This window comes from Aspergillus pseudoviridinutans, assembly GCF_018340605.1.
Source record: "Aspergillus pseudoviridinutans IFM 55266 DNA, scaffold_8, whole genome shotgun sequence".
NCBI classification, from domain to species: domain Eukaryota; kingdom Fungi; phylum Ascomycota; class Eurotiomycetes; order Eurotiales; family Aspergillaceae; genus Aspergillus; species Aspergillus pseudoviridinutans.
Window position 1 is genome coordinate 603,134 of NW_025091288.1, and position 133,643 is coordinate 736,776.

General features: G+C 49.8%; 45 protein-coding genes across 45 annotated transcripts in view; 22 read left to right on the forward strand and 23 right to left on the reverse strand.

The window, feature by feature from the left end:
- Window positions 1-3,876: 3,876 nt before the first annotated feature.
- Asppvi_010312 (GPI inositol deacylase) lies at window positions 3,877-7,589 on the forward strand (the record flags this gene model as incomplete). Its single annotated transcript, XM_043306158.1, has 6 exons — window positions 3,877-4,494; window positions 4,545-5,394; window positions 5,449-6,814; window positions 6,863-7,025; window positions 7,076-7,302; window positions 7,352-7,589. The coding sequence occupies 6 exons, from the start codon at window positions 3,877-3,879 to the stop codon at window positions 7,587-7,589; spliced, it is 3,462 nt and encodes a 1,153-aa protein (XP_043162093.1).
- A 547-nt stretch (window positions 7,590-8,136) lies between these two features.
- Asppvi_010313 (DEAD/DEAH box helicase) lies at window positions 8,137-10,251 on the reverse strand (the record flags this gene model as incomplete). Its single annotated transcript, XM_043306159.1, has 2 exons — window positions 8,137-9,906; window positions 9,967-10,251. 2 exons carry the CDS (start codon window positions 10,249-10,251, stop codon window positions 8,137-8,139), a joined length of 2,055 nt encoding a protein of 684 aa, XP_043162094.1.
- A 319-nt stretch (window positions 10,252-10,570) lies between these two features.
- On the forward strand, window positions 10,571-13,522 carry Asppvi_010314 (uncharacterized protein; the record flags this gene model as incomplete). Its single annotated transcript, XM_043306160.1, has 1 exon — window positions 10,571-13,522. One exon carries the CDS (start codon window positions 10,571-10,573, stop codon window positions 13,520-13,522), a length of 2,952 nt encoding a protein of 983 aa, XP_043162095.1.
- A 590-nt stretch (window positions 13,523-14,112) lies between these two features.
- On the reverse strand, window positions 14,113-16,370 carry rscE (putative RSC complex subunit (RSC8); the record flags this gene model as incomplete). The annotated part of the gene is made up of 2 exons (XM_043306161.1): window positions 14,113-15,585; window positions 15,645-16,370. 2 exons carry the CDS (start codon window positions 16,368-16,370, stop codon window positions 14,113-14,115), a joined length of 2,199 nt encoding a protein of 732 aa, XP_043162096.1.
- An 890-nt stretch (window positions 16,371-17,260) lies between these two features.
- On the reverse strand, window positions 17,261-17,776 carry Asppvi_010316 (glutathione S-transferase, nitrogen catabolite repression regulator; the record flags this gene model as incomplete). Its single annotated transcript, XM_043306162.1, has 2 exons — window positions 17,261-17,663; window positions 17,766-17,776. 2 exons carry the CDS (start codon window positions 17,774-17,776, stop codon window positions 17,261-17,263), a joined length of 414 nt encoding a protein of 137 aa, XP_043162097.1.
- Window positions 17,777-19,682: 1,906 nt separating this feature from the next.
- Asppvi_010317 (uncharacterized protein) lies at window positions 19,683-19,901 on the forward strand (the record flags this gene model as incomplete). Its single annotated transcript, XM_043306163.1, has 1 exon — window positions 19,683-19,901. One exon carries the CDS (start codon window positions 19,683-19,685, stop codon window positions 19,899-19,901), a length of 219 nt encoding a protein of 72 aa, XP_043162098.1.
- A 484-nt stretch (window positions 19,902-20,385) lies between these two features.
- On the reverse strand, window positions 20,386-23,636 carry Asppvi_010318 (putative sister chromatid cohesion factor (Chl12); the record flags this gene model as incomplete). The annotated part of the gene is made up of 3 exons (XM_043306164.1): window positions 20,386-20,812; window positions 20,877-23,373; window positions 23,429-23,636. 3 exons carry the CDS (start codon window positions 23,634-23,636, stop codon window positions 20,386-20,388), a joined length of 3,132 nt encoding a protein of 1,043 aa, XP_043162099.1.
- A 627-nt stretch (window positions 23,637-24,263) lies between these two features.
- Window positions 24,264-25,467, reverse strand: Asppvi_010319 (electron transfer flavoprotein subunit alpha/FixB family protein; the record flags this gene model as incomplete). The annotated part of the gene is made up of 3 exons (XM_043306165.1): window positions 24,264-24,844; window positions 24,922-25,090; window positions 25,162-25,467. 3 exons carry the CDS (start codon window positions 25,465-25,467, stop codon window positions 24,264-24,266), a joined length of 1,056 nt encoding a protein of 351 aa, XP_043162100.1.
- A 446-nt stretch (window positions 25,468-25,913) lies between these two features.
- Window positions 25,914-27,196, reverse strand: Asppvi_010320 (uncharacterized protein; the record flags this gene model as incomplete). Its single annotated transcript, XM_043306166.1, has 2 exons — window positions 25,914-27,059; window positions 27,128-27,196. The coding sequence occupies 2 exons, from the start codon at window positions 27,194-27,196 to the stop codon at window positions 25,914-25,916; spliced, it is 1,215 nt and encodes a 404-aa protein (XP_043162101.1).
- Window positions 27,197-31,826: 4,630 nt separating this feature from the next.
- Window positions 31,827-33,202, forward strand: sun1 (SUN family protein UTH1; the record flags this gene model as incomplete). Its single annotated transcript, XM_043306167.1, has 3 exons — window positions 31,827-32,670; window positions 32,724-33,100; window positions 33,161-33,202. The coding sequence occupies 3 exons, from the start codon at window positions 31,827-31,829 to the stop codon at window positions 33,200-33,202; spliced, it is 1,263 nt and encodes a 420-aa protein (XP_043162102.1).
- A 1,783-nt stretch (window positions 33,203-34,985) lies between these two features.
- On the forward strand, window positions 34,986-36,582 carry fhdA (putative transcription factor Tos4; the record flags this gene model as incomplete). Its single annotated transcript, XM_043306168.1, has 2 exons — window positions 34,986-36,500; window positions 36,556-36,582. The coding sequence occupies 2 exons, from the start codon at window positions 34,986-34,988 to the stop codon at window positions 36,580-36,582; spliced, it is 1,542 nt and encodes a 513-aa protein (XP_043162103.1).
- A 1,092-nt stretch (window positions 36,583-37,674) lies between these two features.
- Asppvi_010323 (uncharacterized protein) lies at window positions 37,675-37,956 on the forward strand (the record flags this gene model as incomplete). Its single annotated transcript, XM_043306169.1, has 1 exon — window positions 37,675-37,956. One exon carries the CDS (start codon window positions 37,675-37,677, stop codon window positions 37,954-37,956), a length of 282 nt encoding a protein of 93 aa, XP_043162104.1.
- A 625-nt stretch (window positions 37,957-38,581) lies between these two features.
- Window positions 38,582-42,542, forward strand: Asppvi_010324 (regulator of nonsense transcripts 2; the record flags this gene model as incomplete). The annotated part of the gene is made up of 9 exons (XM_043306170.1): window positions 38,582-38,600; window positions 38,676-38,720; window positions 38,804-40,929; window positions 40,993-41,284; window positions 41,333-41,490; window positions 41,547-41,825; window positions 41,890-42,195; window positions 42,250-42,394; window positions 42,445-42,542. The coding sequence occupies 9 exons, from the start codon at window positions 38,582-38,584 to the stop codon at window positions 42,540-42,542; spliced, it is 3,468 nt and encodes a 1,155-aa protein (XP_043162105.1).
- A 988-nt stretch (window positions 42,543-43,530) lies between these two features.
- On the reverse strand, window positions 43,531-44,683 carry Asppvi_010325 (coiled-coil-helix-coiled-coil-helix domain-containing protein; the record flags this gene model as incomplete). The annotated part of the gene is made up of 3 exons (XM_043306171.1): window positions 43,531-43,867; window positions 43,943-44,315; window positions 44,485-44,683. 3 exons carry the CDS (start codon window positions 44,681-44,683, stop codon window positions 43,531-43,533), a joined length of 909 nt encoding a protein of 302 aa, XP_043162106.1.
- A 902-nt stretch (window positions 44,684-45,585) lies between these two features.
- Asppvi_010326 (thiamine diphosphokinase) lies at window positions 45,586-46,579 on the forward strand (the record flags this gene model as incomplete). The annotated part of the gene is made up of 3 exons (XM_043306172.1): window positions 45,586-45,709; window positions 45,791-45,870; window positions 45,935-46,579. 3 exons carry the CDS (start codon window positions 45,586-45,588, stop codon window positions 46,577-46,579), a joined length of 849 nt encoding a protein of 282 aa, XP_043162107.1.
- A 634-nt stretch (window positions 46,580-47,213) lies between these two features.
- Asppvi_010327 (uncharacterized protein) lies at window positions 47,214-48,475 on the reverse strand (the record flags this gene model as incomplete). The annotated part of the gene is made up of 3 exons (XM_043306173.1): window positions 47,214-47,940; window positions 48,068-48,340; window positions 48,396-48,475. 3 exons carry the CDS (start codon window positions 48,473-48,475, stop codon window positions 47,214-47,216), a joined length of 1,080 nt encoding a protein of 359 aa, XP_043162108.1.
- An 844-nt stretch (window positions 48,476-49,319) lies between these two features.
- Window positions 49,320-50,796, reverse strand: Asppvi_010328 (putative mitochondrial carrier protein; the record flags this gene model as incomplete). The annotated part of the gene is made up of 3 exons (XM_043306174.1): window positions 49,320-50,080; window positions 50,152-50,449; window positions 50,584-50,796. 3 exons carry the CDS (start codon window positions 50,794-50,796, stop codon window positions 49,320-49,322), a joined length of 1,272 nt encoding a protein of 423 aa, XP_043162109.1.
- A 917-nt stretch (window positions 50,797-51,713) lies between these two features.
- Window positions 51,714-52,903, reverse strand: Asppvi_010329 (uncharacterized protein; the record flags this gene model as incomplete). Its single annotated transcript, XM_043306175.1, has 4 exons — window positions 51,714-52,273; window positions 52,345-52,568; window positions 52,750-52,767; window positions 52,836-52,903. The coding sequence occupies 4 exons, from the start codon at window positions 52,901-52,903 to the stop codon at window positions 51,714-51,716; spliced, it is 870 nt and encodes a 289-aa protein (XP_043162110.1).
- A 1,247-nt stretch (window positions 52,904-54,150) lies between these two features.
- On the reverse strand, window positions 54,151-55,876 carry aspB (septin AspB; the record flags this gene model as incomplete). Its single annotated transcript, XM_043306176.1, has 3 exons — window positions 54,151-54,786; window positions 54,848-55,314; window positions 55,399-55,876. The coding sequence occupies 3 exons, from the start codon at window positions 55,874-55,876 to the stop codon at window positions 54,151-54,153; spliced, it is 1,581 nt and encodes a 526-aa protein (XP_043162111.1).
- A 2,400-nt stretch (window positions 55,877-58,276) lies between these two features.
- Window positions 58,277-60,405, reverse strand: Asppvi_010331 (FACT complex subunit POB3; the record flags this gene model as incomplete). Its single annotated transcript, XM_043306177.1, has 7 exons — window positions 58,277-58,570; window positions 58,634-58,706; window positions 58,760-58,993; window positions 59,050-59,181; window positions 59,238-59,477; window positions 59,534-60,054; window positions 60,130-60,405. 7 exons carry the CDS (start codon window positions 60,403-60,405, stop codon window positions 58,277-58,279), a joined length of 1,770 nt encoding a protein of 589 aa, XP_043162112.1.
- A 1,826-nt stretch (window positions 60,406-62,231) lies between these two features.
- On the forward strand, window positions 62,232-63,670 carry Asppvi_010332 (acyl-CoA desaturase; the record flags this gene model as incomplete). The annotated part of the gene is made up of 2 exons (XM_043306178.1): window positions 62,232-62,517; window positions 62,586-63,670. The coding sequence occupies 2 exons, from the start codon at window positions 62,232-62,234 to the stop codon at window positions 63,668-63,670; spliced, it is 1,371 nt and encodes a 456-aa protein (XP_043162113.1).
- A 1,821-nt stretch (window positions 63,671-65,491) lies between these two features.
- On the forward strand, window positions 65,492-69,266 carry Asppvi_010333 (putative cellular morphogenesis protein (Rax2); the record flags this gene model as incomplete). The annotated part of the gene is made up of 3 exons (XM_043306179.1): window positions 65,492-66,650; window positions 66,705-68,969; window positions 69,031-69,266. 3 exons carry the CDS (start codon window positions 65,492-65,494, stop codon window positions 69,264-69,266), a joined length of 3,660 nt encoding a protein of 1,219 aa, XP_043162114.1.
- Window positions 69,267-71,390: 2,124 nt separating this feature from the next.
- Window positions 71,391-73,781, forward strand: Asppvi_010334 (uncharacterized protein; the record flags this gene model as incomplete). Its single annotated transcript, XM_043306180.1, has 4 exons — window positions 71,391-71,502; window positions 71,596-72,193; window positions 72,252-72,892; window positions 72,958-73,781. The coding sequence occupies 4 exons, from the start codon at window positions 71,391-71,393 to the stop codon at window positions 73,779-73,781; spliced, it is 2,175 nt and encodes a 724-aa protein (XP_043162115.1).
- A 1,500-nt stretch (window positions 73,782-75,281) lies between these two features.
- Asppvi_010335 (8-oxoguanine glycosylase OGG1) lies at window positions 75,282-76,751 on the reverse strand (the record flags this gene model as incomplete). The annotated part of the gene is made up of 3 exons (XM_043306181.1): window positions 75,282-75,700; window positions 75,754-76,595; window positions 76,657-76,751. The coding sequence occupies 3 exons, from the start codon at window positions 76,749-76,751 to the stop codon at window positions 75,282-75,284; spliced, it is 1,356 nt and encodes a 451-aa protein (XP_043162116.1).
- Window positions 76,752-77,139: 388 nt separating this feature from the next.
- Window positions 77,140-79,178, forward strand: Asppvi_010336 (splicing factor u2af large subunit; the record flags this gene model as incomplete). Its single annotated transcript, XM_043306182.1, has 7 exons — window positions 77,140-77,170; window positions 77,224-77,252; window positions 77,322-77,847; window positions 77,908-78,521; window positions 78,571-78,832; window positions 78,887-79,098; window positions 79,152-79,178. The coding sequence occupies 7 exons, from the start codon at window positions 77,140-77,142 to the stop codon at window positions 79,176-79,178; spliced, it is 1,701 nt and encodes a 566-aa protein (XP_043162117.1).
- A 2,242-nt stretch (window positions 79,179-81,420) lies between these two features.
- Window positions 81,421-83,149, reverse strand: gprM (the record flags this gene model as incomplete). The annotated part of the gene is made up of 5 exons (XM_043306183.1): window positions 81,421-82,448; window positions 82,505-82,643; window positions 82,699-82,853; window positions 82,916-82,999; window positions 83,071-83,149. 5 exons carry the CDS (start codon window positions 83,147-83,149, stop codon window positions 81,421-81,423), a joined length of 1,485 nt encoding a protein of 494 aa, XP_043162118.1.
- A 7,031-nt stretch (window positions 83,150-90,180) lies between these two features.
- On the forward strand, window positions 90,181-91,118 carry Asppvi_010338 (40S ribosomal protein uS15; the record flags this gene model as incomplete). The annotated part of the gene is made up of 5 exons (XM_043306184.1): window positions 90,181-90,185; window positions 90,275-90,471; window positions 90,536-90,568; window positions 90,846-90,892; window positions 90,945-91,118. 5 exons carry the CDS (start codon window positions 90,181-90,183, stop codon window positions 91,116-91,118), a joined length of 456 nt encoding a protein of 151 aa, XP_043162119.1.
- A 318-nt stretch (window positions 91,119-91,436) lies between these two features.
- Window positions 91,437-94,015, reverse strand: Asppvi_010339 (fanconi-associated nuclease 1; the record flags this gene model as incomplete). The annotated part of the gene is made up of 3 exons (XM_043306185.1): window positions 91,437-91,949; window positions 92,001-93,450; window positions 93,507-94,015. The coding sequence occupies 3 exons, from the start codon at window positions 94,013-94,015 to the stop codon at window positions 91,437-91,439; spliced, it is 2,472 nt and encodes an 823-aa protein (XP_043162120.1).
- A 699-nt stretch (window positions 94,016-94,714) lies between these two features.
- Window positions 94,715-95,099, forward strand: Asppvi_010340 (DPY30/SDC1 family protein; the record flags this gene model as incomplete). The annotated part of the gene is made up of 2 exons (XM_043306186.1): window positions 94,715-94,887; window positions 95,003-95,099. 2 exons carry the CDS (start codon window positions 94,715-94,717, stop codon window positions 95,097-95,099), a joined length of 270 nt encoding a protein of 89 aa, XP_043162121.1.
- Window positions 95,100-97,025: 1,926 nt separating this feature from the next.
- Asppvi_010341 (RNA recognition motif domain-containing protein) lies at window positions 97,026-98,193 on the reverse strand (the record flags this gene model as incomplete). The annotated part of the gene is made up of 4 exons (XM_043306187.1): window positions 97,026-97,477; window positions 97,539-97,885; window positions 97,959-98,058; window positions 98,154-98,193. The coding sequence occupies 4 exons, from the start codon at window positions 98,191-98,193 to the stop codon at window positions 97,026-97,028; spliced, it is 939 nt and encodes a 312-aa protein (XP_043162122.1).
- Window positions 98,194-98,963: 770 nt separating this feature from the next.
- On the reverse strand, window positions 98,964-102,636 carry Asppvi_010342 (putative PHD finger domain protein; the record flags this gene model as incomplete). The annotated part of the gene is made up of 2 exons (XM_043306188.1): window positions 98,964-100,062; window positions 100,121-102,636. 2 exons carry the CDS (start codon window positions 102,634-102,636, stop codon window positions 98,964-98,966), a joined length of 3,615 nt encoding a protein of 1,204 aa, XP_043162123.1.
- Window positions 102,637-103,060: 424 nt separating this feature from the next.
- Window positions 103,061-103,747, forward strand: Asppvi_010343 (uncharacterized protein; the record flags this gene model as incomplete). Its single annotated transcript, XM_043306189.1, has 4 exons — window positions 103,061-103,083; window positions 103,157-103,368; window positions 103,515-103,592; window positions 103,656-103,747. 4 exons carry the CDS (start codon window positions 103,061-103,063, stop codon window positions 103,745-103,747), a joined length of 405 nt encoding a protein of 134 aa, XP_043162124.1.
- A 412-nt stretch (window positions 103,748-104,159) lies between these two features.
- On the reverse strand, window positions 104,160-106,589 carry Asppvi_010344 (N(6)-L-threonylcarbamoyladenine synthase family protein; the record flags this gene model as incomplete). Its single annotated transcript, XM_043306190.1, has 4 exons — window positions 104,160-105,444; window positions 105,514-105,645; window positions 106,061-106,188; window positions 106,242-106,589. The coding sequence occupies 4 exons, from the start codon at window positions 106,587-106,589 to the stop codon at window positions 104,160-104,162; spliced, it is 1,893 nt and encodes a 630-aa protein (XP_043162125.1).
- A 2,021-nt stretch (window positions 106,590-108,610) lies between these two features.
- Asppvi_010345 (uncharacterized protein) lies at window positions 108,611-109,570 on the reverse strand (the record flags this gene model as incomplete). Its single annotated transcript, XM_043306191.1, has 2 exons — window positions 108,611-109,222; window positions 109,439-109,570. 2 exons carry the CDS (start codon window positions 109,568-109,570, stop codon window positions 108,611-108,613), a joined length of 744 nt encoding a protein of 247 aa, XP_043162126.1.
- A 487-nt stretch (window positions 109,571-110,057) lies between these two features.
- Window positions 110,058-111,146, forward strand: Asppvi_010346 (phosphatase PAP2 family protein; the record flags this gene model as incomplete). Its single annotated transcript, XM_043306192.1, has 3 exons — window positions 110,058-110,091; window positions 110,159-110,376; window positions 110,439-111,146. The coding sequence occupies 3 exons, from the start codon at window positions 110,058-110,060 to the stop codon at window positions 111,144-111,146; spliced, it is 960 nt and encodes a 319-aa protein (XP_043162127.1).
- Window positions 111,147-113,005: 1,859 nt separating this feature from the next.
- Asppvi_010347 (citrin) lies at window positions 113,006-115,346 on the forward strand (the record flags this gene model as incomplete). Its single annotated transcript, XM_043306193.1, has 4 exons — window positions 113,006-113,182; window positions 113,304-114,506; window positions 114,567-114,729; window positions 114,796-115,346. The coding sequence occupies 4 exons, from the start codon at window positions 113,006-113,008 to the stop codon at window positions 115,344-115,346; spliced, it is 2,094 nt and encodes a 697-aa protein (XP_043162128.1).
- Window positions 115,347-116,000: 654 nt separating this feature from the next.
- Asppvi_010348 (putative CTP synthase) lies at window positions 116,001-117,908 on the forward strand (the record flags this gene model as incomplete). The annotated part of the gene is made up of 4 exons (XM_043306194.1): window positions 116,001-116,025; window positions 116,079-116,214; window positions 116,274-117,237; window positions 117,288-117,908. The coding sequence occupies 4 exons, from the start codon at window positions 116,001-116,003 to the stop codon at window positions 117,906-117,908; spliced, it is 1,746 nt and encodes a 581-aa protein (XP_043162129.1).
- A 443-nt stretch (window positions 117,909-118,351) lies between these two features.
- Asppvi_010349 (uncharacterized protein) lies at window positions 118,352-119,016 on the forward strand (the record flags this gene model as incomplete). Its single annotated transcript, XM_043306195.1, has 2 exons — window positions 118,352-118,772; window positions 118,823-119,016. The coding sequence occupies 2 exons, from the start codon at window positions 118,352-118,354 to the stop codon at window positions 119,014-119,016; spliced, it is 615 nt and encodes a 204-aa protein (XP_043162130.1).
- Window positions 119,017-119,100: 84 nt separating this feature from the next.
- Window positions 119,101-121,710, reverse strand: Asppvi_010350 (polysaccharide lyase family 26 protein; the record flags this gene model as incomplete). The annotated part of the gene is made up of 1 exon (XM_043306196.1): window positions 119,101-121,710. The coding sequence occupies one exon, from the start codon at window positions 121,708-121,710 to the stop codon at window positions 119,101-119,103; it is 2,610 nt and encodes an 869-aa protein (XP_043162131.1).
- Window positions 121,711-122,122: 412 nt separating this feature from the next.
- On the forward strand, window positions 122,123-123,748 carry Asppvi_010351 (putative MFS alpha-glucoside transporter; the record flags this gene model as incomplete). Its single annotated transcript, XM_043306197.1, has 1 exon — window positions 122,123-123,748. One exon carries the CDS (start codon window positions 122,123-122,125, stop codon window positions 123,746-123,748), a length of 1,626 nt encoding a protein of 541 aa, XP_043162132.1.
- A 1,117-nt stretch (window positions 123,749-124,865) lies between these two features.
- Window positions 124,866-125,303, forward strand: AfusinC (Defensin domain protein; the record flags this gene model as incomplete). Its single annotated transcript, XM_043306198.1, has 1 exon — window positions 124,866-125,303. The coding sequence occupies one exon, from the start codon at window positions 124,866-124,868 to the stop codon at window positions 125,301-125,303; it is 438 nt and encodes a 145-aa protein (XP_043162133.1).
- An 899-nt stretch (window positions 125,304-126,202) lies between these two features.
- Window positions 126,203-126,556, forward strand: Asppvi_010353 (uncharacterized protein; the record flags this gene model as incomplete). The annotated part of the gene is made up of 3 exons (XM_043306199.1): window positions 126,203-126,296; window positions 126,354-126,469; window positions 126,524-126,556. The coding sequence occupies 3 exons, from the start codon at window positions 126,203-126,205 to the stop codon at window positions 126,554-126,556; spliced, it is 243 nt and encodes an 80-aa protein (XP_043162134.1).
- Window positions 126,557-126,852: 296 nt separating this feature from the next.
- Asppvi_010354 (uncharacterized protein) lies at window positions 126,853-128,581 on the reverse strand (the record flags this gene model as incomplete). Its single annotated transcript, XM_043306200.1, has 2 exons — window positions 126,853-128,351; window positions 128,374-128,581. The coding sequence occupies 2 exons, from the start codon at window positions 128,579-128,581 to the stop codon at window positions 126,853-126,855; spliced, it is 1,707 nt and encodes a 568-aa protein (XP_043162135.1).
- Window positions 128,582-128,688: 107 nt separating this feature from the next.
- Window positions 128,689-129,833, reverse strand: Asppvi_010355 (uncharacterized protein; the record flags this gene model as incomplete). Its single annotated transcript, XM_043306201.1, has 2 exons — window positions 128,689-129,169; window positions 129,418-129,833. The coding sequence occupies 2 exons, from the start codon at window positions 129,831-129,833 to the stop codon at window positions 128,689-128,691; spliced, it is 897 nt and encodes a 298-aa protein (XP_043162136.1).
- A 1,091-nt stretch (window positions 129,834-130,924) lies between these two features.
- The window catches only part of Asppvi_010356 (uncharacterized protein), a gene marked incomplete at both ends in the record, with an annotated part of 2,798 nt that continues 79 nt past the window's right edge, over window positions 130,925-133,643 (reverse strand). Inside the window, 2 exons of the mRNA XM_043306202.1 lie at window positions 130,925-133,078; window positions 133,126-133,643. The exon at window positions 133,126-133,643 is cut by the window's right edge and continues 79 nt beyond it. Coding sequence (XP_043162137.1) covers window positions 130,925-133,078; window positions 133,126-133,643 — 2,672 coding nt within the window. The remainder of the gene's footprint in view (window positions 133,079-133,125) is intronic.

A 133,643-nucleotide genomic window follows, 5' to 3' on the forward strand; every position in this document is an offset into this window, starting at 1 on the left:
ACGAACTTGAAATGACGCCCTCATCACGATTTAGTTTATGATTCCATTGCTGTCTCTGTTCCACCGAACTTAAGAATCAAAGACAGATGACACGTATCTAGACCATGATTTGCTATATTATTATCGTTCCGTATCCTGCTCTTGCAGACTGATTCGCTTTGCCGAATTTCCCCGGGCCATCTGCCAGCTTTGTCTCAGTCATCCGAAGCGGCGAAAGTGCGAAATCTTCTTTTCTGACCCCTTTTGCAATCCTTTTGCTTGGAAGAATTTGCCACTGTACCTCCGGACTGAAAAGATGACGCTTTACATTTTCCCTCGAGGTTCCTGTCCTGGTCTGAGCGGCTGAGCCGTACTTTGGGTGTCGGACATGGGCCGAGAGCGGCGAATGATTTTGATTCGCTCGTCCTTTGGGGCAACGTGGGCGGTTCACTTCAGGTTCCTTTGAATTCTAATTAATCCCGCATTGTGCGGTGCGGGGTGCTAGCGTGGAGATGTCTAGGCTTCTCTTCTCTCGCGAGTTAATCTGGAGATCCCCATATTGTAATCGGAATTTCTCGCTCGACAGGTGAGCACATACTCAAAAGATACGATTTATTTTCGTCAAGATCAAACTCAATGCCAACAATGGTTTGTGGCGCAGGATAATGACGCCGGGTATCATGTTGCAGTGGCATGCAGTCGAACAAGCTCGCCCAGACAATTCTTAGTATTCTTGGACTCTGGACACTCTTGGCTCCTGCCCCATTCAGCAACTCCGGTTGAGAAAATGAGAAACGTGTGAAACCAAACGGCTACAGGTCTTTGCGACTCCATCAGCGTTAGTTTTACTTTCAATATCACTTCCCAGTGAGCGACCGCTTGGGCCGCGCTCTCAAGTAGACGTGTTGGACTCGGTCTCGAATAGAGCTCCGTATCCGCATTCTTCGGGCACTTTCCGTCAAGGCCCAGACTCCAAACGCTGTTAGTGCCTCTCATGTACTCGGTTTCTCCGTGGATCGGGAACTCTAATTTCAGAAGGCCATAATATCCGAAGTTCGTGGTAGGTACAACAACGAATACTTTTCCTGCTTAAGTAATATAATAGTAGTATTCTCCTAAGGAACTTCTGGTGCACGTTCAGCGCCATGCCGCCGATGTCCGGAGCAACTGGTTATCTCAGTTTCTTCATTCTACCCAAAGCTCGCCACTTGAAATCGTTTGAACCCAAGGCTGACTCTGACGTGTTCGCCAAAGACCCAGGAAGTATCCATCGATCTCAGGCAATCGTCGAGGGTACTCAGTCAGTTACTACACCGGCGTTGCTGAGAAATTACATCATGCTGTCGAAGTCTGACTCTTCTGTTGAGATGCGAAGGACAAGGAACGGGGAATGTCACGAAATCTGTACGTTCCGTTACAGATAAGCTGTTGTAGCCTTCTTCGAATGCATACTGCCAACGGAAGGTCAATTGGTCAGGCCTTCATCCGCGGCATTCGTTGGTCGCATACCTGAAGTTCATTCGTGTTCCATCGCCGGCTAACTCATGCAATCGAGGTGGTCGGACATAGGTTCGGGTCCCGAATGCTTCCTGCAGCTCCTGATGAACACGAAGCATGGCGCTGAAAGCAAAGCATCCCATGCCATGGTCGCTTGTTGACAGAGGCTGTCCGCTTGCTTATAACCCTGACTGGGAAGATTCAGGTTGGTGATGTTCGGAGACCGATATCTGCGGAGTGTTTTGGTCGTCAAAGGTTACTCCCGAATCATCAGAAGACGGTTGCTGACACCTTTGATCAAGATCAACGTTCCACTGCGAATCGCGTCTTGAACTCCGATAAGCAATGGAGCATCAAGGACTCGTAGTCTGGCGCTGTTGAGCTGCCTTTAGTATGCTCGAGTATAAAACGGTCACAATACGGCGAAACGGTCAGGCTTTTGAGTGAGATGCAGGATGAGCTTGGTTATAATGACTTCTAATGTCTGCTTGGACTCTTAGAGGCCAACTGTTGCCAACATTGACACTTCTTGGTCTGAGTAAAAGCCGGGTGTCGAGACTCCCTCAACTACTTTCTACCATCTCGTCAGCATCGCTAAACACAAACTCGCGGGCCCAGACGTTTAGTTCCAATTGATTTTAGAGCGAGCTCACTGATACATACAGATCTCAGTCACCACTACAGTAAATATGCTTCCATCCTTGCCAGGCCAGTCAAGGCATCCCTCGTCCCGCGTTTATCTTTGATGAAGGGGTCAGTCTGGACAACCTTCCAATCTCACAGTAATAGTTTCATCACACTGGAAGATCTGAGGGCCTATAACCATAGTCAACAGAAGTCTCGGTAGTAATAGACACAGACAGGACGTAAGGAGACAAAAGCTCATCAGAATCTGCTTAATATACAACTTCAGATCATACCGGCCGGCCAGAGTATTGACCGAATTCACACTTTGAAATTTTCTTCATGCTTTGTTCTTGGTTCTAGGATATCAAGGATACCAGAAGACATACCTTTCCTATGTTTGGCTTGAGATCGAACGAGTTGTTGTGGAGAGACTTATCGACAAGATGGAGTGAGAGTGTTGAAGGTGTTCGTACCTCCGCACTGTGTGTTCGTGTCTGGACATCTCTTAATTTGCTTAGGTACATGCATGACTATGCATGATGATATTGAGAGCAGATAGCTAGTGGTCACACTGAGGTAATAGAACCAGGTACACTACGATGGTTCGAACCAGCGCGGAGAATGTTTACATTGTACATTTTCTAAGGCGTACTTGTAGGCTATTTTAGGGTGGTAATGTACCCTGTAGGCAGGCGAGTTTGCTTAGATGTAGGGTCATCCTGATTGGTTTTTGATTATTAGAGGAGGCTTAAGATGGCGTGCTGTAAGCCTGTACGACCTCCAGCTTTCTGTGGTACCTTATGAGAACGGTTATATTCTCTGGGGCCTCGAGATGCAATGACAGTGAAGCTTCATAATTTCAGTTTGTCTGTAGCCCATCCCTGGTTATTCTCTAAACTGACCTTGCCGCTGTTCCTTCGTGTTGGTGGAGCTCTTTGTATTGCAAACTGACAAGAAGGATGACGTCGCCCGCCCCAATTCGGAAGGGTTGGCATTGATGGCTAAAAACACAAGATAGCGCGTCGATAGTAATTACTAGGTAGTCAAAAGACGCTGCTGAATTATTTATTAATAGCTCGCTGTTTTGATCCCTGCGTATACCTGGCACAATTCAGGCTTTATTCACTGTCTGTCTTCCTGCCATCCTGGAGATAAGAAGTGTGCCGAGAGCATCCGCCAAGCCCGTTCCGTCTCCAGCGCCCGCAGGAAAAAAAAAAAGTAACGAACCAGGAAACAAGGCCTCGTTTGAGTGGATGATTGGATCTCACTCGGCGTCGACGGAGCACCACTCATCTACCTCAAGGCTGCTAAGGTAGTCAGGAGGTAACTACTTACTCTTCTGCAGCTTCGTTCTGTATTACCCCAACATCTCTCGCAGACCCTGTCTCCGTCGTCTGCCTCTCTCCCTCTCATTTCCTCCTTATCTCCAGTCCGGCTGCTCCCCGCCTCCCGGTCAAGGGTCTCGCTCTTTTCGTCCTGTATCAAAGGGGGAAGTTAAGATTAATCCAAGAACAGCAGCGAAATAATTCCGAGGCTGCGAGACCAGCCACCAACTCATCATCACCCTTACACTCGTTCAATTTTGCAGCTGCTTCCCCCTTCCAATCAGCTCGTCCCAATTGCTCCTTTCGCATTCCTGGGGGCTCATCCCTTACCGCTGTCGCGATAAACCCACCCAACCCAAGGTCTTAGACTGAGATCCGCCTATCTGCCCCAGAAAACTTCGATCGGTTCCCGCGTGCTGGATGAGTACGAATATCTCCACCTCCTCCAATGCACAGACGCTCGTCCGGCTCTCCTGTCGAGGACGACGCTGAAGACTCGCCTCTGGTTTCGCGATCCCCTACAGAATCAACAGCACATGCCCCTAATAATAATGCCTTCGAGACGGCCGAAAAGTCGCGCTCGCAGATAGCGAAAAGTGGTACAAGTTTCGATCTCCGACGAGACAACGGCGCCTCAACCCCTCGCTCCCGGAACTCGGGTCTGTGGAGGACGCCTTCCTCCTCGTCGACAACGACCATGGCCGCCGCGTCTACGGATCCAAAATCCTCGTCGACATCTTTCCTGATGCCATTGGCCTCCCAGCGACTTCCCATGGAGGCTTCTCCTGAGAGTTCTCGGTTTCGATCCTCCCGGCTTCGCAGCCCGTGGTCTTGCTCGATATTGACGGCTCTGACGACGCTTGTCGCATCCGTCTTCCTCTTCTTTATCGTCCGCTCGTTCTCTGCCCGTCAGGCCGGCGAAGATGGTTGTGGGATACCTGTGATGAGCCCGACGTTTCTCCACATGGTGGGCTTCGATACCGAGCATACGCGCTTCGCGAGCAAATACAATCTGTATCTTTACCGGGAGGAGGGTGTCGATTTTTACAACCAAGAAAACCTAGGAGTATGTTTTCCGACTCTGATCCCTCAGCTGCACTGCTAACGAGCCTAAAGTTGAACGGGGCTCCCGTCCTGTTCTTACCCGGAAATGCCGGGAGCTATAGACAAGTCCGATCACTGGCCGCTGAAGCATCGAGGCACTTTCACGATGTCGTCCGCCACGACCAGGAGCGCATCAAAGCCGGTACCCGGAGCTTGGATTTCTTCATGATCGACTTCAACGAGGATATGGCTGCGTTMCACGGCCAAACACTCCTTGACCAGGCGGAATACGTGAACGAGGCTGTCGCATACATTCTCTCCCTCTACCATGACCCCAAGCGATCGCGAAGGGACCCCGAACTCCCCGATCCCAGCTCGGTGATTCTCATCGGACACTCGATGGGTGGCATCGTCGCCCGTACCGCGTTGACCATGTCCAACTACCAGGCCAACTCGGTCAATACCATCGTCACCATGTCCGCGCCCCACGCCAAACCTCCCGTCTCCTTCGATTCGGACATCGTTCAAACCTACAAGCAAATCAACGACTACTGGCGGGAAGCATACTCGCAGACGTGGGCCAACAACAACCCTCTATGGCATGTCACTCTTATCTCCATCGCTGGTGGCTCGCGCGACACCGTTGTGCCGTCCGACTACGCTAGTATCTCGTCGCTGGTCCCCGAGACTCACGGCTTCACGGTCTTTACCTCTAGCATTCCGGATGTTTGGATCGGTGTCGACCATCTATCTATTACGTGGTGCGACCAGTTCCGCAAGGCGATTATCAAGTCACTTTTTGATATTATAGATGTTCGGCGTGCAAGCCAGACTAAACCAAGAGCTGAGAGAATGCGGATCTTCAAGAAATGGTACCTCACAGGCTTAGAGTCGGTCGCCGAGAGAACTCTACCTCAGAAGGGTTGGTCCCCTGGTTAAACTTTTCTGTTGGCCTATCCTTGACTAACATTTCTAGAACCAAACACACTTCTGACTCTAGAAGACCAAAGCAATTCGATCCTCCCGCAAGGCCAAAGACTCATCCTGCGCGAATTGGGCCATCGCTCGGGCCCAAAGGTTTATCTCTTGCCCATACCTCCGCAAGGAGTATCAGGCAAAAAATTCACTCTCCTGTCCGACCAAAAATTCGATAAGACTGGAGAGCATGGCAATCTGGAAGTTCTCTTCTGCAGCGTTTTCCCTCTTCAGAATGGCAAATTCGCAACTGTTTTCTCTATGAATATGGACTTTTCGGGGGGCAACACGGGTTCGACGCGTCTCGCTTGCAAGAATGCGGCTGAGGATGGTATTCACCTGCCGGCATCGACACCAGCTTCCAAGTATCCCTTTGACCGGGTCCAGCCTTTCTCATATCTGCAGTATGATTTGGAGGATCTGTCAGAGCACCAATTTGTTGCTGTGGTGGACAAAGCCGATAGTCCCACCAAAGGATGGGTTCTGGCAGAATTTTCCGACAGTTCTGATGCTGTGATCAGGGTCCGCGGCGGCCTTGGTGGTCTGCTAAGTGCCGGACTGAAGATGAGACTGCCCGCAAATCGTCCAATGCTCACCGAAATTAAAATTCCGGCTCTGCATTCCAGTTTGCTGGATTACAAGCTCCACATTGTGAGACACAATCATGACAAGCGACAGGAGCTCTTCGCTCCTCTACTGCGACAGTCGATATCCGACCCGCACGAGTCGAAATTCTTCGTCAACGTGGACAAGGTCCATGTGAACCTCCACGGAGTAGCACCTTTCATGCCTCCACCTCTCCGCGAACAAGCAACTCTGGGCGGTGTCTCCTTCCAGTTGTGGACGGATCCAAGCTGCGGTTCCACTGTCGACGTTTCGCTCAAAGTGGACATTGCCGGCAGTTTGGGAGAGCTTGTGATGCGCTATCGGACCGTCTTTGCTGCGTTTCCTGTGCTTGTTGTCGCTCTTGTCCTCCGCAAACAGTTTCAGATGTATGACGAGACTGGCTATTTCATCACATTCGCCGAAGGTCTGGACAGTGCTCTGCGGTCATCGTTCCCGATTCTACTGCTTGCCATGTCCCTGCTGGCATCTTCTTTGGCCACATCGACGCGACTGCCACCCAGCGACGAACCGTTCCAGTGGCGAGTTAATGCCACCGAGACTCCGATTGACTTTACGAAAAACGATCTGCTCTTGGGATCGCAGGATGCATTCTTCTGGTTTTTGGTGCCTGTCTTTGGCTTGATCAGTATCGGTGTCTGCGTTATTATCAACTACGTCGCACTCATCCTTTTGTCTGTGCTTTCTTTCATCTATGGGTACCTGAAAAGCAAATCAGGCTACATTAAACGCAACGAGAAGGGGTAGGTCATGGCACCCATGCTTCTTACGAATCTAACTGACATGATTAGAACCCCGATCTTCAGCGCTCCAACTGCAAGACGCCGGATGATCAACACCGCCATTCTGTTGATTCTCGTGTCAACCTTGATTCCCTATCAGTTCGCCTACATGGTGGCGTGCATTGTTCAGCTCGCAACGTGTGTGCGGGCACAATGGCATGCCAAGGAAACGGTACGCACCATCCATGTCTTCATTGATAAGGTAACTTACAATATGCACAGAGGTCCAATGCCCATTACAACTTCTCTAATTATGCCCACTCAATCTTCATTCTCATGCTCTGGATCTTACCGATCAACATTCTCGTCCTCTTGGTCTGGGCTCACAATCTTGTTGTCCACTGGTTCATGCCGTTCTCGTCACATCATAATGTCTTATCCATCATGCCTTTCATCCTCCTTGTGGAGACCATGACAAGCGGGGCCATGATCCCCCGAGTCACCACAAGGTATGCGCCGTCATTTTCTTGCTCTGTGTCAGTCGACTAATCAACGTAGGTTAAAACATGTCACATCTATGATACTCTTTGCCATTGCCGTCTACTCGGCAGTCTACGGCGTGTCATACGGCTACCTTCTCCATCACCTTGCTAATATCCTCGCTGCCTGGTTTGTCATCCTCTACTTCTTCAGCAGCGGCTTCTCTCTCCGACGACTTTGGTGCATTCTCGAAGGCGACGATGCCACACACGGCATGTCCGAGCCAGGCGGAAGCCATCAGAAAAAGAAGCCATGACGGAGCCATGGCCCGATATTGAACGTCATAATTTATGTCCCCTTATCTAATCTTTCCTTCTCCTGTTTCACCTTTGTCATCTTCATTTGGCTGAGGGATCATTACGCATACCGGAGTTGATTTCATGCGTGTCGTTTGTCGTTTCTGGAGCGAAGTTCTCCTTTTGTTGCTGTGTCCCATTGCGTGATGGGAATTGACTGTACAGAGACAGTATTTTGATCCTCTCATCGAGTCTACCTCGAGTTTGGGATTTTTCTCAGACGGCTTGACCTCGACACCCCTATCCCTCTCTGCCTTTGTGTCTGTTGCCGTTGACTGGTCACTGGTCACTGATATACAAGGTGCTGTATGTATGGCTATTTTCAATGGTTGTTTTGTTGGAATCTGGATATAGAGCGGTTTGTCTGAGGAAGCGCATGTACACAAGTCACGACCATGATCGATAGACTATCAGTGAAGGCGATCCAAGGAACAGGAATCATACATAATCATTCAACATTTCACTTGAGGTATCATTATAATATACAGTATTCCCAGCGTAGAAAAGCTAGGTCTCAACCGGCCCAACCCGCACATCACCCTGTCTTCTCAGCTCCTCAACCTCCTCTTGCCTCCGCAACTCAGCAAGCCGCTCGGCCTTGCGAGCCTCGAACCGCTTCTTCCCACCAAACTTCAACTTCGTGATCAGATCCGCCGCCTGGCCCTTGGTAAGATGTTTCCTGTCGATCAACCCGTGCCGGACCTTCGATTTATTCAGGAAGCGAACCTGCGCATCCGACGCGGGGAGCTGCCTCCACGTCTGCCATACCGAGATGTATCTCTCCTCGAACTCGCTGGCTGCGAATGTGTCTGCGGCATGGAGGGCGGTCTCGAAGTCGGAGGCTGTGGCGATGAGTCGCGGACGGGTATGTGTGACGGTATCATCGGAGTTCTTGAATTTGGCGACGTGGCGGACGGTGAAGATGTAAGGGTTGGCGGTTGTATGGCCGGGTTTGGGATTAGGTTTGTACGCTCGACCTGTGTCTTCTTCCTTGTCGATTGTGAGCCAGCCTGAGGCGTCGGAGAGGACGTAGCGGTCGTCACCGACGCGGACCCAGGCGTGTGGGCTCAGAGAACGGATGTGTTTTTCGGATTTGAGGTCGGCGATCAGGTCGTAGATTGTGTCGTATTTTGTGAACGTTAGGTTGACGTCTGAGTCGTCCGGGGAGGGGGGCGGATCCTCCGTTTCATCGGCTGGGGTCCCCGTCCCGGATGCGGTGTCTTCGAGCGGCATGTCTCGCAGGTCTTTGGCTTTGGCATTTTGCAGGACTTCGTCCGGATGTAGGCCGAATAGGGTTGGTGTGGAGAGGACGCCGGTGTTGAGGGTTGCCACCATGTCGATTACATGGCAGTCTTCCTTGCCGGGGTACAATCTGAGTCCTCGGCCGATCATCTGGATGAGGAGGTTCCGCGATCGAGTCGGTCTGGCAAGTAGGACGCAGTCGATGTTCGGGATGTCAGTCCCTTCTGTGAAGAGACCGCAGTTCAGCAGCACGGGATACTCTTGGTTTCTGAATGCACGCAGCTGCTCCATCCGTACGTCTTTTGAGGTCTTTGCAGTGATATACCGTGCATCGATGCCGTAGTTGCGGAAGGTCTCCGTAAGCGCTTTTGCGTGTGCGACATCCACGCAGAACACCAGCGTGGATTTGCGGTCTTGCGCGTTAGCAAGCCATGCACGCACGGTGATATTATTAACATTTTCTGTGTTGACTGCCTTGGAAAGAGAGCCGATTGCAAAATCACCAAAGCTATCCTTTTTCACCTTGGACAGGTTTGCCTCGGAGCGGACCGTAGTAAAGACCGCATTGGCAAGCCAGTTGTCATCAATCATATCAATGTAATCTTTATGGTATACAATGTGATCGATTGCAGCACCCAGTTTCAGTCCGTCGCTCCGAGAAAATGTAGCCGAGACGCCAACAAGAACTGGAGAATCCGTAGAGGCTTCGTCCACTCCGAAATGCTTGAGAGCTTCTCGGTAGGAGGACGCGACGATGTGGTGGGCCTCATCCACCAGCACCAGTTTAAACCGTTTCGGATCGAACTTTGCTAGTCTATTTCCTCGCGTCAGAGTCTGCACAGATGCGACAATGATGTCCCCAGCTCCCGAGGCATGACTATTGCCCATTTCAATCTCGACGGTTCGGTCAGGGTATGCGCGGCGGCAATGTTGGGCTGCTTGTTCCACAAGCTCTTTTCGATGCACAATAATCAAAGTCTTGTCGCCTATCTCATTGCGTGATGGGATGCGACCAATTAGCTCGGTGAAGATGACCTGCCAGCGTTGAGAGAAAGATCAGCCAGTGTCTGCAAGATGCGAAACAGTTATACGAACCGTTTTGCCAGCACCAGTCGCAAGCGAGATACCCAGGCGTTTGTGGCCCTCGTTCAAGTACTTTAGTACAGACTGAATGCATTCCTCCTGATAGTCTCGAAGAACTAACTTAGGAAGTTCAAACGAGCGTGGAGGCTCTGTAGAAGGCTCTGTGGTCGGCCCTGGGCTGATAGAGAGGAAACGGCCATGTCGGTGAAATGCCAGAAGTCGCCAGTGAGATCGGTTAGCTCGAGTGGTGATATTCAGAATGGGAATATGCCCCAATCTCCGTCGGAAAACGTTCATCTAGTTGCCATGAAGCAAAAGCATGTCAATAATATGAAAGACGGCCCTGTCGTTCCTCGCCTCATACAGTATCTGTATTATGCTATCTACGAGACAAACAGTGCAAACATGAGCTTCTCTTATCAGAAATCTTACCAGCCGATAAGTACCTCGACCTAAGATTTTTTGGATTTCTGGATCTTGTTGCTATATATTATATTTAATCATTTAACTATGCAGTTATAGCTTCTTCAGGCACCTTAGACCGATGGGATGCGCCCATCATCCGCCCGAACTCAATGTCTTTGGCTTGTGTGCTTGAATCTCTCAAGACCCGACAATGAGCAGTTCAAGCGTTTACGAGCCAGATGAAGACGAAGAACCGTCTGATTCCGATATCGAATCCAGCTACTCAGGCGCAAAATTCTCAGCCTCGTCCCCTCCAGTCGACGACTATGAACGCCTCGATTCGATAGATTCCGAAGACCAAGACGCTCCGGAGGTAATACCCAGGGCGACAAGAGGCACTCGGGCTCAGACACTAGATGCTCTACGAACATCACTCGGAATAGAATGTGTGGATGCATACTCCTCTGAATTTGCAGAAGCAGCGAACAATACTGTGCCTTCCATCGTCGGCAGCGAAAATTACAATCCCACTCAGAATGGCGTGGCGATCTGGACTTCACAAGAGAAGGAGATTCTGTTCAGCATGCTCGACAGAAAAGGGGAAAACGGCCTCGCAGAAATTGCGCAAGCGATTGGCTCAAAATCGGAGTTGGAAGTACAGGAGCATTTGAAGCTCCTACACAGAGGACTGGAACGGCAACACATCCGAGATTCCCACAGCAGGACCATCGTTCTCGGCGAAGTTCCGGCAGCACTGGAGATCAGTCAAGAATGTTCCAAGGCACTCGATAATTATGCCGAACTACTATCTCTTGAGGAACAGCGGGCTGAAGATGTTGTTGGAAGGAAGCTACATCAGAACGTGTGGATTGTCGATCGAGAAATCGCAGAAATGGTAGAGGAACAGTTGGAGGAACGAGATGAGACTCCTCTTCCTGGTTCAAGCGTCTATGTCACTGCCCAGCTTTTCAACATCAATAAGTGGATCAGACTATCTGAAAGGTTCTTCATGAACGCCGGTGGTCCAAGGCTAGAGGATAATTGGCTCAACGTCGCCTGTGCGGATGAGACTCCTTCCATAACGGCCGACGCTCTTGCGGATTTCTACGCTCTGGCCATAAGCGTGACTCGCCGTCTGGTACATTCCACCCTGTTCTTCGCCATGTCACGACTACGGAATATGAGGGAAACCGGAAACCGCAAAGCACGAATAGTGAGATCGCGTGATGTGAAGACTGCACTGAATGTGCTTAACATGCCTCAGGATCGCTTCGACTTTTGGGTTGGGTTAGCCCGGAGGTGCAGCCTGCAAGTTGCAGACCTCCGCCACAAGAAAGGATGGCAGTCGGAGCTTATGGCTTACGACGAAGTGGAAGATATTCTTTCTGGAAAGGTTCCGGTCGACGAATCTCTTGATGCAAGAAGCGCTTCTAGGCGGAGATCTGAGAGTCGCGCTCCGCACGGCACAATTGAAGATGGTGATGATGACGAATCTGACGTATATTCCGATGCTTCATCCATATTGTCATCGCCTGAGACGACACCTCACGATGAGCCGTCAGTTAATCTCGAAGAGGAACACGCAGAAGAGATCGACCAGCTGAACAATGCCTCAGAAGAAATGCGGCTTTGGAACTTGATGGGGCAGCCAGCCCCAACTGGAATTTCGTCGTTGGCCTCCAACACTGAGCAAGGCTCCAAGTTGCGCAAGCCGATTGGCGAGCGCAAGACGAAAGAAGACTTAGTCAATTGGCGCGACCGGACGTTGTATCGAAGCGATTGGGAGGAATACGGACACGAGGTACATGACCTCTACGAAGACTTGTCAGAGAATAGACGGAAACGGAGACGTATTGAAAGACGCATTGTCAGGCGAGAATCACCCGTCTCAGTAGCCAGCGACAGAGATCATGAAATGGGTGGCAACGATGATTCGCAGGGTCTGAGTCACCACGGCGTTAAGAACGAGCTGAGGGCCGATAGTGACCGAGACAGCGACGGCGCAATACAAACCGAAGAGATCAATGATGCAATGGAAATTGAAGGCTCTGTTTACGAGTCGGGTTCTGCAGACAGCGGAGACTCGAAGATGGATATCGAGACAGATCGCCTCGATCAAGGTCCAAGTCAGGATTTCAGCCAGGAGGGAGTTGAGTACGGTTCAAAAGAAGAACCAGCTCCTGAGTTGAGCGACGGGGAACAAAATCATCCCCTTTCATCTCGGAAACCTGAAGTCGAGGCCGTTGCGTCCGACCAACAAGACTCAGTTTCGGCCATCAAGCGGGAGGCTGTTGCTGTTGATACAGGCGAACAGTCCGATATTGAAGCTGCGTACGACTCTGACTCCGATGCCATCTCTGGCGCAGAGAGCAGCTCAGATCAAAAGCAACATGGCCCCACACGAAACCAAGGGGGTGTGCGTGTGATTGAAATTGAAGGTCCGAGTATCAAACATGAGAACTTACACTTTGATCATGACGGTAACTCAAACCCTGAGCCCGCGCCTGTGTCTAATCTCGAATCCGACCGGGATAGCGACCTCGATCAGAAACATTCCATACACTCTCAACCCGAAACTAGAAACGAAAGAATACATGTTAGCCAGGACACAGAGCCCATTGTCAAAGAGGAGAACAAAGTCAGCCAGAGCGAAGATTCCGAGTCGGAGTATGAGACCGACTCTCGAGTCGAATCAGACGAGGAAGGGAAACCAAGCCCACATCTTCGGGCTCCCTCGCAGCCAGCGATCAAATCTGAACCTCAACTGAGAGGCACTGATTCGGATTCATACCTCGACTCCGATGACTCCGATAGTGACGAGGACTCGTCAACCCGTCCCCAGCGAGGAGTCAAGCTCGAAGCCAGCAGAGAAAGCAGCCAGCCTGACATGGCGCACAAGCAGTCTGCATCAGAGCCAGATTTAGATTCGGAGTCGGGCTCGAGTTTCGATGTTGATACGATAGACAAAGATGAACGATATAAGAACGAACGGCCCAAGACCGAGCTCAAGAATAAAAGTGAAGACGATCTGTCTTCCGGCTCGGATGACGATCTCCCGTACGGTCGACACCAGAAGCGAGGGGACTCATACTCGTCATCGGAAGATGAGGATGAGAAGAATAATCTGCCTCTTCATTCGCAGCCCATGAGCCCGGTTGTTTGACGAGCAGAATATATAGGTTGGCATCGACACGTCACTATGGAGTTACGATATTGGCTTATCCATTGATCTGATACCCCAGAGATATACAGCAACTATGCTGTCACTATATAGAAAATTCAAACGAAATACCAGGAAGAACTATTCGACCAATGACCGCATAAGAGGTGGCAGGTGTCAACCGCCAAGATTTTATCCTAGCGTAGGAGAAAGAAACAAGAGACTGTTTACTATATCGGATTAATTGACGCGGACAGTATAACTCTCAAACTCCAAAACATCGTGCGCCTTTTCCTAGCTGGATGAAAACAAACTGTAAACATGGCAAATCGTTTCAAAAACCCATCCACCAACTGAAACATCCTCTACCGAATCCGCATCCAGAGATGGAGGAATCGTTTGAACATCCCTAGTATGTCCTGCTTTCCTCTTAATCCGGCTTGATGATATTGTACAATACTTGCAAATTATAAATGAGTAACCCACTCAATATCCCATATCATCAGAAGAATATGTGGTATTGCGTTTACTCGCTGTTTCGACACGTCCAATTTCATGCGAGTGAATTTTTTTCTGGGTTTTGTGTCATACGATCACAGGTCAAGAGTTTTGTAGTCGGCGCCCGTCTCTGCACTCAAGGGCTGTACACCGTCCCTCGCATCGCCACCTGCCGGTTGAAAGTTGTAGCGATTGCCTATGCCTGCTGTGGCAGCATCTCCAATGAGATTAGCCGTCTCCTCAGTGGGTCCCTTCAGGCTGATAGCTTGGAGAGAGTCTTGAACTTCCTTGACTCTCCGCTTGAAGGCCATGCGGTCCAGGAAGAGCTGCTGGCGAGCGAGTTCCAACTCCCGGCGTTCAGCTTCGATGATCTCTTCCATCTCGTTGAATTGTTGCAGCTTAATTTCGAATTTCTGAAGCGTCACGTTGACAGCAGCAGAGACGAGGCGAGTCATCTCCCGTTCCTCATGCGAGGCGAGGGCCGCAGCACGTGCTGCGGAGGTTCCGAGCGCAACGGTTGCGAGAGACGCCTTGGGCTGCTTCTCGGCTTCTCCTGACTCTGCAATTTCAGCAGTCGCGTCTTCGCGAGAGGTATCTACGTCCATCGAATCTTCGCTCTTGACGCCTGCGCCCTCCTTCTCTTTGCCCTTATCCGACGGTTTGCCGGAGCCCGTGTCCTTGTCCAGCTGCTTCCTTAGTTCTTTGCGAATCTCTTCCACTGAACGTCCAGCTGCTGCAGCGGCCACAGCTGGTTCGGCCATTTGCGCCAGGAAAGCGACCACAGACAAGACAGGGTTCTCGACATGGTTGATGGGGTCTCGGCCACTCGCCGCACGCACCTCCGGCATGTCTTCGATATATTTATCCTCAATCTCCAGTTGCAAGAACTTCACCACACATTCTTCCTTGGTTCTTGTACCGACATGATTGGCAATCTGCTCCCAGTTGTCGTCGAAACTTTCCAGGCCTTCGAGAAGCAGTATCAGCTCCGAATCGGACCAAGGAGCATCCTTATCCGGAGCAATTGTGTATTCGTTATCTTCGAGCTTGACGAAGTCCGAGGCGTTATGACTAGCAGGCATTCTGCCTTGCAAGAAGCAGTTCGGGCACAGATCGTACTTGGAGTCTGGCGCATTCGCGTTCGTGGTTGTTGGCGCTGACTTGGCATAGTGAAATCTGAGTCGAGTGCAGTCTATGCCACAAGAGAAGCAATGGAACTTCTTTCTAGGCTCTCGGACCGCGMTTTCCATAGCCTTGGATGCGTCCGCAGCTGTACCATTGGCGGCCGAGCCCTCTCCATTGGTCTGCTTTTCCTTATCTTCAGCAGCTGGTGTAATTTCCTTGCCCTTATCATCGTAAATATTGCGGCGAATTTCTAGATTGAGATCGGCTTTGGAGGCGGGAGTAGCGGAGGCAGCCCGGTCAGTGGCAGGGTGGGGCTTTCCGGGTTTGACAACATGCTGGGGACCAGGCTGGAAAGGCTGAAGCCCTCGGGGTGTATCGGCGATCAGGCGGAAATGTCCAGTGAAGGGAGGTCCAATGTTCGATGGCCGTGTTTGAGGGTCAACCTTACAGGAGATCACGTTAGCTTCGGAGATAAAGTTATAGACAATACGTGTAATCCTACCTGATAGTTGATCAAGCCCCATTGCTCGAGGAATGAATGAACTCGCATGATAGCGCAGACATCTCCTGCCAAGTTGCGACGGCAAGCAGTGACTGTGAGATACTCGATGGGGTTCAATCGATATGTATTGATCATAAAATCACGATAGTCTTTGTAGACCGCCGGCGTCTTACTCCGGTTACGACCGTTGAAGAACTCGGCTAACGCCTTCTTTTCGATCGGGTGAATTGTATGCATGTCGAACCATGTCGAATAGCTGGGAAGGATGATGGCGTGCGTTTGGGAGACGAGATGTGAGCGTGCCGAAGTTTCAAGCGCTGACTTTCCCTGCACTGTTTGCTCTTCAGATGCGCCCTCAGCAGATGGCTGAGCGCTCACATCTCCGGCTCCGTCGCCTCCCTCAGTCTCCTTCTTCGTCTCTGTCTCAGTGCCGCCCATCTCTTCATCTTCAGGCTCACCTTCATTCTGGGGCTTGGGAGAGGCGGGAGCATCTAGTGGATTATCAGTGCCCGGAACGTCTTCGCTTTTCTTCACAGGAGATTCGCTGCGTGATTGCGACCCTAGGCGGTTGCAGCAGTTGGCGAATGTGATGTCCTTTTTCTCAGGGGAGAAGTGGAGGCGAAACCTACCGGATGCATTGGCCAGTTCGGCCGGGGTATCTTGAGGCGCAACTGCCGTGTTAACATTGTCGGCAGCGCCGCCAGTAGTAGCAGAGTGCTCCTCCATTTTCTATTTGACTGGGATGGCCGCTCAAAATTGGGGGCCGCAAATGATGTCGAACAAGGCTCGTTGCCGGTCTTCAGAGGTCACTTCACTGGGGAAGACAGGGCGCAGCTGCAACCCTTGATATGGATTAATGCTTCAAAGGACAGAGCGACAAATCTTCCGGGTAAAAGAAAAAGGAATGGAAAGAGACGTCAAGCGAAGGATGTCAGTGGGATTGATGATGAATGGGATAACTGCATCTAGGATCGCAGCGTAGTTACCTCAAGTCGCGACACGGCTAGAAAACTCGCGCCAAGAGCCTCACGTGAATTCGCCTTTTCCGGACTAGCGCATATCTCGAATTCCGTACAAACGCTACAACCTCCACTTTACCATGTCTACTTCCACAGTGTTATAACTTCATATTAGAGAGCAGCAATGCTGCAAAACTGGGCTTTAAAACGCGGATACGGTGGTGCGATTATGATAATCTTCAGACTCGGTTGCTTGTTGGACGTAGTTTAACTTACGTATCCAAATACTGCGAAATCACTTCAAGTACTTCAAATGTCATGCTTTAAATGGGCTTTAAACCCATGCACCCGGGTCCTGAACATAATCATATTCCTTACTTTTCTAGCTGCGTCTTKGATTTTGAAAGCCTTGGAGATAGCAGGCAGGGCAAGAAGTCTCTTCAACCACGCGTCGAGCTTTGGGAAGTCCTCAAGATCGATGGCGTCCCCAGTAATTGCCAGAATAATCTGGAACCAAGGAACGAATGCGGCGTCGGCATAGCTGCATTTATCCCCGAACAAGTACTCGCGAATTCGAAGGTTGCCACGTACACGGCAGACTTCGTTGTGGTAGCGCTCCTTCGCGCTGTCCACCTTTTCTGGGTGGTAATTGGCGAATCACACTGCTTGGCCAAAGTATGGCCCCTGGCCGGACATTTGGAAATGGAGCCACTGCTTAGCATGCAAGTACTCTGGAGTGCCGGCGGGAAAACTGATGGCGTTCTGTTTATTGTACGCTTCGACCAAGCATTCGAGGATGGCGCCCGATTCCCATAAGGTGATTGCAGCATTGGGGTCTTCGATCGCGGGGATCCGGCCATTCGGATTGATGTTCACAAATGGCTCCTTCTTCATCTCGTCCATTGGGAGGTATTTCTGCTCGTATAGGAAACCTAGTTGTTCCAAAATGAAAACAACCTTCAAAGGGTTAGGGCCGATGACATGGCTCCAAGGGACATTAGGCTTCAGAGACGCCTTGAATTTGCGCAAGGAGAAGGCAGTCCTTGGCTGCGACGGCTCACTGTTTGATTGAGGTACGAAGCCATCCGTTGAACATCAGCTCCTTGTAGAGTAAATTATTAAGCTCTCAAGCCCAAGCGGAGTGAGTATGTTGCATGCTGACAAATTGACCATCCTCACTGTAGGTTGGATTGTTCGCCTTGAATCAATTTCGTCGGCACTCGTTCAATCTTGAGAGGCCGATATTCACTTCCCCGATGTGATGGAAGAATGCTCAATATGGATTATCAAGGATTGCCAATCATAATCCTTGTCGGAGATCGCATTACATTGAATTGCACTTCCTCATTCGAGCACAAGGGTATGCTTGAAGACCGTAGTCCCATCTAAGGCTATGATATTGCGAGCGAGCAACGGTAATGAATCTCGAAGATCTTGGAACTCAATGTTGAGGCGATGATCGTGCACCTAGAGGAATCATGCTGCTGGTTTGTTCTTGGCAGATCGCTTGACCCCGTTGTGGGGTATCCGCATGTTGCTAAATGGGACATGCCATTGATATTGGACTTCTCCGCTCGATGAAGCAAGAATATCTATTTGAACATTCTTGTAGACTTTGACCACACAGCATGAATCATCATGCTTTCTAGCGCAAATTCTGACCGCTAGCCCGGCAGACAGACGACGATCGATGACTCCTGAAGGAAAAAGACAAAATGATTAGCAACTAAATGACTCAGAACACGAATAATAATATCAAAACAAGGCTCTACTGTCTTTGGAATAGGGATAGATGCATACAGACCTTCGAATCATGAGAACGGAAGGCTTTTTCCAGTCGTCGAGAAAAAAATTTTACAAGGATATTGAAGCCATTCAATGTTCTAGTGGCGTCTAGTCGTTTTCATATGAGCGAAATACATGATGTTCTATTCTTGTGATGAACTGCGTCATTTTTCGGAGTATGCTTCGGAGCTCGGAGTGGATCCAGAATCATCGGAATACCCAAGCTCAAGGCTAAACAGACCCTGAACAGGCAACAAATGGCCTAGACTGGGCTAACTGAGCAGATGAAAACTGTTCAGCAACCCTTGATGTCTTACTAAACGAGGTCGGTGACAATTGAGGCTTTCACGGGCTGTCGCGAATGAACGGCCTCAGCCTTCTTTACTCCGTCACGGGTACTCCGTGTTATCAACTTTGACTCATGCGCTTATTTTTCCGAGTAGACCGCAATGAGTACTCCGTACATGTCAACCAAACTCAGGACTTAAGCTCGATCGACAGGTCACAGGTGGATCCGTTCAGTCCGTCTTTGGATATCGGGTGATGCTGTCAGATGTTGCATTCGCAAGTCGCGATCCCACATATTTCCATAGCTGCCTGAGGCTAAAACAAAAAGATAGACAAGGTTACGCATATTGACAATTCATCGTAGGATTTCCACCCTAATGGTCGCCATAGAATCTGAGTGAAAAGGCATGGAAGTCCTTGGCGATGTGCGTATTTCCAAAGTACGGAGTAAAAGTCGGAATGCTTGTGATCTTTCTTTGCAGGTCCCTCAAGCAAAGCCTCAATGGTGGCTGACATGGGCGACAGATCACGACCGTCATACTCCGTAGATGATTGGGCAATTCCATAATTATTAGGTGGCTGTAGGGCAGAAAATCCGATGATGTCTTTGCCTCTGATTCTAGGCTCGATGCATGTGGGTGGGCCCCGACTATTTTTTTCCTTTACTCCGATGTCATCGGAATAGAGCATTTGATTCCGGAGTAAAAATGTTGGTATACATCTTCACGCCGTCCAGCAAGTATATAAGGAATGTCGAGTATCGCCCTTCAGTCTGGAATTCATCACTCATCCAGACCAAGCTCACTTGAATACAATCAGTTCCTTGACGGAGATCACAAACAAACAATCCTCACAACACCATCACAACAACATACCAGAACTATAAAGACCACCACATACCAAACAAAACATCTTTCGAACACCAGTCTCTGAAAGCCTCGCTGAAGACCAAATCAAAATCACATCAAAGACATCTCCAAACCACAAATCAACTCTCTAAGCCAAAATGCCTTTCAGAACCTCCATGTCCTCCAAGTCCTCCTCCAGCGACGCCGCTTCTACACGCTCCGCCGCCTCCAAAGCATCAACCCTAAAGGGCGTTCAAAACATGCACAAGAAGTGGCTCGCGACGAAGCACAAGGCCTACACCAACGCCAGCCCTTCGCCATGCTCCGTTGCTGCTGATCACAACGCCGCCGTCGCCAGCTACCTAGCTCTACGGTGATTTCACTGCTCGGAACTCGCTTCTGCGCCGTCCATCCTGATGACTGGATGGGGCTTCCGAAATGATACCCTCTCATTGCATTTGACACGACGACCAGACACGACAAATATGCTGCGCCTTTTTTTATCTTTTTTCCTGGGGGCTTATAGAATTTGTGATTTGAGGCGAATTGGCGTCAGGGTTTCCAAGAAAAAAAACCATTAAATCAATGATCGATACCTTGTTTGAGGACTTTCGTATGCGGCTTCGTTATTTCATTCTGTTCGATTTGCATGTTGCTGTCAAGTTTGCCTACTATACTTAATCATTGCCCTAATACATTAATGCTTGCCTGAAATATATAATATCTAGAGCGATTGCATCTTGAAACAACGACTAGTGCTTTCTCTGTCCTCTTCGATAAAGTTCGTTTCCTTAGACATGGAACGCTAAGTAATATGCATAATCATAAGAAGGCTAGTATATACACAGACCGGAACTCTCGCTACAGTCCGGCCATCAGCTCGTTCATGGAAATTGGTTTGCGCACAGCATTTGAAAACCCATCGTGGTACGTGATCCAGACTTTCCTTCCTGCTTTGGATGCTTCATTCTGCACTGGACTATCATCCGAGCTTTGCGGCAGCGGTTCCGGCTCCTTGAGGATTCTCCCGAAGAAGTCACGCTTGATGCCTGGAGCGTTTCTCATTGCAGTTTTCTTCGCTGATTGGTCATCATCATCCTTCCCACTCTTGCCGTTCGAGGTCTTCCCGGCCTTGGAGGAACTCAGGGCTTCGGATTGTTTCCGCATGGTCTCCTTGCGGTATTCCTGGTCTAACACTTGACGAACGGCATATCGAACAGGAGCAGAGCCGCCTGTATCTGCCGAGGTGCCTTTGGTCTTGTGGAATGTCACAAGCGAATCCAATGGCCTGTGAAAAAACTTGTTCAGTTTGGCCGCACAGCAGAAACACATAGGCAACAGGAAGTACTTACGGTTCCATACGATAAGCCCAACCCCCATGCCCACCACCTTCACCCTCAATTCGGACTTTTTCAAATACCACCCCTAAGCCTGCCATGACTCGAACCGCGGCCTGAACAAGTGCCCGTTCGCTTTCTTTGCGAACACTGGCCACACTCTTCTGGTCCCCGCTTCCACGCACCACAACTGGTTTCACATCAGGCGACAGCATGCGTATGAGATTTGGGATAAGTTCCGTGGTCAAGCAATCCGTTGAGCGGAATAATCGTAATAGAGGTGCCGAGAAAGAAGATTGGAACCCCGTAAGGATCGCGCGGCTCTGCTTTTGAGCTTCGAAGGCCGCAAAATCTGCTCTTGGACCCGAAAATGGGTGCTCATCCTCTTCATCCTCATCGGGATTCTTAAATATCCTCTTGCCTCCGACGGATGAAAATAGGTGGTGGAACGCTATAACTGACTGACTCAGATAGGGTGTGAGTTCCCAATCTTGGGAAGTAAAGACTTTCGAGGAGATGGTATCATGGAAGTGGAGCCAGTCATATGCGGCGTTAGGCTTGGAAAGAAATGTGTCGTCCTGATATGATTGAAGGGGATATGTAGCGAAACATTCAGATACACAGCGGTCATGATCGCCACTAGCATCGACCATTTCGCGCAGCTTATTGATGGCATGCCGTTTTCTGAGGTCCGCAACGCCGAGAGGTACGTTCCCGCTAGAAATGGCGAACGGGTCATGGAATGATTCAGCATTAATGGGAGCGTCAGGGAAACCTCCACCTTCCAAAAAGACACGATCCACAATGTCTCGTACACCTCCGCGATTTAGCCCTTTAAAGAATGAGGCTTCGGCCGTGCCACTGAGAACTCGTTGTTCGAGCCAGCTCCTTGTCAGTCTGAGAGACGACAGATTTTCGTTTCTCAGCTTATGGGCCACCCATTCCGCAGCCACAAGCACACTTCGGATATCACCTTCAGCCGTCCCACTACTTTTGAGGCCACCACTTTTCTTCCTCGCCAAACCCCATGATGCCTCGCATAGCCGCCGCACACCGTCGTTGTCTGATGGAATACCCTCCAGAGCTAAGATGTTCTTCAAGCGTGAGACGACATTTTCAAAAGGTGCTTGGCGGACATGAATGATCTCGGCAACAGAGGAAGCTCTCAGGGGCCGTAAGCTAGGGTGATACACATCGTTGCAAACCAAGATCAGTGGGCGCAGAAACCGGAAAGTGTCGCCTTTACGTCTTTTCCCGTTCTTTGCATTCTGATCGGCTGAACGTGCCATATTCTTCTGATCGAGTAAAACGAGGTCAATTAGGGCCTTCATGAAGCCTCCTTCTCCACCGCTCCCAGACCCGCTAACAACTCCATCGACTTCGTCAACGACGACGCACACTGGTCGCCCAGCCTTTCGCACTTTGCGATCTCCCACCTCCACGTTCACCCCTTTCACGTTCTCAGTGCCAAGAGCATCTCGAATCCGCCCCTTGACGACATCTTTGCTGCGGTCATCACTGGCATTGATCTCTAGTACCTCGTATCCTGCTTGTTTGGCGCACACATGTGCCAATGTGGTTTTTCCGAGCCCTGGAGGACCGCACAACAGTAGAACCTTACGGTGCAGCCGTTCGCCATCATCGTTGTTGTTGCCCGGCTTTTTGGTTCTCGACTTGGCGAGATTTGGGAAGACAATCGGCTCCCAGCCCTTCAACCATCGCAAAACCGATCGATGGATTCGCTCGTCTCCAATGAGTTCAGTGAACTTGCGCGCGCGATATTTCTCTGTCCACATCGCCGCTGTCGTTTTCTTATTCCTCTGGCTCTCAAGAGGAGCCTCGACTGATTGTTGTATCGTGCGGTCCGGCACTTTTGTGGAAGCTTTAGCCTGTTCATTTTCTCTTGCAGCCTCATCCAATATTTGATGGATATCAATGCCATAGTAGCTTTTCTGCGCTCGCCCTGGCCCCGTAGTCGAGCGACTTGCAACAAGCCTCTCGTATGAAACTGGGGGTTTAGAAGTTCTCTGAGGGATTGTGTGTGTCTTCCCCGAGCAAGTCTTTATTTTAACCATTTGCGTTGTCCGTCGTGGCAAGTCGTAGGACAATGGGATCGAATCGCTCACGCTCGTAGTAGGAGGCTCTGTTTGTATAGATCTTGAGACGATTTGTGGCAGGTCCACTGGCTGATGCTCAATTAATTGCTCCTCCATCTCAAATTGGCTCTTCATTTGAGCATCCTGGAACGCCGCCAGCTCATCCTCGTCTTCATCTTCTTCGTCCAGGAAGCCCCCCATCATTTTCTGCCGCTTAGGCTCCATTGACTGTGACTGCTCATCATTTTTCCGCTTTTGCGCCTCATTTGGAGAAGCACAGCGCGATGGAAAAGCAACGGGGGACGAGATGAATGGCATCTTGGTGACGGGAGGAGAAGAGGGTAAGTAAATGCTTGAGTTTATTTCGGGTATCTCATTCGGTTCGTGTAGTGTCCTTCGCGCTCTCGTTGGAGTATCTGTTTGAATGTCAGATTCTCAGCTCTCCTCCACCCTCGCGTCAGCGCTGCATACCGGGTCTCACGTCCTCATCACTCCGAAAGACGTCAGATAGGTTCCAAGCCCGGTGTTGTATAACAATCTTGTTACGGACGTTCTCTAGTCGGTAGAGGTCTAAGGCTTCGAGATCGTCGGAGAAGGTTTCTGAAAGATGGTTCTGTTCTTCGGAGTGAAGGTGGATAGCGGGATCAAATGAAGGGGGAATCAATGGAGAGGTCGTCATTAAGGTCAATTAAGAGCATATCAATTCAATGGCACTATGATAACAAAACAGCAGAGAGGGTAGCTAGCATCTAAGCTCACTCACCATAGGTCGATGAGAAGTGGGATAAGACGACGCGTTCGAGACGCGCTGGCGGAGGACGCGCTTGGACGCTTATCGTTGCTACATCAGATTGCAGCTACTCCGCATCTACTCCATAGCACTCTGATAGACTCCTCAACACACCTGAATTCTAAATCACGATCGATTCAACTCAATTGAATGGTGATCACGTTTCTCGTCGATAAATAAGGCTCTGCCACAGCTTTAGATAACTTGTTGGATGGAGAACCCCCTCTTAGCCTTTGCTACGTTCCATCCACCAATTCAGTAACTGTACAGAGTAGCGGGAAGGTTTTGGCCTGATTTGTACAGACCTTGTGGGATTCGGGCGCACGTTGATTTAAAAGGATAGGATAGATTGTTGATAATAGGCTCCAAATCTATTTCCTAGCGTTGGCGTTGCGTGGTATACAGTTATATAAACACCCCACTTGTAGAGATTTGCATAAGGAAATGAACAACATGACAAGGCTCAATGAAAATCATAAAAAGGTACCTCCGCAGTGAGATTCAGTGATTTAGTATTTACGCCTGACTCTTGAGCTTTTCAGTAAGCTCTGGCACTTTCTCGAAAAGATCGCCGACAAGGCCGACATCAGCAACCTGGAAGATAGGAGCATCGGGATCCTTGTTGATAGCAGCAATGACCTTGCTGTCCTTCATACCAGCAAGGTGCTGGATGGCACCAGAAATACCAGCACACAAGTAGAGCTGAGGCGCAACGTTCTTGCCAGTCTGTCCAACCTGGAGACTGTTGTCGGCGAATCCACTGTCAACCGCAGCGCGGGAAGCACCAATTGCAGCTCCCAAGGCGTCGGCAAGAGGCACCATAATGCGGTCGAACTCCTCTTTCGATTTCAGGCCACGACCACCGGAGACAACACGAGATGCAGTGCCCAGATCAGGGCGCTCGGATTTGGTAAGCTCTTCAGATACCCACTCGGTCTGAGCGGGAGCCTTGGGGTCAGCTCCCTCGACGATCTCTGCAGAGCCGCCCTCGGTCTCAGTGCCCTGGAACGCAGTGCCCCTGACTGTGATCACCTTGATGGGATCGGTCGATTGAACGGTGAGGATGGCGTTTCCGGCGTAGATGGGGCGGACAAAAGCTGCATTAACTGGTTAATATGCGAATGACTCATCACGTAGTCCCGGCGAGACTCAATCCAATCATAGGGCTACGTACTGTCCTCACTCTCAATCGCTGTGATATCGGAAATCTGTTGCACATCGAGCAGAGCCGCAACACGAGGCAAAAGACTCTTTCCAAAGGCAGAATGCCCAGCGATGACGTGGGTATATTCGCCCTTCTTGATGTTCTCCACAAGAAGAGGAGCGTAGTTCTCGGGCAGCCCCTGGATTTAAAGGAACATCAGTACCTGTAGAACAGCATATAGGTCGCTTTATGACACCGGGTCACTCTAACCTTTTCATAAGCGTCGTTCTCCACCGCCACTACTTTGTCCAGGCCCTTGATCTTAGCTGCCTCGGCAGCAGCAGTTCCCTTCACGCCAGCGCCAGCCACGAACGCTGTGACTGATCCTCCAAGCTTCTGCGCCGCGGCGATTGCTGAGAGGGAGGAGTTCTGGATTTTGCCATCACGCTGTTCGAGCACGGCTAAAGTGGAGAGAAGGCGGGCAAGTGCTGAGGCTGTTGGTTGATTGAAGGCCCGCGATGGCTGGAATTGCGACCGGACGGCCCGCAGGGCGGAGTGTCTTGCAATCGGAATCATCGTGCTGTATTCAGAGAGTAACGAGACCTGCTCAGATCTCTTGTTGGGTTGGCAACAACGATGAGTTTTGAATGCGGGTAACAAGAATCGAAGACGCTGACGATAATTCCGACGGGCTGGCTATCGTCGGAGCGCCAAGCATCGCCGATCCCGGAGTGTCCTCGGCTATGATGGCCGAGCTCATGAGGCCTCTACAAGTTTACAATCGAGTGTCTACGACTTGTACTCGCTTCTGGGAATACATTGCTCTCCAAAGGGAGCTTTTAGAGTAACCTAGAAAGCATAAAAGACCATTTCAGGAAAGAAACTTTTTGTTCTTCGAGGGGGTATTGAGAACACGCCCTGTGTCTATATCACAAACTGACACACGTGACATTAAAGTACGCCGCGGCAAAACCCGTATCTTGGACAAATACAACATCCGTAGAACACCAGTGTAGAAGCAATTATGAAATCGACTTTCTCTTCTTCTTTGAAAGCCCTGATGCCACTTTCTCTGCTGCTGCAACCTTCTTGTTACCAGACTCGTTCCCATCCTCCAACGCCTTAGCCTTCTGCCGCTGGAGCTTCTCTTTTCTTGCGGCCATGGACGACGCATCGTCATCCTCATCAGCCTTTGGCTTCTTGGCCTTCTTATTTTCCTCGAGTAACTTCTCGTCATCGCCAGTTTGCTTGCGCTTCTTGCCATTCTTCGTACCCTCGATAGCCTTGACATCTTCCTCAGCGTCTTCCACAACGTCACCCTCGTCCACCCACAATTCGCTTGCCAGCCAAATTGGCATGGCCATAGTATTAGCTCCCTTGATGTGAAGAGCCTTGATGTTCCTCCAACCCTTCGTAATGAATTTATCCGTCAGCCCCTTGACAACAGCTTCAACATTCTCGGCGAGCTGCTCGGCAGTAAATTTAGATGAGCCCACACGAATTGCGGCCGTGGTAGCAGGCGCAAGTTGTACGGCGGCGCAGTTGAGCGTCTTCTCAATTTCCTTGGCGACAATGGCCGGGGACGCGAAAGCACTGTCATCGTCCTTTGACTTCTTCTTCGGGTCTTTCTTGACCTTCTTGCCATCCACTTTCTCAATTTCGGCAATACGAATGGGAATTGGCCGCTTGCTCGACTTGTAGAACACCTTTCCGAGAGTATTTACCAGTCGCATGATAATCCGGTCATCTGCGAGGAAAACATCATGCTCAGAGAGTAGCTGACGACGACTTTCGAAACTCTGATATCTAGCCTTGAGTTTCGAATAACCAATAATCCGGTCAATGCGAGAGGAAAGGTGCTGAGGGAAGGAAGGATCGGCGACAATGTTCTTCACTGAGCGCTGAGGATCGGCGGTGATAAGACAGATACTTAACGATGGCGAGGCATTGAGGGAGTGTGGAATGCTGATTTTTCCGGGCTTCAAACGGTTCTTGTCGACAACATGCTTCTTCGTGGTGAGCACAAGCCAGACCGCTTCGTTTTTCAGCGCAGTGTCTTCTTCTGAATCTTCATCGTCGCCAATAAGTGTCTTCTTTGTCGCTGTCTTTTCCTGCTCTTCCTGTTTGGACTTGATATGTTTCAAGAGCGCGGAAGAAGCTCTGGCGACCTAAATGATTCGTGATTAGCAAAGAACTGGGCTGTGAGGGTTATGAGGTGGTAGACGCAGTGACATACTTGGCTCTTTTCGAGCTGATAGGGAGACCCAGATTCCACTTTCGTGGTGAGCGCTGTCGAGGACACCATTTTTTCAATCTAATCGACTGCTGTTGCAGAATTCGAATATCTCAATTTCTGCGATAAAGGAAATCAAAAAAATTCACGGGAAGGCGGTAGGCAAATTTGTCCGGTCTTGGCATGGAGGTATCTGCTTAGTCATGTCCCTCATCAAAATAGCACCAGACGACATCGGTTCACCAGCAAAACTCATGGTTTCTAATTTCTTGAATCATGAATTCATCTCTAGATGATGACGCTCTTATATTCAGCGAGAAATGGAGGTCGAATAGACCAGTTGGAGCCTGTCCTCCTTTGGAATATCCGAGTTGTGACTAGGATAAGAGATAATCTGGGTGCTGGTCTTATGCCCCAAGGTATGCTTCAGTCGACATACTTGAGATCTTCTGCAGATTATGCAAGCAAGAGCCACCCTATTCACGGTATGGTTACTTTGTGCATGTTCTTCAGAGAATGCTTCTCTCTCTATTATTCCAGCAAAGAGCGTCTGATTCGCATATATACGTCGCAAGAATGAACATATATATATACAACTGAGCCGGCAGGTCAACCACCCTTTGGACAATCAGACATAGTTTATGTGGTTTACAGGTCAGATATCAGGATCGACTTTGTCCCAGTGTAAGTCATGTTATTCAGTGTTTGGCATATCCTAGTTCATCTTCCGTCGTTTTGTGCTCACGAATGATCCAAGTACGGGTGTCCTGGGTCCAACATCAGCGGCTGTCTGAGTCCATCCTACGACTGTGCCTGCCACCGACAGGCAAGCTGACTGAAAATGTGACAAATCATCAGGGAGATTGGCTATACAGATAGATGTGAGCGCTATAAGTACCTTATCAGCGACATTAGCCTTTTTGTCACCACATAGTTCGCTTTCATGACAGCTACTGTGGGGCAAATGAAGATGAAACATATTTGTGGTAGGGCCTTGGGCGATGAATAAGGTGTTTCCTGCATGGATCAGAAGACCTGGTCCTTCAATCAGTAATCACGGTATCACTCCTATTCCTCATCAGAACATTCGGAACATATTGCCGTAGCACAGTAGCCTCGGTTTAGCCTTGAGCATACTATTGCTAGCAAAATATATCTACTGGCGCTTGGAGGAGTTCTGACGAGCTAATGAAACTTAAAACCATAATAACATTACGATTGACGATTTGTTTACGACGACTCGCATGGCAGATCTAAAGGAGTATCGACGAGAGTCGACAGGGGTAAAAGACTCATCTAGTTACTTGATTGAGTAACTCTGCAGATCCCCCCCCTTAGTCTACCCTATCCACATGTAAGCGAAGGCCTCGAATGTACTAGCAATGGTCATGGAGTGGCATTTGCTTCACCAATACAAATTCTAGAAGATAAAGAGGCTGCAGGGGGGAAAGACAGGCTTCGAAAACTTATCTTATATACATATTTAACGGCTTGCTATACATATTGTAACCTGGCTCTTCAGTACGTTGATGTTATTGAAGCAAGTAAGGGAGTCCAAGTGCGGGAAACTGGGCTTCGAACTTTCGTAATTCTCGATCTTGATATTCATACTTACAGCCTTTACAGGTCAACATATTCCTGGCAAATTCCAAAAGAGTCTAGAAGTCAAGTAAATAATATCTGCACTGTACGGAGTAATGCTCTCAGAATGGCCCCGCACTAGAAGCAAGATGTTCCGAAACGTGGGCAACGGGGAAGATGACCAAGGTAGGTTACCTATCTTACAATACCGCCCACTACCCGTGTCAGAGAGTCCCCCACGTATTCGGTAGCCAGCTATGACAACGGCCTTGGTCAAGTCATCAGTAGCAACACGAACAAGGGAGATTTAAAATATTGCCTCCGGAAATGAGAGCAAGCCTGTCTGCGACCTCATATTTTAGGAGAAAATGGATGCTCATATATTAACCAATTGCTGGTTAGGTTTCTAAATCACCTTCGTAATTCTAGTATTAACGGTGTTGCCTAAGGTAGGCTGGTCCTTGTACCGAACGCCATTGGCGATTTTGGGTGCTCACCTACAGTGCTTCACAGGCCATATGTAGATAACAGGCACGCAGGAAGCTGCATGAATCAGTCCCTATATTTTGAAAAATAACGAATATCTCCCCGTAAACAGCTCGCTAGCTCAAAGAGCGGGCAGGATCACTAAGGTCTTGACTAATCATCTAGAAAATCGTCTAATCAAATACTCCGTAGTAGGTTCTCGAGGTAAGGTACAGGAGGTATCGACTTGCCAGGACCAGCAGAGATTGCGGATGGGAAAAGTAAGACATGTTCAGCAATTCAGGTCATAGAATGCCTCTCGACTATCAAAAGTTGAGTCGTGGTCTTGCGACCTGCAACGTCCGATTTGCTCCAGTAAAGTATTTACCAAGGGAACTATTGAGTTTATATGACTCAATCCCAAGATAGGAGGAGTCTAGATTTTATTCACCAATCATATTGTTAGTTATTCAATCTGCCACCCAGTTTCGACTTCTTGAAAACCAGTGCTTGAACTTCATGTTTTCTTTATTTATGCCGAAAGTTAGATAGATACTACTGGAAGAACCATCCCCTATTTTGCGGGAGCGTGAAGAAGTTTGGATCCAACGCAGATCGAAAGTGGATTTGTTTCCACAAACCGCGTTTCCTCAGTCGCTGCGTATGGTTTGCTGCTTTTACTGAAAAGCGCAAGTACACTCCGCGTCATGGACCGAGCTGGAATGACCCTTTTTTTCGTCGCCGTGGTTGATTTGTCTCATTATTACAAAAGAACTCAGCTGACAACTTGCTGCTAACTTGACATCACTCTTCCTCCTGCAATAATGCCAACATATTTGCCTTGCTATATCATCAATGCCAGCCAGGACCAGGTACCTTGCATATGCATTCATGCACATCAGAATCAGACATGAGACAACAACGCTTTGGACTGCTGCTGGGAGTGAAACCTTACGGCGATGGGATGGTTTGAGAAGCCATCTGATTTGTGATTGGTGTGCCTGGCTCGGGGGTGTGCCAGATTTTGCACGGCCTCTGCCAAGGGTTGCAGCGTGATTGGCCAGACCTGACCATGGTAATTTCGGCAAACGCCAAGCTCAAGCCGACAGGAACAGGAAACGTACAAACATCACACACGGAGGCTAGATAACTAGGTAATTCGCTACTTCGTACAGGTCAAAAGTAAAAGGATATGGCCATCCCCAGCAGCAACCCCTTGCCCAGTGTCTAGTGGAGATGTTCCAGTCTTTTGAATTCTGGAGATTCGAGGTCGGGATTCTCGTGTTTAAGTGGGGGTAACTCAGCTCTAGCTACTGTACCTAGGTAGAATTTGGATACTACTTAGACTGCCGTAGTAGTCAGGATACGCACCACAAACTGTTGTAGACACGTCGGCGTCCCCACTGTGGCTGCTAATCCAAGAGTATCTCACGTTGTCCATGGATGATTTCAGAAGCGGGTTTCTAACTTTGGATTACCGACCTTTTCCTCGGCGAGCGTACCCCTGATGATGGAATGACCAGTAATAAGACGTACCACACCAGTCTTACATCAGGCTCATTTCCGTCAACCATTGATTGAATCTTCCTACAGCCAGGTACCAATTATCTCCAGGGCGCTAAGAAAACAACAACAACAACAACGACGACAACAACAACAGTAACAAGAACAAACGGGAGGGCGCCAACCGAGTTTTTATTGACTTCGTACTATGGAGGTCCATACATCTAGTCTGTATGCCTGGAGCCTTCGACCCCATTAACCTTCAGTCTTTCTCGCGGAGTGGGGCCCCCTATTTCCATTAGCATGATTATTATTATGATTAATTTAACACTTACAGTAGTAGTAGTATTATTGACTATCAGCCTTTCTGTCTCTGTCCACCGTTTCCAGCAGCAGTGCCACCCACACACTTTCGCACTCTCAGCCCCCTGGAAGGGTCTGCAGTCTGCACTTACGCCTTGTCCCGTAGCTTCCCCTGGACCGCCATTATTGTTGACTAACAGTCTTTTCTCTAACTCTACTTACTCCTCTTCAGTCCCTTTGATCCCCTCCCTTATTTTTCTCTTTTGCGATCTTCCGTTCCTCCAGAGAATCTTGTCTTCTCCGGCTCTTTCGCCTCCTGTGCTTGTTTGTGAGATTCCTATCCGACCAGAGGGACTCGTCTTCTCTCTCGCACGCTCTTTTGGGAACCTCGTCTTCACTCTTTGAAACTCTCGTATTCATTTCTAGGTTTCGGCCTTTTGTTGCGACAACAACTTCAGCGAGCAAACTGAGCTCTGGCGATTTCTAGTTTCTATACCGAGTCTTACCACACCAGCGCCCCTGGGCACTTTGCGACACTGAGGTATGTGCAATTGACCCTCTCGCATCCTTGTCTGCTTTCTAGATTTACAGAACATTAAATTGTGGCACATCCGTGTTCATCTCTGAAAGACCTGACTCTGAGCGGCGAGGCATCAGAGCAGCAATGGACTCTTATGTATCTGTGCCAATGGTGCTTGTTGCATTGAGTGTAAGAGAATATCAGTGATGCAATGGATTGGATGCCTTACAATTAATGACTCCGAACTCATTTTCTCGTTGGAGCGTACGCTAATTGGCATGGCTATAAGATTACCGACATCTTCGGCGCAATATTAGGAAGGTGAACACAATGAGGTTCAATACCGTTGCTCTTACTCTCGCCACGGCGGGTTCCCTGGTGGCCGCTCAACATCACCACCAGCATCGTCACCACCAGCACAAGCGGGAGAATGTTGTCGAATCCGGTGCCACCGTCGTGCAGTACGAGCTGGACGGAAAGCCGATTCCTCTTCAAGAGGTGTGTGCCGGTCTGGCTGATGGCACTCTCAAGTTTGCCGACAATGCCCATCCTACCGGCGTCTGCGACAACCTGAGCAGCTCCGTTGCTCCTGTCTCCACGCCTGAGGTCACCCCCACCTTGGCCCCGGCCAAATTCATCGAGCTGTCTTCCGTTGTCACCCCGGCCTCCGCGACCTCAGCTCCAAGCTCGAACTCAGTCCAGACCCCTGCCGCCTCTAGCAGCTCTACCGCCTCTAGCAGCTCTACTTCCAGCTCTTCCACCGCCACTGGTTTGGATGCCGACTTCCCTGATGGAGAACTTGACTGTTCTACCTTCCCATCCGCGTACGGCGCTGTTCCTCTTGACTACCTCGGTATCGGCGGATGGTCTGGTATCCAATATGTCTCCTTTGCCGACAAGGTTATCAGCGAAATTGTGACGGCCGTCACCGGTGATCGCTGCACCTCTGGCGCCATGTGCTCCTATGCTTGCCCAGCCGGTTACCAGAAGTCTCAGTGGCCTTCTACCCAGGGCTCCACTGGCCAGTCTATTGGTGGTATTGAGTGCCGTAACGGAAAGCTCTACCTTACAAACCCTTCTCTCTCAAAGAAGCTCTGCATTCCCGGTGTTGGAGGTGTCCACGTCCAGAACACCGTGGGCGAAATCGTCTCCGTTTGCCGTACCGACTACCCTGGTTAGTTTGACCTTTTCACGACACTTTATCCTGTCTAACGAGAACTTTTTAAGGTACCGAATCTGAGACCATTCCCCTTGGCCTTGGTGACAATGAGCTCCAGCCCTTGACCTGCCCCGATGGTGAGACCTACTACAAGTGGAACAAAAAGGCAACCTCCGCCCAGTATTACGTTAACCCTAAGGGCGTGTCCCCTGAGAAGGGTTGCCAATGGGGCGATGGCAGCCAGCCTATCGGTAACTGGGCTCCCGTCAACCTCGGTGTCGGCCAGAACAACGGCAAATGGCTCTCCATCTTCCAGAACAGCCCCACGACGAACGCAAAGCTTGACTTTAACATTAAGATCAAGGGCGACAACCTCAGCGGCTCCTGCAAGTACGAAAATGGAGTCTTCTACTCTGAGACCGGTACCAGCACCTCCGGGTGCACTGTAAGTTCGAGTCGCCCCGTCATGTTGAGAATAGTTGACTTACATACCGTCTCCCAACAGGTCGAGGTCATGTCTGGTGATGCCACCTTTGTCTTCTACTAGAGGATGATTCGTCCAGCTCCAATGGTAGTGCGTGCCGCCGTTGTGCGTAGATGGTAACAGCCACCTCACATATCCCGCCAATCCTCTGTGAGATAAGACCGTTCAGCGCCCCTCATCCGCCTCATGAACAATTACCCAGTGTGCTTGCTTTCTTCTGTGTATCTTACTATATTACCTTATGTGGCGTGGACTCTAGTTCTTGTCACATCTTGTCATGTCTTCGACCTTTTGTTAGAGACATTGTGGTTAAATTTTATTCTCCAACTTCAGAGCCAAGTATCCCGGTTTATTTGCCCTCATCCATCTCAATTGCACAGTGTCGCTTCCTGCATGTTTTGTCATCTTTCAGAGGTCTTGTCAGTGACTGTCCCCCTCTTGTCTTACGTTGTGCGAAATGTTCAGATTTTCCGAATACTTAGAATGTAACCCTCTCCTTTGCACTGAGATTGGAGCAAATTTTAGACATGAGTAATGTGCATCTTGCGTATCCCCCGGCTTAGCCAATAAACCCTACTGTATATATCTGAGGAATATTCCACAGTACAGTTTGAATTACGATACGCAAGACATATGGCAAAGTTAGCAGTTGGCAACCTTGATGGTAATACACTGTATCCTTTTGAGTCGAGTAGAAAATAATCAGTTGGGGGTGGAAGGCTGGGAGTATGGTTCCGATGGCTGCTGCAGCGTGCTGATAGTACCTACGCATTGTGTAAATGGGAATAGACGAAAACTTAGAATCCTGGAAATGCTTCTTGTTGGCTTGAAGTACCACAGTACCAGGCATGTTCTATGATATGCCGCACGGAACTAAGTCATTCCTATGCCAAAGAGCTTTTTTTGGTAGATATTGAGATACCGCTGCTGCCCTTAGACTTGGAGGGAGTCCGAACGACAGGGACTATCTCTCCTGTCAAATTTGCTTTTCAACTCGATGGGCCCAAGCTGCTGGCCTCACTTCTTTCAGTCCTGTCATCAGTAGGTAGACTAAGCAAGGCACCAAAAAAAATGCATAGTATCATCCAATGGAGCGCGACCAAGCTAGTTAAGCTGCATGTCAGGACGGCATTCCAGCAAAAGCGGCGCAGGCAATGACCGACGGCTGACCCTCGATCACGTGATCATGCGCGAGTCACGGGGACTCGAACCATAGAACGCGGGAGCACATGAGGCTAGACGCGGCGGACGCGCCTTTTGCATACACAACACAGATCTTGTATGCAGGCATGAGCCATTGAGGCATGGTTTCTATCAGCTCATGCTTCACCCTTTCTATGTTTTGCTTGGCTTGAGAATCTAAAGGAGAATCATGCAGTGTGACACATCGTTTGAAATGACCTTTCAGTGAGGCTGCGCGAGGTTAGCGGTGGAGCTTCTGAGCCCTTGTCGGCGCCTATCGAACGCGTCTCAGTCTGTAAGCGTGCAAATCCGCGCTGGAAGGACGAGACGTTCCGCTCCGGCAGGCATTCCTGCACCACACACCAACTTTCACCCTTTTCTTCTATGCCTCGTACTTGTTCTTTCTCGCAGGCCAATTTTCTTGTGCTTCCCAACCTCCTGGTCGTCATCCTGGGGGGAAGCTTCAGTTCTTTCCTTTTGTCTAGGACAAGCTTCTCTCTTTCCTTTATATTGCTGTCCTGTGATTATTGTGCCATAGAAATAGGCCCCTACGCGGCCTCGACGCGAACCTCACTTAATATCTTCTCTCATTAGGACTTTGCTAGAGGCCTTTTTTGTTTTTGGCTTTAATCTTTCAATTGATCTGGACAGAGTCCATAGCATCATGGAGTCTTCTCCTCCAAGGAGCAGTGCCACTGCTTCTGTGGTAGGTGTGAAGCGTCCTGCGTCCTTGTTGCCTGCTTTCGAGCCATTGAGCTCTTCTCCCTCCCTTCCTCGGCCACAGAAGCGTGTGGCTCGCGATAGCCATGGCATAGTGTCGACCTATCCTACTCCTGTTCCGACCTCGTCGACCCATATCATGTCGTCGTCGCCGCCTCGGATGGCATTGTCACGGTCTGCATCACGTCGTACTATTGCCCAGTCAGGCTCCGAACGAACTCCATTGTCGACCGTCCCGACACTGATGCTTCCTGAGAGTGGAGAGCCTATTTTGATGGGGAGGTCTAGTGCATCTTGTCACCACCAATTGTCCGCCAATCGGATGATATCGAGGGTTCACGTCAAGGCCACCTATAAACCGGCACCTAATCCATTTGACCGTGATAGGGTGGAGATAATGTGCATGGGGTGGAACGGGGTTAAACTTCTCTGCCAAGGCAAGACATATGAGTTGGCCAAAGGCAAGACGTTCACATCCGATATCAAAGATGCGGACATCATGGTGGATGTCCACGACACTCGTGTGCTCGTGCAATGGCCACGGAACGAAAGGAAGGACTATGCTTCAACGGACTCAGAGCAAACCTGGGAGGAGACAACACCAAAGGGGCCCAATCAGTCTCGTAGGAGCCTACAAGGCAGTCCCCTTGCCGAACGACAGCGTCTGGCTTCCCCCGTCTCTCCGTCACCTGCGGTGCAGTCACTAGTTCCCCCATCCTCGCCTTTGTTTACTCCTACCCGCTCCCGAAACGCAGTGGTTGTGTATGAAGATGAAGCATCTCCTGTTCGTCGTAACGTTTCTCGGGATGTGTCATCGCCTCGAGCCGCCCAGGAATCCGCACGCCTGGCGGATGTTCTCCAAAGCTCGCAGTCCAGCGATCTGAGCGACCTTAGCAGACCCGATGAATTCTCGGATCACGACGAGGAGAACGACCCAATCATTCACTCCTTCGGTCCTTTCGGCGATAACCTCCTTCCCCGCATGGCATCTTTCTCCGCAGATGAATCACCACTGCGAGGCCCACGCCCTTCTCGCCCTCTTCAGCCTACTCAATCTCCCAAACAGCCACAACGGCCTTCCGAGAAAGACAGCTCGGAACGCAAGTCAGGACTGACTGACGAGACTTATGAGAGAATCCAGAACCATGCGGCGAATCAACTTGCCTTCTCGCGCCTGTCTTCGACTCCATTCTCAATTATACTAAATAATCTTCCTCCGGCTCTGAGGAAGCGGGATGACCGATCCAAACAGGGACCTTCGAGCGAGGAGATTCGCGCCATCATAGAGTCCACCAAATGTATTGGCAAGGTTGCACGTGAAGGAAAAGATGCCGCCGGCAAACCGCTTGAAAGCGAATACTACTATATACCTGACTTCGACGACGATGATATGCGACGTGAAGCAGTTGTGAATGACCTCAGAAAGCCAGGTCTTCGCAACTGCCGAAAGCAACACAAGGTATGCTTCAGGTCCTGATTGATCGTTAGTTATTAATATACTAATTTCTGTACAGCAATACTTCTGGCGTAAGCCAAAATGAATCAACTCTGTGGAGTCCAAGATGGCGTCGTATTCGCCGACATATTGATTAAAAGATTTGCGGTAACCGTTCTTAGTACATAGTTCCATTACCCCTGTTTTTACTTGTTTTTTAAGTTCGAGGACTCGCATAGCGTGGCGTGGGCATACCCTGTTTGATTTTTCCATGTTGTATGAAGGTGTATGATGTACGGTGGATCGTTCTTCTCATCTAGGTACGATGCCTTATTTGTTTAATCTGCGCCTCAAACAGTTGAGGTGCGTTCTTTTGTACCCGTGCGATTTCTTACCACGTCCCTTTGCTGAAGATCGGGGCTATGATGCACGCTGATGGTTCCAGCATGGTCGTTCATATGGAAATACTGAAAGTATTGCGTGGATCGAGCGCCTTTGCAAATCTTCTTGTCAGCAAAGGTGTCTCTTTCCATGTGCCAGATGAGCTCGGCTCTTCGATGACTGTATGGTATGAGGACTCGTCCAAGAGAATAAAAGTATTCATCACTACATTGCCTGCTGTCCTCACGTTCGAACCATTTGCTTTCCTTATAGAGGTACTGGTTACACTTTCGGACCATTTTTTATCCGATCACTTGAATCAGCTATTCGTCACTCGTATCACGTGACAGCTGCCATACAAGGAATTGTTGTCGAATAACACATCATCCCTGCTCGCTCTGATATCATTGGATGTTGGCCCTAGAGAGGTACCTCTCGGTGGTGCTGTGGTAGAAATAAAGAACTTGTCACTATCCGGTACCCCAAAAAGTCTGATATCCAGCCAATGTAACTTTCACACGGTCGCCACAACCGATGACATAGCATGACATTCCCGTGTCACAATGGGCTTGTGGCACCTATATTAATCCCTCTAAACTGTCATATAGATGTCTGATATTCTTCGTGTCTGGATAATCTAAGTCTACTTTACTGTGTGTCTGGAACTCCGTCATTGTTATGCTCAATTGAGTAAGTCATTTCCCTTGACAGTTACTGAACTAATGCCTAAACCATCACGTTACAGCAAAGGCAGAAAGAAGCCCCGCATCAGTAGTATAGTCCAGTTCCATCTACGGCATCGCCTACCAACAGAACAATGTCGTCCACAGGCCATCAAGGACCGTTCGCTGAACCCACCTCTGAAGCTCAGACAGTCCTGCTCCCTGCAAACCCGTCCGTGAGCCGAAGCAGTGAGCCTGTTCCTAATCCACCAAGTGCCAATTCTCAAGGCCGCTCCTCGGAGAAGCCGTGGAAGCCGACGATCAACCGTCAACAGAGCTGGAGTGAGCAGGATCAGAAACATGAGCTTCAGTCTAGGCTGCTAGCAACAGAGCGAGGGAAAGAGACAGGGTTCACGGAGATATTGCAGGATATGTAATATGTAGCAGTGAATCTATCTTTTGAGCCTTGTTCTTGGTGATTGATGTTGGACAACATAGTTTGTTAGGATGAAACTCAGTAGGCATCTGCTAAGGGCTCGATTTCTATGTACATGAAAGCGTGCGTTTGTTCACTAAAAGAGACAGTAAAGGCGATGTTCATATCAGTCCCTCATCAAGCAAGAGCATGACCAGAAAAGTACAGCTTCTTCGCTATGCTGGAATTATAATTCTAGTATTTCTCCAATAGTTGCATGAAGTTGCAGGAGATAAAACTAAATGAAAGAAAACCACTGAGCTAGGGCATCAAGAGAGCGCTTTGCTGGAATTTATAGTAAGTGGACGGGCGAACTCCGCAACATCCCAAGGGTCCAGTTTCACGGCCAGGACCGCCTTCGGATCCCACTTCGCCGCCGGGGTCAGCCAAATAAGAGAATCATCTTCTTCAACAAACACTTTATTACTTGACGCACTAAGGGCGTCTACCTGTACCATACGCTGTGCGCCATTTTCGCCGTGCTTCACCAATGTGGCATTCAAGTCACTTGTGCGCTTTCCTTTCGGACTCTGAGAAAGGACCCCACGACAGTTAAAATCGCTGCGGACAGCAGCTGGCAATAAGAGATGGAACGGCAGAGAAAGCGTACGCATTTTCTTTGCATATTACTTGAAGCTAAACCAAACTTTATTTGATAACTGACAATTTTGGCATATCTAGGGGATCTCCGCGACCTGAATGAACGAGCCTGGGCTGGAGAGAGTGGTAATTACCTTCCCGTTCAACGACAAACTCCGCTGAACGCTGTCGTCTCTCAGTTATCTAACTACGTATCGAACTATTTACAGATCTCTTTTCGGTCAGCAGTTCGCTTGACTCGTCGCTGAAGAAGAATACGGCCTTTATCAAGCGTCTCCGAACAGGAATCAATGCTTCAGTCCTGCAAACCTTCTTGACTGATATCCGCACTTTGTCGCTCCACAAGTACCTTTCCGAGATCATCTCCGCATGCTATGAGGGTCTCTGCAAACTCAAATCCCCGGGGGAGATCGCCGCGGGCGTGGAAGTCACAAGCGCATTGCATCAGCGATTCGGACCGGACGAGTTCACGAGGCAGATCGGTTGGCTGCTAGGTCGCGGTCTCAGCACACCTGACAAGTCGCAGCTCAGAACCCTCAGCCAGGAGTTGCGCGAGCGCGAAGAGAAAGAAAGGCTCTCCAGACATCGGGTGCTACTTAGGGTGGTCACGGAGCTATGGCTTGTCGGAGTTCTGAGGACCCTGGATGACATCGAGAGACCGGAAGACCTGGGTGCCAAGGGCAAGGATGGTGTGGTCAGTATCGGTGGAAAAGCGACAGACGCCGTGTCTAAGCCTAAGGCGACGCCGTCTGCAGCCAAAGATCAAGACAAAGAAGCCGAGCCGTTCCCCCTGGAGGTCTTGAAAGATCTCCTTGGTCATGACCGTGATCATGCCAATCTGCCACTTGCCGTCTTATTCGCCAAGAGCTTTAGTTGGGATATTCTCGGAGCGAATATGGTCGACGAGAGCCGGAAGACGGTTGATGCGGATGGGACCACGACCTCTGTTGCTCCTTCAGAGACAGTGAATGGTGGAGACGATGCGACGGCCGCCGAGAATGACCCGCCGCTTGTGTCGGAGAAGACGCAGCTTCGCTTCAGGAGTATTCTGAATCGGTATCTGGAAGATGTCAAGGCGCACGTCGTTCGCGACCAGAGAGCATTGGCAGCGCAGAGTCGCCGAAATGCGGAAGCCTACGTCAAGAGTGGTGAGATATTCGAGGACCGTCAAGCAAATTTTGACAAGCAGAGCAAGTCATTGGAGAAACTGGTTGCAAACACTCAGGTGTTGTGCGAGGTTCTAGGGGTGGAAATGCCAGCCTTGGCTGAGCAAGAAGCGGCTGATTCTGCCTCGAGTGGTGGGATCGGGCTTGTGAAGACTTCGGAATACCTGCGTGGCCAGGGCGAAGGTCCCGGTATTTGGGAGGATGAAGAGGAACGGCGCTTCTATGAAAACTTGGTTGATCTGAAAGGAAAGGTACCGTCGGTTCTGCTTGAAGATGGTAAGAAGAAAAAGTCCGACTCCGACGATGCTGCGAAGAAGAAGACGGACGGCGAATCCACACCCGATTCGAGTGCAGAGAAGCCTGAGAACGCAAGTCAAACACCAACATCGGAAGAGAAGTCTGCTGCTGAGGCGGAAGATCAGTCTACCGCCATCGCCAGCAAGACCGTTGGAGCTCAGGTAGACGCTCTCCTGGCTAGGCTCCCTGAGCTCCAAACAAAAGACCAAGTTGATCAGCTGGCACTCGAATTTTGCTTTCTCAACTCCAAGGCCTCGAGGAACAGGCTCATCAAGGCTGTGTCAGATGTGCCAAAGGGTCGAGTCGATCTTTTGCCATTGTATTCTCGACTGGTTGCAACCCTCGGGCAGTATCTTCAGGATATCCCTCAAGGTTTAATAACGTACCTCGACGAAGAGTTTCGCAGTCTTCAACGCCGGAAGTCCAAAGAATTTCTCGGCCAGGTTCGGATGACCAATATCCGTTATTTCGCAGAGTTGACCAAATTCGGTGTTGTTCCGGAGCATATTATCTTTCACTGTTTCAAGGTTTCCCTCGATGACTTTTCACGCATGAACATTGAGATTATTGGCCATCTTCTCGAAAACTGCGGTCGCTACCTGCTTCGGAATCCAGAAACATCCCCGCGGATGGCCTCGTTTTTGGAGAAGCTTGGGAGGAAGAAGACAGTCCAGCATCTGGGACAGCAAGAAAGAATGATCATTGAGAACGCAATGTACTATGTCGACCCGCCGCCGCGACCTGCTATTCAACAGAAGGAGCGCACGCCTATGGAATCCTACATCCGCAAGCTGATTTATCTCGACATGAACAAGCGTAATTATACCAAAATCCTGAAGTCGATTCGGAAGCTCCACTGGGAAGAACAAGATGTAAGCACACCTACGCTCCTTCTCCGTGTGCGAGCAACACAAATCGCTAATCTCTTTCATCAGGTGGTCGATATCTTGGAGCGCGTCTTCAGTAAACCGGTCAAGGTCAAATACGGCAATATCCACCTTCTCGCTATCCTTGTCAGTGCACTTTATAGGTATCACCAGGACTTCGTGATTAGTGTTGTAGACAACATTCTTGAGCAGATCACGCTGGGACTCGAACAGAACGATTTCAAGTTCAACCAGAAGCGTGTAGCTGAAGTGAAATACCTGGGGGAGTTGTACAACTACAAAATGATCGACTCACCCGTTGTCTTTGATACATTGTACCGGATTGTCACTTTTGGCTACGGTAAGCGTCATTGGATCCATTGTTTTCTATTACTCACATATTATGTAGAAGGTGGCACTCCGATTCCTGGAAAACTCAACCCATTGGATCTACCAGATGATTTCTTCCGGATTCGCCTGGTCTGCACTCTGCTGGACACTTGTGGTCACTGTTTTGATCGTGGATCTGCTAAGAAGAAGTTGGATTTCTTCTTGATCTTCTTCCAGGTACTGCTTTTTCCCGCTCGGTCTTCGAAAGGAGTAGTGGTCTAATATTTTCGCAGTACTATTATCTTACAAAGGACCCTTTGCCTATGGACGTCGAATTTTTGATCCAGGACACCTTCGCCATGGCCCGTCCTCAATGGAAGTTGATGACTGATTTGCAGGAAGCCACGCAGTTGTTCAGTGAAGCAGTCGCTCAGAACTACAAGACTCAGGATTCCGAGAGGCCGATGGAGCCGGATGAAGATGATGCAGAAAGCAGCTCGTCTGATGACGGTCTTGAGGATGATGCAATTCCCGAGGCTGAAGAAGAACAAGAGTCGAGCGATGAAGCTGAAGTGAGTTCCACGTCCATCAGGGCAAGGTTGCCTTAAGAATCGTCACTGACGCTAGTAAATGCAGGTCTCTGGCCCCAATGCCGAGCAAGATACTGACAGTGAATCCGAGGACGAGCAGATCTTTGTCACTCGTCAGGAGGAGGAGCGTGATCCTGAAGTTGAGGCTGAGTTTGACCGTGAGTTCGAGAAAATGATGGCGGAGAGTATGGAGTCTAGACGGTTCGAACGCAAGGGTGTGTTCGATATTCCTCTGCCCATGAGGCGTGCCGGCCGTGAGGCTTCAGCGGGTGATGCAGTGACTGAAGCGCCTCTCGAGCGAACCAATACAATGGCCTTCTCTTTGATGACAAAGAAGGGAAATAAGCAGCAGGTTTGTTACACAACTTCTTAACTATATGCGTTTCATGTTGCTAACAAGCCATAGACTCGTACAATCGATCTCCCATCCGACTCCAGCTTTGCAATTGCCATGAAGAGTCAGCAGCAAGCGGACCGTGAAGAGCAGCAACGCATTAAGAACTTGGTGCTCAATTACGAAATGACTACCGAGGCTGAAAACAATACTGAAGGTGAGCATCGCTCTATTCGAGCCATTGTTCGTTATCTGACTTGCGTTTAGTGCCTGAAAAGCGTACCCCTCCGAAGCTCGACAAGCCTGGCTCGAACCGCTCAGCTTTCCGGTCTAGAAAGCTCCAGCTCAGCGATGTCAATTGGTAGTGATCCTCTGTTCTACAGTTGAACTTGTTCAGCTGCACTTGCTCCATTATATTGAGAGTGTACCCTCATCGGTCGATGTTTGAGGCGGTTGAGTGCGCTTCTGCGCATCAACTTCGTTTACCGCCAGCGAACTTCTAACGAGTGGCCATTAAGCATCACTACATCGTGTGATTTTGACCTTGGACATCTCGAAGTGTTGATTTGCCTCCGCATGTACGCAGCGTACACTACTGGAGACATTCCATGCCCATGCTGCTCGACTATCGAGAAGACTTTGTGAGGAGCATGATACAGCCTTCGTATGGTATGGTCGATGTCATGGATTGGATTCCGGCGGGGATAGTTGTGGCCGTTACCGGGCTACTATGCTCTACAGTCTTGTCTTCTGAGGTCGAATTGCCACAACTCAAATGGCAATGTCTTCAAAATGAAAGTCTTTTGAGTCCGTGGAAGCTGGAAGCAAGATATGGGTGCCGCTGCTTAACAAGCGCGGACATGGAGAGGTCATAGGGCTTTAGCCGGGTCACCGTCTTCAGCTGAAGCATCAATCCATTTTGCGTGTCTTGAACACTAGATTGCAATAGTCCAACGAAGCATTGATTTATCCGGACCTATATTATCGAACCCCTAAAGATAGATCAGTGACACATGATAAAGTGCTATGGTAACTCCACAGAAGGCTCTATTTTCTATCGCTCCTCTTGCTGAATGGCCAGAACATAAAGTACAATAAGTTACATGATGGAGTAGGGTAATCAGGAGAATGAAGCAGATGCAGATCAGAATGGAGATGATGAAAACCACCCAGACGGATGAAAAGGAAAAGATCGGTCATTCCGTTAGGAAATAGTGCAGGAAAGAGAGCGATCAAGATATAGTAGTACACGGCCTGAATCCCACACTTCCCACCCTTTCTGGGCCGTTCAACTGATACGAGGGAAGTTTTGTTCTGCTCGTCATATGTATTGATCTATCAAGATGGGACTGCTCATTTCTCTGTCTGCTGAGCCTTGGTGACATCGCCGTTCTTGCCTTCGGTATCGTGCCAGGCCTTGGGAATGAGGTCTTCGCTCTCAGCCTGCTCGGCCTTCTCGGCAACTTCCGACTTCACCTKGGCGTGAACGTCTTTTGCGCGGGCCCGCTTTTCTTCCGGGTGAGAGGCGGCATCGATCTCAGCGGCGGGGGCGCTGACGGCGGGGGAAACGGCCTGCTCGCCGGGTTCTGAGACGCCGGCTGCGGTGGCGGCTGCGGCGTCGGCCTCCTCGTCATCTTCGAGCTCGGCACCATAGACATCGGGGTACCTCCGGAAGCACTCTTGCATGCCCCTGTCACATTAGAAGCGTTGATTAGTACATGACTTGATCCCGAGCGATATCCAGAAAGGTCAGGATAGAACGAACTTGAATTTGTCAATGCAGTCCATGCCCTTGGGTTCTTCAGTGGAGTACACAAAGCAGCTGAACGCAGCCTTGAACTCCTCACCGCAAGGACCATGAGCCATGCCACCTAGGCATGGGCAGTCCCAGTTGATCTCGCCAGTCTCGGGGTTGAAGGCCGCTTCCTGGCCGGCTTCGTCTTCGAGTTCTTGGGGCGACTTCAGAGCGGCTTCTGAGGCGGGTAGGGCCTCTTGCTGTGTGGGCTGCGCATCCGGTTTCGAGACGGCCTTCGATTCTGCTTGTCTTTCTTCGCGGATTCTGGGCTTGATGGAGTCGAGGGTTGGGAGGCGGTTTTCATCGGAAGAATCCGGTGTGCTCTGCTTGGAGAGGAGGGAGACTGTATCGTTGACCAAGTTCAATTAGTGCGGGATTCATCTTTTATATGTAAAACAGCTTGCTATTATCCGAATCTTGCTCTTTCAAACGCAGACTTCCAATTATGTGGGAAGGGAAAAAAGCTATGACCGAATCAAAGGTAATGACCAAAACCGGGATCTCGCACATACATGACGGCTGCTCGGCAAAGACATTGCTCGTGTTATAGTAGTATACAGCTCCGGCGGCCAACCCCAGACGGACGGCGGTATTCTTCCAACTCCTCGACTTGGTGTTTGGGGGAGCAGTGCTTATCAATCGTCTGCTGGCCGGGCCACGGGTTGCGACACCCGGCGCGCGGAGGAGAACTCTGGTCGCGGGACGGAACATGATGCGGAAGAAGGAAGCAGGAAATATGAAAGGTAAATACGAAACCGACTATGCAGGCATTCAATCGGTATGCAAAATCGAATTGAGGAGGATATGGCCGGCCAGACCGGTGCGAAGCGGAGAGAGAGGATGTGAACGAATTGGTGATGTCCTGCCAGCCTGAGGCTCGTGAATTTCCACATTGAGAGTAAGGTGGGTGGTCACGTTTTGATCTGGCCAATCAGATGACGTCCGCATCTACTTCCATCGTCTTCTTTTTGCAGGTGCTTACCATTATAAGAGCTGCGCTGATAAATCCAGTCTTCAGTTCATGGCCTCGATGACTGGCTTTATGCTGATCAGGCTGTTATGTAAAATTGATCTCTGAACTAAAGAGAGATGTTTAGTGCTACTGAAATTTGGGATGCCATAACGATATATATATGACGTGAATGAGAACATCAAGATCGAAGACTAATCTTGTGTAGTAGTAGACGAGAAGTGAAGATATCAAGGTCAAGGCTTCTTTGCTAGATTCTCTCGTGTGAAGAGCCATTCTGCTTGCCAGGTCAACCATCACCAGTCCCTTTTGAAATCTACTACAACCAGCTTAAGCCCCTCCATACGGTTTTTCGGTAGAGGTAGACTTTTCCCAAATGCGGCAGAGCATCGTTTCTTCAACACCATCGCTCCCTCCAAAGACAATTCACCACTTATGGGTCTCAAGTTGGGAAAGTGATCGCCTGTCTAGCCAGAGATACTGAGATACCCTTGAATGCCAGTGCGTGACATCACCGCAGTAAGAACATCATCGTATCCCCATTCCAGCCCGCATACCAGTCTAACCGGACACAGATTGAGCTCGAGTCTCCTCAGACGAGAAACTGACCAAATCATCTGGAAATCCAACTTATCAAGCGATAATGTCAACCGTGTGGGATCCAACTCAATTCTTCTGCGACTCCAGCGAAGCCATTGCTCCATTTGCGCTGCTCGTCCTCAACCAGCCAATCAACGAAAGAGCCTTCGAAGTCCTGAAGAAACATGGTATATGTGCCTGCGCACAGTGCAACCCCTCGATGCAATATCCCGCCATAATCAAAACCGAACTAGCTAACTCGTTCCAAGCATGCATCACCGTATGCGCCGACGGCGGCGCAAACCGCTTCTACGACATGATGCGCAAGCAGAGAAGGGAATCCCAAGAGGTAAAAAACCCCCTGTCCTACCACCAAGACAGAATCACCGCATACCTAACAAACCGGAATCCAGTTACCCAACATAATAATCGGCGATCTGGACTCCATCCGCCCCTCCGTGCGCTCGCACTACGAGGGCCTGGGCGTCCCCGTCCTTGAGGATCCGGATCAATACTCGACGGATTTCACCAAGTGTCTCAAGTACCTCCGTGCGCACGCAGCGGAGATCATCACCAAGCGCCAGATTTCAACTCCGTCGCTGTCCGCGCGCCTGGAGATTCTCATCATGGGCGGCCTCGGCGGGAGGGTGGACCAGGCGTTCTCGCAGATCCATCATCTGTATATGATGACGAGGGAGGTAGCTGGAGAGCCGGCCGCGGGGGATCTGTACCTGATCTCCGAGGAGAGTATCACCTTTATTCTGCAATCGGGAAGGCACACTATTCTCACGCCGAGAACGAAAAGGCCTGGTGTGTGTCCTGAGCAGAAAGAGGGTGATTATTATTTGCTCGAGGAGAATGTCGGGATAATTCCTCTGTCCGGACCGGCGAGGATCACGACACGTGGTTTAGAGTGGGATGTGAAGGACTGGCTGACCGAGATTGGAGGCCAAATAAGTACGAGTAATCATATCCGAGCTGATGAGGTGACTGTGGACACGGGGGTTCCTGTTCTATTTACGTTGGAGCTGGCGCAAAGATTTAAGAGGATGCGGTGATGGAGTCTCAGTTCCCAAGTTGCGTTGTTTTCTTTTTTCTGCTTGGTCAGATAGACTCACGCTGGGATGGTGGTTGGCACATGTACATATACCCAAGATACAGTATATAGAAGTATGATACGAAGACGTCGGTTATCCTGAAGCTGTGGACTAGAGCGGCGAGATTTCCATATGTTTTGGAAGCCCGTAAAATAATAGATTGATCAATTGATTCCGTGACACCAAAACCAACCAAGTGGATCGAATATACTGAGTATAGTGACAATAAGACGACAGTCCAGAGATACAACCAAGGCGCCTCCCTCTGAAGCGAGTACAGAAAGGACCAAAAACTGCAGCAAACAAGACCCAAACAGACATCACGCCGTATTAAACCCCGAGAAGAAGATATCCAAGAAATGAGCTTCAACTCATCCTGACACGTGAGTGGAGCGAGAAGCCTCCTTGTTCAACTGTCCAACTCTCTTCGCCCTTCCACCCTTTTTCTTACCGCTGATTTGCTGGTATATTGCTTCTCATGAGCCCATATATTGCTTCTCATGAGCCTGAGCACCAACCGCGCAACAACGCATCGTCCAACGCAACCCCGCCGCAAGGCAATGACAAGCCGACATCGAAGCACATATATCTATATCTACTTGCGAAGAATAGCCTCATAGAGAGTGCCAACAGTCCCAATTGCCGCAGTGGTAAGCATGCCTGGCCAGTGGAAGGGGACAGATACATTCACCCTCTCAATGGAGAAGTTGCTGTATAGACCCATGAAGTTAAAATGATGCGCGTAAACCACGTAGGCGATGACGGCTTTGGTGATATTGAAACTGAGGGGATCGAACTCAGGACGCGCCTTGTGGCCCTTGCGCGTCTCAGGCACAGGACTGCCGCTTGCGTGCAAGCTGATGTTGACAAAGTAAGCAAAGAGCAATGGTAGGAGGTAGCTCGTAAGCAGMCACAGGGAGAACGGGGCCCAAAAGGCCCCATCCACAAGCATGAAGAGATCGGGCACCCTAAGCGCGAACTCGGGGCTATTGATCGCCGGCACAGCAGGGATAGTGGTCAGATAACGGATGGGGATGAGATCTTTCATAAGAAAAACGCCTTCAACAGCCATCACGATGGTCTCCACAGCTCGTACACTGCTCATTTTCGAGCGCACCCAGTTGGAGGATTCCTGTACGCCCGAACGGACCCACGCGTCGTTGATGCGCTCGCGCCATTCGGCGGTCTGCCGATCAATCGCATCTGTGACCAAAGCAGGCGATAGTGGAGGCTCGACAGTGATTTGAGAGCGCACAGGAGTCTTAGTTACAGCAGTGGCAGCCTGCTTCGGTGTTGAGGCCTCCGAAGCTTCCGAGTCGTCCCTACGCAGCAAAGTCAATAAAACTGTCGCTAAACCTACACGCGCATATCCAAGCTATCACGAAAGCCGCCACGCGACAACGCGACAAACAGGGAGATAGAAAGGAAATGGAGATGGTAAAGACCTACGTCACTTCAACCTCCTTCTTTGGCTGTGTCTGCCTCCGACGCGTCGTTCCAGGCGTGGCTTTCCGTGGGCCAGGCGTAGCTTTCTTCGGGGCAGGCGTGAGGTCGACCCCAACAGCTTTCTTGACCGGGGAAGTAACGCGCCCGGGCGATGACGAAGACGCGCGTGTCCAGTATTCCTTCAACTCGGGAACATTGATCAGGATAGTTTGGTTATCTTGAAGGAACTTGTTGAGCGCGACGGCCAGTGCGTCCTTGTTGCTGTAATCCGCATAGCTGCGCACAGATTAGAAGCGCTCTATTTTATTATTCTGCCATTCCGGGAGCGTACTCATCAAGTCCGGCAGCGTGCGCGAGGTCGTTGACCTCAGACCTGCGTAGCTTCTTCAGCCAATTCAATCCGTTTGACATGGTGATACGCGCGGGTAGACGGGTAGACCAAGAGTGTGGGGACCATGCGACGGGCGCAGAACACAGAGTAAGGGATGGGTTGTTTATATATACTGGAGCGCTTATCGAGATCGATACCGAGTGCACGGAGCAAACAAGTTAAACAAAAGTGAAACCAGGGGAAATCGAGGGAGTCAATCTAATAAATAACCAAGGTAGATGGGGATGGAGAGAGACAGAGATGGTTGCATCACCGCTGGAGACAACAGAAGGCTTGACTGCCTGAGGGGGTGACTCGTGGGGCTGGGGGCGCTTTGTTTACATTTGGGTTGTTGTGGTCGCCCCATCGCCGTTGCTTCGCGCGGTTGAACAGCCTCGCCGTCATTGGCCCGGAAGCGATCAACATTCAATCCTCTCTTTTACGTTTCTTTGTTCTTTCTTCTCATTGATATATTCTCGAGAACACGGTTCATTCATTCTATTTCTACTGGGGTTCTTTATCTTGTTTCGATACCCGAAGAGAAAGAGAGTATTGATCTATGGTACACATCGCATATTAGGCATCGTCTAAGAGTCTATGCGAGAGAGGAAAGAAACAAACAAATGCCGTACCAAGACCTCTCCAAAAATGGTACATATACATATCAACGAATGACAGTGACGATTTCTGTCATCTTGTCATGATGCGCAATAGCGAGGAGAGGTTGGTCCGATGCAGAAGGGGAAGAAAATCAATATGCCACAACCCCGCCAGAACGCCCTGCAAAACGTAGCCTGCCAAGGCGCACACACATATGCTCAGGCTGCGATGCGAATATATCTACAAGGGGGTGTCCCTCTATTTAATGGAAAATAAGGAGCTCGACTAAAGAGGTCCCGTCTCCCCAGTAGTCTGCCAGGCCTCGAGCTGCTTCAGCAGATACTGGTACATGACCAGCATGGTCCCGCTTTGTATGCTGGTCCAAACGCCCCGTGGGCCAACCCCGCGAAACCAGCCGGAAAATCCTTCAGTCTGGTAGATAATCTTCAAACCAGTGAAGAATGACGAGGTGTCCAGGCGAGGCGTTCCAGGGGCCCGTACAGAAGTAGAAGCTCCTCCGGTGGATATCGGCCGGGAGTGAGTCCGGAGGCTCGAAGTGGTTTGGCTTGAAGTATGCTGCCGAGGAGTCTCCTTGGTAGAAGCGTGCTCAGCGGGGCCCTTCGACGAAGCAGAAGAAGGCTTGACAGCATCTGGGTTCTGCTGTGTCTGAATTCGAGTCTTTACGACGTCCATTGGGCAAGTAATCACGCCTGCCATTCCACCAGCCGTGGCAGCAGTCAAGACCTCTAGCCCAAGACCGATATCTCTAGACCCCACCCACTCTTTCGCGAGGCGGTGTTCCTGTTCGTAGAAAGCAAACTGAAGAGCAGAGAAAGGTAGATCACGGAAAATGGTAGCCTTGTACCCATGGAAGAGCGCAGAAAACCCTTCTTGTCGAATGATCGTTCGCAGCGCGTCCGAGGTCGAGCGGTAATTATATCCAGAATTGAAGTAAGGATTGTTATAGCGCCCCTGGAGTTGCAGCCGTGTCTTCAACACCTCAGAGGGAACATATACAACAGAAGCGGCCAAGTCCGCGATGAACCCTAGCGAGGAAAAAATAGGATGTCAGCACGATTGCACGTCGAACTTTCCCAGCGGATCATCTCCGACATACCTCCAGATAAATATGCCACATTCGCGTTGATCCCCGCATCCAACATCCATCGCTTGGTGAATTCATATGTCCCGAAGAAAATGACAGTTCCTGGGAAAGAACCAAGGAGGGCGGGGGTGACACCACCATAAAGACCGCGGAAAAATCCTTCTTGTCGGTAGATGGTCGCATACGATGAGGTCATGGAGGTGTACTTCGGAGGAAAGGTAGGGTCGCCTTGTTGTCGAGTCTTGACCGTATCTAGCGAATGCATAAGCATGTCGCCGCAAGTGCCTCCGGTACCTCCGGCAAGCATTGCCTGTATTCAAAGAAAATCCATTCATCAGCACATAAAGATAAAAGGGCCCGTCGCAAGGGTCTTCCACTCAGATGCGCTAACGCAGACTACCCCAATTCATCACGAGCCAGGTGATTGCGACTATATTGACATACATGCAGATATGGAGGACGGGGCTCCTCCTCTTCATCCATCGAAGCATCTTGTCTTGCAAGAGCACCGTTTTCCCTCTTCATCGGACTGGCATTCTGAGAAGCATTATTGCCGCCGCTCTTGGCATTCTGCAAGAATGATGACGACGTAGTCGAATCAGGTGTAGATGTCTCTGTCGTCGAAAACAGGCCGAATACACGCGAGGTCAAGCTCATTGCAAGGACACCGCAATCCACCAGATCGTGGTGCGGGCCAGACCACGGTGGTTGACTTGCGGCGGCGTAGATGTAAGACTGCACGCCACCTCGAGCGAAGATGACGGGAAGATGACAGCGAAAGTGAGAGTCAAGCGCAAAAGAATACAGTTCAATATTATACAAGGTTTGAAGGGAATGGAGAGGCGAGGATCGGTGACATCGCACCTCTCAATATGCCGAACAAGAAGAGAAGGGTGGTTGTTTCTTCCTATAGGCCTCTGCAAACACCGCAAAAAGTTCCCAAAATTTCGGCCGGTTTTTCCGCTTCCTCCGCCGCCCGAGCCCGAGCCCTGTGACAGCCTCAGGCACCATTCCGGTCAACCCAGGAGAATATTGATCCTACTGAGGACGGCAACTACTCGGGATTGCACACGTTCGGCAAGAATATCAGGAAATCTTAATATCACTATTGAAATTCCGAAAGCCACTTGACAGATGTGATATGCTTATTTAAGAACGATACAACCAAGACAGTGCAAATGGCTAATAGAGGACCAACGACAATCGACAATATAATCGCACCGTGAATGAGGGTATAAGATGCATTGAAGATCTCATTGCATCTCGCACATCCAAGAGTTGCAGTATCTCTGCAAGAAACACTAGAGCAAAAAGGAGGCTACGTCATAAGCCCGCTTCCCCATGCACACTTCTGCCATTCTCTCGCATAGTTTTCACCACCAGCTCCTATCTTCAAAACCACGAGCCAGGCCTGATCATCGTCAGACCAATGGTCTTGTATTCGTAAGACATCATCAGCGAACGCAACATATCTGAAAGCGACCCCAAGAAACTCCCAGGAAGGAGAAACTTGACAGGATCCCCGTAGGATCGCTCTTCATTACAGACATTGCCAGCATTTTCAGCAATCCGGACTACTGAGGCTTCTTGGCAGTAGCGCCGGAGGTGTAGCGGCTCAGATCCGTGGCATCGTATCCCTGGCGTACAACGTTCTTGAACTGTTCCCAACCCTGGCGAACTGCGGGAGGAGTGCTCTGGTGAGAGACTGAGGCATCGACTCTGGCGGTGAAATGACGGACAGCTTGCTGGACAAATGAGCTCTGGGAATATCTGGCGCGGAAGAAAGCCAGATAGAGGGTAAAGAGAACGATGCTGCCCTTGGAGAAGGAGAGTAGGGATACCACCAATCGGAAGAGGAGCGCCATCTCGAGCCCGGCAACAAGATCCATGCTGGTATCGTAATATTGTTTGACAAATCTTCCAATGGTATCGGCCAAAGGAGACTGCTTCGCAGCAGGCTTGGGAGAGCCAGGGGAGGATGGAGAGGCCACGCCAGTCGCGCCCTGGCTAGGAGGCTGCAAAGTAGGAATCAAGTGGGCACGGGTATAGGTCGCAACGTGGAAAACGGAGTACACGCTGAAGGGAAGCAGAGCCAGAGGGATCTGGCGAGAGTAGAGCCACACCAAAGCCATTCCTGATGTAACTTCGTAAGCCAAGGCTGTCCGAGAAGTCATTGTAGTAGTGAACTGCCGAGCAACCACTCACCAAGGTACTGGACATTTTCGTCTCCAGCGAGCTTCAGCACAATATTGGGAACGCTGCCCTGGAGGCGGCCTCGGGCGATGTGTGCCTTGTACACAACAATTCCATATGTTCCGGCAGCCGCAATAAACGCCAGGCGATAAGTCACCTGTGCAGCAGAGGAGTAGTAGTTGAAGGTGACATAGGACAACAGATAACGGAAAACCGAGATGAGAAGCGTCACGTGCCTGTAGATAGTCAGTGAACCTGCCAGCTAATGCTACTGCCTGCTTCCAAAGGGCCCTGATGGTAGAATAACAAGGCTTATATGCGTTGACGGCGCCAAGCAAATTGAGAATGAAATAAATTTATAATCCGAGTCACTGACGGGGCGGATCGAGTGCTGTTGCAATATGAACGGTGACCTACCCAACAAACCAAGCAAATCTAAAGGGTTCACGCCATCTTCGTCAGTACCCAAACCATGAGATCAATGTGCAATGCAGTCCACATACTGTAATGTTTGAACGAGAGCCTTTAGCCTCTCAGGAAGTGGCAAGTTTGAGGGAGGTGGAGGAGCCATGAGTGCTGTGTGGATAGTTGTTATCTAAAGTGTTGCGTAGCCGGAGGAAGCAGGAAGGACGAAAAGGTACTGGGAAGAAGAGTGGCTATGGAATAGCAGAGACAATTTTTTGGGGTATTAGGGCAAAATTCAGTTAATTGAGGCTGGCAGGCTCGATAATCCGTCGGCAAACTGTGAGGGGAGGCTGGGCGGGGAGACGTTGCGACTTGGGGTGTGCGTTTAGTCTATATTGTTGGAAGTGGTTTAGCTGGAGAACGGGCGGGAAGCTCTCGCGGCTCTACTCCGCCTCGTCATTGTTCGCAATGACGTCGAGTGCTACCTCGGGATGATGCAACTTCTGGCAGTTGTTCAATGCAAACCTCAACTTCTGCTATACAAGTTTTTGAACGACCGTGCAAGTCTGATTGTCGTCGTCCCTCATGTTTTTCGTCTGCTTCTCTTCTTCTTGGTTTTCCTTACGTGTTGGTCGCTTCTCTGTCCTCCACTACATCATATCCCCGACATGTACGACACAAGAAATCTAGCGAGAGAACCGAGATTACTTTTGACAACAACTTAAAATTGACAACTAGAACAGAGCAGACTGTAAAGGAAATAGGACATCGAGAAGGATGGTCGAGGGTGAGGTATTTCACTAAAATGTGTAACGAAAAGGGCAGCAGAAGAGGGCAGGAGAATAGAATGTCACGAAGAGTGATTGGCCAGATTGGGGAATAGGAAAGATGCAGACACCCTGGTATAACGTAGGCGAAAAAGTACATGACGGCGAAGTGGAAAGTGGGCGTAAGACAGCTGATTTCGACCTGAGCGGGCCACCGCCCTTGCTCATTCATAATCCTGCAAGTGAAGCAAAGGACAACTCGAGCAAGCAGACGCGTTACTCGTCCGCTCGCGGTTCGCAAGTTCCAACCCATCTCCCAGTCAAGTCTCAATTGATGGAGCATCGATTCTTGCTGGAAAAGCAAAAGAAAGGGTGGGCAGTTCTTTTTCTTGGTCCGCGCAATTAAATGGGAGTCGTTACCGAGAGAAGCAGATACGAGGAAGAAGAGTCTCAAGGAGCGTGGTGAAACAAATAAACACACGAGAATGGAGGGAAGTCGAAATGAGCGCTCGATTAATCAACAGTCGTGCAGGATCAAACGTAGAGACACCTGTAGGTCTCCGGCAGCGTTGCATAACTTTGGTGCTCCCAAGGTAGTGCTCTTTGATGGGAAGCATCAGAGTTCCAGTGACTAGGTAGTAAGACCTTAACGGAGAGAAAAGCCCTTCCTCTTCCCTTTCTCTTCGATTGGCCTTCCACTCTCGAGCCGGGCTTTCTTCTCTTCCAACTCCTGGCGTTGGCGTTCCAGTTGGTCCTTCATCTCGCGATGTCGCGCGTATAATTCGTCCTCGCTCTGTTTCAGCTTGCTTTCCTTCTCTGCAACCTTCTGCTGGAAGACCATCTTCATCTCTGCCTCCATCTTGGCGAGTTTCTGCTCGTGCAAAGCACGCTCCTCCTCCTGCTTGACTGCTGGGTTGACCTCCTTGAACACGCTTGGGTCTTGGGCGACACCCATTTGGGTAAGCTTGTCGGACCGGTAGTTCTCGTAGAGCCAGTTGTTGGTGTGTTCCTTGAGCTCTTCCATGTGAGTGCGGATCAGCATCTGACGCAGTTTGACAAAGTCGCAGTGTTCCTCGTTGTCGACCTCAATGACACCCCAAGGATAGCTACGACCACGCACTTTACGGCCATCAGCTGTGGTGACCTCGGTGTTCGCACCAACAACGGCAAAAGGAACTTTAGACATAATTTCTTGGTTTTCGGCGATGGTCTCCTCGTCGTCAAGCTCGTAGCGTGGTCCCTCGAAGATCTGAATCGAATGGTGCTGGATATCTGCGAGAATCTAAAGGGGTTGACAGGATTAGTTACCAATTCATGATCGGTGAGAAGCGCGGGCTACTTACTCTTTGCTTGAAGAGGGAAATCTCCTCGTCGGTCAATGTGTCGGCCTTGGCAATGACAGGAATGAGGTTGACCTTGGTGTGCAGTCTACGCATGACCTCAATGTCGAGGGGCTTCAGCGAGTGGCCGGTGGGCTGGATGAAATATACACAGGCGTGAATACGGTTATCGACAATGTTTGTGCGGTTAACCTTGTTCTCCGCCTCCAAGTAGGCATCGTATCTCTGCTCGATGTTTTCGACGATAGGGCGCCACGAGTCATCGTTGTTGACAAAATCACCAAAGCCGGGAGTGTCAACCACAGTCAAGCGAAGACGGACACCGTTTTCCTCGATATCTGCACTGATGGACTGGATCGAGACTGTCTTCGGGATGATGTCGTGACTGGGGCCGGTACGCTCCTTGGGCGGGTAGAGGGAGGTGTTGAACAAAGTGTTGACGAGAGTCGACTTTCCAAGACCCGATTCACCTATCGAATGAAGTCAGCATTCCGTGGTGGACTCCCCTTCTTCAGAATTGGGGTCGCTTTCGAACTGATCCGGAGAAAACTTACCAACAACCATCACGTTGAAGTTGAATCCTTTGCGCACACTCTTGCGGTGCCATTGGTTCGGCAAATTGGCGAAACCAACGTAGCCAGTCAGTTTGCGGCGAACGACATTCTTCATGTCCGTGGCGGCTTGAGCCGCAGCTTTTGGATCTTTGGAGCTGACTGTTTGAGCGTTGCCGGCACCCATGGGGTTGCTACGCTCAACGTAAGGAGATCCTGGGCTGCTAGGCGCAGGTGATTCCTTGACAGACGCGGGAGTGCCATTGGCAGGAGAGGATGGTGAAGCTACATCATCCGAAGAAGAGTCAGCAAAGTTATATGTGATTCGGCTTTCACTTCCAGACAGATAGGCCCCTGGCAGGAGAGAGGACAGTGAAAGTGTCTTCGGTCCCGGCTTCTGTTGCAGCGAACTGAGGGTCGGACTCGAGGATCCTATTGATAGGTTCTCCTCCACAGTGGGATTCTCCAAGGCCACAGACATTGTTGTATTGTAGCACGTAGAATTTAGGAGGATGACAAGTGAGATTTGACGGGTAGATGGCGGACAGATTGACACAAGAATGTAGCTCGATGCAAAAGGATATCGAAAGTGGGCTTACCCATTGTAAAAATTATCCGTTGATTCTAGAAGCGAGCGTGGGATGCAATCAAGATAGCGAGCGTCAAGAAGGAAGTTCCCCTGAATAGCGGCTTCTGAATTAGCAAACAGAGGTTCCTACTGCACGCAGCTAGGGGAAGGAGGGGCACAGAAGGAAGCAAGGGCAATAAATAAATCGATGCCTCGGTCTCAAAGGTTTGCAGGAGTAGGGAGGAGTTCCAGCCCCGGAAGTGCTATCTTAACTCACCACTGTTTCACTGGCAAAGGGTGAAATCAGTCAACCACGAGCAGAGGAGGACCAAGATCGCGGTAAATAATCCCAATCAAGCTCAACGGCGGTGTGAAAAAAGGTAGACACAATAACTATTGTAGGAAAATAAAGTACTATGAAGGGAAAATTATTGAGTACAAATAAAAGGAAGAGGTCGTTGAACGAGAGAAGTGAAGCAATAATAATATGAAGAACCAGGGGAAACTGGGCCTGCGGAGAGTGATGGGGTGGAGGTCGAAGAAAGGTGGTCGCTGGAGCGAGCCATACTACATACTAACTAGATACTGCCAATCCGCCAAAGAAAGGGGCACGCTCAAATAAGCAGAATCTTAGCCTCAAGCACATACTTGTCCTGAGAAACAAAACAGCATTGATCTATCTAATCCTTTAAGGCATGAATCTCATGCACATTGAGCAAAAAGACCCATTAATTTATACCATTCTACACAGCTTACCTCCCTAAGGGCTGGAGATATCCTTGCTTTGATTATTGTTCCCATGGACATTGCACGCTTCCTAACTACTGAGAAAGATTTAGAAGCTCAGAAAAACTGAGAACTTGCCCAAGGATGAACAGTGCGATTCTATACAAAAGACGCGTCTCTATGGAGTATAGAGCATCGAGTTAGGACTTCTTTTATGTTGCTCCGGAACATTTGAAACAACCTCGAGCTTTGAAGCTACAGCTTTCAGAACATTACTGTACCGTCCACTAACTATACATCTATGGTCTGACAATCAATAAGAGGCCCCACGGCTCTTATAATTAGCTTAGCGCATAAGATTTACTGACATCTAGAATTTCCCCCGATTTTGACAACATCCCGTCAGTTCATTCATATCATGTGTATGTACGATATAGCGAGCCATCTCCGTCTGGCTCCTTGAAGGTACTTGTAAGGTACTCTCCGTAATACTGAGGGTACGGCGGTTACCTGTTCAGTCAGGGGTAAAAACAAGCCTCCCATGGAACTTCCCGTCGAGATTCAAACGGAAATTTAGCCACCGACCAATCATTAGCTTGATGAGCGGCCTGAGGCAGGATCGGATTCCCACCATCGATGGTCCATCAGATTGGTTTGGTAAAGTGGAAATCTGGGCAGTGAGTATTCATATTTTGATTGCTATATCCTATATGCAATTGTTTTGCCAGATTCGGGGATACTCCGAGATCGGGTAGAGTTAGCGAATATAAGAATTTACCGGTATGGTGCCATCGTCAATATATATTCAGCTCATATTACGGGTTATTCAAGGCATACGGAACTTTCCATTGGCAGCACACACCGTTGTGAAGTAAGGTAACATACAAACAGTATTAGGATGTAGTACAAAATCTGCAGGCAAGGGTTTGAGAGCACTTGATTAAACGATATAAGTCAGGTTGGATGCTTAACCTAGAAGGGCAGATTACTAGGTAGTGCTTGATAAAGAATAAGTAGCGCTTCAAACTATCACAAGGCCAAAGAGTTTACTGCTGATTCTAATGTAGCTTTACAGAGATCTATCTACATATTGCATACATAACTGCATTATTCATTGTAGACAAATAACGCCGATGAATTATGACCAAGATGGACGCGGTTCAATGCATACTCATGAACTTTCCTCCAGCCTAACCCTAGCAGTAAGTCTGCATCTGTTGAAGTGATAGACCGAATCTTGCTTTGCATAAGTGCCTCCCTTTCTGTGTTGATTTTCAATAGTTGTGCCACAAACAGAGAGCTGCCGCGATAGACGGATGCTTATGCGACAGATCAGAACCAAAGTGAGCTCAAGCAATAGTGACTGGAGCCTCCACCAAAAGATCTCTGTATTTGCAATTAAAGAGTAGACTGTATATCTAGTTATTGGCTCAGAATCGAGAGTCGTACTTCATTAGTAGATTACCATGACAGTCTGCAGATTTATGGTACAGCCTTTCTGTGAAGGAAAGGAGAGTTCGCTTCCAATTTGTATTCACTATACAACCATGGTCATAAGTATGTCGATTTTGTCCAGTACAGACCAAACTACTTCCCAATCTTGCTCTTCTTTTTGGGTCGTTCCTCCTCTGACATGTCCACATCTTCCTCGTCATCGCCGGCGTCCGAAGCGTCATCCATCTCTGCATCACTTGCGCTGCCGCCGCTGCTTTCGTGTTCAGAATCAAATTCTTCCGCAACGTCTGATTCAGACTCCGCCTGGAAGTCTTCGTCAACAGATTCTTCATCCTCATCTGCTGAGCCGCGATCAGCCCGCCCGCCATCCTCATCACTAGACATCATGTCATCGTTGTCAAGGGCAGCGGCAATGAGCGCCGAGGTCTGTTGCAATATATTAGCATCTAATGACCAGACAGTTGTGGTTTGTTGTCGGAGTACACATACGTCATCCGACATCTCGTTCTTGAACCGAATGTTCTTGGCCTTGAAGAATTCCTCAAGTGGTTGTTGCTCCTCACTGTGGTAGGTATTAGTGACACTAGTGGCATGTAGTTCTGGGAAATGGCATACCGGTTGATGTTACTAAACTGGTGTTCACCCATTCCAGCCTTCAATGTGACCGTAATATCGAATGTTCTACTTGCGGACACGGCGCCACCAACACGAGACATGGTGATAACAGCAATATTCTCAATCTGCACGTAAGTAGCGGGCTTGGGTACGAAAATCAAGCTCTTGTCCAAGAAGTACAAAAGACCTTCGTTGGCTTTGATCGAGCATTTGACTCCGCTGTGTCCGTGGTGGCTATTGCACGTAGTCAGCACGGGTCAGGCAAATTGAAAACGCTAAGTATGACTGACCTGACAAAGTCCTTTGATGGCATGATGACTTTCTTGCCAGACAGGCCACGGAAGATCTTGGTGACGACCTGATGAATCGGCTCTTCGTAACGAGGTTCCAGCTTATCCTTGTAGCGGGATTCCAATAGCTCCCTACAGAAAATTAGTTCCAAGTTCGACACCAAAACGACGTTTCGGGGAGAACTGACTCTGTCATGTTGAGCTCCAGACTGATTTCTTCATCGAGCTTCAACTGCATGACCAGGAAAGGATACCGAGTCTGACCTTGCCGTAGAGGAGGGTCAAGACCTAATACAATGAGTGTGTGCATCTCGTCGTTCTTAGGGAGCAGGAAGAATTTCTTGATAGAGGCGTATTGAATCTTGTAGTCGTATGTTTTGCCGCGAAGTCGGAAGGACGATTCGTACATGTCAATATCAAAGCGACCTCTGCAGAGTTCCTTAATACGAAGCCACGGAAAGGCGCGTTCAAAAGAGAGACGTACCTGGGTGTAAGATGAAGGACATCAAGGAACGTAGCAAAGGTGTCACCAGCGACATCGCCAATCTCTGCCTTCTCCATAAGAGTTTCATAGAAGAGATTGGCCGCATTCTGTTCTTCGCCTTCTTCCTCCTCTTCTTCTCCGTTCTCCTCATCATTTTCTGTCTTGATGCCCTTCTCTGTCTTGACCGCCGTCCCCGGGATGTAGAATCGCATCTCCACCAACTCATCCGGACCTGCAGCAGCTTTCCGACCGCGATTCTTTGTGCTTCCAGAAGGTTGGGCATTGGCGTCGCCGTCTGACGTAAGAGCGAACTCGACTGCGACCTCATTCTTTCCCGCCAGGTTTGTGTTCGAGATTTCCGAATACGGGATCTCAAATGCAGGTCGATTCTGAACGTTGAAAGCGAGTTCTGCCTTTGTGAATTCTGCTTTACCCCAATTCCACCCTCGTAGTGCATGCTCGCGGTTCTCAACATTGATGCCGTACCAAATCTTGAACGCCTTGCTCAATCGTTCGAAGTCCTATTCAAAATCCGCAAAGTCAGTAAAACAGTCCCCAGCTCTACCATTAAGGTTGGTTTTCGCCACCAGTCCTACCTCTTGGTCAAACCCGTCTAATTGGATCACACCCGATGAGCGCGATAGGATTTTCAGCTCATATCCCTTCGCTGCCCGGCTCCATTGAGCTGCTCCGATATTGTTGCTATCAAGTGTGAACGTATCACCGCCGCCAGAAGGGCGCCATCCCAAACCACTCTCAGCGAGCTTGCATTTTCCGGGCTGTTTGGAGAGGTCGAGGTAAATGTTGTCAAAAGCCTCCCTATGAATGAGATGAGTATAACGAGTCCAAGAGAGCGAGTGCGACGAAGGCATCTCACATTGTGGAGGGTATTTAGAGCAATTCGCCCTTGGATGTAAATTCACAAGTCCTGATTTCGGCGTCAAGAACGAAGAGTGAGCGGAATCGCGATACTGTATGTGGCGATTAAAGCGTAGTCAGAGGTCAAAATAGCTATCAGCTGCTGAGCTTCACTCTGAGATGAGCCCTTTTTTGGAGTTTGGACTTTCGCGTTGCGCGCGGCAGTCGGCAACTCACGCGGTTCTCATTTAAGTTGGCGCCACTTCTTGCACAACAAAGCCGCTGCCTCAGGCCCCAATAATGCTCAGCCACTCGCTCTCCCAGAAATGTCCTATCCATGATATGATACGCCCAAATCATTCACTTTTTTAACAAATGCAGCTCATCCAATGACCTAGGATAACCATATGACTGCTGAGGTACAACCTGATAGCTGACAACAGCACTGTGGAATGAGAGACTCTGTCTCAAATGATTTGAGGTATCTAGACAAATAATCTATKGCCATCAAGGGCACGCATCAACTCCTGGAATCATGGTGGGGAGATGTGCGCTCGAGCTGCGGCTAGTGCTTGGTACAGCGCTCTTCGAAGTCAATTCTGATCAGGGCGCTGATCTGATAGAAGCCTCATCCCTCAGAACATTGGCATGTCCATCATGTTATGGCTGGCAAAACCAGCCAAACTACTGCCACACAAACTCCCGGACTACAGCTATCACAACTAGGAAATCAGTAAACTGCATTCATACGCCGCTGATGGGAAGAAACGAGGCAACGTGACCTTCCCGTCCGTCAGCCCTCTCAATCGACGATATGGACCCCCGGCGCCATTGTTCAGTTTTACTCCAAGGAGGGTATGCCTTGACATGCCGCTAATTAAGCCCTCAGTACAGTGAATGCAGACGATATCAAGCAGCCGGTGTTCCAGACTACACAATGGTCCCACCTTAGAGGCGAAGAGTTGCCGAAGCAGCAGGGCTTCGAATAGACCCAGCATATGGCTCATATGGCAAAGCTTCTGCTTGCGTGCAACAGAACTCTCGGATTTTCTGATAGCCGTGAATCTAAGCCACATGCCCGCCGGAAGTTCCTAGTAGAGGCGCAACCCCAGCCAGAGGATAAAACTGGACCAGGTGAGGATGATAATAATAATTGGACTGTGGCCGAAAGCTATCATACATGGCAGGCTTTGGATGAGTCGCCATTCTCAACCACCAGACACCACTCCAAGAAGTTCTCTCACACAAGGTCATATCAACTTTCCACGTAGCTCCCTATACAGTTATCACACGATGCCTCTCGTGGCCATGGTGAGCTATGTCTGGCTCTCGTACCGTGATCAGATTGAGATAGCAGCCTACCTCCACCCCTCCATCCCCTCTACAACTCTCCGAGTTCCATGCGCAGAAAAGTTCATGTAGGCCGGGTACCTGCGAATTATGCTTAGTACGACATTCAACTTGCTGCCGGAAATAATCATAATTCCTAAAATCTTCGAGTCATAATCTGCTGAGGTCAATCCCCTTGTGTCGCCTGATTGCTGCGCAGTTCCCACCCTCTCAACAGATTTCCCCAACAACATCAACACTAATATCAGGTTTGAAAAGAACAACGTCGATATTCCTTCTAGCACTATTCGCAGGGATGCGAAACATGGCGTGTCCAAATCCAAGACTTAGCAGCCTCTTTGTTCAGCTTCCCAACGAGTCATTAATCGTATCGATCACCCAAACCTAACCAGCCACTACTTATTCATTAACCACCCTGAAGATTTTCTTCTTTTCTCTGACATTCTTCCTCGAACAAACAGATGGATCGACAACTTCTACGACGAACACAATGATCTCTGATGACGTCCAGGGCCCTGAGGCCAAGTCCGATGATGGCGCCACTGATCATGCTCCCATGCAGAAGAGTAAAAGTACCACCGTCAGAACATCGCATATCACTGAGCAACCCATGACATGGTCAAACTGGCATCAGCATATCAATTGGTTGAACTGCTTCTTCATTCTTTTTGTCCCTCTTCTGGGTTGTATTGGGGCCTACTGGACCCCTCTACATCCACGCACAGCCCTCTTTGCGCTTGTATACTACTTTAATGCAGGCCTGGGCATTACTGCTGGTAATCTCCTTCCCACGTTTTGTCCACCTCTCACTTCCTTGTCAATGCCAAGATCGCTTACTTTGCAGGGTATCATCGATGCTGGGCGCATTGCTCGTATAAAGCTACCCTCCCCTTAAAGATTTACCTGGCCGCCGCTGGCGTCGCTGCGGGCCAGGGCTCGATCCGCTGGTGGGCGCGTGGCCACCGAGCTCACCATCGCTACACGGATACAGAGAAGGACCCATACTCGGTCCGGAAAGGATTGTTATACTCGCACATCGGATGGCTCGTTATCAAGCAAAACTACAAGAAGGTTGGCCGCACAGATGTCACAGATCTGGACGCAGATCCTGTGGTGGTCTGGCAGCACAAGCACTATATCAAGTCCGCCCTCTTCATGAGCTTAATCCTTCCTACTCTGTTGTGCGGCTTGGGATGGGGTGATTGGCAGGGTGGGTTGGTATATGCTGGGATTCTGCGTGTTTTCTTTATCCAACAAGCCACCTTCTGTGTCAATTCATTGGCTCATTGGTTGGGTGAGCAGCCATTCGACGACCGTAATTCCCCGCGGGATCATGTCATCACAGCCCTGGTGACCTTAGGTGAAGGGTATCATAATTTCCATCATGAATTCCCTTCCGACTATCGCAATGCAATTCAATGGTGGCAGTACGACCCGACCAAGTGGATGATCTGGACCTGGAAACAGCTTGGGCTCGCCTATGATCTCAAGCAATTTCGTTACAACGAGATTGAAAAGGGACGACTGCAGCAGCTGCAGAAGAAGGTGGATCAGCAACGCGCCACATTAGACTGGGGCATTCCCCTCGAACAACTTCCTGTAGTAGACTGGGATGAGTTTGTTACTAAGTCGAGGTCAACTAACAAGGCCTTGGTGGCCATTGGTGGCATCATTCATGATGTCTCCGACTTCATCAAGGAGCATCCTGGAGGCAAGGCATTCATCTCATCGGCCATCGGAAAGGACGCCACTGCTATGTTCAACGGAGGGGTCTATCAGCACTCCAACGCTGCCCATAATCTGCTATCGACGATGCGCGTTGGGATCCTTCGCGGTGGATGTGAAGTGGAGCAGTGGAAGTATGTCACGTCTAAGGGTAAACGACCCCTGAGAATTGACACGGAGAAGCCGCAGATTGACCAGGCTTGAAACCCCAGGTGAAAGCGGCGCAATCGGATCGACAGTGGTTCATAACCATGGGTAGACCAGCCACTGCAAAAGGAGAAGATTAATGTTAGGGCTGTAGATAGCATACTCTCGCTTAAGAACCTATTCATACTCAGCAATGATTCTCTCACTCCTTCTATGAAGGCAACACCCGCTTGTTCCACGACAGCTTGGTAGAAGTAAAGTTTGGAGCAGTTAGCATATACATACGTAATTTTGCTTTTACTCCAGTACACATGCGCAGTATGCACAACGTTCTGGCTCATTTCATGTCCTTGATTGGCAACAACCAAATAAGTGATTACTGATGATGCTTTCAGAAACTATCATTGTACTGTTCTCCAGCGTGTACTATTACATCGCAAGATTTTGGCACAGCCCGGATGAAAAAAGGCGAAGAGAAATCACCGCAGAATTATCATCATATTGGTCGCTCATTGTTTCATATCATGGAAATCAAACGATGATGATATTCCTTGCTGTACTATGTGCTTAAATGCAGGAGCTCGATACTGCTAGGTTGACAGTTGGCCTTTTTGACAATCATGTCATTATTATTATTCAACTTATACCCCTAGAATTCTACATGAACTGTTAAAATGTGGCATAGTATTTAGATAGCAGATTCCAGATACGTCATTATCGACATTCAGTGGTCTGGCCACTTGATACTACTATGATACTATGAATAGCATTTAGTGTCGAGGTCTTTGACTTAGCAAGGAACTTTACTAAGGTACCTTAGTTCCCAAACTCGACACCGTAGGTAAGGTATGCACTCAGGTAATTTTGATGATACCTTACTAGTTAGGTAGTCTTGGTAAAGTTAGATGATCAAGTAGCACTAGTAAGGTATTCTGTACTCTGGGTAGCCAACCTCAGGCACTTCACGTATGTATTAATCTTAATCTCATGGTTATTATTGTCCCACCTTACTTCGAGCATTAAGCAGACCGAGTATCAACTTTCGCAACCCAAATATACTACGTAGTAGTATTTGTACGGAGTTACAGCGCGTCTGTCCCCCGCCGGAGGGATTCATGCATCCTGCCTCGTTATTATTACATGGCTCCCATCGAGATTCTGTGTATTTCGTACGGTACGGTACCTAGGATCTACGAAATATGTACCTGAGGTACCTTGACTCCTTTTTGTACCTAAGCCTTAGGTACATGGCCGTGGCTGGTAAATAGTCGAGCCGTGTTTTACATACCGGACCACCTCAACTCTGTTTCGAAGTGGGCCACTTAAATGAGATACGACGACCAACACGGGCCGCAGTAAGTCAACCTAGACTTTTTCGAGTAAGGGGTGTACTGTGTAATAATAATCGAATCCAAGTACCCTTAGGCACCTGAAACCTAAGGTAAACGGGAACACTACCGCCATGAGCAAGACTTCAAGTCTTCGAGCAGACTGCCCTGCCATGTCATAATATTCCTTCGCATCATCCAACTTCATTCAGTCATTCGTTAACTTTCTTATCCTGCCCATTTTTATTCATGCATTGAGTCTTTCCCTTCTTGAGAACACGGAGTTCTATTCATTCATTACCTATCGTTGTTTTTTCTATCCCCTTTTTAGCACATTATTCGTGTTCCTCACTTCCACTCTTTTCCAAGTCTCTCCTTTGCCAGCCTCTTGCATGGCTTTGGGTGGAGGAATTTGAGCTCATTATATAGAAAGTCATCTTCATTCTCCACCTAGCCAGCTTTCTTTTTTTACATACACCTTGGGTCAGGATTTCTGCAACAAAATTAAGGGCGATTACTGTCCCCTCGTCTGTCGTCGCGCCCCTAAACAATGAGGACTGCCTCACTGTCTGGGCCTGCGACGGCTGGTTTTCCGTACGCCCTCCTATTGAACTTTTTGACAATCTTTCAAGCAGTTCCTACTTTGGGACTATCATTTACTTCAGTTTCAGAACCTCAGCTGGATCTGTCGCCTTTAGGCCGAGTCGCTTTTACGGGAGATTTCGATGCTGTGTCACTTTATTCATATATCGAACAATCGAAGACAGCTTCGGTCCACGATGCCGGACAATCGATCCTGACGCCACTTCCAAATGGCGGACTTACAGCGCTTTCCTCATCCGATGCCCAGATTCGTGCAATGTGCGCGTTCACGCGAAAGGATGGAACCTATGAGGGTATCTTTGTCGGAGGGAACTTCACTAAGCTAGGCGACGTTGAAACCAAGGGTGCAGCGCTATACAAGCCTGACTCCAACGAAGTTACCGCTTTGCCTGGTCTTTCAGGGTCGGTCTCGGCGCTGCTGTGCGACCAGGAGACCAACAGCGTCTACGTGGGTGGTTACTTCAAATACGAGAACACATCGAACGCCGTCGCTTGGGTCGGAGGTGAAGGCTGGAAGACACTATCCTTTGATGGGCTCAACGGGCCGGTGGAATCCATCCTGAAGAATGACAATGGTCATATAATTTTCGCTGGATCATTTGATGGCGTCGGCAATTCTACATCTTCCAAGAAGAAGCAGCAGATTGTCAACCTCCAGGATGCCACAATTACCTCCGATGCAGTTTCCTCGAGATCAGGCTACAGTGACCCGAAGAATGTTATATGCCAAACCAGTGGTGAGGACGGCGAAGGAAAGACATGGCTGCTTGCCGATTACTCGCCAGGCTTCTGGCGAGCAGATATGGGTTTCGAGTACAGACCAACTAAACTCCGTCTGTATAATACCCATTTCGAGGGCAGGGGCACCAAAACCTTCCTGTTCAGAAGGCTTCCGGACAATGGCATCATGAACTTCACATACACAGATCCTGACACCGGCTACGACGTTCATTGCGACTCTACTTGCGCCATGTCCAATAGCACAGACGAGAAATACCGTGACTTCGAATTCGTGAATGTCGTGGGTATGAGCGGATTCCAAATTGAGATTTCCGACTGGTATGGATCTGGTGCCGGATTGAATGGAATCGAGCTTTTTCAGGACGGTGAGTTTATAAATGCTTTCAACCGTTTGCGCTTGCTGAAACTGAATATGACAGAAATATTCGCCTATGCCATGGATGCATTTAACGAGCCCACATGTGCAAGCATCCAGTATCCTTCGAAAGCAACGAGGACGGGCTCTTGGTCGACAACGGAGTCCGGACAGAGTTCATCCGAGTACTTAACGGCGGATGTCACCGATTCTACTGCAGACAGCACTTCTGTTGTCTTTGAACCCGACATCAAGCAGTCCGGAAACTATAGTATCCTTCTCTACACCCCTGGGTGTACCCAAGATGGAACCTGTGGCTCACGCGGTATCGTCAACGTGACAGCCACTGTTACAACGGATTCCGACGAGCCTATTCAGACTGTCATCCACCAAACGAATCTCTACGAAAAGTACGACACCATCTACACCGGCCATGTCGATGCCAGTGGTAGTTCGTTTCGTCCAAAGGTGAAGCTGATTCCGGTGGCCGGCCAAGGAGACATCAAGGTTGTAGCATCGAGGGTCAAGTTCGTGCTCACGAATGCGTCAAGCAATTCGACCAGTGGAGACTTGAATGGACTTTTTGAATATGATCCCACTTCCAACGTTACAAGTGTGAATCTGACTCAATCTGCCGTTGATAAAGCGGGGTTACAACTTGACTCTGGTGCTTCTGTGAAGACTTTGGCCAAGCATGACAATAGAATCTATGCTGGTGGAAACTTCTCGGATTCTTCCATTCACAATATCATGTATTTCGGTGATGGAAATGCGACTGCAATGACTGGGGGTGGTTTGAATTCTGAAGTCACATCGATGGCGGTGCTGGACAACTTCCTCTACGTGGGAGGAAACTTTACCGATACATCTGACGGCGTCAACCAGAACCTCAAACACGTCGCAGCTTATTCGTTCGATACTAAAACCTGGTCAGCTCTGGGCGGTGGTGTTAACGGCCCTGTCGACCGGGTAATTCCTTTACAGTTGAACATCTCCATGGATCTCAATGAGACTGTGGTTGGGGTGAGCGGTGATTTCAGCCGAATACTCTCGTTTGGCAATGAATCAGCTTCCGATGTATCGGGGTTTGCTGTATGGGTTCCCTCGCACAAAAACTGGCTTCAAAACCTTAACGTCAGCCAAATTGAGTACGCCGGGCAATTATCCGCTTACGCCAAACATGAAAACACAAGTATTCTCGCAGGCAATCTAGCTTCAGGTGGTATTGCAGCGGCAGGCGCTGTGGCGCTGTTGTATAATGACGGGATGAGTCTGGACCCCTTGTTGACAAAGGTGGGCGGAACTAATACCAGTGCTGGGACATTCACGGGTGCTTATGACACAAATTCTGGCCGCAACCTTACTATTCTTGGTGGTCATTTCACCACTACCGCCACCGATGGTTCTTCAGTTCAAAATCTCGCTATTCTGAATGGCGCTGACAAGACCATCCGCGGCATTGGCTCGGGACTTGACAGCAATTCCACCTTTTTGACCTTGACCGTCTCGGACGATACCCTGTTTGCAGGTGGGAATGTTACCGGAACCGTGGGCAATTCCATGATTAATGGGTTCGTGGCATACAACTTGAAGAACCAGTCGTTCGTTGAGAATGTTCCTCCCCCGTTTACCGGGAAAGACGTCTCAGTCAATGTAATAGCCGCCCGCCCTGGGACCACCGAAGTCTATTTCGGAGGCAATTTCCAAACTGCTGGAGCGCTGCCTTGCCCCGCCGTCTGTTTTTATGATACAACCGAGGCACAGTGGAATCGACCAGGCGTGACTCTATATGGTAACGTCTTGGCACTGAAGTGGATCAGCAACAAGCAATTGATTGCAGTTGGAAATCTTACTATTTCGGGAAATCAGACTGTCGTCGCAACCTTCAATCCTAAAGATCAGAGCTGGGAGCCGTTGGCCGGGACCCCTACGGCCGACACTCTTGGAACTGTGACAGCTTTTACTCCTGCAAACACGGACGTTTCAAGATTCTGGCTCGCTGGAGAATCGAAGAATGGCTCTTCTTTCCTCGCAAGTTACGATGGATCTAATCTCCACTTCGCTGGAAGCATTTTCGGCGACGGCACGACCATACGCAGCCTTGAGATCCTCCCTCTGTCCCAGACGCATCGTGATATTTCTGTTCTCAATGATGACCAGACCCTGCTGATCACAGGACACCTTGTGATTCCCGATTTCGGCAATGCATCCGCTGCTCTATTCAATGGAACCACTCTGACTCCGTTCCTCCTGTCTTCCAAGTGGAATGGCCAGTCGGGCAGTATGTCTCAATTGTTCTACGAGAACAAGAATCCTTACACTAGTGGTGGTCAGTAGTACACATGGGGCTTATGCAGGCCTTTAGTCACATATGCTAACTCTTGCCACAGGCCATTACCACTCGAACGGAATAGTGGTCCTCGTAGCTTTCTGCTGCGCTCTTGGTTGCGTGTTCCTGATTGTGATTGCCGGAGTTATCTTCAATAAGATTCAGCGGCGCCGCCAGGGCTACATGCGCGCTCCCCAAGCATATGGAACCGACCGGCCGTCGGCGATGCGACGGCTTCCTCCGGAATACCTGTTCAACACGCTCAAGCATCCGAACCCAGGTACACCAGTGATATGAGTCGAGATTCGGACTCGATGATATTTGTCCATAATTGAACAGGAAAACGACTCAAAAACATCATGTTCTTGATTCTGTCTGGTACCTTCAGAACGACGTTCGTGGGAAGCGTCTATTGCTTTATACCCTAATTAATGTGTCTTCAATTTCTCTATTGATAATGTCGATTTCTAATTCTCCGCTGGCTAGGTCTTATCGGATCTCATACCCGGCTTCTTTTCCTGCCGATCCTTCTATCATCTTGCTTGTCAATTGGTCAGGCCAGGCAGGTCGCACTGGCGGTGGGGAGATCCATTCAGATCACTATGCTATTTGGTGCTATATCATCTTGAGCTCTACTTGAGCCTTTAACTTCTTCGTTGCCCTGGGTCGGCATGTCCCAGTCCCCCTAAGCACGCTTTATCATGTTTCACTAGATGAATATAAATACATCCCGCGCGAGATCGCGGTAATGAAATGATACAGGAATTTACCTCGTTTCTTAGCACATTATTTCTTCTATCTTTTTTGTAGCCTTCCCTGCGGTGACTATTGATACATCCTTTATAATCGATCTTGGTGACTCTACTGTCTAGATGGCGGATACTAATAGCAAAAGTATCGACACCACGGTACAAATCTAAATCTATTATTTTGTACTAAATATAATAGACTCGTTTTCCGCAGCCGAGCGATCTGGTCTCGGATCTTTTGGAACTGGATGACACAAGGATTAGCGCAAGGGTACCACAGACGCAATTTTTTTGAAAGCTCGTGGTTCGAGTCTCAGCCTTTTTCTTCTTTAAAGAGGACCAGCATCGCTACTACTTTGCCATTTCTTAATCTCATGTTTCCCCGTGTCGATCCAATGATTGATATAACTCAAATTGCAATTTGAAATGTTAATTGCATCTTGATTGAATGAACGCCTTTGCTAACACAATAGGAACTCTCTTCCAAGCTCTCATCTGCCACCTTGCTGTCAATCCACAAATTATGTTGATCATGCCTTGAAGCTATTCTTGCTGGCGGCTTATGACCTATTTTTGTTTATATGGAAGCCATACTAGTCAAACAGATCGCGCGACCCACTCAGCGGTCACCACTCCCCTTCTTTTCCTAGGCGTCAGCGGATCAATTCGCATTTCAACCTTCTTTTCCTCATTAGTAGTTTTAAACATGCTTCCTTTGTTTGGTCAAGTGAAAACAGTGTGTGTTAACTTTGAAGGGGAGAGGGGAGGTCAATTAGAAAATGCCATGGCAAGCCAATCCCCGCAATGGAGGGGAGCCTCAGGCGGGAAAGAGATCCGCGCAGTACTCCGATCTCAGGTGACACTCCAGACACTCTCGCTCTCCCGTCGGTCGGCATTTAGCCTCTTAGACTCTCAGGCTGGTCATGGGGGAATTGGGGTCAGTCGGGGGGACTCGCTGCCCTGTGCGATCCCCGGCCACAATTTGGGCCCCCGCTTTCTCTCCCTCCCATTCTCTTTCTTTTCCGCGATCCAACAAATTCGTCTCCTTCGTGCTGTCATCATAATTATTTGCTGTCCTCAAAGAGACGGCCTTGTTCTAATATAAGTGTTATCCATTAATCCTAATCATTGTTTGCGATTCGATAAAAGCAACGCCATCCCTGTTCTGGCATTTAATTTTCCCGATTACATTCTTCTCCACGCCTAGCTTACACCAACAATCATCCACACTGCATCGCATACTCGCTTCGTTTCTCGGATGCTGCAACTCAATCTCTATCGTTACCATCCGGTATGCGATCCCGCACAGGCTGGTATGTAACATGGGAAGGAGGACTTAGCGTTTGCTCATTTATAACTTGCACTCCTACATGATTTCCTACCTCACGACTCTTGGCATGTATCGCACCATCTGATCGAACTGTGCAATATCAAAAGAAGAGACTGAGAGACTGACGTTTGTGGTTCATCGCAGTTTGACGTGTCGAACTCGAAAACTGAAATGTAAACCTCCACCCTTCGATTTCGTCGCAGTGCCTCAACGTGTCGGAAAGTGACTAAAACCCGTGAATCAGGTGATGAGCAAAAACCGCAGTGTTCCCAATGTCGCAAAGGATCCAGGGAGTGTCGCCCTAGTGAGGGTGTTATTTTTCGGCATCAGCAAAATGCTTCGATGAATAAGAGTCTCGATGACTCGTCGAATGGCCGCGGTAATCTGAAAGGGTTTTATTCCTATAAGAATACTTTCGATGAAGACAGTGTCTGGCTGGATATACCTAAGGATGGTATGGACGAATGATTCCCGTTGCGCTCTTATTCCGCTCGAGAGTCTTGCATCTCTTGGTTCGATGAGCTGATATAGCGATGTTGCTCTCTAGTGGTCTTTGTCGACAATTCCGATCCGTGTGCGGAGGAGCTGGAGACTGTTCTGGGAGAATCTGAAGCCGCTGTACTAGCCTCCAAGGCTCACCAAAAAGGTTTACAGACGCCTTCCTCTGCCGACGGGGAGATTCGAGGCTTGGAACAATTGTCCACAGCGGGATCTACTAATCGGTACTCGTTTTCTCCCCTCGCTACCGACAAAGGATCTCATTCTCTAGCACCGGACCACAATGCGCATTCCAATATCCTAGATCTTACAGCCCCTTCAATACCGTCTGGACCTCCAACCAATGTACCGCATACTGCATTGGCCCCTCAACCATCGCCTCCGATATCAATATCTTCTTTCTCTAACCCCAACGGCAACAACACGAACAATGACATCAAGTTCATTTTGAATCCTTCCCAGACTCTATCACCACCTATGGATCCTAGTACCCAGCATACCTCGGAGCCGATGGTCTCTTCAATTCCCTCCAGATCAGTGTTACCACGAAATGCCGGGAATGCCGAACAGAAGCCTGAGCTGCCAGTGGAGACCGACTACGAGGTTGTCTTTCTCCTGAGACATTTTTCCGAAGCGCCGGGGTTGTGGTATGTCTTTTTCTCCACCCTCAGCAGGATAGTAGATCTTCTAACGGGAACTGTATAGGATGGATCTCTTCGATTTAGGGACTTACTTCGCATCGCTCGTTCCGGTCAAGGCTCTCACGAATCCTCTTCTCAAGTACGCCGCGTGTGCATATGCTGCGAAACAGCTTGGTCGCGTGAAGGGTGCAAAATCTCCTTTTGGTGGCATCAGCGGAAAGCAGGCTTTCACCGAGACCTGGCCTGATGGGAGAGGTATAGATTGGACCTGGTGTGGTGCCAAGTACTATGAAAAAGCCATCCAGCTCCTGGTGAATGAGCTGCAACCTGACGAAGGTCCGCCACCTTTGAGCACTCCGGAGGCATTTGGTCAGTGGCAGGCCGCCGAACTGTGCCAGAATCACGACAATTCTCGCAAACGTAGAAGACATAATCGACCATCTAGTGGTGTCCATTCCGACGAAGTTCTCGCTGCAACGGCGATATTATCCATCTATGAATTCCTTGACGCGACTGGTACGGCGTGGAACCGACACCTGAGTGGTGTGAAATCCTTGCTGGATGTCGCTGAAGTCGGTATGTTGCCACTCGAGCAACACCCTTCTCCAGGGGATGGATCGCTTCAGCCGCCTAGGAAATTCGGGCTTTCGAGAGCCAGGAGGGCAACATTCTGGAACTTTGCCAGGCAAGACTACCTGGCTGCATGTAAGTGCGCTCGGATGCGCCAGTTCCCTCCCCATATTCAGGAGACTAATGAGAATCTCATACAGTCATCAACGAGACGCAAACCAGGTTGAACACCGACGACTTGGTATTGTGGACTGAAGCTGGTCTTCAGCTCGATAGTATGGGATTCGTGCGTACCATCAATTTGAACGCGGCTGGCTATCCCGAAGAGGGCGACGAGATGAAGGAGGATCTCATTTCGAATGCTCTCGTGTGGATAGCTTCCAAAATTGTCAATTTTATTGGCGCCGGAGATAGCCTTCATTTGGCGCACACTGGTGCTGTTACCGCAGGCCAAATGAGCCTTTCTCCACAAGCTCTCCTTGAGCGTTGGCATCGCCTTGAAGCCGAGCTTGACACATGGTACAAAAGACTTCCGGCTAGCTTTCGACCGTGCGCGCGTATCGACTTATCCAACGTTCCTCACCAAAGAACGGCCGAGGATGAGGATGCAGCCTCATTGTCTGAAATATGGTTCAGCATCCCGATGTGCTCGTCGGCTATACAGCATTATCACATGGCTCGCATTCTTCTACTTATCAACAAGCCTCATGATTCAATCAATAGGAGAAGTGGCGTGACAAACCGTCTCAACTCGTACCGCTCTATTGAGAATGAGATTCGCTTCCATAGCCGCGAGATTGTCGGCATCTCTTTGGCTCGTCCTCATGGCTCCGTTCGTATTAACTCTCTCCAGCCTTTGTTTGTGAGTGGTCAATGTCTCACTGAGCCTCGTGAACGACGGGTAGTTTTGCGTTTGCTGCGGGGAATAGAAGCTGATCTCGGTTGGGCAACCGAGTATCGCGTGAAGCAGTTGCTCAGGGAGTGGGGATGGGATGGAGCATCAAACTCGACTGGGGCCTCTTAAACTGCCGTATTCCAGTCATTCCGATATCACATTCACGTTCCCCCTCCCGTCCACAGCGAGATTTCAGTTCGGCTTCGGAAGCTTCCTGGCTTAGCACTCAAAAGTGCTACGCTTGTCATCCCGGCTCCCCCACTGCCCTCAGAAAGGGCTTCAGCTCTGACCAAAAAAGCGCTGAAGTAGCACACGAGCAATATCAGTCCAGCATGCTTGGCCGCAACCATCTTTTGTCCGTGCCGCATGAGAACCACACCCTGCACATCGACCCAATTGACAGACGCTATGTTATAACGAGTCTAGTGATGTCCGGCGAATTTCTGTGACTCTTCAACCCCGCTTATGGGAATTGTGCCTTCAATGGGCAGCTTGCAGCGACTCGGTTTCAGTTTTGCCTCGTTCTGTCATATATTGTCCTTTTTCCCTGTTAGACGCCTAGGCAGGCTCATCAGCGATCTGTAAGCATTAGCGTTGGCGCATATGATAACGATATACGGTGATTTAATAATGACATTATAATCTGGAAGATTCCTCTTTTGCATTCAAGCACAGCACAGCCATTTCAGTGATGACTTCACAATATAGACTGGGGTTTGAGTTTGTTTTAATCCTTATCAACTCGGCTGAGTTGCCTGTCGCTCGGTGTGGTTATCCCCACATCAGGTTTGCATTTCTTGTTTGCTGAAAGTCTCCCGGCGTCAATCGGACAAAATACTGCAGAACTACTGCATACTAGCAATGCACCCTGCTGGAACAAGCTAGAGGGGTTAGTATAAGGAGGACTGCCGATTTCACTTGTCTCTTCTCATATGTCATCCATACAGGAGAAGACGGAACCAAACCTATCAACGTCATACTGACTATCCTGGCGTGCGCAGTACGTATCCATTAGTTAGGGCTCCATGATGATCAACAGATCCGACCCACGAACGCCCGAAAATCCCGTCGACTCATTCCCTAGATAAGTAGATGGTGATGGAGATTAGGGATATCGCGATCTTCACTGAGGGACCGGAGTCTCCCAAGAGCAGGTTTGCCGATCTCAGTGGCAGGAAAAGGCAGCACGGTTACGGTAGTGTTATGTCAATTTTTCCCCACATTTAATCCACGCTTATCGAGGTGGTCGTTCTACGGTGCTGTAGATACCCAGAAGCCTTATGGATCGACATTGTTCATGGTGATTTGTCTCAACTTCGGGTTTCCTGTTTTGATGTCCGGGGCGTTGGCGATATACGAAGTAAGTGTTGCGGATGATTATTAGATTACTTGATCGTTTAGCGTCTTTGCCGTATCGTAGTTGTTTGTGGCTCCTGCAGGAATGATTCTGAGCCCTGGTAGAAGATAGGTACGCTGGGAATTGAAAGTGCCGCAGATTCAAGTCCGAGAATGTCTCTTAACGCTCGGAACGGCCTGAGTGGACTATAGGGAAAGTTCTAATAGGAAGTATACACTTATGGATGTCTAGTTACCAGGTGCATATTGCTTATAATTCCTGCTGAATCTATGTCAGCGGTTCCGAAGCCGCTTTGACATTCTCCTTGTCGTCGTGGTCTGTGAGGCTTGAATGACGGCCTTCACGTTTTCTTTACTCTCCTTTTTCATATCCTCTGATTCCAGCCCGTCCTCGCTCGCAGGTCTTTTCAAGGCATAAGCAGTGGAGGTCGTGACTTCTGTCTCGACCTTGACTGACTCTTTATCATCGCCTTCTTCCTTCACGGCAACTTTGACATCTATCTTGCCAGACGTAGCAGCTAATCTGTCCGAGAATGTCCTCAAGTCTGCCGTGAACAGAACACTATGAGCCCAGCCAGCCTCCTTGCCCCAGAGTTTCCGAAAGTGGTTGCCGACTGCATCGTAGGTTGCTTTCGTTAGCGACTTGTGAGCGCCTCGGCCAAATTTGTAGTCTCTTTGCGCAATCTGCCGGACTAAAAATTGTCAATATCATTAATCGGTAGAAGACCTGTTAAGAGCCACTCACCATGGGTATCTACAGGCACCGCCTCTCCCCACCCCAACCCCATCAGACAGACACAATCCGCAACCTTTGGCCCAACCCCCTGTAGCCCCAGTAGCTGTTCATGAGCGTGACGGTACCCCTGTCTACCCTCCGGACTCATCTCACCGCCGGGCGCAGGCTCGACTCCGAGAACGGGAGACTCCGGATTTCGTAGTGAATCAAGCCAGCCTTGCTCTCTCTCTTTCGCTACAATCAAAGCTGTCTGGTGGATATATTTGGCCCGGTAACCGAATCCTAGACTTCGCAGACGACCCTCAACGTCGTCAGCGGTCAAAGCCTCAGGAGGAGGGAAGTCATGGTACGCGCGGTCGCCGACGGTGGCCACCAGGGGACCATAGTTGACGCATAACTTCTCGACCATCTGCGATATGCGCGCGATATTATTATTGCTGCTGCAGATGAAAGACACAAGCGCTTCCCAAGCATCCTGGCGCAGAATCCTGATTCCTGTGAACTGGGGTGCCTTTTTCTTGAAGTTCGGGTCTTGCGAGGACCACTGGGTATAGAGATCCGTGAGATTTGAGGAGAGATTGAGGTAATGCTTCAGAAGCTCTAGGGTCTCGTCCTCATGGGCGTCATCTGATGATACGTTCTGCGTTACATTTCCATTCGAGCCATTCACAGCGCCAATTGACTCCGCGCGGAGTGGAGAAGAGGAGGGCTTTATTCGGGGATTTGGTGTTGATTGAGAGATATGCGAGCGATATGTTCTATAATAGAGGTATTGCGGGTCTTGTTTTAGAGATAAAAGTCGGCCACGGAGGACACATCGCCATTCGTCACTTTCAGGAACATTGTGCCATCTAGAGACTCGAAATAGTCAGGAATATCGTTTCCATTCGAGGATCAAGTGATGTAGCTTACCGAAAGGACTGACCGCAGCGCAACGTTGTGTTGATACATAATTCACTCAAACTCATGGGCAACTTGCGCCATTCTGTGAAGACTCCAACTGTCATGATGGCAAAGAACGGAACGTCATATAGAAATAGGAACAGCTTGCAGCTCTTAGAGGCACTGATAGGAGATAATGTATCTCGAAATTCTGCCGTGTTTCCCTCATAAGAGGCAGGCGGTAGCTCATGTACAGGGCGCGCTAACCGCTTCAACTCTAGACGCCGGCGGTTGCTCTTCGCCGCCGATTTCACGACCTGCGAGTTTTCCAGCCAGACGCTCGGCGCAACTCCTTCCTTTGTCCAAGACCCCTTTGATCATCTTGATTATATCATCAGGATCGCCCTGTGATATTATCTATCGCTCTGAAAGGTCAACCCTTATATTTTGTTGACTTGCTTCTCGCCACGTTGAGTAAAAAAGAGCAAGAAAGGATAAGATAGCTCGTCCAACATGAACGGCGACACTTACTCTTCTTCGCGAGGTGAGAGATCTTTCTATCTCCTGCAGTTTAACTGTAACTGACCATGAGAACAGGAGAACCTGGCCGCTCAAGAGAGCACTACGTAAGTCGCTACAGCCGCAATGATAAAGCTCTTCTAAACAATTGCTAATGAGGCTTCAACTATTGACAGCGCGACGAAAGACGCGAACGCGGCGGTGAACGTGGAGGCGAACGCGGTGAGAGAGGGAACAGAGGAGAGAGGAGACGGTCGAGATCCCCCCATTACGGCTCCAGGGGTTCCCGACGTGAATTCGAGGCAGACTCATACTCGTCGAGTCGCGACTACCGCGCCAGAGAACGAGAGGACCGCTACTCTAGCCGGAGAGACGACCGCGAATGGGACCGGGACCGCGGCGACCGTGGCGACCGTGGCGACCGCCGGCGCAGAGATTTTGATGACAGATCGTCTCGACGTGAGCGGGATAGAGACTTATTCGACGAGAAGCCCCGGAGAGAACGAGGAGGAGATCGCGAGCACGAGCGCGACCGGGAGAGGAAAGAACGGAAAAGAAGCGCAAGCCCTCCACGCAAGAGGGAGCCCACACCCGATCTGACAGATGTTCCATCTGTTCTGACTAGGAAACGTCGTTTGACGCAGTGGGACATTAAGCCTCCTGGTTATGAGAATGTTACTGCTGAACAAGCCAAGCTGTCGGGTAAGTTGCGACTACGTGTTGTGTATCTATCTATATGTAAGTTGTGGCTAACGTTTCTAGGCATGTTCCCCCTTCCCGGAGCACCTCGCCAGCAGCCAATGGATCCCAGCCGCCTTCAAGCGTTTATGAACCAGCCTGGTGGTGGATCTGCGGACAATTCAGCCCTCAAGCCCTCCAACTCGCGTCAGGCCAGGCGTCTGTTCGTATACAACCTGCCTCCCGGCATTTCTAGCGAGCATCTCGTGTCCTTCTTCAACCTGCAACTCAACGGCCTCAATGTCATTCACAGTGTGGACCCTTGTATCTCGGCCCAAATATCCGAAGACCATAGCTTTGCACTTCTAGAGTTCAAGACACCCAACGATGCCACGGTTGCTCTTGCCTTTGATGGCATCACGATGGAAGAGCACGAAACCGTCAGTGGAACTGAGAACGGTGCCCCCAAGGGGCTCGAAGTGCGCCGACCCAAGGACTACATTGTCCCGAACGGCAGTGCGGATCAAGAATACCAGGAGGGTGTGCTGCTGAATGAGGTTCCTGACTCACCCAACAAGATTTGCGTGTCCAATATCCCGCAATATATTCCAGAAGAGCCCGTCACCATGTTGCTCAAATCGTTTGGCGAACTCAAATCGTTTGTACTTGTGAAAGATAGCTCGACGGAAGAGTCAAGGGTAAGTGGTGTCTATCCGAGCGTGGTAATGGTTTTACTGACTTGCCAAGGGTATCGCTTTCTGCGAGTACGCGGACCCTTCTGCGACTCCTATCGCTGTGGAGGGTCTCAACGGTATGGAATTGGGCGACCGGCATCTCAAGGTTGTGCGTGCCAGTATCGGAATGACGCAGGCCGCCGGGCTTGACATGGGAGTCAATGCGATGTCGATGTTCGCCAAGACTACATCCCAGGATTTGGAGAGCAGCCGTGTCTTGCAGTTGTTGAACATGGTGACCCCGGAGGAGCTTTTGGATAGCGATGATTACGATGGTGAGTTCTTACCATTGACGGGGCAATTTTCAAATTTTACTAACTCCGGTACAGAAATTTGCGATGATGTACGCGAGGAGTGCTCCAAGTATGGCAAGGTCGTGGACTTGAAGGTGCCACGTCCTTCTGGCGGCAGCAGGCAGTCTCCCGGAGTGGGCAAGATCTTTGTCAAGTTTGACACGGTAGAATCGGCCACCAATGCCTTGAAAGCGCTTGCGGGCAGAAAGTTCTCTGATCGGACAGTGGTGACGACTTACTTCTCCGAGGTGAGTTTTCCCTAGGCCACTTCTTGTTGTTTTATTCTGACGGTATCTTGCAGGAAAATTTCGAGGTGAACGCCTGGTAGTCGATACCCGGAGGGCTAGGACTCATCGATTGTGGTATTATCCCCGGTGCTCACGGAAATAATTTGCAACTCAAAATCTATTCCCTTTCCATTTGAACCTTGCTTGACCGGCGTTTGCAAAGTATCCCTCAAAGGAGCAAATCAATCGTGCTTGCATCGGACGATGCAACAACTAGTTTGACCATGTATCATAGCAGAAGTGACTAAACTCGTGAAGTCCGATCATCTTCTAAGTTGTAGTGACGTGCACTTGGAAGGATTGCATGTATTCGTACTCCATGATATCGACTTAGACGAGGCTCCACCCAACAGTGCTACTATGCATGAATACGAACATAAGAGGTTCAATCCTTACTTCAAGCCTTGACCCAAATCCACAATCACATGAAAACCGCCCAAGCCAAGCTACGATCTCTCCGCTCCACTGCCGAGGCCGGTAGTGTCGACCCACGAACACATCCAGTGCACCACGCACATCAAAACTCAAACTAGTCTACCTGGTACTATTGAATATGAGTCCCAAACTTGAGTCGTCTACCCCATGGGGTAGTGAAAGGGAGATCCATATCCATATCCGTACCCGCACCGATTAATCGATAGTCAACCATTCCAGCTTCCGCTTATCCGTGGTTGCGGGGTCGACACTCGACGCACTAGTAAACTATCTACTTGTAGATCAGCGAGTTTGACGCCTAGCAGTCAAGGTCATATTGAGCTTATGGTGCTGAGTCTGACAGTTGAGGCAGGTGCAGGTACTCAGCTCAGATCAGCCTAGGGTGGCGGCTTACACTTGTTGAAGGATTTTCAGATTTTCACATGTCCCAGAATTGCCACTGCCATTGCCATTGCCATTGCCATTGCCGCCACAAGAGGAGAATGAGGAGTTGGACCCGCCTGTCGGCTGTAAGGAAGGTACTTTGTAGTCATGATTCTTGTAGTGAGGTTTAGAGGAGGTAAAGTAGTCTCMATTTCCCCGCGGAATGAGGGATTTTTATGGGTATCGCCTTGTGTAGTTACCATATCCCGCTGCGTTATCGCTTGGGACTTCTGACGGCGTACGGAGTACGGACGACCTAGTGGAGAAGATCCTGTCTGATCTCGATTCGATAGTTATATTTGTCTACGCAGCACTCTCCACAGTAATACGGAGTAACTCTAGTCTCTGCTTTATGACAAGGTACAAGGGCAGGTGCCAATGCTGCCCCGTACATGCACGAGATGACTCGTAGATTAGTCTACTGATTATTGATTAATAGTCTCTCTCGTCCGACTATACAAATCCTTGTCCTTAATGCAGGAACCGTACTGTTCCCTGTTTGGGTGTGGTTGCATTGCATCACATACCTAACATGGATCTTCTGGATGGTGACCGTGACCCCTGATACTCGATTTCCATGGTCTGGATACTGCATTACTCATCTACGGTGAGTGCCGAGTAATGCGAAATATAACTGATTCACGTTGACATCACCATATGGCAAAACTCAAAATTTAGTTTACCATGGTCTGCAGTGACGGTTTACAGTTCACACGCCTGAAACTCTAGCTAGCTACCGAGTCACCAACCTTGGTCGGACACAGTCTCGCACAAAGTGTCTTATAATTACAGTCTTACCTCTTACTCCGTAGCCAAAGTCTATCTTCCCCGGATCCAGTAACCCATTCTTCTAGAAGAGTCGGCTAAAAGCAAGTTGCAGCTTACAGGAGAGATTATTGGTGGTTGGTTTCACCGAGTGAAGGTAGTCTAAGGCAGCTGATGCAAGTGCCGAGTTTCAGTGTCAGATCGTCTCATACTGTTACTGTTGATGTTACAGTCCAGGGCTCGTGGTGTGGACAGTGGATACTTGTCGCGGGGTTGGACTGACAGCCACAATTTTGAGATGATGAATAGGCTTTCTATCACAAGGAGAGAAGTCGTTTCTTCATCTCGCCCACAAGGACGCTGGAATGCGGGGAATCAAGATCCTAAATTCATGGTGTGGGTTGCTTTCCCACATCCTTGTATTCTGGATACTCTGATGTGTATGCGTATGAAATACATTGTAATCAGAGATGCTGACGCCTGGGAAAGTAATATGCATGGTATTATCTTTTGATATGAAGAGAAGGAAACAAGAGGGCCAGTAGTAACATTGCTAGGGTATACATTGCATCATCCAAATCCAATATACAAGGAACTTTTAACTCCTGAACAGCATGACATAGCATTACATTAAAACCAAAGGTAGAAAAAGACACCAGTCTAGTCATCATCTTCCCGATGGACAGCCGGAGCGAACGATGCCTTGGGATCCCAGTCGCGCCCTTGTGATGCGCTGGGCGGCCGCGGGCTGGAGAAGCTCATGGACGGCCGCACGTACCTGGCATCTCGCCCGAACTGGCCATTCTCGGGACTCTTCGTACCCGCCATGCGCGCAGGACTTGGCGATCGAACCATGGGCGATGGCGACTTGTAGGAGGGGAGTCCTGTGCTGTTGAGCATCTCGTAGGACCGCGTGTCGGCCAGCCGCCCGCGCGCATCGGCGGAAACGAACTCGAGACGGCCCTCGCCCATGCCGAACTTGTTCTTGAAGAAGTCGGCCCAGCCGCGGAATATCGAGGGGCGAGCAAAGAGGATGAAGTTCCAGAATCCGACCAGGGCGAGGAGGATCAGGACGGCGAGCAGTAGTCCTTCGTCGGGCCGGACCTTTGCCGCCTCGTGGTCGCATTTTTCCCGGTCACCCTCGGTAGCTGCCAGACACGCAACCCATGGAGTCGCCTTTTCCATATTCGCTCGAGTCGGTTTGAGGGCGCTGTCGAGGTCGATGAAGGTCACGGCGAAGAAAATCACATTCGCGATGATGATCAAGACTAGAGCTACGCCTCGCCATTGTAGTTGGAGAACTCTTCGGATGCGACGGTATGCTTGACGAGCGGACACGGTGCGGACGCTGGCGGAGTAGGACGGCAATCCCGAGCTATTTGTGGTTGAATCTGTGTCGAAGAGAGACTTGACGTAGACGTGGATGCAGTACCCCATTGTCGCCAGTTGGAGGATCAGTGCGGCCACGGAGAATGAGATGATGGGAATCCAGTAATCCTGCAGGCCACGATCGATGTTGATATGGCAAACGGTGCCGAATCGAAAAGATACGCCCGTCAAGAGCAGCATCACCGTGAGCCCTATCGCCGGGACGACCCAACCGAAGATCAACGCTCCCCACATGAATTTCGGACCCAGGATCACTTCCCAGCACACCTGAAGATGGAAGGCCACCGTACGGAGAAAACCTAGAGATCATTAGTACGAGTCAATCCACACTAGCTCAGAATCGTTCCCAACATACTCCATACTACCACCATCCAGCCTCCGAAAAGAAGAAGGGCACCTGTGAAAGCGCACGAGAGACTAGAATGCATATCGTTGGGAGTGATCTGGTTGTAGCATTGATCCGGTTTTACCCCTAGAGGGATAATGAACGCAATCTGCATGTCGGTCAATAACACGTCCTGTGACCCTCCAATGCGCCACTTTACTTACCTCCATGAAACAGATGCCCAATGTGAAGCAGATGCTGAGGTAGTGGCGATGCGTAAATTTCACCGGAAGGACTGCGTACGACACAAGCAGGAAGATACAGAGCGGCAATATAGCGACACTGATCCAACTCGCAGAGCTCGCTTTCTCGAACAACCCTGAAAAATTGTTAGAACATGTTAAAGTGAGACGGCTACGCTGCAACACAGTGTGAGCTTACCATCACCGTACGTCCATGCTGCTACTGGACAGGGCAAACAGCAAGAGATATCGCCCACAGGTTGGCAATAACGACCTCCGATGACTAGCAAGCAAAAACCAACACGATCAGCTAATGTCGACAACAGCAAGCCAGCAATATTCAGGGGAGCGTACATCCACCGGAGGAGGGGAAGAGATCTTCCTGAAGAAACGGTACCGGACACAGCCCGTTCAATACTGTACGATTCGTCATAATGGCAGACTTGTTCGTGTGACTTCTGCGAAATGCGATTGCGGTTGCCCGAAGTTCATATCCCGTTCATGCAATGGTCGTAAATACCGTATATTCTGCGAGTTGTTTCTAGAGGCTCAAGGGCGTGCACACCCCGCGCGAAAGGCTCGMAGCCGAGCAACAACTGCGACGAATATAATTAAACGTTGTTGAGTTGAGGTATACTGTCCAGAGGTGAAGGAGGGGAAAAAGTGACAGAAAGCTAGATCGAGGGGCAAGGTAGTAAGATATACATGGATTGGAATAATATGTCTACTTCCCCGAACCCACAGAAGATACCAAGGGTAACAAGCCAGGATCTCCAATTGTTGGGGGCGAGTAGCTAAAATAATCCTGCTAGACTAGTCTGCAAAGTGGTAGTGCCATCCATGCAGGCCCATACCTAGTCTCTACCTCTAGTAAGGGGACAGGAGGCCCGTTCACCCAGGGCACGAGTCCATCGTTCCGTCAACCACCATGAGACGATGATTGGATCTGGGATCAGTGGGTAGCCCGACCAGTTTCCTTCGAGCAACGTGAGACTTGAGCTTGGCACCAGGGGCACTGGTGTGGATGGTGGAAACGAAGCGAACGAGCATGCAGGAGGAAAGCACCAATGAAGAAGCACAGAGTTTGTCGGGTATCCAATCGACCGGGGACGGAGCTGGCGACCATTCTGAACTTAGGATGATTTGGGACTGTAACTGTAGTACTGTTAGAAGTCTAAGATTGGTTACTGGACTTACCTTAACTTGGAAAGGAAAGGATCGGTCTGGGCGGGGGCAACAAACGGCTGTGAATTCCACTAGAAGATGGAAAGGAAGTCAGACAGAAACTGCCACAGTCTAGACTATCTAATAAGAGGAAATGCAACAATTCTGGTGTTCGCCGCGAAACCTCATTGGGTTTCCAGTTACCAAGAGTAGTAAAGGTGGAGTTCGCCTATGGCTGGTTGTATCATTATAGGCGGGACAGCATCAGATTGGAAAATTCATTACTCCGTAGAAGGTACGGAGTATCATTGATACAAAGTTGGTAAACTTGCTAAGTTAACTATCTGTCTATTATTATTATGTGTCAGCAGAGATGCAAACCCCTCCTTAAGGTTTGTAGCATCAAGCTTCAGTTACGTGATGAAAAATGAGTGCCCTGGATGTCGATCTGTTCTGGACATTGACTGACAATCTGATTCTTTGGATTAGCATTTCTCTGCTTTTTCTTTGTTGGGAAAAGTCTGGGACGTCCTTTGTGTCAGTCCCATGGTACCACGGAGTATTAGGTAGGCTCCCTCATGATAAGGAACGCACGAGGTTACCCGTCTTTCGGTAAGCCCCATCTTCATCCCATCCTCACCCGTTACCCAAATTCAGACACCTTTGCGGACTAGACATTCCTCGCCTAAATTATGAACTGTTCACAAACCGCTTAGGCAGCGGATGTCCTCATCATAAAGATAAGACAGGGACCATCCTCTTTGTTCCAGGCAATCTTCTTCCCAAACTCATTTATTACAGTAGGTAGTAATTCATTTAATACTCCATGGTGTTCCAGGGTCCAGGATCAATGCAATTATTGCAAGGTAGGTACCGTAGGTATGACCAATTCCTGGTACCTTACAGGTGCTGCTGGCTTATTATTGTAGTGTTGCCCCATGAAGGCTTCGTATGCCTACAGAAGGCTGGCCCGTAGGAGCTTTTATATCAACCAGGGGTGTCCAAGCCTCTGTGGTAATTAGGCGAATAGCCATGCATTCAAGATGGAACTTTCTGTCCGCTAGGCCCAAGTAAGCAGTCCTGCCAGACGCTAATGGCTACTAAACGAACTAAATTCTGCATTGAATTTATGAAAGAGGGGAAGATCCCCGACTCATTAGACTCGCACTTGCTTTGTCCCTTTGACTGTCTCCTCTTCCGCAAGTGGCAATACGGTAGTCACTCAACTGCTTACTGCTGCCATTTGCCCCTGGTACCTGCGGCGTCTGAACCAGGTGCATAACCACAGAGGATGTCATACAGAGATTTAACTTTCTCTTCCTCCCTACCTACCGAAAGTTTTGTTCTCGAAGCAATCCTAAAGTATGAAAATCATTAGACAGAGAAACCAATACCGGCTGTGCCTTAGATTACGAGCTGAGACATCAGCATTCATTCTGGACACAGAAGAAACACGTCCTTTTAAAAAGTAATCGCTAATTTAGAAATAGGATCTAGATCTTACCTAGGCAGCGATTTCGTATCCGTTCCCAACTTCTCCACAATGACCAGAATAACAATGATATTGAATAATGCAAGATACATAAATACTTACTTCGTACCACTGTCGAATGTCAGGCACTTTGACAGAATACAAATCTCCACAACCCCAAACCTCATTGCAACCAGACCCGTCCCACTCTCATGAAGATTTCCAAAGTTTGAGTCTCAGACTAAATCCTTCGGAGGTCTTGCTCCGTTATCCGCACCATCTAGGACCATCCCCTTGGAGCCGCACGTACACCAAGTTCTCACGCCCATCGGTTTCAGATCGATAACTAGTGGTCTAGTACGCAGTAGGTTGTAGCAGCGCCAGGAACCGCATAATAGCAAACACTGGTCTTTTTACCATTCAAGGAAGCGGGTTTCCAGACCATACCTAGGTGAGCAGGTGTTCCTCGACGGCACAATATGCTGCTTATTGATCGGCAGCGTTCGCGGACAAGGCACGCGGCATGGGTGACGGCAATACGGGATAGACTAGGGATGAAGTTTCCCCAACAGTTTACGGGCTATCTTCGCCTCAGAGAAGCTCGATAGTCTCTGACTCGCAAGGCGGGTGTCTTCTCTTGTCTGGTTAAGAAATGATCTTCGCAGCAGACAGTGACTTCGACGCATAATTTGCTTGATATCACTCCGTATTTACGTATATCTAGTCGAATCATCTGAACTGACGATCAGATAGTACTCTGTGAAGAGCTTGAGGCCTTGTACTCTGAATTTAAGTACCAGGCCGAATACCTAAAGGCTAAAATTGATAAATATGCTGGGTTCTCCTGCAAATTGAGCCTGAATAATGGCAATTCTCGGCGGTCTATGTACATATCCTCAACATCACAATAATAAACGTAGTATGGAGTGTCTGCACAACACCCCTTGCTGAGTGCCGAATGTGGTTGCTTTTTCTAATTTCATCTGGCGTCAGCCACCCACGTGGAGTCTTCTACTTTGGGAACGGCCTCTTCTTTCTAGCATTAAGGTACTTCGTAGGTTTCTCCGTTGGGTTTTTCCCCCTGGTTTCTGCGGCTCGGGCTCTCCCCGAGTTGGGCACCACCGAAGTCCTCTGGAATAATGGTCTATAAGATTGACACGGCCCGTCTCACGATGTGTGATGATTAGTATAAATTCTAGCTGCGCACTCTATACTCAAACGGGTTCTACTTAGTCGTAAGAGCTAGATTGGTGATTGAGTATTCAGATGTTGTATATATACGTAAATAAACCAATAGCGGCAGGAGACTCCATCTCTGATTCGTTGCAACCATTGTAGGTCTGATGCAGAATGTCATAGCAAAGCTGATCCCCGACCTCTGTGAGGCAAATGTCGAACGACTACTGCAGCTACGCCGCACTTTCTGGCGATCAGCGCAATGGCAATAGTGGCAATATCAGAAAATAAACAATTACAGAGATAGACCAGAGACATAGTCAGCCTCATGTTATGCCGCGGACAAACAGCAAACAGGCTCTACTATCAGGCTAATTATCATAACCCTGAGTCTAGTCATAGCACGAGAATTATTATTCCGATGTGCACGAGGGGAGATTACACGGCAGCCTAGAGGGGTCCAATCCTCGAGGCGAGGTTGCGATTTTGCCATCAACAGAAGACACAACGGTGCACAGAAAGACTGTATTTAGTTTTGCCACAGTATTGCACGAATCTCGTCAATTGGCCGTCTGTTTGGTGCTGAAGACTGTCGCACACGCGCACTTATGCTCCATACAGTCTTTGGAAGAGGCAGGCTGAGCCCAGACCTCGTCGATATTGCAATGGTGCTAATTTCTCCGTAGATATGAGACAATAGAACCAAGCTGAGCATTGGCATGGCATCAGCTCTGGATTATGGGGAACCGGTGGAATCGGCGGTGATTTGCGGAACGATCAGCAGCAATTAACCGCAATATAGCATGCATCGCTCGAGGCAAACTTTAGCGGCGTAAGGCGCAGCGGGATTTGCTGGAAAGGAGAAACATGATAACTGACTTCTTAACATCTATACGACCATTATTGAACTTTCCCGATCCTGGCCGGCTTCCTTTGAATAAACAGAAGTAGAAAGTATCAAGACTCGATGGGTTTGTTGACCTCCAGCGTCGATGCTGCCTTCTCCTTGGTTGATTGACAAGCGAGTCACATCGAACTCCTCCAGCCATCGAACCAATCGGCCTCCCTTCCTTCATCCTTGCGGTGATCTGGACGAGAATTGGTTCTCTCGCAAGCCAATCTACAATTATCACAGACGCTTCTCGATCATCGATCTTCATCTCTACTGATCACATTGCACGGACTCGATAGTCAATACGCAGTACGCTGTGGTCAATGCCCGCAAGAAATCACCGTCTATTCCAATTAATCGACGTCTACTGCAGCAGTCCGAAAGCGCTTCCTGCATTGATCGCCACCCGTTCTGCAGACGCTGTCATATAGACCTGATTCGACAGTGCTTCGTACTCATATCCTCTCATTTTTCTGCAGCGGTCGAATCGGGGAGCGTTCTTTCGTTCTCGGCTCTTCCCTGAACCTGGCCACATGATGTGATGTCGTTTGTCTGCTCCAATCCCGCTTCCAGAAAAGGCTGTTCTCAGGATTTGAAATCGTTGTGCGTCCGCACCATACGAGCGAATTGGCTGGCAAGTCTATGTTTGTCGACCTTCAAGAGTTGCGTCACGTCGAAGATTCTTACGTGTTTCTCTGGATGTTTGTCTGGCTATGCTTCATCGCTTGGATGTCTGATGACTGGGAAGCGCACGAGACCAGAGCTGTTGTCCCTGTCGATATCCTGCATTGGTTTTGTCGAAAGTAGGTCAAACCAAGCCCTGTTTGAGGTCTTCAAATCATCTCCTTCGACACTGATTTCCTGATATGTCCGCCAGTATATCGACAGAAGCAAAGGAGTCCCGGAAGGCAACCGGAGTAAGCTTTGTGTTAAACCCACTCATCGCGAGCCTGCAGGAGTTTGCAGCTGGGAAGAACTCGGAACAGCGCGCAGGGTTCAAGCAACTTGCGGGGACGCCGGTCTAACAACACAACAGGATGCTCAAAATTTTCGCTCCAGGTCGCATCCTGGTATATCTGCACTAACTGGACTAGAGGAGCGCAGTCTTGTTCGAAATGACGTCGTCATTCGAAATGTATGCTTGCAGTTCTCTTGAGCATGCTTCCGCAGAGGTGATGCTATTCAAATAGCGGTGTGGTCCCTCTCTCTCCGCAATTTCAATAACAAGAGAAGAAATACAATACAGTTCATTTGCGCGGCGACAAGGGCAGTACACCAGCAAACTCAAAAGATCAGGTTTGGCCGTTGAGAGAGTCCGGGGACTCATAATGACCCCACAAGCGGTTGAATAACTCGGCCTCCATTGTCTGCATCCCTGTTCGTCTTGTTGAATATTGCATATGATATCACATCCAAGTGGAGAAGACAACTCAACACTAACGTCTCCTGCGACATGCACTTTGCATGACACGGCTTGCTCAGAGTGCCAGAGGAGTAGTGGATTAATGACATTCTCGGATCCTCAGGCTGCTGGCATACAGGATCTGAACATTCCGTGATAATACCGTCCGATCTCCAGAAAGCTCAGGACCTCGTAACCTGCATTTGGGTTGACTGAAAGTGACTAGCTATTCCGAAACTGATGGATATCACAACGCAGAAATACCGGACTCTACGGGGAATTAACCTGCGGAACATTATGTGTGATGAAATTGTGAAAGCTCGGAGGAGAACGATGTGCGCAGCTTCAAAATCAAACAACTTTTCGACAATTGCCAGCAGGTTGATGAAGCCTGTGATAACGCGGCGTCCATTCCGTTTTTGGACCTGCTTGGTGAATGAGGGATTGCAAGCTGTATTCAGCACTTACAGAGTACGGAGATGACACTAGTCGTCGCTGGTTTCCATTCGAGCTTCTCGGAGGTGAGGGTACCGTTAGGTACGGTTACCACCTACGTACATATAACCTAAGATAGGAAATAGTAGATCTTATGGTATAGAAGCCCTATAGCATCCTCCGCAAATGGGCGGATATCATTAAGTGTTGCCTGTTGAGAACCGGGTTGTAGTCATCCACGGGAGGTGCAATTTTTTTATCATGTTTCTCATTCCCTATTAACTAATCTATATGCGAATCACGACTTGATAATCGGCAGCTCGCGGTAAAGGGAGTCAATTCAAGTAAAGGCAATGCCCAAAACGTCTACCATCAAATCGAAGTTAGCAAGGATGCGGTAAAATCGTTTGAGGGCTCAAAAGATGAAAGAAGCATCGGTGTCAGAAGTCCATTAAGATCATCGAAGCAGACCACAAGGATCTGCTTCTGACATAAGAGGTACCAGAAAATAAAGTAAAAAGGTGTTGTCTCATCACATAGATAAATCACGAGGAACAATGGAATTGCAAGAAGTTCAGAACATACCTTGCGAACTAGCTGAGAGCAATTGTAGAAACGTCAGTCAGTCATATATACAGCTCTAAAGCTGGCAACCAATTCAATTGATCAACATCAAGATCAAAACGTTGAGTATTTCCGACAAAGGATAATGAGGAGGGAGGAGAGACTTTTTGCAGACGATGGAATCGCAGAAAAGGTAGGAAAAGCTAAGCGAACCCCACCCTCACGTGACCCACACTCCACCACCCACCCGTCCTTTATCTCATTCAACTACACATCGGCTTCAATTTTTTACGATTTCATCCATCGCCAGTCCAACTCCGTCGACACACCCGACCAGTTCACCCCCGACAATAATTCAAGATGGGGTAAGTTATCGCTCTTCGCGATCGATGCGACTCGCAACGTATCACCATAGTCGCTATCCCGAACATTCGAACTAACGATCTCGCTACAGTCGTATGCACAGCAAGGGAAAGGGTATTAGCGCCTCTGCTATTCCCTACAGCCGTTCTGCTCCTGCCTGGTTGAAGACCACCCCCGACCAGGTCGTTGACCAGATCTGCAAGCTCGCCAGAAAGGGTGCTACCCCTTCCCAGATCGGTGTTGTCCTCCGTGACAGCCACGGCGTTGCCCAGGTCAAGGTTGTCACTGGTACGTTTACTCAATATTCGTCCTTTCCGCGTCTACCGTGCGCTAACATCGCATTTTGCAACAGGTAACAAGATCCTCCGTATCTTGAAGTCCAATGGTACGGTACCGTCCATTATCACTCCAATCGCACCAGTATAGACGAGGATATCAAGGCGAGGGATTATGGACAAGGATGTACGGCGGTTGCTCTGAGAATGAGATGCACGAGCGTAGAAATACCTCTGCATGAAACCGCTGTTGCCCGTCTTGATCCCCCGCCTCGATTCCGACTCTATCACTGGAAGTGAGAATATCTTTTCGCAGAAATGCAAAAGTTTTCTCTATGCCTCTGCTTGGTCAATCCACAGGCTGACAGAGAGATTTTCGTAAAACAGGCCTCGCTCCCGAACTCCCCGAGGACCTTTACTTCCTGATCAAGAAGGTAGCGTTGCATTCTCTCTTGCGCCATATTTGCGTCTTACTGACTGTTGTAGGCCGTCGCCGTCCGCAAGCACCTTGAGCGCAACCGCAAGGACAAGGACAGCAAGTTCCGCCTCATTCTCATCGAGTCTCGTATCCACCGTCTGTCCCGCTACTACAAGTCCGTCGGTGTCCTGCCCCCCACCTGGCGTTACGAGTCCGCCACTGCCAGCACCCTTGTCGCTTAAGCGGCTCGCCATCTCTCTGGTCTTGGTGTGTGGTTGTTGGTTCTGACATTTCGTCGTCGATGAGGAATTTCGCTCTGGCAACCTGAGATGGTTGCCGGGTGATCGACTAGGACTCTCCTAGTGTTAATGCATGAACGATCCTAGATACCTCTGGTCGCGAATAGTCAAAAAATCAAAACAAAATTTTAACTACCTGAGATTTGTCAACTGTAGCTTCGAAAGTACTTCACTTGAGATATCGGTAAATATGACTGCCCGCAGGGTATAAACAGCTGTACAACATGATTCTTCTATACATTACACCAAGTATATGCGAAATCAACTCGCTCGTCTAACCTCCTTCGCAACCGCGTTGCAAAGCTCGACTCTCACGCCCGCTCCAGTAAGCACATGAATCCACAACCTCTGGGTATCACTCAAACGATCATTTTCAGACTTGACCTCCGCAAACATGACTTCTTTCTTCTCCACACTCCACAGAAAGAGATCAGGTATTCCTCCACCGCGCTGCTGATACTCCTGGGCCATAACCTTGCAGATAGTGGCGAGAGCTTCGCCTCGAAAGCACTGCACAATCTCAACCAAGTCGTCCAGCTCAAAGGACCAGTCTATGCCGATGGCGCAGGTCTGCTTCGCTGATTCGCGCTCATGGACATCGCGGATGATTCTCTCCGCAGCGCCGTTCGTTATTTCTACCAGACGGTGATTGATCTCTGATGCGCGAGAGGGGTAGAATGCATCAGTGTGGAGATCTAGCGGACAGGTTTGAAAGGGTGTCTGGAAGACATTAGGGACGTAGGTGAATAGGATGTCGTAGAAGAGGTAGCCGAACTAGGGTTTGTATGTTAGCTTTGATATTATGCGAGATGGAATGAGGCATACCAAGGTTCTGACGATCCCTCCTTCAGCATGGTAGCCCTTCCAGCCATGATCCCTATACCAGCTCAAACACATGTTTTCGACTCTGCATTCGCTTCCGCCTTCTCTCTCGTCAATCCAGACAGTTGGGCGTCCTCGCCTGGTCGAGGCTTCCTCGCTTTTTCCTGAAGCGCGAGCTGGTGAGTCCTCTCTTTCGATTCGTATACCCTCAATCGTCCGTACTTCTGGTTTGGCCAACATGACATGGCCAAAGTCGTGTTGCTCACGCTTGACTATTTTCAAAGCCCTTTCCAGCTTTGTGATCCGCTTTTGAAGATCATAGTGGTATATGAGATGGCAGTCCGGGTCTTCCAGCCCTTCTTCGCATGTCCGCAGAGCAATTCGTTTCCAGTGTTTCTTCTGGAGGTCCTCGCACCGTCCATCAGAAGGTGTAAGAGCCCACATATAGTGTTCCTCCAACAGTGCTTTTCGCTGATACCATGCGCCACGTCGGGCAGCGTGGAACAAGCGCTGGCCTAGCAATTCACACAGGATTTCGTGTTCCCGTCTGTGTTCTTTGAAGCGCCCAAGCGGATGAAGGCCTTTATGAATGATCCTGGTATAGACCCAGGCTGGAGAAAAGCGACGTAAGTAGGCACCTTCACCCGCTTCGTAGATCGTGTCTTCCTTGCGCTGTTCCTGTTCGAGTAGAATTTTCCATCGGGGATAGACGTCTGTACAAACGCGTTTCACATGCTCCAGCCTTTCCTGAGTGGGTGTACCGTTGAACTCTAGAAGATTGTCTATTTGATGCTGTTTCCGAAGTGCTGATTCGAATTCTAGCAGAAATTCTCTGGACGGAAAGATCGAGCTAGAGCGGCATACAACATACTCGGGAAAATTCCTGCGGGAGATCTTCGCAAGAATTATAGTGGTGAGGGATTTCTCCGTCCACTCTGTGGACCTGTAAAAGACAAGATGGACTCTCTCGAAGAGAGCATAAGGCCCCGGCGCAAGTCTGATGCAGTCGCCGGTATACTCAAGGATTTTCTGAATATAATGGTCATCTCGATTGGGAGCAGGGGCTGAGTCTTGCTCTTTGTCGTTCCAGTTGAGACCTGTTTGTCTCTGGCTGGACGCGCGAAAGGCTTCAAGCAGCTCCTTCTTACTCTTTCCTTGAACCTTTGCGTCCTTTGCGAGGACTTTGAGTTCTTCAAGAAGTAGCAGAGAGGATGCTTCCTCCAAAGTCGTTATCTCATCAGTGTCATCGGCGAACCTGAAATGAGCGAGGTCCGCACCACTGCCGGAACTCATATCTTCAGAGTTATCATACGAAGATACTAGAGGGACAGGCAGTTTACGGCTAGACCGAAGATCAGCCACCGCCTGGGACATGTCGCTAATGTCGGAGTAATAACCCAGGCGATTGATGCGATGCCAAGCCGAGGTCTTACGAAGGAAGAGCCGTACATATCTGATGATGAACGATCAGCTTGTTTCAGCTGACAAGAATCTGATGTCTCCACTCACAAGTATTGGGACTCATACGACAGCTCCTTCCATTGTTTGAAAATCTCTAATTCCGCCTCATTGAAAAGATGGGCTTCTTCGTCCAGCACAGTTTCCAGTGCCAGATTGAACGCATCCACATAGATTGAGCTCTTTCCCTTCCGCCATTTGCCGTCTTGAAGCCTCTGGCGCAGATCAGGCTCGTCATCCTGTTCTACTGAATGCGAAATCTCATACTCTTCGATAGCTTGTTTATCTGTTGGAATATCTGGTAGCGAAGACTCTAGTTCTGTCTGGCTGTTTGGGATTGGGTTCTCGTCCTCGAGCGCGAAATCGCCGGCGACTTGAGCCGAGGGCAGGGCATCCCATGTATCTAACGGACTATCAGAGCTATCGATTTCAATTTCGTTGATGCTGGAATTCTCTTTCCGAAGTGCGACTGTTCTGGGACTTTCTTGACCCTCGTTCGGGGTAGTCTTCCTGCGCTTCACTTGAGGGCGCGATGTGTCCCAGAAGTCCAGAAGGGACATGCTGCCTCGGGAGATTTGATCTGATCATTCGAGACCAGATTTTAGGGAATCTCTATGGACAGCATCCGTAACATTAATTTTAGATTGCCAACGACGCGCTGACACAACCGTTATTGAAGTCTGAAAGAGACCACCCCCGTTACTTGGCGCCCAAACGTGTCACGCAAAGACGCGAAGTCACATGATTTTAATTGAATTTTGTACCTGTTTGATATGTTTGCAGCCTGACCAACTGGCAGGGGGCAGGAAGATAAGCAGCGCTAGATGAAGGCGCAATTGTACGCATCTAAAGTAAGCGCATGAATTATGTCTTCTACCCTCGCAGTCTGTATATATATCATCTTTTGACATAATAGTAGCCATGGCGGACGTTCCTGTGAGACATACCTCCCTTCATGACCATCCCCACAGTGGAGAGCTCGAAGAAGCTCCGCCCGCAAGCTCCGCCCTGGGAGACTTTCTTCGATCCAACTGCGACATCACTTTTAACTTTCTGTCTAATCTTGCCTGTCGCTTCATTCCTCCCTTGCTTCAATCAGTCATACGCTGAGATTGCTACGCCTCCATCTGACTCCTAGTCTTTAGTCACCCGGCTCGGCCGCCTCAATCAAGAAAGAAGTCTCTACCTCTGCGCCTCCGAACAATTCAATCCAACACAGTGATCCGACCTCCGGACCAAGCGCATCACATCTATTCAACATGGGCAACGGAGCAACACCTGGCAGCAATACCGGCGCAGCAAACACCCCCCGAGCAGAGTCGAATACCCCCGCAGCGCAGGTCCGTCCAGGCGGCGCGCCCGCACGAGTATACATGAACGAAAAGATAGTGCCGTACTTGCTTGAGGGGATGAAATCCATCGTCAAGGAACAGTGAGTGGCTTCTTATTGCTCGTGAAATGCGCCTGCCGCGTAACAGCTCAGCGCAGGGCGTTGCACGGAACAAGGATCATTCACGCGACTAGTACTAATATCACCTTTGCGATAGACCTTCAGATCCCCTACGCATGCTAGGCGAGTTTCTGATTCAGAAGAGCAACGAAATTGAGGGCGGAGCGGTGCCTACAAAGAAGTCGCCTGAATAGGCTGGGGATTTCGGACGATGGCGCTAGCGAGCGCTGTGAATTCCACCGAGGATCGGTTACCTCATATCTACTGTGCCTCGTGGAGCGAATCTCAGAAAGGCAACTGAATGCTTACGTCTGCATGAGCGTGAGCAGCACACCAGCCCTTGACTCAGAGCAGCTGCGATCCTGATGAGAAGGGACATGGACTCTCGTCAATATCTGTCTGTTCCACAGATTATCGCTGTGCTGACATTGAATACTCGACTTGAATTATTCAGTCTTGCGGGAGAACATCCCATCACGGGCAAGATTTCCAGTCTGTGTTGCAAGCTAGATTTCAGCGAAGGTGCACGCCTTTTACCTGCATATTGTGGATATAGCGAGAGTCTTAATCTTAAGGTTGATATTGCCTCTCTAGAGGCGACGACATAAAATATCTCAGTTATATGAATCACAGTAATAATCTTGTAGTTCTCGCGTGCATGCGGCCTGGCGGTTACTGTAATATATATATATATTTCGAAGTCATTCAGCATTAACCTTGAAATCACATGCCCTTAACAAACAGAATGCTGAGCACGGCTGGTGAAACAAGATCAACTGGATAATAAAGGTTATAAAATAACGACTTATGATGACAGTCGACATAGTATTGTAATCGGAGTTGGTTCTAACACAGGGCCTGACATCAGAAAGACTAGGGTCTCCAAAACAAGGCTTTACCATATGATGACTACTCCACTGATGCATAAGAAGAATGTCGCTAGGAGCAGATTTCTCATATTAGAAGAAAAACACTAGGCAACGTAGATTTGTGATAACAATAACCCTGATTGTTAGTGTCGCAGGAGAGCCAGATGAAAGAACCGTCACCACAAGGCTAGCAGAAGGTTGGAGTAGAATGAGAAAGGAGGGCTCTGCCCGAAAACTCCGATCATGGCAAGTGGTTGAATAGAAGTTATTACTGTATCTGACGTTAGTATTCTTTTTCCTAATGTTTATCCTTACCTCTCGGGCTATTGCCATCAATCAGTGCCCGCGACATGTGTCAACCAGCCACTTGAGGATGCGGCGGCAGGCCTGTAGATAGCGAATCAACCCAGGGTATTACTTTGGACTAATTTGATCTGGCCCGGCGCAACAAAAGATGCCACTTGGAGAAGGCTGTTCTCGGGTTGGCGATACTACAGGCACAAAATAACACCGGCTGTGGCAGAATTGGCGAGGAAAAGCCGGATCCCGTTCAGTCAGTTTCTTTCAAACAAGGCGTAAGAACAGAGTTCTTGTGTGGGTGGATGGGCTGAAGTCATTTGGTTTGTTTATGTTCAGGCCGAATACAATCGAGTCGTTACGTAGAGAAAGCTGTATAAGACGCAATAAGGCGAAAAGTTGACTAGCGAGACAACGACCAAGTTTTCCGGAAGAGTTGCAAATGTAGCAGTGCTGACCCATGAGATAATCCGAAGAATTACAACGTTATTGTGAAAATTTGTTTCTCTTTTCCTGCCGCCATATTTCCCGGGTGTATCGAAGCGATGAACAAATGAAAAATATCAGCCTGTGACCGAAGAGAGTCGACACCGTTCTGTCCTGGCCTTTCTTTCTTGCTTGGTTTGTTTTGAAGTGGTTGAGAGATAGGTCGCAAAACTGGTGGTCTTCCGATCGGAAAAACATGTGAATGTGAAGACGACTTTTCCTTCGAAGACAAGAAAACAAACTATCACGCCCTAGGGTCGGCAGTCGAATCGAGACCCATCGTAGGGGAAATTCTCGAAATAAAAGCGTTTCAAGGAAAATGGAAGAGTAATGGCACGTCACACGAGAAAGGGGCACGAGGATAGGAAGATGGAGAAAAGCCAGCGAAAAGAGGAAAAGACTAACACGGGGAATAATTACGTTGCATGAACTCGGCTCGAGTGTTGGCTTCCCATGTCGTCAATTCACCTACCGGCCACTGTATCTGTCTTCACCACCACGGGGTTCATAAGAGCGGCCAGCGTAGGGTTCACGGGCAGGAGGGGCGTCGCCGTAGCTGGGAGGGTTAGCATCACGATCATAATAGCCACGACGATCGTCACGGCGAGGCTCGCGACTGTACCGCTCTTCACGGCCACCACCACTACCAGAGGCGTAGCGATCAATGCCACCACCACCACCACCACGGTAGCTGTAGTCGTCACGGTATTCACGACGAGGATAGTCGCGGTATTCGCGGCCTTCGCGGCCTTCGCGGCCACCTCCATAGTCACGACGTTCACTGTAGGAATCATAACGACCATAACGGTAGTCGTCACCACCGCCGCCGCCGCCGCGACGCCAGCCGCCACCGTGAGGTCCGCGTCTGTCATCGTAACGGTCACCACGGCCACCGCGGCCACCACCAGGTCCACGGAAGTCTGCGGAAGGAACGAGTTAGCAGTTGAATTGTATCCTTGAACMACAATAATGAGGACTTACCACGCTTGGGAGGTCCGAAGTATTTGCCAGGAGTAGGAGTTCTGGGGCGGCTACGACGGGCCTTCTCAATGCTCAGAGTACGGCCCTCGATAACCTCACCCTGGAGACCCTCCTTGGCAGCATCAGCCTGCTCGGCAGTGACCATCTTGACGAAGCCGAAGCCACGAGACTCCTTGGTGTGAGGGTCCAGCATGATCGAGCAGTTCTCGACATCGCCGTACTTCTCGAACAGACGGGAGATATCGGACTCGGTCAGACGAGGGTGGATACCAGTGACGAAAAGGTTCGAGCCCGGGTTGATGGCACCTTCTTCATCATCGTCGGGCTTGCGGGAATCGACAGGGGCGCTGAACAAGAGATATCAGCGTGCTGGTTCATGCGATACAAAGGAAGTGATAATCTAAGAAAGGGCGAAATTACCGCTCATCGGCACGTCCATTGGGCGAACGGCTGCGAGCACGATCGCCCCGAGGCTCATCGCGAGGAGAAGCGCTGCGGTCGCGAGCGAAGCGAGGCTCGTCTGAAGTCGAGAGAAGCAAAACAAATTAGTACTGCGACCGCTGTGTTGACGACTAAGGCAGTTGTCGATCGGGATGTCTTTAGGCAAATACATACCGTCGTAGCGACCGTTCTCGTTATCGTATTCAGCAGACATGATGTTGATTTTGGGATAGAGGATGAAGCGAAGAAAGTGGATAGGTGATAAGGGAGGTAAAAAGATGAACGAAGCTTGTTACTCGAAAGAGCGCGCGAGATGCACGTCCTGCAACAGGCTGCGGTTGGATGAAGGGGAAAAAAAGGAAAGCGGAAAAATCCGATCAGCAACGGTCGCGGATTAGACTAGTCTGCGTTAGGAATGCTGAAAACCTGAAGTTATCAGATTCCCGTAAGAAGAAAGAGAAGTAGAAAAGGAAGGAGGGATGAAAGAGATGGGAGATGAAGGATGATGGGAGATGATGATGGTATGGTGAAAAGGAAGGGGGAGATGGAGCAGGAAAAAGCGAGGCGAGCAATTCCAGACTGGGCGCGGTTCTCGTGTGGATGGCGCCAAGCCTCAGGCCGCCTGGTGTTTGCCTGTGGCAACATGTAGATACCTGTCAACAAGTATCTTCTGTCGACAGATCAGTACAAGCTGGGAAAGATTCTACTTTCTACAGATGAGGGAAATACTTTTTCTTTTTTTGCAGTAAACTCAGGGGTCAATTCGTCCGCAATCAATTAATTCTCATTCTTAGTAAAGAGCACAATGCGCAAACAAGCGCAAAACAATGCTTCATCGACGCGGTTGTGACACTCATAACGCCTTTGTTCCCATCTCTAAAGGTTCGAAATAAAACTCACAAGGGGAATAGAAAAGGATTTCAAGCAGAATCGTAGAGAAGGAAGCAAGTTTGCTAAAATCATGCTCGCAAGTACGTCGAAGAATCACTTGAATCCACGCCATCGCCTCCGAGTTCGATGAACTTTCACAGCCGTCTCGCTGGTTGGAGCCTCTGACGCAGCAGCAGCAGTATCAGTGGGCGCTGAGTCCCCCTCCATCTCATCGTCTACCAAGTCTTTCAATTCGTCCTCATCCAACTCACTAAGCTCCTCACTCATCCCCCGCATGACGTCGCGGCCGGTCCAGCGTTCTTCGTGGATAGTCGTTCCGACGGGATCGAATGGTTGCATGTACCATAGAATACCACCCTGCGACAAGGGATGCTGCGGATCACCCTGAAAGCTTGGTGGAGGCGTAATAAGCCCTTTCTGGGATTCAGCCGGCTGTGCGAGTGGTGGCGGGCTATTAAGTTCCTCCTTGCTTGGCTCGGCTTCCTGCTGTGCTTCAGCACTGGTGGGAATTGTTGCCGATGCTGCAGGAGCGATCTGATTTTCCAGCTCAGTCACCGCCGCAGGGGCAGTAAGTTCAGCAGAATCAGTCATGGGAGTATCCTGTACTTGAGCATCTGGGATAGACTGCTCACTCCCAGCATCAGGCATGGAAGTGTCCTCCGACTTCTCAGCTAGGGCCGAGGAGGATGATTCCTCTTGAGGCTCGAATTTAGCAGAAATTTCTGCTTTACCGCTAACGTTCTGTTGCATACCATCCGGTACTTCACTCGGGACAAGATTATCGGTATGTGTCTCGCCTTCAGCCGGCTCTGCAGATCCTTCTTCCACGGACCCTCTTCGGGAGAGGACGCTGTTCTCAAACATAAGATCCAGCTCTTTTAGTTCCTTCTCGAAAGGCTTGCGGTTGAGCTCGCTTTCTTTCTTGATCGCATCCTCGAGAGCGGGCTGGATGGCCTTGATGATACGCTTAGCCAATTTCCTCTTTTCACGCTGTTCAAGAGGAAGTTCAGGAGCGCGCCCGCTGATCTGCATCTGTAACTCAGCAGTGTCCCCGGCAGGTTGCACCCCGATCTCCGACGTGAATATGGAAGCTAGGTCGGCCGAGAAGGCTGCAACCGATGTGTAGTACCGCTGCTGAAGTTTCATGCGTAGAGAAAGCAGGCCTTGTTTGAAGACGCCCTTTCCGTCAAGTCTAAGATGCTATTAGCGAGAAACTTCTAACCCTTCGAAGCCAGAGATAGAATACTCACCCTTGAGCTTTGTCATAGATAGGCCAGAGCAAAGGGAAAATAGGGAAGTATACGGTATCCACAATGGACCTTAAAAGTTCCGCATCCTTCAACTTTTCCCGCTCGCGTTTCTTTACTTCGTCGCACAGCATCCTGAGCCGATCCAGGTCGTACGACAATCTTTCACCGAATTCGATGCGCCTCTGCAGTCGCTTGCCACCACTGACCCCCATGGCGACATAATCTCTTCGTGTCATCTCCATTGACGAGAAAGTTTCTAATGACAACTGCAGTCGTTTCAAAAGAGCTGCTCCTCGCCTGGCTTCGCGTTTGAGTGTCCAGTACTTGCAAGCATCTTCGGCATATTGTTTCCTCTGCCGAACGCCAAAGCGTTGAAGGGACGCCACTACAGAATTAAGGACAACCTGAGGAATAACCGGAGCACCAGACGGGAGCTTCCATATCGTCTTGGGTGGACCAATGCGCTTCCTTTTGTTACCACCAACAGTAAGCGTGATGCGCGGGGTATGTGTCCTTTGTCTATCGAGTTCGCCAGGCTCAGCTCCCAAAGGATGGGATGGCTCCAGCGACAGAGCGGCCGCCTGACTATCACCCCATTGCCTGCCTTGCATTGTGTTGCGGTAATATTCTATAGCATCCGCCGTAGCAGCATCGGTGCCATGCTCCAAGCGCCAATCGTCAGGGACATGCTTATCACAGAACGCCTTGAGAAGATGAGAGTCCATGATGGCAGGAGCTCCATGGCCGGATTTCATCTTGAGGTAAAGCTGAGCCCGGCGTGCACAGGTAGGATGGAAGGCAACGAAGCAGTTTTTGTTGCTGCACTGAATTGACGCTCCCATTCGCTGCTTGCAGATGTAGCAAGTTAGCTTCCAACGGCTCCGGGGAACTTTCTCAACATCAGTCACCGGCTCCATGAGGGAAGGATTGCCAAGGGAGACCTCTGGGATCCAAATGGCACAGAGTAGATGAGACCACTTTGAGCTCGTAGTCTGCTTGAAAGCACCCTCCGTATTCGGGCAGAAGATACAGTTGACGGATCCCCGTCCGATCAGCTGGCACTTCCGACACAGCCATTGCCCCTCGGGGATAAAGGGAACACCGTAACACTCTTGATGTACCGCGAGATCACAACCATCGCAGAACACAATGGCGTTGGCGTTTTCGCAATCGCCATCGTCACAGATAGCGCATTTACTGTCTTGTTCCTCGCCCGGAGCAGTCGTTTCTCCATTCACGGCTGCCGCGGAGCTTGACCGGGGGCGTTGTGTCTGTGGAGGCTTCGGGTTCGGCTTCGGTATACGCTTTTCCAGAGTATGCCACTCTTTCTCGATTTTCGTCATGGTAATCTCGAAGACAGCTGGTTTGATAGGTTCCAACTGCTCTTCCCTTCGCTTCGTATTGTAGTCTTCCAGCCATTTCTCGTCTTGCTCATCCATGTCATATTCAACTCTGCCAACCGACGTATTGACTTCCCCCTCGGTGGTGGGTGGGTTGATAATATCCAGATCATCCTCTTGCGCCCCCTCTGTCATACGGATCATCTGCCGCTCATGACGGACGAAAAGATCGCTTTCTTGGTAGCCCACACTCGCCATCGTCCGGTCCACGTAGTTCTGCTGGCCAATCCCTGGCTGATCATAGAAGACAAACGGATCCCGCAACCGGAACGACGGCTTTGGGAGAGTGAGCCTCTCACGTGGGTTTGGACCTGGTGGCGGTATAGCTTTCGGCTGGGGAGTGATACCAAGGGCATTCAGGATAGCCTCAGGACGACGGGGAGGACGACCTGGTTTGCGCTTGATAGGTGAAGGAGATGCGCCACTGGTATGCAGCTTGATAAGCTCAGCTAACGGATCCTTGCTCCCATTAATATCGATACCGTTCAACTGCAATATCTCCGTAATGGGTGTCGACGGAGCCGGACGATCTACTTCCTCTGCGTCCAAAACTGCAATTTTGGCATCGATATCCAAGTCCGGGTGGAACTCCTCCCAACCGCGCTCTTCACGTGGTTTGTACCCGTCTCCCTGCTGTAGGGCCAAAGCGGCGGCGGTCGACGAGCCATAGCGACCACGACTCTGCGACTTATCCCTTCTCAGACGAGCAGAGGGGGGAGTCGTCGGGACAAGGGGGGGCGGCGGCGGCGGAGGGAGAAGGACTGGTTGCGGTTCAGGTTCAAGTTCAGGTTCGGCTATGGGTTCAGGTTCAGGCTCAGGCTCTGGCTCGGATTCAGGTTCAGGTTCGGGTGCATGTTCGGGCGCAGGTTCGGGTGCAGGTCGACCTCGCGAGGACGAGCTCCGTCTGATTGGGGTTCGTTTGATCTTGGGAGGTTCGTCCACGTCGATTTCGACATATCTCCCTCCACCTCCAGGTCCTCCGGGAATGTATCGTCGTTTCTTGAGAGGCGGGCCTTCGTTGGCTTCAGGGTCTGGCCCCTTGAGGGCAACTTTCGGGCCCTTTCGCGAGGCCCTGCCGGCCGACAAGCGATATTTCGATGAAGAATACGGCGCCATCCTGGAGAAAGTTCATGAAATGGCAGAAACCGATTGAAGGTAGCTTAATAAAGCGTCCCTGAATGGCGGTTCGTTGAGTTCGCCGCTGAGCTTCAAAATTCAGATGTAAAGTTTCCAGACCGCGCCGTGCTTTGCAGAGAAAACAAATCAAACAACATAGGAGCGCAACTCATGACTTGACGAGTGCACGGAATGAATAGCAATAGCAGTAAATAGAAGGCTCCACGGCCATGACGGGCGACGGCGAGGGGCGACGCGACGGCAGCTGGACGTCCGCAATCCACTACTGTCAATGTCTTGGCGCTAAACCGCCCTGGGCCACCCAGAGCGGAGACTCCACCCCGGATCAGATATTCCCAAGCAACGCGGAGCTTATCCATCATTCTCACTTACCTCTACAACGGAGCAATCAGCTTGTTCCAGCATGAGTGGTCCCGGTGAAGAACGGTGTGGATCCCCATATAAAATTCTATTTCGAGTTAAACAAGCCAGATCTTCTCACTGACCGTTGTACCTCTAGATGGCGCGGAGGTCGTCCGTACGATCAAAACCGCCAGTCGGGACAAAGACACTCTAACTCGAGGAACATGGGCGCTCAAAGCGGGAATCGTGCCGGACAGAACTCAGCTCCCTGGACGGATTCCCGCGAGCAACTCGCCACCGGGCCGTCTCAGGCGCACGTTCCTGTGCGCGGGCTCAATTCCGCAGAGTTGAAGGCTGCTCTACGGAGAGGTGGGCATCCCTGATCGTCTACTCCATTCTTTACGATCTACTAACACTCTCTGGTGTATCTTTAGGCCCTGGAGGTAATATCTGTCCATCCAGCCGGAACCTACATGTCCGCCACGAGCAGAAGAGTCGCTGACCATCCTCACCAGAGCCCAAGCCTTTCTTCTACAGACCAAATGGAAAAGATGCAAACAGCAACCGTGCCAGCGGACCCTGGGGTGCAAAGCGTACGTTATCCTCCCACCGATCCGTCACTTTCGCTTAGTTCAACGCTGTTAACACACGGGCAGCCAACACGATGGCAAACGGCAAAGACTTCTTTCTCGAGCTTCGCAAGCAGGTAACGGCGTTGCGCGAGGGAGCTACTGTTCCTGGAGGTTGATTTAAAAGGAGCGATTTAGCTCTAAGGTGAGGAAACAACATACGGGGATGGTACCGTTGTCAAGCCGAGTCTGAAGCAAAGCTTCAAGGGCCTCGGTCCATGAGGAAGAATCGAGGATATGCTGGCTGCTGGTGGCTTTTGCTGGTTGTTACCAGACCGAGCGCCCTGGTCAGTGTGGTAAGCGAACTCGGGGTATGCGTCAGGAATTGGGTAGTGCCGCTACTTCCTGTGGCATCTTCTCCTGTTGTACTGCTGGATGGCTACGACATGAACATATTTGAGAAAAGTACATTCAAGACAAGGATATCGAAAGAATCTCCATAATCCACACATTCGTCTTTAAATTCACTGTACAGAAAACAATGCAACGTATGGTACAGTAGAGAGCAGTCTAGTATACAGTATCATCGCCTTACTTTATCATCCACCCGTCAGCGCCCAAAAGACCGCCATCCTCAGCACGGGGATCAAGAGCCCACTTCCTAAGAGCTCTGCCACTGAGATCCGTGCTGAAGCCTGCCTCGAACATCTCAATCCCAGCCCACCCAATCATGGCCGCATTGTCCGTACACAAGTACGGCGGCGGCGCAACAATCTCAACATGTCCGAACCCGCGGACATCAAGGAACGACCGCAGCACAGCCATCAGAAACCTATTAGCCGCGACTCCACCGCTAATAACAAGAGTTTTGATCTCTGGGACACCTTTGTTCCGCGCTTTCTGCTGCAGCTCCTCAAGAGCGATGATCGTACGCGAACCAAGATGTTCAAAGCAGACGCGCATCGCCTCACGGGCCAGAGTAACTCGCTCCTCATCCGAGACGTCCTCGCCTGCGGTCTTCTTCGCCCCCATCAGTTTTGTTATCATGCTCGGTAAAAAAGAGAAGCTGAACTGCAACTGACGGGTATTAGCGAATGGAGACGTGAGGGTCCAGCCCCACGGACTTGGCTGCTTGATCAGCTCCTCCCCTCGGGTCTTGGGAGCACAGTAGCTGCTCCAATCAGCACTGCCGCCGGGGAAGGCAAATTGTTCCAGCAGTTTGCCGTACATTGTAGTTTTGGCTTCCTTGAGGACCGAGCTTGGGAGAATCTCTCGTGCTGCTTTATCGAGAGATTCGCCGATCGCGATATCCGCAGTCGTGGCCATGATCGTATGGTCTGTGATAGAGGTAGACTCGACGAGCATTGAATGGCCACCGGAGACAAGTATAGACAGGAAGGGAAACTCGGGGGTTAGGGGTTGGTTGGTAGAGGCGACATCGCTGTCATGTTGCGCTCGGCTCAAGGCGGAAACAAGTCGAGGGGTCAGGAGATGAGCTTGCATATGATGGACGCCGATAAATGGGATCTGCCATGCGACAGCCAGCCCTTTGCCTGTATCGAGTCCAGTGAAGAGGTTCGCACGCATCCCAGGCCCGCGGGTGGCCGAGACGAAATCCGGCTTGCGCCGTTGAGAACCATCTGACAGTTTTATCAATTTCGATCTATCCTCGCCGTCTTCTGATACTGATGGTAAGTGCTGGAGCGCCTTATGGACGAGTTTGGCCAGGTTCTCTTGATGCGATTCAAGTGCTAAAATAGGGTGAATGCCTCGATATTCCCTGGTATCTGCCGTGACATTCTCGAGGAAATGAATTCTCGCGGAAACATCTCTGGATCGATCATTTTTCTCAACAATCGCAACTGATGTGTCGTCGCTAGAAGGAGGACGGAAATGAGCGAAATCCGGACGGGTGGTGTAGTCCGACGGTAGCAAGAAGACTTACCATGACGTTTCAATGGCGAGGGTAAGAAGTCCTCGATTCCGGGCTGTCTGAATAACTTTTGAAGCACTGCATATTCTCCCACGGAGGAGAGCAGATGCAGATCTCGAAATCAGCATTGAGAGATGATCGAAACTGGTTCTTTGGCAGCATGGCGTTAGAAGTTGCGCTGCGAAAAACATTCCCCGGAACCCGCACGGACCATCGAAGCCCTGGAACACAGCCCTAAACAGGTATAAGGTCTAAGGTATACTCAACATACGGAGTAGAGAGAGGATATCTACATAATACAATGTGCTGCAGTCAGGTTAGGTGTTGCTAACATGCTCTGGGCTGTAGGAGATAGAGTAATGATGTCCACCTACCTCGGTCTACGTCCTACAATCTACACTTCACCATAGTTTGATTACAACAAACACTTCGGTCATAAAAAAATGCCTTTGGATCATATCATCACGTCATAAGCCATAATAGTATCTATGTACACACCGATTCACGGGTTATCTCTCTCGCTGAGATCTCATCTGAGTAACAATCATCGAATCCAAACGTTGCACCAACAATGCAAAATTTTGGATTCTTGCGACGATCCCAATGTCGGAGCCGGGCGCAGACGCCAGAAAGCATGCCGTCTCCGGGAACCCAACTGTCGACCTTAAGGTCCGGGTTTTGGCAGATCTGGTGTTGAAATTGACACCGTACCACGTCATTAGAACCGCTCATTCACGCACCATCCAGCGTCGCTCTTCCTTTGACAGTTTCTTGTAGGTGCCGTAGTACTCCTCGGGGTTCTCGATTGGCGTTACGCAGTGTACGGTAGGAGTACCCTGGAATTGGATTCGCTTCTCTGCGTGGCTGGTTGCACTGGCCATGGGCTGCTTCTTGAGGATGCTCTTTGATTTACACGAATTGGTGTAATTGTACGATTGCGCTTGAATACTCGAGAAACGCTTTCCGCCCGGGCTTGGGGGAACCGGCGAGATTGGCGTGCGGGGGAAAGGACCAGGAGACTTGAGCGATAATGAAGGACGAGTAAGACTCTGCGCGGTCGAAGTGACGACGGACAGCTTGGGTCTCATATTGACGGTAGTGTTTGGTTAAAGATTAACAGAAGGTGACTGTTGAGCCTTCACGGAGTATGGTTGAACGTTGAGAGAGAGACACGAGCAACTTGAGCTGAAGACTTTGATCAACAGAGTCTTCGCAAGATGCAAGTATGTAGAAAGTGACTATTATTGACGAAGTGTAGATCYMRRWSRAGAMSGYAWMAKWWARWAAATAATGTTTGGACCAGCCAAACAAACCCCGTCTGGGACGAAAATAGAACAGAAAGGACAAAAAGGACAAACTGAGACGGAAAGTGTCTGAGGAAGAGAGATATTCGCAGCAACCCAGGGGTACTGCGCGGCTATATAGTCGCCCAGTGCCCAGCAATAACATGAGATTGGGACAGAGAAGAAAAGAGGGGAAAAGAGAAGAGCGAAAAAGTTGTCGAGGGGGTTGGGATGTTGACTGCCGGCAGCCAATGATCACCACCACCTCATCGTCCTAAGCGCCAGACACCTGCAGCCAACGCACACCAAAAACCCATCACACTTGAGTTGGGATTAGTGGCATTGTAAGTAACGAATCATGGGCTGATCGCGGCGCTGGAAGTGCTCTGAAGGTTTTTACATTAACGAATGGGAGGTCTATCCCATCGACCCCAGCTCAGCACTCCGGCAGAGGTAAGTATAGAGCGAGATTCCAGGTACGAGTAAAGCCAAATGCTTGATCAACCCTTGCTTAGTGATGTTGATTCAGATCTCTGCAGAAATTGAGTCAAGGAATGACCATGTTGTTGTTTGGCCAACCATGAGACATGACACTTATCTCCAGGGACTCGACAGTACAAGCTCCTCCCCCCAGCAGAATAGCAGCTAGGGTATTCTCAGAATGCTCCTCTCGGTCATGATGATCACTGACCTGACTCGGTTGGATCATCCTTCGTCAGGCTCGACATACTACCTAGCCAATCTATTGGTCGTCGCTGGGATACACCTTTTGGGCTACTGGAAGGCTATTGGAAAGTCTGATGGTAAAGTTACCAATGATCGCAGAAATCGGGAGGTCCTGCACCACAGTCACAATCTGTCTGCAGCCATGATGTTCTCTTCACTCAGAGACTTCCCTCTGTGCTCATCACCCTCAGATCTCCAGCACAATCATACTGCAGTGTGAACCTAGAGTTGTGAGCTCAACCCGGGTGGCCGACATCTCGGTAGGTTTGAAGAATGTACGACTGGATTGGCAATCATGGGTTTCTTCGGAGCCATCCCAAGTACCCTTCACGGAACAAATCGTACAAATAATGTCTAATCTGAACGCATCGTAGATTTGGCAGTATCCTGCATGCCCAAGGAGAAAGGCACGAAGGACAAGAAAGTACTTGATAGGAGTCCATGGTTCTTGTTTGACCCATCTCATGAAAGTAAGAGAGACAGCAATCACAATCTTAGAAAAAGAAGAATGACCAATTGACCAACCAATATTCTTACTCCGTCCATTGGTCGACTTTTCGCTTCCATCCATCTTCTGGGTTGACCGCTCCTACTTACTACTGAGCAGAAGAGGCAGTCGTTGGAAAGCTCGTGATATGAGTGCCTTTGTAGGTAAGTGAAGAATGTGCAGCACATGGATCATTGTCCCATTATCACCAAGGTCAAAGGTGCATTATAGGTAATTCTTAATGCAGATAGAGGAAGACATCCATATCAATAGCAGCAAAGTAGCAGCCTCTGAGCTCAGACTTGTATCAATTTGATTTATGGTCCTAGTTCCTTGCATTCTGTCCAGAGCAATATCTTAGCTAGTGCTGAATTTCTGTAGAAACATCCAGCCTTGCCTTGTATGCATGTATCTCCTCCTTTTTGCAGCGGGTCTGGAGGTTATGTCTCGTTATAGCCAATTGGTTGCACACATGTGCTGCGTACTGCGCAAGACTGGTATAGCAATCCTAGATGCAGGGCGTGCCTGCACAGCGCCTGAGAGGCTAGGGAGGCAGACAAGTGGGTTGTCTCTTACACATAAGGGCGCCTCAATAAGTACTCAGGCCAGTGACTTAACGTTTGCCAATGCCTGATTCATCTGCCAACTTGCTTTCAAGAGCTTTTAGTTCCTCCTCAGCTGCTGCTGGGTCCACGTCTCCCTGAGCAGCGGAAGCCTCAAAATCAAAGATTTTCGCACCTTGTTCCGTCAATAGGAAGTTGTATTTATTGAGGTCCCCATGCACAATTCCAAATGCATGCAGCAGACGAACAGTTTCCACGCAATCTTTGAGATTATGTATGTCTGGGGTTTCCCCAAAAATTTCCTCCAGTAGAAAGCCAACAATTCGAGCTTCTGTTTCCTCATAGACGAAGCCAATAAATTTCGGAGCGAGAGGAAAACCGGTTGATGTTAGAGTAGAATATATCGAAACCTCTTGTTGCAGGGCCGGAATTTCATGTCTGAATCGTGCGACCTTTAGTATCCACGTTTCACCGTCATACTTTACTCGAGAGATACGATCGCTGATCCGAGAGACCGTTGCGAGGTCTAAAAGGTTGAGAAAGACAGCACCAGGAACATTAAAATGTCTGAGGTCTAGCCCATGAGGCATAAATTCGTCTGCAGTGCTGTCAATACCGTGGAAGCCCCTCCGGACAGTGAGTGTCTTCCATTCCTCCTCCCACTTCGGAATTTCTCGCAACTTTGGAAGAACTCTGTCTCCGTCTGTCCTGCAATCACGGGGAATGATATCCCCATCAAGGACAGAAACATATACGATCCGTGAATTTCTCCTTATTCGATAGAGATAATCATTTTCCTCGAGATCTAGGGACAACACTTTCTGTTCAATTTCTCAGTAGAAGCTCCGCTGAAGGGGTGGATTCAGAATATGCCTCACCTCAACAGGAGCTGCTGCAACTGGCTGGGTGCGCAGGGGTAGGACTGAGCTGACGCGCCTAGAGAAGGATAATATCAAGGACCAGATAGTGGACCAAATCTGCCACTGGAACCGGTGAGAGATCCTGAGCATGCTGACAAGATGGCTAAGATGTAGATGTCCGACGACGATGTTAAGAGGACTTCGGGTTTGAGACGTACAAGTCACCCCTTGGGCAATTAGTAAACATTCTCACGTATTACACAAAGTTGAAGGTGCATTATTGTAGAAAGGTAGGCTCTTGCTTAATGCGGATGGTGGAAGACGTCCATATCAACAGCAGCTGAGTACCCGGCCTCTTGAGCTCAGGCCAGCCGTCACATTCATTTATGCCCTATATTCTGTTCAGAACAAAGTTTTACCTAATGCTTGTCCAGCCGTCCAGCCTTATCGTTGGTTTTCTCATTTCATTGTTTGCAGCGGGTCAGGACGTGACGTCAATTGGTAGCACAAAACTGTCGTGTGCAAGACTGCCCGATCCGCACTGAGCCGACGGATCTACAACTTAAATACTTACTAGGATTGATCACTCTTAATGATCCTTGAATGAGCCACCGTGGTCACAGTTGACTGCATCATCATGGGCGCATTGGGAATTCTTCTTGAGCCCGCTGGTAAATAGACCGTTACGACCTCCGACAATCACGGCAGACAGGATTGACTGACTATTTCTGACCACAGCGATTGTGGTTATTTTTACCGCTGGCACCCTAATCAATCGTCGCAAAGATACCAAGTTCTCAGAGACGCCTTGCGCTGAAACACCGGTGCTTGAGGACGAAGACTGCGAGGACTTAAAACCAAAGAGGTCATCCAAGGGTCGCAACAACGTCCAAACACGAATTCTCGCCCGTTTTCCGTTTCTTATAGAGATATGGTATTGGTTACTTACATATTGGGTACGGCATCGTTCGTTCTCTTCCATGACCTGTGAGATGAGAACGATCTGACAGTAGCCCAGGTCTACCAAGGATTGCGCGCGATCTCTGCCCGAGCGATCAGCGACAACGAACCCGTTTTTGAGAGGGCCAGGCACCATGCACATCAGATCCTCAGTCTAGAACATTTCTTCCATTTAGACGTCGAGCTACGAGTTCAACGGTTCGTCCTCAATCGCGCGCCGTGGCTAACGGCTGTTCTCGCTCGAGTATACTACTCGCACATTGTATTAGGCGTCATCTTCCTCGTCTATGGATATACCTCTTTCCCAAGGGAAAAGTACCAAGGAGTCCGCCGCACTCTGGCTCTCGAAAATGTGATAGCGTTTACGACCCTCACGCTTTGGCGATGTACTCCGCCGCGACTACTGCCGGAGGAGTACGGCTTCGTCGATATGCTGCATGACAACAGTGCCGGATCCCCTTGGACACAAAACAAGTTCCAGCTCACAATTGCGGCAATGCCTTCGCTGCACTTTGGTAACTCTGTTTTCGTTGCTCTATGCTTGTTGCGATACAGCCCGCACGGGATCATTCGCGTGCTTGCGCCTCTCTGGCCCCTGATGATGGGCGTGACAATTATCGCAACGGCTAACCATTTCCTTTTGGATGCCCTCGTCGGTGTCTGGGTGGCCTTGACGGCATATAGATTCAATCATGCCATGTTGATTTTGCTGCCGGTGGAGCGGGTACTGTTCAAGTTGCTTCGCATTGAGAAACCGGAGCAATAGTGATTCAGAGCCAGTCGATTATATTCTTTCTTTATATCTTAGGCAACATTATTATGAGCTCAGTCCAGAGGCATACGCCGCCCCCTGAAAGAATGTCAAACTAAAGCCTCAAAAGTCCATAGTCTGACCTTCAGTTTGGAAATTCAGGAAGGTAGAATATATATTGGACATACATACTGAAGGACCCAGCTGACACCATCGACAATGACATGGGACGTTTCAGGTATAATCAGTCATACAGAGTTACAATCAAAGTAGCTACTTGGCCCAATATCCAGACCAAGGATGCCTGTGTACACTTACTCGCAGAATCTGCAGGATCTGAACTCCAGCAGACAGTTGAATAAGGTGTTGATAGTACAACGTTATCGATAAGCTAATGCAAACTAATGAATCACCCTGTCTTTTAATGCACTACACATCATTGATCCTAGCAAACCTCATGCACCGAATCGACTGAGCGCTCCCTGCCGGTGAGCTGCATTGGGGTAAATCCCGCGGGCATAGTCCTACACCTTGGTGACCACCTACCGGAAGCAGGGGTTGGATGACTTGTCGAACACTTATTCGTTTAAGAAATTGTCGGTACATAAAATGTACAATGCATTTGCTTTTGCTTCGTACTCCGCAGCTCGTACGAAGTGCTTTTCAGCAATCAGACGACGTATTGTATCTTCTTTGTACAGCCAGAGTCAGTAATGAGCTGGAATTGGAAGTTCTCCAATTCTGGACCCGCTGCGCTAACTTACTCCGCACCGAAGACGGAGACGACAGACGAGACCAAGAACGCGACTCCCACATCGGGCCGAGTTTGTGGGCAGGAATATCAAATGTGCCACTCTGACAAGTGTGTCATGTGATAGACCTCCGACCCCGTGCTTTTCTTCCAGAAACCAGGTAGAAGATACAAGGGATAACCTGACTCTTGGAATGGTTTTTACTCCGTAAGGTAGTCTACGAGACATCATAATTCTTTGCATATTTCCCTATAATTCAAATGATCATATATACAGGCCTAAGTATAGTCACGGTTATTGCTACACCCTCGGCCTGCGAGATCTTCTGGCGGGTTTTTCTCTAGGGTGGTTATCGAATCAGTGGATATCGTGCGTTCCGGAGTTTACCGTGGTTTCCCATCAGGAGTATTTCTGCCCCTGCCTTGTGGCATGCGAATGGCTGCTTAGGATGAAGACATGCCTTGCTGCTATAAAAGGTCCGATATAGATCTGTGTGACATGCTGTAGAAGATAAAAGAACACTCTAGACATTCCAAGCAGACGGGAGTTGGTCAACGATCATACTGCGGAGAAGCGACTGGCTTCGTGGCCTGAGGCAATAAAGTATTCGGTCCCAAGTCCGACCACTCACCGGGTAATTTACCCGTTCCAGAGGCGGTGAAGCGCTTGTTCCTTTTTTTCTATTTTTTTCTTTTGCTTTTTCCTATTCGCGCCTCATTCTCAAGGCACATAATCACTCATATCCTCCAAGGAAAACTTTTTAGCCGGCTTATGAGAGAAAGCCAAGATAGAAAAAAGAAGATCTCTTCGTAGACAAGATAGAAGAATTTAGAACCACTTCGGATCTGCATTGTATAATTTATTATTTCAACTGCATAAGTGGCGGATCAATCTGTTGTCATCTGGCTCCCCATTTTTTTTGCCCTTCTCTTCTCCCTCTTTGTCCTAGTAATTCTGTTTCTCCACACAATTTGTCTGGTCCCAACCCCTTCATAACCCCGTTCTTACCCACATTGGAGTCTCTCAGACCTCCCTTCCCTTTCGCTTCTTCTTGGATTTTGGATCGTCGAGCGAATTGGTTGCATTGGCTCAGTGATCTCTGTGTGATATTTGCATGATACAATGAACGTCAAAGAAGCCGTCAAGGAGTCGTTGCTCGGCAGCTCAGAAGAGCCCCGGCTGTCGCAACAGGTGAAGCATCATTTCTTCCATCATGCACGGAAAGATGAGAGTACTGGCGAGTTTTATATGACTGAGGATGACTTTATCAATGCTATTGCGCCAAAGCATGAGGATTATGTGAGTTTCGCGGCCTGTTTTCCCTCTGATTCTTTGCCTATTATGCGATGTGTCATCGCGCTGGTCATCCGCGATTGAACTCCAAAATATGACTAACATCCTTGCGTTTTGCAATTGATAGCACAAAATCAAGCGCGAACACTATGGACTCCTCTTCAGGGTCGCCGACAAGCGAAGAGCCGGTAAACTCAGCCTCAGTGACTGGGCGACCTTCGAAAACCTCCTGACCAAACCCGACGCCGAATATGAGATCGCTTTTCGACTCTTCGACCTGGATGGAACAGGCACAGTGAAGTGGGACACATTCAAGAACCTGTACAATATGAACAAGAGCAGTGACAGTATACCTTTCGATTGGAATTCGGAATGGGCTTCCCTCTACTCCGGACGGAGCAAGGCCCGGCACGACATGACTTACCCCCAGTTCGCCCAGATGCTCCGAGGATTGCAGGGCGAGCGCATTCGGCAAGCTTTCCACATCTTCGACAAGGATGGTGACGGTTACATCGAGCCCGAAGATTTCCAGCGTATCATCCTCGAGACCTCGAAACACAAGCTGTCAGACTATGTCCTGGAAAACCTTCCCAGTCTGTGCAACATCTCAGCGGGCACCAAGATCTCGTACGCTACCGTTCGTGCTTTCCAGAATATCATGCGTGAAATGGATATGATCGACGTTATTGTCCGCGAAGCCACCCAGAAGAGCGACGACGGCAAGATCACGCGCGCCGACTTCCTCAACGAAGCTGCTCGCATTACGCGATTCTCGCTGTTCACACCAATGGAAGCGGATATCCTATTCCATTTTGCTGGCCTCGATGCGCCTTCCGGCCGACTCTCTCAGAAGGATTTCGCCAAGGTCGTTGATGCCTCCTGGCGTATGCCTTTGGCTCTGGCTGGACAGGCCGTCTCCACTGCGACAACAACTGCTCAGATCGCAGCTGAAAAGACTCGGTCGGTGTTGCACAGCGTTTTGGAATCGGTCCACCATTTCGCGCTTGGCAGTATTGCAGGCGCTTTCGGCGCCTTTATGGTTTACCCCATCGATCTCGTCAAGACACGCATGCAGAACCAACGTTCGACGCGTGTTGGCGAAAGACTGTACAACAACTCGCTTGATTGTTTCAGAAAAGTCATTCGTAATGAGGGCTTCCTAGGCCTGTATTCCGGTGTCCTGCCTCAATTGATCGGTGTTGCTCCGGAAAAGGCCATCAAGCTGACCGTGAACGATCTCGTCCGTGGCCACTTCACMAACAAGGAAAACGGCAAGATCTGGTATCCCTATGAGATTCTCGCCGGTGGTACTGCTGGTGGTTGCCAAGTTGTAAGTTTTACTGAGATTTCCGCCTACTTTGGAAGCTTGTTCTAATTCGCTCTTTATTAGATCTTCACAAATCCCCTCGAGATTGTCAAGATCCGCCTGCAGGTTCAGGGTGAGATTGCCAAGACTGTCGAGGGAGCTCCCCGTCGCTCGGCCATGTGGATTGTGAAGAATCTGGGCCTGATGGGATTGTACAAGGGTGCCAGCGCTTGCTTGCTCCGTGATGGTAAGAACGAACCGACGCGCTCCTTCTACTTTTGTGAATATGCTTTCTGACGTTTTTGGACTCTAGTTCCCTTCTCTGCCATCTACTTCCCGACCTATGCCCATCTGAAGAGCGACGTTTTCGGCGAGTCTAAAACCCACAGACTTGGCATTGTGCAGCTGCTCACTGCCGGTGCCATTGCCGGTATGCCGGCCGCTTATCTTACCACACCCTGCGATGTGATCAAGACCCGTCTGCAAGTCGAAGCTCGCAAAGGAGACGTTCGTTACAATGGCTTGCGCCATTGTGCGGCCACGATCTGGAGGGACGAAGGTTTCAAGGCCTTCTTCAAGGGTGGTCCTGCTCGTATCGTTCGTTCGTCACCGCAGTTCGGTTTCACCCTGGCTGCCTATGAACTCCTCCAGAAATGGCTTCCCATGCCCGGCACTGAAGTTGAGGTCACTCCTTCGGGGCATGTTGAGCCCGGCGTTGGGTTACAGGGTGCCAAAGCGCCTCTCCCTTATCTGAGGTCAAGAAACGCTCTGAAGCTGTTGCTCGACCTCGACGAGAACATTGGTCGCGTCTATATCCCTCAGGCCGATAAATGGCCCAAATTCCTTCAGCCGTCGACGCAATGATTTGCATTGTCTTGTTTTCATAGCGAACATTTGGCTCTCTTTTGTCTCCTGCGTTGACTTGAAAATATATTATGTTTCTGTATTTTCACAAACTGTCTTTCTTGTTTCACGTGGGTTTGATTTGGTTTGGCCGGGCGAAGATCACGCATAATTTTTCTTCTCTTTTGTTCATACAGGAACCAGATTACATTGCACATGTACCAAAAGCAGATAGACTTGAAAGAAGGTCATATCATTCCTAGAATGCAAGTGTATTCAATATCAAAGCATGAGATCTTGCCTACTTGTATCCAGAGAGAGCTTCGCCACGTGACGTATAAGTCACAATCCGCTTTGAATAAGGCCATATTCCGATAGAGTATTGCAGAACACTTGACCTTACCCTCTCTGGAATTTTAGTGTTCTATCATGAGTCATATTCGTCCTGTTGCCTGCAAGATCGTCGATGGTTGCCTGTTGAGTTCCCCAGATTATTGGCGATAAGATAAGTTGCTGAGATCGGAGCACGTGATATATCCACTTTTTTTTTTTTTTCATAGACTGCAGTGGACCCGCCGTAACCTTTCTTCCTCTCTTTTTCTCTTCCCCCCCTTCCCTGGTCTTTACCAGGAGGGCTACCATTGAAATAACACTGTCTGATCTCAATTAGCCAAGATGAAGTACGTTCTGGTCTCTGGAGGTAATTATCTTTCCGTGTCTTTTTCCTATGACGCTTTCTCTGATTCTTGGCAGGTGTCATTTCTGGTGTCGGTAAAGGCATCATCGCAAGCAGTTGCGGGTTGCTGCTCAAGACTGCCGGTCTTGCCGTCTCGAGTATCAAGATTGATCCATACCTCAATCCGGATGCCGGTCTTATGAACCCTCTAGAGTTGGTCTCACCTACTATGCTCACCTGATCTCTTTGGAATTGACGTTGACGCATCAAAGACACGGAGAATGTTTCGTTCTCGACGACGGAGGTGAGGCCGACCTCGACCTCGGAAACTACGAGCGCTACCTCGGAGTCACTCTCGGCCGGGATAACAACATTACCACTGGAAAGATCTACCAACACGTCATCGAGAAGGAGCGTCGCGGCGACTATCTGGGAAAGACAGTTCAGATCGTGCCGCACCTCACCAATGAGATTCAAAACTGGGTAGAACGGGTTGCCAGGGTTCCCGTGGATGAGTCCGGGCGGGAACCCGACGTTTGCATCATCGAGTTGGGTGGTACTGTTGGAGACATTGAAAGTGCACCTTTTGTTGAGGCTATGAGCCAGCTCCAACGACGGGCCGGCAGGAACAACTTCTTGGAGATTCACGTCAGCTACGTCCCTCTGATCGGCTCGGAGCAAAAGACCAAGCCTACTCAGAGAGCCATCAGCGATGTTCGCAGTGCTGGTCTCAGGCCGGATCTGATCGCCTGCCGCTGCGAAACCCCTCTTGAAGAGGCAACTATCCAGAAAATCGCCAATGCCTGCCAGGTGGAGCGGGATCAGGTTGTCGGAGTTCACAACGTGTCGACCACTTATCAGGTGCCAATTCTCCTAGAGAAGCAGGGCTTCCTCAACACCATCAAAGAGCTGTTGCACATTGACTCGGTTCCGAAGGATCCCAAGCTCATCGAGCATGGCAAGGTGATCTGGCAGGAATGGCAAGGTCTTGCCATTAGCCAGGACCGTGTCTTTGAGACTGTCTCTATCGCCCTTGTCGGCAAGTACACCACTTTGCATGATTCTTATATGAGCGTGAGCAAGGCGCTCGAGCACTCTGCCATGCATTGCAAGAAGAAGCTCGATCTGATCTGGGTCGAGTCCTCTCACCTGGAGGACGAGCACAAGGACACAAACCCGGCCGAGTACTACAAGGCGTGGCACTCGGTTTCAACCGCCAACGGAATTCTTGTTCCTGTAAGTTTTCTCCGTATACACTTTACGAATGACTCTAATGTTATGTTCAGGGCGGTTTCGGCGAGCGTGGTACCGAGGGTATGATCAAGAGTGCCCAATGGGCCCGTACGAACAATGTTCCCTACCTGGGTGTTTGCCTGGGTATGCAAGTGGCCGTGATTGAGTACGCTCGCAATGTGTGCGGGTTGACTGGGGCTGGTAGTGAGGAGTTCCATGAGAACTGCGAGCCTTCTGCGATCGTCTACATGCCTGAGATCGACAAGACCAAGATGGGAGGCACCATGCGACTCGGCAAGCGGGCCACCCACTTCCAGCCCGGCACCGAGTGGTCCCGTCTGCGGAAGCTGTACGGAGACAAGCAGGAGATCTGGGAGAGACACCGTCACCGTTACGAGGTTAACCCCGACCTCGTCGACCAGCTCGAACAGGCTGGTCTGACCTTTGTCGGCAAGGACGACAGCGGCAAGCGTATGGAGATTGTCGAACTCAAGGACCACAGGTGGTTCGTCGGTGTGCAATTCCACCCCGAGTATCTCAGCCGAGTCCTGGCTCCCAGCAAGACCTTCCTGGGCTTCTTCGCTGCCTCTGCCGGCTGCCTTGAGGAGATCACCGAGGTGTTCAAGGATCGCCACGATCTGAGCCACAGAGAGATTAAAATCCCCCTCCATTAGATTGTGCTGGGGGAGCTGATACCGGTAAAAGGCATCAGCTAGATGTTGGGTTGGTTATTTCAATGTTTGTTTCTGGCGTTTGGCAGACTAAAGAATAACGTGGATCATATGTATGGGAAAGAGATAGAACTATGCCTGCATGCTGGAATGGGCCCAGCTAGTATAATGCCTACAAAAATGATACTCCGCCCTTCGCGTCATGAGCGCGTTGGCAATCATCTTCAGTCCACGCTACCGCACCGTAGATCTCTATCACAATCACCCAATCCTGTAGGACCTCCCATGCGTAGTTCACGGACTCCGTACAAGTAAGGTAAATAGCGCCAAGACCAGACCGTCTCACGCACCACAACACCAATATACGCGTCTCAAAAACATAAACCATCTGTCCAATACGAGAACCCGCAACCATACCCAGGATAGAAATTGCCAGAATCCGCAAAATGTCCACTCTCAACGTCACAAACCCCGACGAATTCCTCGAGCAATTCAACCAAGCCCTCAACGCCGCTCCCTCGTCGCGACTACGGCATATCATCCGCGACGTATGCCGGCTTCTCCCAGCTGCTCTCCCAATCGTCTCCGATTGCCTTCTCGTGAGCGAGGAGCAGGTCCCCAGGCAGGGTGACTCTGACTCTGACTCTAACTGTAACTGCGGGTCTGACTGCGAAGCGAACGCCAAGGTAGACGCAGACACAGCTCAACCAGCCCCAGGCGAGCCCGGACCCGCTCAGCTCAAGTCGAAGAAGAGAGCCAGGGCTGGGGCTGGGGCTAAGGTCCGGCCACGGTACGCGGTGTGTGTGAACTGCGAGGTGGAGTATGACGTTACGAAGAACTCTAGGGAGAGTTGTCGTTTTCATCCTGGTATGTATATTGTATTTTCCTGTGTGTTTGCGATGCTAATGTTGCTACAGAGGAGGCAGTAGAGGATGAGAAGTACTGGGAGAATATTGATCTCTGGGATGAGGAGGTTGACACGGAGGAGAATCGGCATGATCATCCTCAGGGGTTTGTGTATGGGTGTTGTGGGAGGCACTATGGGGAGAAAGAGTGTACAGTTGGTTGGCATGAGGAGGAGGTGAGGAATCGGAAGAGAAGGAGGATTTAGAGGAATAGTTTGGGCTTGTTTGACCTGAGGATGTAGTTTTACTGATGAATTATTTGAAGACCTGAGGTCATCTAAGAAAGCGGGTTACGACAAATACTCCCTGATATTCGCCAGATTGAAAATAGCAGACACGCCGTACCTCGCTGCCTCATTCGTCGTAATCCAAGCAGCCTCCTCTCCATGCGTAAAGTACTCCGGCGGCGCAATCTCAACAACCTTCCAGTCATGATCCTCCGTATACCCGTCTGTATGGAAGAACTGGTCCCAAGCCGCGCGAGCCAGCTCCTCGCTCTTCAGCTGAACAGCCGCAAACGCCGTAAGCGTAGAATGACTCTGTCGCCAAGTTGCATGATCCGGGAACTCGAACCCGAATTCTCTACGCTGGACTTCAGCGTCCCCATTATACGCTTTGCAATAGGAGAGCCATACGGCCATAAACCTGTCTACTGTGGCGGGGTGCGCATCACGCGCGTAGTCAAGAAGCTCCGCAACTGTCTCGGGGAACCCGAAGAGCATGGAGAGGTGGGAGATGGCGTACTCGGGCGTTGGCGGGGGGCATTCTCGGATCTCTCCCGTGGTTGGGTTCAGTAGGATGGCATTATTGCCGATGCCGTGTTTGAGGCCAGCGATGCCGTCTAGCAACTTGATCAAGAGATCGCGGCAATGCTTCCAGCCTTCAGTCCGTCGTTCCCAGGCAGTCAACCATGATGCCGCGAGTGCGCCACAGTCAAGACCGATGTTCGTCATGGCGAAGCCCTCAGGGACATCGGCGTGCGCTTGCACCTTACGGTGCGAGTCCAGAGTCAGCAGGGTGAATTGACAATCCCGCAGCTCGGAGATCAGATCGCCTGTGCGCTCATCGCCAGTCAGGTAATAGTATACCCGTCTATAGAGCACGTTCGAGATCCGTAGCTGCTTCGAACTATCGCTGAAATGCTGGACGCCATGTCGCGTGCCGAAACCTTTGAACTGGCCTGCATGGTAGACGTCCACCTCGCTGGTGTGTCGGGTCATTGCCTCGGCCATCTTGAAGACATCCGCGCGCCCGGTATGGAGGAAGTACAGCCATAGCCAGAGATCGGTCGAGAGCTCCGAGTTGTCCCATGCGAAGCCGCCTACGTCGTAGCGCCAGGCGTGCCGGTAGGGGTCGTACGTGTGCTGCACATCGCCGTGGTCCCAGAAGCCGTACCAGCGGTGCTGCTCTATCTGCTTCTGGTAGTGGTTGAATAGAAGTTCGAGGTTGTGCTCGATGGCCGTTTCTTGCGGTGGCGCGGGCTGTTTGTGGGCGGGTGACCAGCACCCGTGGAAGACGCCAGTGGAGTGCATGTACTCGGCTGTTGGGACTAGACGGGGAGGGTTCCTCACAAGAGCCGAGAAAGAGCCGAGTTCCTGGTTGGAAGGGGTGGATGTGTACGGCCTGAGGAAGAATTGGTTCGTCCTTCCGATACCGTTGGCAGTGGCAAAGCCCGGTTCGTAGTCTTCGTATGTGACGTCGAGTGCATGCAGCTGTTTCTCGTACGAGTCCAGCCCGAGTCCATCATGGTATGGGGAAGTATCGAGCGGTTCTGCAAGGGGAGAATACACCCACACGGTGATCGCACCCTCGCGCTGAGTGAGCTCGCTCAGGTCAAGCTGAGTCGGGTACCGTTCCCAGAAGTCGGACATGCCAACAGCCATGCCGCCGTGTCTGGCGGAGCCTAGATACACGGTTCCGTCTGCGCGACCACCGCCGGTTACCTTGACCCAGGAGCAGCCCTTTTTTGTTCGTTTCTTGATGGTGAAGCCGTCGGAGGACAGCTGTGAGAGAGTGTAGGAGTCAAATGACGGAATGTATGAGAGACCTTGTTGGAGATCAGTTCTGGACCACTTTTCTTGCTTGAGAGTGACGGCTCGTCCTGCTGTTTGATCAATCCTGTTGGTGACTGTTGGGCCGTGTCGTAATCCAGACAGTCCTTGGACTTCTTCCTTGAGGATGCCTCCATTGGAACCTGCGAAACGAACGTGCCGGTTATAAAGCTCCGTATTCTCCAAAGGGACTGAGAAACGAATTCCCAGTGAGGTCAGAGGTTCATCTGCGTCCAGATCGTGGACGAAAGAGTGCAGAATTTTGATAGGTAACGCGTCGGAGTATACATAGACACGCACATCGAATGGGAGGTGCTCCGCGTCAGGCGAGGCCATCGTCCCAGAGACTTTGATGACTGCTCTGGACTTCGTAGCATTCTCCACTCCAACCTTGCTGACAATGGCCGAATACTCTTTGCCATTGATGGACGCGACAAGAGTGGCGCCAGAACACAGACAGCGGCCATGCAGCGAAAGGCTTTCGAACAAGGACGAATTTCCCGAGCGTGCAAATTTGACCTGCAGCCCAAGGCGCGTAGTGACTGTGATACTATCGCCTTCCTCGATGACAACACCAGCATCGTTGTCCTTAGAATTGGAGGAGCCTTTGACTGTGTACTCCTCGCTGTACCCAACCTGCCCACTGACTGAGTGTGCCGTCCATTTGAGCGACCCGTCTGCCCAGTAGGCAATTTCTCTCGAATCTATAGCGTATTCCCGACCATTCTCCTCAATAACAAAAGACTGACCAGGCTGATACAGACCTTTTGGCCATGGCATACCAAAGGAGATCCCAGCCCCCAGTGAATCATGGCCATAGTCAGTCAGCCACCGCAGATTGCCAGTCATTGTTGATTAACCTTCGGTGGATGATGGATACTTTTGACTCCGTTACTATGTGGTGGTCATCTGGGCGAGACAAATAGGTGCGCCACTCACTTGTAGTCTTCCCGATCGGCCTATCTCCTCCCGAGGAAAGGAACAAGTCTCCGCGGTCCCTCTCGTTCATATGGGATGATGCCATATTAGGTTTGTGGCTTATTCTTTTCGGTGTTTACTGTGCCGAAGGGCGTTTCCCCGCAAAGTCTATCAGCGAGTGGCTCCACTACCCCGGATTTTCCACCACAGAGAAGGGGCGAAAGCCACAAGGAATGGGCACGAGAAGGGCCACAAGCTTCTACTTGGCGAGGCTTATAAAGATAGGTCTCCCTTGGCTTCGTGGACAAAGATCATGCTTGATTGACATTTTCGCGCGTACAAAATGGCTGCCCACCAAGAAGACGTGACAGATCCCACCACCGTTACGGTGATCCGGGAGAAAGACGAGGAACACTATGTCGTAGCCGAAGACGTTATCAAGGGCGCGCAAAAAGCCGCCGACGATGAGCACGCCATGGGCCTGATGGAGGGTCTGCGCAAGTACCCCAAGGCGGTCTTCTGGTCCATCTGGTTCTCCTCTGCGCTCATCATGGAAGGCTTCGACCATTCCTTCGTCAGCGGCTTTATGGCTTTCCCGGCCTTTCAGAGGAGATACGGCGTGCTCACCAAAAACGGCTCCTACCAGGTCCCAGCAAACCTCCAAGCCGCCGTTAGCAATGGAGTCAATGCTGGAGAGATTGTCGGTCTCCTGCTTAATGGTCTGCTGTGCGATTGGTTCGGCTACCGCTGGCTGATGATGGGCTCGCTCTTCCTCATGGCGTGTTTTATTTTCTTGCAATTCTTTGCAACCGACATCTACATGTACATCGGCGCCGAAGTCCTCCTGGGTCTGCCCTGGGGTGTCTTTCAGACCATCACCACCACCTACGCAGCCGAGGTATGCCCTAACGTGCTGCGTCCCTACCTGACCATGCTGGTCTCGCTGGCCTGGAGTATCGGTTACCTTACGGGGACTTGTGTCCTGCGTGGGTTCCTGAGCATGTCTGGCGAATGGGCGTACCGGATACCCTTTGCGCTGCAGTGGGCTCTACCCATCCCCCTTGCCATCGGCATCTACCTCGCCCCAGAATCGCCATGGTGGCTGATCCGCAAGGGCCGCACCGAGGACGCTACCAAGTCACTCCGCCGGCTGCGTACCAAGGACGCAAGCGAAGAGGAAATAGCCGACACGCTAGCCATGATGCTGCACACGGTCAAGATCGAGGATGAGATGAACGCGTCCAGCTCCTACTGGGATATGTTCAAGGGGGTCGATCGCCGCCGCACGGAAATCACCGTCTTCACCTACCTCATCCAGGAACTCTGCGCCCCGCTGGTGGCGTACATTGTCTATTTTCTTGAACAGTCCGGCCTGCCTGCTTCCTCATCTTTCGACTTTGGTATCGGCGAGTATGCACTAGCCATCGTAGGGGTTTGTGTTGCGTGGTGTCTGGTCCCGCGCGTGGGACGCCGCACGCTACTCCTGTCTGGAACCTTCTTCATGGCGGCGACAACTATCCTTATCGGCTTCCTGGGGATAGTCAGCCGCAAGGCGCATCCCAAGATCGGATACGGGATCGGTACCATCTTGCTGATCGAGTACTTCGTCTTTTTCATTACTATTGGTCCCATCATCTACACTATCGTCACCGAAATCCCGTCGAACGCTCTGCGGACAAAGAGCGTCGGTCTCGCGCGAGCGGTTTATAACGTCGCTGTCTTGATATACGGCCAGCTGGCGCCGCGTATGATGCAGCAGGCGGCATGGGACTGGGGAGCCAAGTGCGGGTTTTTCTTTGGTGGGATCATGGGGCTCGGTCTTGTCTGGGCGTACTTCCGGGTCCCGGAGACGAAGAACCGGACATTTGCAGAGGTGGATATCTTGTTCAAGAACAAGGTTTCTGCGAGAAAGTTTCCGCAGACAAAGGTTGATCTTGCGAGCGAGGAAGTCAGAGAGGATGTCTTGTAGTTTTGTCTTTAGTTAGGGATTACTTAATACAAAGATGTTCTTCAAGGATTGCAGGAATCTACCCTACCCTCCGTACGCTAAGCTGATCTATAAGATACGATAAAGAGAATTTCGACGCTGGAGACGACTGTCAAACTGATTGTGGGCCAAGTCACCCAGTGCACCGAGGAGGCAACAGTCTCGTGCCTTAGAATGCCTCACAACAACAAATTCACCAGGACATCACGGTGACGGCAGCCTTCCTGTTCCTCAAGTACGAGACGATCGTCAAGACAGTGTCTACATGACATCTATCGTCTCATGCTGACTCCTTTAGGCATCCTCAACGAGCGATAATGCATCAATGAGAATGAGCCATTTTTGGACCCCAACTAGCGCCAAGCATTGGTACAATAAATGCACGAGTCAGCAGAATTCTCTGTGCATCCAGCTATGCGAATGATTCGATGAACGAACAGGCCATTGTTACAATAGGCTTTACGCCTCACGGATGATCGCCACCTCATCAAGCCACATCCTCGTATTTCCCCTTGAATCAACGTCTCGGATCTGGAGATACTGTGGAGAACCCTACAATGATATGACAAAATCCCACCACGTGAATGGGGCAATCTATGAATATCGTCGTCTCGCACCTCGTATCCCTTCTTGGTTTGCTGATCGGTCATGGGCCAAGGGAAGAAAATCGGACATGTTGCCCCCAAACTCATGTTTCTATACTTGGAGTCAAAAAGTCATTCAGCTGCAGTCTGCAAGGAGGTGAATGGCTTCGATATACTGCTTTTGGCTGAATACGAGGGTTGCGCTACCCAACGTCACATCGATGAAACTCTTTGTCAAGGCATCACGCATTCAGCAAGGAATCTAGCAGACTTGGATACTGAATCAAGGCAATTCATGAGGGTAAATACGAGAGTCTACACATACCGGATGGAGTAATGATTGCTGGCAGAGAGGTATAAAGGCAGCACCTCGACGAGGGCATTCTCGCCTTCTCATGACAAGGAACAACCCAATCTATTAAGTCTACTCTATCAAGTCTACACTCTCCAAAGCAATCAAGGTACGGGCATCTTCAAGTCCAATCTCCTACCAAACTAACAGCACAAAGAACACAATGCGTTTCACCAACATTATTACTCCCCTCCTGGCGAGCGCCACCCTGGCCTCCGCCCTCTGCCATAACTCCATCTCCTGTCTCCTCGGCGGCGACTCCACCTGCAACAACGTCTGCGTGCGCCAGGGTAACCCCCACGGCGGCCGCTGCCTCCCCCGCGACGGCTGCCCCGGCTACGACATCTGCGCCTGCTACCCCAACAACAAGCGCAGCGACGAGGTGATCGACGGAGACGAGCCCCTGCGTGAGGTCCTGAACAACATGGGTGTCGAGGATGTTGTGAAGAAGGTGGATACCAGAGATGTTACCTTGGATAAGCGCAGTATCTGCTGCAGCTTCCCCGACCCTTGGGGAGGACTCTGCTGTGAGGATCACTGCAGCTACATCGGAAAGCCTGGTGGACAGTGCTCCGACAAGAAAGTTTGCACCTGCAACTAGGTAGTTACGTTGGGTAAGTGTTGGTTGATGAAGGAGATGGATGCTGCTTTTCATTATGGTTTGATTGATCATATTGGAGTTTCTTGTCTCACTTTCGCTAAATCATTGAATGGACTTCATTGAATGGACTTCTTATATTGCCTGATTGGGAAATGTCGTAAAATTAGGGGACAAAGCACTGTGCTATTAATTGATAATTGACTAGTAGAGTAACTGATTATATGCGCTTATTACTAGAATCGCCCCTGCGTAAAACACTGCCGTCGGAAATGGATCCAAACGATCCTGCCGTTGGGATTGGGGAAGGGTGGGCTAGAAAGTCAGATGGTCAGGGAGTGCGCGTATGCTCTGATAGTGGCAGTCCCGTGCCAGAGGATGAGTACACTGGACTGTATTGATTTGGCTCACAGGCTTTACAGACCTACGACTTGCGCAGATTCATAAGGTTCTAACAAACTGAGCGGAGAGAGTGTAGAGGGGGATTGGGATGTTGGACTTGATGGTATAATGGGTGGAACTGAGAAGTTTAGAGTTAGATACAGAGGAGCTAGTATTAGATACCACTTAGATGGTGATACTTTGCTGCCTTAAGGGGTAACAAGGATTATTATACTGTAAAGGTGAATGGCATCCAGCAGATATACTTTGGCAAAGCCGTAAGATCATTCACACTTCAACATCTGTAGACGGAATATGCCGTTTCCAGCCACTTCTACTCTCATTTGTATATTCACTATCACTGTCTTGCACTGTCTATATAAACCCCCTTCTCCCCCATCGATCTCTTCTCTCTTCTTGGTCACTCACCATCCTTCTATCCTCCAACCTCCATCTTTCGTTCAACCTCACACCTTCACACAAAACACACCACAACCACAATCAACAACAACCATCTCAAAATGAAGCTCAACGCTATCCTCCTCTTCTCCCTCTTCGGCCTCGGCCTCGCTACTCCCGTCACCGTCGATGGAAACCTCACTGCTCGTGGCGACAGTACTTAACTCCCACCCTCAGCCCACAACGCCTTTAAACCTGCTGACCGAGTCATAGACACCGACCTCGACAACGACGGCTCTCTCACCAAACATCCTCGATGCGATGCCAACGGCGACTGTCCTCGCTACTTCGGTTGCAGAAACGGCTGGTGCTACTGCCTTCCTTACCACGTATGCCTCCCTCGGCGATACTCGAGACGAATTTGATGCTAATAGCTCTCGCAGATGGACGACTGCCAGCCTCCTCGCCAGATGTAACGATGCAATGTGGCAGTCAGCGATGCGGTCTTCGAGCTGGATACTTTGTTTTTGGCGGTGGATTGGCTGTGTCCTTGCTGAGATGCTTTGCATACTGGGGTTGGCTATGAATGGTGATGGTGATGAGATGGTGACGACTGGGGCAATGGGATTGCTAGCTACGAATGCCATCGTCTTATGACTTATGATGAAGTGTATTGTGAGGTGCTTATGTAGGCCATTCCATAACTGGGACCTGCTGGCGGTTAGAAACGCCATACGGAATTCTCGGTCTCTTCCGGTACGACTAGAGGAGTCTAGGTATTGACAATCTCCGTGATCTTCGGCTGCATCAAAACGCACCACGAGTTCGATGTGAATGGTAAACCGGGGAGAATTTCGACACCGAGCTCTTTTATCTGGCCTAACTCTTCGTCGGAGGGAGTCTGCCCTTGGAGATAATCCTGCATCCGTACGCACCAATGTTGTCGCAGAAATTCCACCAGAGGCAGACCGAGCCTGTTGTACTGGTCCATGAATCCTTGAACTAATTCTTCGAATGCATGAATCGCCTCTTCTTGCTCTTTTTCTATGACATCTGGATCTTGACGAAATTGGACAGATTCGGCTTCATCATCCCAATCACAGCAGGTGTGAGCGAGGTCCAGATCCTCAAAGGTCATCAGTCGAATAAATGTTTCGGCTACATCAGAGGATGGGGGTACGAGCTGGAGCAGATTCAATGCAATGTGAAGTGCCAGTTCCGCTGAGTTCCCCAAGGAGGTTCTCGCTAGGTTTCGTAAAGTGACTGAGAGTGGCGTGCATCCATCCTTTGAGCAAGCGCACCTGCAGCCATCGTGCTTGTTCTCCGTGATTGCCTTTATCAGAAATGCTCGATTTTCCCGATCTATGCATGCGAGTTGGATATCCACATACTGGGGTATCACTCCTTTCGAAGCGACAAAAGCGAGATCCTGAATCAGAACCATGCTGGTGCTGACGATTTTGTGCATTGTGGGAGTAGCTGTGCCCGGCAGAAGCCGGTTAGGATTCGCACCTTTCGAAATCAGCCATCTGGCTCTATCCAGAAATGGACCTAGCGACAATGCTTCGGTTGTGCACATCAACGGTGTCCGTCCATCCGTGTCAGGCGTGTCGATATCGGTCAAGCCAGCATCATACAGCTTTTGCATAACCTGACAGGACAGCCCAACTTGATGGAAGACGGAGTCATAATGATCCTCGAGTTTTGGCTGAGAGTCGGGTCCTCGAATATAAGGTCGGGCCCTCCACGGATCCAGTCTTCTTTCTCTAATTATGCCTTTTCTTTGAAGTGTTTCGTAGACTTTGAACGCATTCAGATCGGGTAGAGAGTGGTTTGTCAATCCCAGATCACGGCATACATGTTCGGGAAGAGTACTCATCGCAAAGTCACGTAGTCGCTTTCGTCTAACGATCAACTCGTCAACCAGGAGGTCTGTCACTTTGTCACTCGCATAACGAACACTATATGCAATATGGTCCGCGTGAAAAGGTACGCCTGCCTCGAGTAAAAGACTTAACGAGCCGAGGCAGTTGGCTCCAATGGCCGAATAGATCACATCTCTAGGGATGACATCTGTTATCCCAAGAAGGATCTTTACCCCTGCGGGCCAGTCGATAGCGAGCTCCAGTGCGGACCAGTTTCCAATGAGGTGAGTCCCAGTCAGCTGCCTGCGCGCTACCAGGTTTGCAAGTCCGTCTTCGTCTCCCTGAATAAGGAGACGCGCCAGAGGAGAAAGAAAGACAGCTTTGACATCAGCGAGGGCCTGACGTACTTGGAAGGTGACGATGCTTACCCTCAGGGTGGTGGGATATTATAAAACGGATAGCGCCTTGATTGATAGGGGTCACAGCGTTGTCCGTGATATAGCCTCCGGCATCAATGAGCTCTGATATCAGACCGTAAGAGGATTGAGTCGTTCCCGCTTTTCCTACGAAGAAGTCGAGGAAGGTACCATATCTTCCCATGCTTACAGGCACTCCCGCACCAATCAAGTATCTCATGGGTTCTTGAAAAGCGTCGAGTTTCGAATTCCAGCCGGTAAGGGTCAAGTCAGTAAGTATCTGAAGAAAAGTAGTCTTCATCCTTTATTATCAGCAAGAATCTCCGTCTATGTACCGTGGGAGAACCTCACATCCAACATCGTGCTCCCATCTGCTTCGATGTCCGACGGCCGAACAAGTTTGTTCTGAATGAGGTAGTGGCAACACTCGGAGTATGTTCCTTCGCCTTTTCTTGTGTCGCGAAAGTAGGCATACATCAGTTCCTTGAATCCATATGGGGTGATTCCTTGGTAGGTCAGCGTAGGACTGATTGAACAGCCACCAGCTCCCTTGGTTATTGACAATGTCAGTGTTATTGAGAAACTCAAAAATCTGCTACATAGCTGCAACTTCTTTTTAAGGACTTGGGACTGGTTCCTGAGATTTTGGCAGACGCAAACAGGTGAATGGTTCGCAGCTGTTGCGGGAGACCTTTGGACATTCTGGGCAAAGGTCGACTGACACATTGTGCGGTCTCCTTTTAGCGCTGCCTCTGCATAGCAATTCTCATCTTGCACCGCTCGTAGCAGACTTGGCGCCACTTGAAGTCTGTTATCAACCAAATGCCTGATCATAGATTCCTGCACCTGATATTAGCTCAGTACAGCACGAAAGGTAAAGGGACTACCATTCTCTCGAGCCGAGCATTTTGCTCCGCAAGCTTATGTTGAAGAATGGAATGTCGTATATGAAGGTCTTGCGTCAAAGCGTTTTGTGCCACCGATCCTTGGTGTAATAGCAGCCTTCATATTCCATTAGACTAATACTATCAGAATGGAAGTGATACTGCGACTCACACACTCAGTGCTGTATTGATGTTGGCCTGCAAGCTATCCAGCATCCTCGCAGCATCGACCAACGTGTGCTTCCGCAGTGGATAGAGTGCACGTTTCGCGAAGGCCGATTTCGAACCACCAGATGGAAAAGGTATTTTGCCTGTCATCTCTTTGAGTTTCTCAATCGTGACTTTACTCGCAGTCATCAAGTCTTCAATCTGCTTCTGAGACAACGAGTCAAAATTCTGCCGACCTTGAAGGACATCCTCGAGGTGTTTCAAGGTTTTTGATAGGCCACTGGCTTTGTGGGCAAGATCTCTGATATCCTTGTCGTAGCTCTTCCATGAGTCGCAGTAAATGATGATGTTGTCGATGACCTGGATACCGAGAGAGATGATTCCAGCAGCGCTTCCTACCACCGACAGCGGATCCGACATGGCGGCTCAGGAGGGGACCTTGCTACCAAACGTCAACCATGAGTTGTTTTGCAGTCCAAATGAATTCAAAGTATATTATTCATATTTGGTGATTATTAGGCTTTGTTTAGATAGACAGATGAAGACATGAAGAAAGAGATGGAGTCAAAAAGAGTGGTATTAAGTGGCTGTGAGGGATGACTAGGAGCATAGCCTCAGCCTTGCTCCTCCCAATACCTGAGACTCTACAACTTGATTGGTTCAAGATCCTAAGATATGATGGCTGGCACTTAGAACCTTTTTACTATTAAGGTTATATGTTCGTCCCTTTCTTGTTATGATGATCCCCTGCTTCTCCCGGGTCTCCAAAGTGCTTCATGATTCGCAATACTGGACTGACCCTTCTCCGCTGCAGAGTCAAGGAATTGAGATGCCATTGTGCCTTTCCCCGTACCTTTTCTCCGAGCGCCGTTGGGCGTCACATATATACTAGCTAAAAAATACTCGAGATTGACCTGTCCTGCTCTTAGCATCTCTACCAAAGCAAGCGTACAACCCAGAAAATGTCATATATACTGTAAACTCGACGAAGCTGCTATAGATCATCATGCTCTCACATCCAACTCTTAGTAGTTCCTCGCGCTCAATAAATGTGAGTATAAGGCCACTAGTCCAATCTGTTAGTTACTCCACGGAGACGTGATTCACAGTGGTCCTACAGCAGGAATTTCATGGCAGTCAGGTGACAGAGATCCCGAGTGTAATGCCGGAGATACAAAGTCGCAGCAAGAGATAGGCCTTAGGGGATGTGCTCAGTGCCCCAGTGAACCTCACTTACCTGGTGACTAGTTGGGACCAACATGTTTTTGGGAGTTAAAAATGCCGGAAATCTCGAGAATCCAGTTGATAAAATGAAAACTATAAATTTATCACTCCTCCTAAACCTACGTTTTGGATATAGACTAGAAAATATAAGTGACTAATGGGCAGTCTGATTTCCATACCGATCATAGGATTGGTCTTTCTAAGTAATGGCTGCCCAGCGCACTCATGTCAGCACCCTTCTCTAGCAGTAGCTGCACAACCTCCTTATGGCCTTGACTAGAAGCAGCCTATAGAGCATTACCATACTCAGCACCTTTCTCCAGCAGTAGCTGCACCACCTCCTTATAGCCCCCCTGAGAAGCAGCCTGCAGAGCATAGCCATAACGGCCCTCCTGCGCATTCACATCGGCGCCTTTCTCTATCAGTAGTTCTACCGTACGTTGGAGACCTGCTAAGGATGCGTAGTATAATGGAGTGGCCATCTTGACACATCGCCGCGGTTCTTCATCCCCAAGACGATCCGGGTCAAAAAGATCTCCCCAGACATCATACGCTTCCCTTTGCTGGAAGAAGTTCAAGATGCTTTCTTGGACGTCCTTCTGAGTCTCGGCATGCCTTGCGTGATCCATCCAGTACCGCGCGGAATACTGCGCCAGCGGAAATTGCTCCTTGATTTCCGTGACTGGGCTCTGCCCGTCCAGATATGACAAATATGCGAGGCAGACCAGTGACATTTTACCGTGCGACTTTGACATATTCAGCCGCCCTTGCCATTTGCCTTTTCGTTCAGGATGGATGAGGAACTCCCTCGCTGTCTGGTGGATAAAGGAAAACTTCGAGTCATAGACGCTGATGAAGAGACCGCATAGATTTTTCACAATGCTCTTGAAGACCTTTGGGGACCATAGACTTGACTCCAGCTCAGTATAAGAAATAAACCGTAGCTTCTGCAAAGCTTGCGTTAAGGCTGCGTTAGCTTCATCAAGTGTCAGAGGCCGTGCCGCAGCCAGAACGATCTGAAGGAGAGTCTCTGTTTTAATCTTGTTTTTGCTTCGGCCCAGGATCTTTTCGTATGCTTGAGATACCTCGGACGGCAGATCAGAGAGGAGTGTTTCCACATCACATCGCCTGCCATATTCAGTCGGACTCTGCTCAATGATGTCGAATGTGAGTTTTAACCAGAGGTATGTACGGTTTTCCATGCTCTTTAGTTGTTCAGAAATCTTTCGACGGTCACCCTCCTCGAAATCACGAGCAATTTCATCCACCTTGGCATCAATGACTAGATTGATCTCTTTGCTGATTTGCGCAGACTTTTCATCGCCGTCAAAACGCAGATACGCGGTGGTGTCAGAGAATCCTTTGAAAGATCTCTCCAGGTCGTCATATGGGCGACTGGTGATCAGGAACTTGAGCTTTGAGAGTGGATTGGCTGGACGTGAGGGCTGGCAATAGAACTCCTTCAGCTTTTTAATTAATTGCCGCCTGCTATGCTCACTGCATTCGTCCAAGGCATCAAGGACGCAAACAATTTCTCCAGTATCTGGTGAGTCGGCGCAGTCCATGAGGATTCGCCACAGCTCGGAAAAGTTTTGGGCTAAACCTTTGCCATAGTTCCTATGGCTAGGAAGTGCATGTCCTATCAGGCCACTAGCGGGATCATGCGTGAAAAGCTGGTGGAGTATTGCACACAAAGCATTAGTAGCGTACATTCGGCGTTCATCTCCGTCCTTAAAAAAGAAATAACAGACAGTCGATGTTGTGACATTCGTAGACAGTCGCCGCTCGTCGATCAGAGCCCGCGACAAGACCGACTTTCCACAACCAGGGTCAGCAGAGACCCAGAGGAGACCAGAAGTGTTGCTGTCCCGCCATTTGCGGAATCTGTCGTCCTTGAAGAACCACTCGCATGTGCCCTGGACCCTCGTTGGGTTGAAGTCTTTGTAGCCTTCATAGTCCGCTGCGAGATCTTGAAGAAGATCTCGCTCCTTCTGGTCTTCATAGTTCCTCCGCGTCAGTTTACTATCCGCTTCCAGAACCATCCGAATTTCATCAAGGATGGTCCGCGACTCCTGCATCTGTCGCAGTTGACTGTCCCTATTCTGGCGGAGTTCCTTTGCTTCGAGAGGAGAAATGTAGCTACTGCATTGTTTGCTCAATTCATCAATCTTTGCTGCTTTTCCATCCCAATCATTCCAACCAGCCACGTTCTGCCATGCACGGGAGAGTTGAGCTCTAGAGAGATGGCATATGACGAGCGCCTGATATTCAATGATGTGCGAATAGACCTTGGCTAAGGGTTCTATGAGGTCTTGGTAATTTTGTTGATGTGAGGACCTGAGATACGTCTTTTCGCAGATATCCCAGTAGACTTGGACATCGCCAATCAGATTGAAACCTCTCAACATAGCCTCATTTTTTGTAACGCCGCTCATGAGTAGCTGGTAAAGTCAGTATTAGCCTGGTAGTCGGACATTCATTGACCTACGGGGAGAACCAATGAAACACCGGACCATGCCAACGCAGCGTATGGCTGAGCACTGAGAGCGTTCTTGACTACCGGGTCAGACCAGAGGAGGAACTTCACCAACCTCTCGGCTTGCTCTCGTATCTTTACCTCCTTCACCAGTAATGATACTCGCCACTGCTTCTTCTCCCGATCGTCTAACAGCTGCTTCACGATTGATTCAACCGACCGGGGAGTTGAGAGGTCTGCGTCAGTTGCACCATCACGTTGCAGGGAGCCCAAGTGCTTCTTGTAGTCTTCTATCAACTCGGGCTCTCGGGTCTGCAATATCTCGTAAGCCCGAGTCCACGGTTCGAAGTCGCTCCGGGGGAGAGGGGTCGCGTCAGAAGCGGTTGGCTGAGTAGAGGGTTCCGGTGAGGCGGGAGTGGCATTCGGAGGCAGTGGAGCAGACAACTCGACCTGCCGGGGAGGCTGTACAGTGGACGTAGGGATTAAGGAAGTTTTAGCAGGCCCAGACGCTGGTGGCCCTGCGGTCGGAG